This window comes from Gallinula chloropus (genome assembly GCF_964237585.1).
Source record: "Gallinula chloropus genome assembly, chromosome: Z".
In the NCBI taxonomy this organism is placed as follows: domain Eukaryota; kingdom Metazoa; phylum Chordata; class Aves; order Gruiformes; family Rallidae; genus Gallinula; species Gallinula chloropus.
Genome location: NC_140089.1, coordinates 61,513,445 through 61,657,623, shown reverse-complemented (window position 1 = coordinate 61,657,623; position 144,179 = coordinate 61,513,445). Strand labels below are relative to the sequence as shown.

Sequence of the window (144,179 nt, the reverse complement as noted above, 5' to 3'; positions counted from 1 at the left end):
TGAAACAAAGATAAACAGTTTCAAGAGAACGATTTGACCTGTTTGGACCTACTTTCTTCTGTCATTATCACCGACCAGCATCTGTATGCCTAGGGGTAACTTACCTCCTACATGGTGCAGCATCTAGTTCTGTGGAGCTTACAAGCTTCTTACAAGTTCTCTGGAGTTTACCTTCTGCTCACAAGTCAGCAGTTGCCAGCAAGACCTGCTCAAAGAATGGTTGTTTGCGACCGCGACTGGAGTAGCAGAGCAGAGCCCTGGAGACCAGAAGCAGACATGACTCTACTGGCAATATCAAGAGCTGTACTTGAACACAGGGATGAATGGAGGAGACAGAAAAGGACAGCCACCTTGTCTTTGTGGCATCCAAGTGTCAGGTCAGATCCATTGGAGTATGTCAGCACCAGTCTCATTGAGTGGGAGAGCTAGTCACAGTCACACTCTCCTCAGCTCTGGTCACTGCACAGCCACCTGATTAGGAGCTGGAGGTGGGCATGATAAGTGTCCCCTGCATACCTACTGACTCTGTACATGTTGAAGTGTGAACTTGGTGGCGGAGTTTTGGCACTAGATGCAGCAGAGCTCTGATTTTGGCTAGGCTACAACTGATCGATGACATGTCATATGACCTTGAAGGTCAGGAATTGGGCATCATCTCTGTATGCTACACATGACAGTGGAGAGATGGTACCCAGTGGTCATGCCAGCTTTCCCTGAAGCAGAAGAGCAGAGATGCCCTCTTCCACTCTGGAGTGCCGGCATGGCTCTCTCCAGGTGCCTCATGTTCAGGGTTTGCAGCTGCCTCCCACACCTGCCCTTCAGCCCCTTTAAATACTGTTTTCAACACTTGTGTATCTTCCAGCTCAAAAGGAAGGCAGCTACCTAAGACAGCTTCAAAGTTCCTCTGCTTGAAATTCTTGCCTGTCCTTTTCTGCCACTTCTTTAATCCTGCAGCTGAACTTGCCATAACTTCCAGCTGCAGAGGCTTACCCTTTGAGGGCCTCCTTCCATCCAGCACCTGTGATGCTCCAAAGTGCTTGGCCTGTCCCAGTGGTCTGCATTCTCATTGCTGAGGGATAAAGCCCTGCAAAAATGGCCACAGCTCTGGACCACAGCTTTTCTTTGGCTGCCTCAGAAAGTCCCATCTGCTTAGCTGATACCTTTGTTAGCTATGACAATATTAGGGCATAGAAGAGTCATATCTGCATGCATGTGCACATTACTATTTTGTCTAAACAGCGACATCTCCTGACACCCGAGCTGCAGCTGTGTTAGTGGGTTACTATTCCAATAAAGTTGTTGTTGTTGTTACACACAGTAAATGGCCTCCTGAGGGCCACCCTTAACAAGAACCATGTCTGCTCCCGCGTTTCATTCAGTGCCAAGCATGCTGTCAGCACTTAACAGTTATTAATAATAACAGAAGGAATTACAAAGCTTCATGGGATAGAATAAAGCCTGCCTAAAGTCAGTTCTTTGAGGGCTGTCCTACTTTGCCTGTATTCATATATCCAAACTGGATCTATTTAAGATGATAAAGTTAAAATCACCACTGTAATGTAATTCTGAGTTTGAAGCTTTGCCAGACACTAACTGCTAGGACTATTTCTATAAACAAAGTACACTTTCTAAAGGAACATTCACTTCAGCTTTTAACTGTGATTTCCTAGGGAAAACAGTTGTGTTGGTGAAAATTCAAATATGCAGTTTAGTCATACGTTAATTACAGACTGTTTATAAAAGCAGGAAAGATTTATGTTTTGGGCACTTTCTGGCAGCTGTTTGATTAAAACTGGTTTGAAGAGTTCATCATATTTTTTGGCTCCTGTATCTGGTTGGTAAATAGCAGCAAATACCTGACAGGAATATAATTGTTTTATGGACCTGGCATAACCAGGGCAAGTGACAGTATTTTAAATGGTAACTGTGGCTGGATTTACCCCAATATTGCAGGCAATGAGCATCTTGGAAGTTTTCACAGACGAATGAAAAACATGCTAATGTACAAAGCATGAAAATTGCTGTGAAAATTTTCACTTTTGAAACAGATGTGTTTCTCTCCATTCTCTGCGGCAGGTCAGGCAAAGTTAGTCACAGCGCTGAGAGGCAAGAGAGGTGAGTAACATAATTCTGCTAAGACGCATCAAATTAGGATTAGATGGCTCTTCAGTAAGTGGAGGATGGAAAATTTATCTGCAAGATACAACTTCTGAAATATTTTTATTATTATACAATGAATTGCAACGCCTATTAAACTGAAAAATTAAAATAATTTATGCCCTGATAACCAATATATGATAATACCAACTTCTGAGAAATACTAGTGGATACTTTTTTCCAGATATTTCCATTCTTTTTTCTCTCTGTCTTCAGCGTGTGTTGATAGGATAAACGGTAGTTATTTTAGGTATGCCTGCATGTGTGTGTCAACTGCATACACTCATGCACCCCAGAATGCTCTAAATGGGCACTTGACTCTGCAATCGAACACTGTTTTCTGTCCTCATTGCTTGTACAGAGCATGTAACCAGACTAAAATATTTGTCCCAGTGTTGCACAGCAGCATACAGGCAGAGGTGTCCTGTTCTACATTCGGGATCCTGTTATTGTCTCTGCGCCTTTGGCAGTAGGTTCTTCAGATCAGACTGTTGTTCTTGTGTTTCCACATTGATTTTCATATGCTGCTGAAACAATAGCAGAAAATAGTGGCCAAAGCAAAATGGTTATAGTCTGTTCTGTTTGATGGATGTATAAAAGCACATGGTGAGTCTGGCAACCATAACGCTTTTGTTAGTTGTTTTATGGGGTCTAAGTAAAACCTCTGATTTATATGGCTCTGTGGCAGTTTAATGGTGGTGCCTGTCATGAAAAATTGGATAACCTGGTGGTTCCCAACACCAGTATAGGCAACTAAGTGCCAGATAAAATGAGCTTGAATTCATTAATTCACACCTGCACCAACAGTACTCGGGCTGATACTCATTCTGCAATGATGACATTACAAGCGAACTATTATCCAGTTAGATCACAGGCCCTGCTTTGGTTATGGAGGCATGTTTATTCACATTGAGGTTTCATTATTTATTTGGAAGCAGGGGCATAGTTTTGCAGCTTATTTGGATATATTTTTATTTTTATTTTTTAATAAACAGATGGAGGATAGCTTTTTTGTGTGTGTGAAAATAACAGAAAGGTAACAAAAAATACGTGAAGATGCAACACAAAACTAACACATCTTAGCAATGCTACCCTGTGGGTCACCACCTCCTGGTCTGTATGGCTACGTAAACATTAAACATTAAACATGTGTGGCTGATTTTGATTAACCATCAATATTAAGTGCAACACAGAGTGTGGGCTGAGAAGGTAGAGGCATCTGAAACAAGTAGCCTAATGTGTAAAAGGAGTTTTGCTTTGTTTTCGTTTTTTCCCCCAGCTGTTATTTGGTTCTCTGGTTGGGCCTTAGTCTCTCTTCTTGACTTTTTCCTACCTTACACTGAGAGCAAGGCCAAATCTTAAACTAATTTTTACATGGAGCTTGAGCAATTTGTGAAAGGGCTCGTGCAGTTGCCTACCACAGCAGGAGCCGTGCAAATCTTTTCCACTTTGATGCTCCCAGTGCTGGAGTCCCTCATCAAGTGCCGCATTAGCCCCGTTCCCACTGACATCGCCCTACAATAGGTGATTTTAAGCAACTTATTCTACTCTCTGAGTGTGTGTGCTGGGGTGCATGTGTATCTATGTTGTGCCTTGTACATTATTTAGCAGGTTTTTTTTTGATATGATGGAATTTATTCAGAAGTGCAGTTCTGTGAGGAAATCTCAAATGTATTTACTTGGAAGAGGTAAGAAATTATTTTAAACTGAAACACTGCTTGGGAAAGTGTTCACTTTCTTCATTTGGTGGGGTGAATAGCCCCCCCAGTTTTTCCCCTCCCCATCACTGATTTGTTATGCTTGCTCCTTTTCTTTTCTTCTCAGCAGAGTATAAGAAGAGAAGGTGTCCTCTGGCATTTCCACAATTCCTCATTTTCCTACCTTCCCACTTCTCTGGACATTTAAGTCTTTGTCCTGTGGCTCTCGAAGCTGGAGTGGAATTTGATGTCACTACAGTTAAGGGAAGGATTTGCAGATGCAATTTGTACTGCAGCTTCTTTTTGTTCCTCCCTGTTCTTTCTCAGCCTACCCAAGTTTATAAGAGGCTAACGTCCCTTCCCACCCAGCCCCAACGATTAGACAATTAACACTACTGTCTTTATTCATCCTATTGAACATTCCGTGCCTCTCGAGATTTGTTAGACACAGATAAAGGCCACATCCAAGGATTGTAACATGCAAGAATAAAGTCTGTATTCCATGTGACTGATCTGTAGAAATCAAGCATGTGTGTATTTTCACAGCTGTTATAGATGCAACTGTGCCCCTCATTCTGGCTGGGAAAAAAAAGGCATCTTGTCAAAACCCAACGCTGATGTAAAGGTGCTCTGTGTCCCCATGGCAGCATGGTGCTGTCTGTGGGTGTCTTGATCACTCCCTGTCCAGGCAACTTGGAGGGTAGAAGGAATAAGCAGCTGCATGTCTGCAAAAGACAAAAAAACTCACAGAAGACTCCATAATATTGTAGAATGTTGGGACACCACAAGATGCTCAAGTACTTCCAATTTTGAGGGCAAAAATCTGGGGAGGTGGCATGTATAAGTCTTAGTTGAGTAAATATAGCAAAAATAATATTTATTTTCCTTTTATTTTTTTTAATTGGGATTAGTAAAGCCTCAGTGGCAATGGATGACGAGTACAAATTTGGATATGTGACTTCAATATTTACAGTAATCTGTTTGTCCATATATGTCCTTTTCCATGGGAGGTTTTGCAGGAAACTCTTATTTTGTGGCAAAAATCCTACTGCACAGTTCTGAAGTGGTTAATTCCTGCTGAAATCTTACTAGTTTCTTTTCCTCCCTCCCTCCCTCCCTGAAGATGACATAAGCAGGATTATCTAACAAATGTCACCTTTGAAAAAGATAATGAAACAGATACCATGCAGCATGAGCTGTGGTTAGCTGCTGTCTGGATCTACATAACCGTAGAAGGTGGCATGTTAAATGGTGAAAAACAAATGTCAACCACAAAAAAAACCCAACAAAGAGCTACAAAACACATCCCTCTCAAACTGGCAGCTTTTGCCAGCTTTCTGTATGAGCCAAACATAGTGATGCATAGCTGGGACATGAGGCTGTGAAAAACCAGTGTTGCCTTCAAACTTGGTGTGGCCTGTTGCTGACCGGGTTTGGGTTGCAGAGCAGCAGTCAAAGAAGAAGGGCACCCCAAGCAGTGTCCATTGTCATGAAAGCTATCACCAGTTCCGTAGCTAGAGGTTTAAAACACACATATATTTCCTTTCTGGCAGTTGCCTACTGCATTATTGTTCATTATTTCCTTGGGTATGTCTTCAGGCTGACAAACTCTGAAGCTTTACAAGTTAAGCTCTTGATCGTACCTGCTGAACAACATGTAAAGAGGAAGCTGCAACTATGCAAAACATAAAAGTATCAGGCTATCTATCTAGGGCTGCTAAATAGTGAGTTCTGTTTCTTAAGTAGGGAGGACAATGTCTTACATATGTAAGAATGATGATTCATTTGCAAAAATATAGAGAAACCATCCATTAATTTAAAAGAGAAAAAAAATAATCGGACACAATATAGCCCAAACAGGAGAGGAATAATCGTACCCTAGGATTTCAATGAAAGCTGCTACAGCATATCCCATGGTGTTTGCTAAACAGCATGTGTAGCTCCAATCAGCTGCTCATTAGAGTCAACACATGTGGCACAATACAAGCAAATGTGGCTTTACCACCTTCCCCTTGACCCTGTGCTGTTATCACATGTTGGGTGAGGCTCAAGAGGGCATGTTTTTCTTGTATTTTCACACAAGCTAGGAAGCAATTTTTGCCTGTTCCCTATGGAAAAACTTCTCCACTGTTGTGGCAAACGTTGTTCAGGAAGATACAAGCCTGCTACATATTAAAATTAGACTGTGTAACTTTGGAGGTGTTGACACTGTGCCCTGTGATGGCTTGAAGTAACTTCCATCAGTACTGAGAGAGGTTCTCTCATGAGCTTGCTGGTACCAGAAACCCAAAGCCAGACTCTCATGTAGTTTCACATGAGTTGCTCCACCACATGCAACCCCTGCAACTGCTGCAAGTCACCCCATGCCTGCAGGGAAAAGAGTGCTTCTAAACCAGGCAAAATTGAAGAGACTTTTCCTGGAATTCCTGCTTGCCCTACCAGGCTTTGCATCACACCGTTGCATCACAGGTGTGAGCTGAATAATGTCTGTTGGATGACCCTGAACTAGCAAATATACCCAAGGAGAACAGCCTGTGTATTTGAGCTGCTAATGGCCACCCAGACAGCAGGACTAAGTATGGCACAGACCTCTACAGCATGCACTGAATGTGGGCACCTGCTGTTTCACTTTGCAGACCCACTCCTGCTGAGCAGTGGTGGTCAGCTAATGCAGGCACAGCCCATGAGATCCCACCTGGCTGTGCTGTGTACTTCTGTGCCAGACACGCTGCTGCACACTTGGGGATGGAGCTGCAATCGCGATGTTCAGCACGTCCTGCTGTCTATCACTCTGACAGCTAAAGTGGAGCCAATAATGATACTTGTGCCAGGCACAGATTATCTTACGTGCTGTATACAAACTGCATGCCCTAGTTCTTTGCAAATGACCCTTGGACTTCACCCCCCTTGCTCCTTCATGCAGAGAGAAGTCTGTCCCATTAGGTCACAGGGGTGAGGGGAAGAAGGAGGGTGCATGTGAGTGCACTGTGTAGCATCTCTCTCCGAGCTGAAGTCCTTCCAGATGTCAGCTCTTCCCCAGAGAGTGGGGATACTCACTTCTTTGGGGATTTCACCGTGTCTTTCAGGACAGGTATTTTTTTCCTGTAGGAAGCCAACTGCCGGTTGTCTGGGAGCTCAGGGTACTTTCGATGGCATCTTTAGCATCGCTAGGCAGGGAGAAATCCTTCAGCTCTCCCGGCGCAAAAGCCAGGTGGCATACAAGAAGGCAGCAAAACTTACCGGCCCTGCGTCCTTGCCACCTGCCCAGTCAGTGGGGACACACGGCCGCGTTAACGCCGTCCAGTATCAACTTGGGCCGGCGAGCAAAAGGAGGGCCGCGGAGGCGCCCGTGGGCTGCCGCGATGCTGAGGCAGCCGCCGGCACAACAGCCCCGTCCCGGTCCCTGCCCCTGTCCCTGTCCCTGTCCCTGTCCCTGTCCCTGTCCCTGTCCCTGTCCCTGTCCCTGTCCCGTCCCCGCCAGCCGCTCCGGGACACCGCGGCGCCCCCTGGCGGCGCGGGACGTGGAGGCGGGGTCTGGGCGCCGGCAGGGCGGGAGACAGTAGCCGTGGGCCGGGGAGGCGCCCGGACAAATGGCTCCGGCGGCGGCTTTCGGGGTGAAGCTGCACGGCCGTGGCCCAGCTGGGGTCGGTGAGAGCGGTGCCGGGCTCCGTGCGAAATTGAGGGCGTCGAACAGCAACCCCGAGCATCCTGCAGGGACCCCGGGCCGCAGGCCTGCCTGGCGCGAAACTAGGGCTCTCTGGAAAGGAATGAGCCCTACTTAAAGGTTTATTTTTTTCCCCGAGACACCGATTTCCTAACTCCCGCTTCAGTTAGAAATAACTCTCTGAAGGATTTCAGCCCTGTGCCTTGCGAACACCTGCTTGTAGGGGCTTTCTGCTCGGACTGGTGGACGCAGGCACTTCAGCCAGAGCATCAGTGGCAGAAGCAGGAACCTCCGGGGAAATCTGGCTTTTGCTGGAAGATGCCACAGGAGGAAACCAAACAGAACCTTGCCTTGTTTGTTCGCAGAATCACAGAACGGTTTGGGTTGGAAGGGACCTCAAAGACCACCTGGTTCACAGCCCCTGCCATGGGCAGGGACACCCTCCTTGAGACCAGGTTGCCCAAAGCTCCACCCAACCCAGCCTTGAACACTGCCAGGGAGGGGTAGCCACAGCTTCTCTGGGCAGCCTGTGCCAGGGCCTTGCCACTTGCACAGTAAAGATTTTTTTCCCTAATAACCTAACCTAAATCTACCCTCTTTCTGTTTAAAGCCATCATACTCCTGTACTTCGTCACAAATACAGCAGCACTAATGTTAAAAAGCAGGCTTCAGATTTAGATTTCATCTGAAAAGAAATTCATGCACTGCAGCTGCGTGTGGCATTTAGTGTGTCTGACATGGCTCGTGATCTTTGAGCCGCTCTGTGCAGAATTTTTACTGCAATGGATGGGTCGTGTTCAGCTTGATATCAATAGACACCTCTTCATTGGGCTTATACATTCACCAGCTAATGGTCAAAATCTTACAAACGGGGTCATATTAGGGAATATCCCAATAACCCAATCAGGGCTATAAAGGTGAATGATCACATACAACTCTCTGTTGCTATGGCTGGAATTCCAGACTCACCTAACTGTTAATAAAGTGCCATTCTGCAGAAACATTGCAGTCAGTGTGGCAATGCTGTTTAGAGAGCAGTAGTTTAAATGAAATGTGGGTTGAGCAAAATCTCAAACACAGTCTTCCAGGTGCTCTGAGGGATTAAGTCAGTTCACCTTGGTTGAGGGTCTGGTCGAATAGGTTTGTTCTTTCACTCGCCATAGGGTAGAAAGATTATAATGCTGAGGTGAATTAATGTAACAGTTGTATCACTGAAGATATAGGGACAAAAGCAAAAAAAAAAATCTCAAAAAAATTATTGTTAAACCAGAAAAAAAGAGGGTGGAAGAAAGAGGAGAAAGAAATCTTTTGAGAATATTGTTCTAATTTTAAAAGCAATAATCAGCAATCAGTGCAGCAAGGAAATGTCTGGAGTTTCTCAAATATCTGTACATCAGGAACAGACTTCAAGAAGAATTAATCTGCTGGGAAAATATAGTTTTAATACATAGTTATTTAAATTTATTTATTTAGACTTCTCTCTAAAAAGAAATCCAGGGCTCTTTCTTTGAACTTACTGTCTACAGAAGTAAACTTTAAAACCAATATGGAGTCCACAGTGTGACCTTCTGGGTTTTTCGTATTTACTCTGACAGCAGGATTTCATGACATAAAAATGAAGCTATGATTATCTATGATTATTATGAAACACACTTATGCCATGTATTTGGGGGGGGGATAAAAAAAGAGCAGCAGCAAGTCTGTGGTTTCTGACTGAAGGAATTTTCTTGTTGTGGGAAAGGGTGATTGGGTAGAAATTTTGACCCTGGACCTGCAATTGGATCCATCAAGCCTGACCTCTGTGCTCCTGGAGTGCTTGCTGGAGTCAGCAGAACTACATGCTAAGTGCAGGGACTTGTCCATGTGGAACTAACTGGGACCTTCCACTTCCCTGATGTGGAGGGAAGATGTACTCACCTCTGTGAGTTCTGGAAGAGGAGCAAGAGTTTTCAGTGAAAGAAGCCTGTATTTATTTTTAGACTTCCTATTCTCTCACTCAATCCCATAGAGATCATGCAGAACACAGAGTGCCTGCCTTTCTCCTGCTAGACATGCCTGCCTGCTGACACGAGGTCATCACTGCTGAAAACCAGTGCACCCCGTATTTCTCTAGTGAGAAAAGCTGCACATATAGTTTGCAGTCACTGTCCTGTAGCTGCTGCTGCAGTTGCTAATCCAGCTTTAGTCAGTTTAAATGTTGTGTCCCAAATACGACCTCTGTCAGCCAGTGTGCCCCTCCAAAATTGCCTTGTTTCCCAGTGCCCCCCTAAGCACACCCACAGTTTCATGCACAATGTTCTGAAGGTACCTCTCCATCCAGAGCTACGTCTCCTTGTTGCTACCGCGGTCGCACGGGCACTGAGAGACTTCCAGCTGCCAGGTACATACTGTACCACCTGCCTGTGCCCAACACCAGGCTTCTCCAGCCCACAGGCAGGAGATCAATCACAGGTCGATGACAACTAGCAGGGGCTGAGACAGCTGTGTTGGCAAGGAAGGGTAAGTCCCTGAGCTCCATAATGGATACTTGCTTTTAGCAGTGCTATCCCAGGAACCAGCAGGAACACCAGCGGCACACTGCTGGGATACTTTGAACAGCGACCATTACCCTCTAGGTCATTTTGCAGGTGTGGGCTGAGAACAACTTTTAGTTTGAGCACTTTGAAGGAGACATGCAAAAGTGGTGGGATCCTGCGTGAGCTGATATTGACCTGTCCAGCTGTGTCAGGGCACTTCTAGGCACACTCAAAAGCAGATCTTGAAGCATACGTGGAAAAAAAAATAATAAATCTAAGGACTCACAGCATTGTTTTTACTCCGGGGTTTAGAAAACTCCTGAGCAAAGGTTTCTGGGATGTCCATTCTAGATTGCAAGATTTCACAGCTTATTCATCTCATCCTTTGCTAGACACAGCAGTAAATCAATGTGTGGATACAATGTCTGGAATTCTGTTGACCTTGAAAGTTGAACTTGAACAAGAAAGTTCACTGCAGCCCATAGATACCTGGATGCTTGGGAGTGGGGTGGCAGTGTCGAGTTGTGTGTCTAGGCCCCACATTCAGACAAGAAGAGAGCTCAGGAGAGGTTCCACCACAGATCTCCCATAGGAGAAGGTGCAGCAGGGAGAAGCTGTGATTGTTCACAGAATCACTGATCACAGAATCACTACGTTGGAAAAGACCTTTGAGATCATCGAGTCCAACTGTAAAAAAAAATGTGTTAAAGCCTTTAAAACTGATAGGACCAAAAATCTCCATCAAGGCTTCAGAAAGGTGGAGGAGTTTTCTTTAGGGACATTAACCTAATACTTATTAGCAGTCCTGATGAGAGGCAGTGGCTTGCATCCTGTCAGCTAAGGAAGGGAACTGGATTTGATGCATGCAGGGACTCTTACAGGTCTGTGTAAAAATGGGCAAACATCACTATTTGTATTTTCTCTGTTCTGAGATGTTCTGATTCAAGCAGAGTGCTCCAAAAATGTCCACAGGACTGGTTGTACATGTGAACCAAGCAGAGGAAGTCTGATCTGTAGGCTGGACTTAGTATTGAGTGAGCTAGTCTAAGGAATCAGACAGAATTAAGACATTATATGCACTTTGATGGATCAGACACTTGAGCACTTTTGAAGCTTCCTAAGCAATCAAGAAGGAAAATATATTAAGAACAAATCAAACATTTTTTCTAATGATGCTGAATATCCAGAAGCAATCATGACCTTCCACAAACGCCTTGTGCATTCACAGTTCACACTGCTTTCAGCAAGTCTGAAAATCAGACTTCTTGTTGGCAACGCTAGCAGGGATTTAGACCCTTGAGTTGAATAGCTTTGCTATCTACAGCTTTGCTATTAAATAATGATTTCCTCTGCTATTAAACTGCATAACAAAGAGGTAATGAATTTTGAGGGATAAAAAGAATGGATTGGTTAAATATCCCCAGTGATTCTGAACTGTTTATCAGTACCAAGATCTTTCTCACATGTGCTTATCACACAAGTGTTTAAAGATTCTTGGGAACTAAAAAGCTGGCGTCTCTTGGAATTGTCCTCTGTCGTCCATGTATTTTTTATGAAGACAGTGGGTATATTTCCTCATAACGTGGAGGTGATGGGTCATCACATGCATAGTTCTGCAGCAGTTCTTCTGGTTCATCAGAGCTGTCCTCTGACCTGAAAATAGGAAGGGGAGCAGGTGCAAAAAGAATTTAGGAAACATAAAGCAATACAAGTAACCTCAGTGGTGCATCCTGTCAGCTTTATCTGGGCCAAGCACTTTCTGACTCCTTGAGAAAATGCTACAAGATGATGTTTTACAGGAATTCAACAGTTTTCTGTGTTCTTTTTGTGAAGTAGAAAAGTGCAAGGAGGTGACCTTTGTTTTCATGCCACCTATGGCTGTCGCACATTGCTGATGATGGTGGGTTGTTCATCAGTTTTTCAAACAGACATTGATAAACACAGACTTCCCATGTTCCAGGAAGGATACAATTCTGGGTAATTCATATTATTAGAATACATTGCCTTATATGAAAGAACGATATGAAGTAATTTTATGTCTGATTAAAGCAGTTTCATGCTGCTCTCTAATATCAGTGATCTTGTTTATGCCCCAAAACTACACAGAGATAAGGGCAGGAGGGTCTCTGCGGTGGGAGAGGAGTGTGCTGTGACCAGGCATAAACAGGAAGGAGAGCATCTGGTACCAAACTGATTCTCTCATTGTCACAAAAACGCTGTTTATGTGCAGAGTTGTGTGCTGTGAGTGTGTTTTAGTGGAAGCCTCTGGCTCTACATATAATAATCTTCTGGTCAATAGTCTAAAGGCATTAAGATAAGCATAAAAGAAAATGCCATGGGCAGGAACATATATAATAATATCTCCAAAAATAACAAGAGATATAGTAGCCTGGAAGTTGAAATGGTGAATTTCAATGAGTGGATTTAACTTGGGTAAAAATGCTTTCCAGATAAAGTATGTCTCCATAGTCTTTACTTGAGAAACACACTTAACAAATTAAAAGACAAAAAAGTAAGATAGCAGGCTGCACTAGCTTTTGTTTCCTTTGAAGCCATGCATAGCACTTAAAATACTGAGAGGCCTATGCCCAAACACACTAAGGCATTTCAGAAGATGTACCTCTGATTCCTGGTATTCTCTGCAGGATAAGTAGCATAATGTTCGTCTCCGGTAAAAGCTGGGTTTTCCAGGGGGTAGGCAGGGCAGAAATGAGCAGGCCCCAGGGTGGGAATTGGTGAGGCACTGGAGGAAACAGGACCACAGCAGCTGAGCACCGGGTGAAGGTATCCAGGACTCACAGCAACACCTTCCTGGGCTGGGTATGGCGGGGGGATGTACTGAACCACTGTGGCGCCGTGGAAAGTTATGGGCTGGTTAATGCCGGTGAAGACGAAGGACTGTCCGCTTGCAGTCTGGTCGATGTCCGAAGTGTTGTCCTCTCTTTCTTTACAAGGCTTGCATGTAAGCATGTTAAATTTACAAACGGCAATCAGAATAAAAGTGACCCCGACAGACAGCAGAATAGGCCCCAGTAACTGAGTCCACTCTAGGTGAGTAACACCATCATACTTTATCCATCCCATCACGGTGAAAGTGATCCCCACCAGTCCCAAAAACACACCTGAAAAGAGCAAAGTGGCACCGGCTTTATCCCCATCTGACACCAGGACATCAGATCGGTTTGTCTGATAAGGAGTGACAGAAAAGACATTCAAGGAGAAATCTTCTACATTGTTGTTGTTCTGCTCCATTAGTGAGTATAACCCTATCTTCTGCCTCAAGAGAAAGGGGGCTTGTAAGAAACCTTGGCAGAGCATTTAAAGTCGAAGGTTCAGGTTAGTTATACAAGAACTTTGTGCGTGTATGGTTAACAGAGTCCATCATGTGAAAGAATAAACTTTGCTTAGAAGAATAAAGGTCTGGCAAGTGAAGCCTGAAGTGATTGCTAAAGACTTCTTGAATTACCACCGTTGCTTCCGAAATGGCTTCACCCTTGCATGGCTGCTTACCTCTTTGTTTATGCTCTTCTTTAATTTGGCACCCACTGATATTTCCTCACTGTGACCATTGCCAGATGGGGGAGAAAGGAAGCTGCGGCCACCATAGCTTTTCCTAGGCATGCTGCCAGCTGATCCATCCAACATATGGACAGCATAAATTTAGTCAACAGCAGTGCAGTGACTCTTGCTCTCCTTGGGCCACCACTCCAACAACCCAGATCTGCAGGAAAATGCATGGCCATTGCTGGCAGGCACTCTGAAGTCTGATATTTATTGTCACACCTGAACATCTGGCACAGCTAGTTCTGCAGCCTGGAGCTTCTGTGGTCTAAAAAAATCTATCGAAGTAGGTTTTCTGATATACTGCTGGAGGGGCACAATGTGTGGCTGGGACAGTGAAGTGGCAACCAGGTGGTCAGTGCTGAACAGTCTGTGAGAGCAGCTGGTTGCAGGAGAAAAGTTATTTCAAGCAAGCCAAAGCTTTCCAGGTGTTTGAAGGTAGCATAACTGACTCTGTAATTTTCCCTTAATCATAGACACTATTGTGTTGTGGGGACTCCTGCCTTCCTCAGTGTTTATACTGAGTAAAGCCCACATACCCTGAGTAGAGCACCGTTGCAGGAATGAGAAAGCATCTCCTGTAATGTTAAAACCCAGGAAACGTATCCCATGCTCAGAAGTACCCAGAGTATTTTTTTTTTTTTTTTACATCACAATGAACTGTTCTGCTCAACATAGGTGCCATAAATGGAGGAGACAAATAAGTTGAAGGTTGAGATTTTCTGTTTCCTAACAGTTTCTGACTGAAGTAATTGCTGACAGAAGATTCTGGTAGAATGCCTTTGTGTAATTCCTTAAAGGAGGAAAAATCTCCAACTACTCAATCTGTTTGGCTAACACGGCCGAGGAGGACACAAAGGACAGAGATTAATCCTCAGGTGGTAGAACGTATAATGCTATTTCCTGTTACCAGCAGCTCTGGTGAAGTAAGCTTATCCTGAGATTTATAAGATGAAAATAGCTCTAGAACTATAAAACCCACCTTTCAGACTGCTTCTTCAGTAAAGGTGCCTTTAGTCTACTGTGCGTTCATGTGTGTGTTTCTCATTTATTAGCAGATAGACCTTGAGGATTATTAGAGCTGGACTCCTTTAAAAAATGTCTGGGAAGTTTCCATGGCCAGTATTATGTCTCTTCTACTACTGAGGGTGCCAACAAATTTTCTGACAAGTACACTGAAGATCAGCCCTTCCCCCGGCACCAAGTCTAGTCAGGACTCTCCATACCACTTCAAGAGTGTCAGGGCTTGAAACACAGCTGTTTCATATGATGACAACTAAATTAAAAGGTGTTGAAATACTAGATATGCTGTCTTTGTATTGGTAATTATAGCCAAAACCTAAGTCACCTTTAACATTATATTTGGTAAACTTAATTGAATAAACTTCTGCTACTGCTTTCTGCAAGCCAGGTTTTTCCATACCATGAATCATTCTTGTTGCTGTGTGCTGAACCTTCCAGGCTTTCCAACATTCTTTCAAAAGCAGCACTATATCATAATAGCTGTCTGCCTAATGGTGTATACAGATGTCGTATTATCTTCCCTCATTCATTCATTCATTCATTCATTCATTCATTCATTCATTCATTCGCTCATTCAAGTACTCTGCAACTGCTGCTTGCAACGGGACTGTGCTGGAGCGCTTCCTTGATTCTGCACAATGGTCCTTAGGTGCTGGCTGGAGCCTCAGTTTTCCAAGTCAGGTGTTGGATCATCCCATGGCTGTTGCTCTTCAGTCTAGGACATGGCTTCCTGGTTGTTGAGTAACCACATAGTAGAGCTGGAGAATGCAGCTTGAACTTCAGCTTGAACTCCAGCTTGAACTCTGAAAATGGGATGGAAAACACTTTCTGTTTGGTGCAGTAGGATTTAAATTAAAATTACATCTTTCCTTGTAAACTGCCTCTTTCTAAGATATAATTTCCTTTAAGCCTCCCCACATTTTTCTCATTATTTCCCCAGACAGAGGCAATGCTGCATTCAGTCAGTTGTCAAGGTCTTAAGAGATTAGCAGATCCCATTGATTTTTAAGGCCAGTACTTTCCTTTGCCAAGTAAATATATGTTCTGGGAACTCATTTGAAGATGGAGATTTACTAAATGCACCCCCTTTTACCTGGAATAATTCCTGAACAAATGAAAACAGGTTTGTGAAACCTATGGAACTGGTTGGAGTGGGGTTTTCAAAATGGGTGCAGTTTTCAGAAGGCACTATGGTTTTGTTCCCATCTGCTTCAGACACCATGTCCCTGAACACAAAAGCTGATTTGCTTTCCATTCCTCCACATAATTTTCCACCCCCAATGCAGACTTTCCCTGTGGCATTTGCCACTGGAAACAGGTTTTCTGTAGTGCTCTGCATCTCCTCAGTTCTCTAACTTGTTTCAAGACTTGCCCCAATAAACACTGACAATCCTCCACTTAGTCCTTTTCTCCTCCCCCTCTGCTATTAATCTTTACATAGTTTCTCACATTATCAGCCTGTCATGGTGAAGTTTTATTTTCTTATATACCTGTAATGTAGCCAGGGACTAAGTCATAGAACATGCAAAAGATGTTGTATAAAAGCAAATTATACCATGGCATTGCACACTGATCAGCTTTACACAGGGTAGGTGCGGAGACTCACCCCGTAACAAAACCCTAAATTGTAGGGAGACTTAGGAGCCAATGATTTGACCGAGAGGGACTTTTTTCTTGGAGACGGGACTGTAGGTGACATCTCCAGTGGAAAACATGAAAACGCTGCATAAAAGCAGTACCTACAGAACTGCCATGAGTTGCCCTTGCACCCTGGGGCCCTGTACTCCTGCACCACCAGCCTCAAAGCAGAAAGCTGTGAGGAACAGGTTCAGCCAGCTGCCCACAGCTGCATCCACCTGCAAGGTGGTTTTACATGCTCCGAGGAAATGTTGTCTTGTCAGAGGGCACACCAATTTGAAAGTCTTCACATGAATAATTACCTAGATACATGCATGTATGATAGAGGGAGGAGGACAGGTCTAGATGAAGGCTGACACAGTCTCTGCAGAAATATAGAGGTATTGGTAAAAATGTCTGCCATGACACAAATGCCGCGTGAGCCATGACTCTGAAAAGGTAGGATGGAAAAGGGATAGATGGATATATGGATTTGATGAATGGACCATTTGGTGGATAAGAAGTTGGATGGATGTCGCAACCTCAATGTCCAAGTGGACACAAGCGATGAGTGGCTTTGGGACCGGTACTGTTTAACATCTTTGTTAGTGACATGGACAGTGGTATTGAGTGCACCCTCACCATGTTTGTTCACAGAATCACAGAACTTTAGGAGCTGGAATGGACCTTGAAAGATCATTTAGTCCAACCCCCCTGTCAGAGCGGGATCACCCAGATTAAATCACACAGGTACACATCCCGGTGGGTTTTGAATGTCTCCAGGGAAGCTGACTCCACACTCTGGGCAGCCTGACGATGACACCAAGCTGTCTGGTGCAGTTGACAGGCTGCACGGACGGGATGCCATCCAGAGGGACCCTGACAGGCTTGAGAGGTGGGCCCATGTGAATCACACAGAATTCAACAAGCCCAAGTGCAAGGTCCTGCACATGGGGCAGCGCAATCCCAAGCACAACTACAGGGTGAGTGGAGAATGGATTGAGAGCAGCCCTGAGGAGGAAGACTTAGGGGTGCTTATTGATGCAAAGCTCAACATGACCAGCAATGGGCACTTGCCGCCCAGAAGGCCAACTGTACCTTGGGCTCCACCAAAATACACATGACCAGCAGCTCAAGGGAGGTGATTCTCCCCCTCCATTCAGCTCTCCTGAGACCCCACCTAGGGAGGGGTACTGTGTCCAGCTCTGAGGTCCCCAACATAAGAAGGACATGGACCTGTTGGAGGGAGTCCAGAGGAAGCCACAAAGATGGTGAGATGGGTGGAGCACCTGTCCTATGAAGACAGACTGAGAATGCTGGGCTTGTTCAGCCTGGAGAAGTGAAGGCGCTGGGGAGGCCTTATAGTAGCCTGTCAGTACCTAAATGGGGCCTACAGAAATCTGTAGAAGATGGTTTACAAGGGTCATGGGTGATAAGGCACAGGGTAATGGCCTTAAACTGAAGAAAGGTAAATTTGAATTAGATATTAGGAAGGAATTCTTGAAATCATGGTGGTGAGGTACTGGGACAGGTTTTCCAGAGAAGTGTTTGAGGCCAGGCTGAATGGGGCTTTGAGCAGCCTGGTCTAATGGGAGGTGTCCCTGCCCATGGCAGGGGCGTTGGAACAAGATGTTTTTAATGTCCCTTCCAACACAAACATTCTTTGATTATACGACTCTGTACAGCATGATGAACCACAAAGGGCAAGCACGGGGTGGGTGCAGTCTAGTGACTGTTGCTGTCCTAAACCCAGCATCATTGCAGAGATCTGTGCAAGCGTTACCTTTCCATTTTTTTTAGCTGCTGGTGTTGCAAGAGGAAAGACTTCTCTAGGAGGAGAGGCATGTATTTACATTTTCCTGAATCCTTCCCACATCCAAAGGATTACAGTGTTGCAGATAGAAGCACGGCAATGAGACCTTAGCTTCACTTACAGAGGATAAGCAATCCTTACCTCCCACTTTGCCTGTTTAAGTGAGTGTGAATCAGTAACCAACTTGGTTTGCTCCCTATCATTTGTATGTCAAGCACTTAGGCTAATCTTAGGCCAGAAAGGGGGTTATAGCACCATTAATGTGACAGTAAAGTATCTCACTTCCTCAATAAAAATGCTATTCCTTATTATTTTAAGCTACTTCTATAGTTTTACAAGGTGTTGCTTCCTTTCTAATAGACCCCTACTCCCCACATCAAAAATTCCTCCCACTAATGCTATTCACCCCGTGGTAGCCCTCAGCGGTGGATCTGCTGTCTCTGTTTTCTGACCTTGCTGAGACAGATTTCAACAACAGTAAGCAAATACTGTTACACCTCTTTCAGAGCTAAGCAGGTTATGGGATGCACCCAGCACACCAGCTGAGTTTTCAAGGAATGAGTCTCCAAGTCAAAAAGTAGAAGATGCCAATGTATCTGTACATTGAAGCATTTCCTAAGCATCTTCTTAAAGTGATAAATTCTGCTTCCAATCCTCATTTTCAGAGGCAACACCCCACCCTTCCCAGGAATTTCAGGTGCTGGCTCTGAAGAGTCAGGTTCGCAGCTTTCCAAAGCATGCTTTCCATGAAGACTGCTTTTTTCAGAAAGAAAAGTGTTGCACACCAGAGACTCTGCAGCAGAAGGTCAAAACACAATAACCTTGAAGAAAACTGGGAAGATCATGTTTCAGTTCCAGGGGACTCCATTCAGAGTTGACACACTCGGTTTTCTCTGGTCTCTTGAGTACATCTTGGGAACAACAGACTGCACAGATTGGAGGCTGCACACAAGGTTAACACCTTTGCAGTTAGTGATCAGTCGGCAATCACACTGGGCTTTATTTTTCTTTTTTTAATGGTGACATATTTCAAGAGTTGTTTAAAAGCTTTTTGAAGTTTAACCTTTTCAGCAAATGAGTGTTCATTTGCAATTCAAAAACAGAACAAAGCCAACATGGGTGGGTTTTTTTGCATAGGGTCCTTTAGGTAAAATAACCTATTTATTAGGTAAAATAGCCTAAGTTTCTGAACTTGCAACGTAATAGCATAATAAATCCAGGGAGAAAGATTGAGAGAAGCTCCTTCTACACGTGCAAGGCTTTATATGCAGGAATCATGAGGGGTAGTGGGCACCACTATAAAAAGACAGGTTAGAAACAAAAGGTTTTAAAAAATAGTGAAAACGATGGTAAACCATTGCTTGGATTACAGAAGGGACAGCGTCCTTGAAAAAAAAAAAAACCCACACTAGGCAAAAAACACTTGAGGGAAAAGAGGGCAAAATGCCTGTTGGCTTTTGTGGATCCCTTTTCTTCATAGAGACGTTTCCCATAGTTGAGTCATGCCAGTTTAATCAGCTTCCACATACTAAATCCCTCTCTGTGCTGTGTTTGCTCATTACACTGCATGCATAAGCCCTCAGCAATATTGCTGGCTAAATACACTTCCTGCACTGCCTGGTTTCATGTTGTGTGGCTGCACTCAGACCTGCCCTAGCGCGATGGAGGGAACCGCACTCGCCCGTGAGGAGGCGTGCTCGCACGAAGAGGACACCGGGCAGTGACTTCTCCCAGGGTGCAGGAGGGGACTTCGGTGCTGAATTCAAACCCTGACATTCTGCCACAGTCAGGTTCCCTAAACCTCAGGAAGGCAGAAGACAGGTTGCAGGTTCCAGAGCATGCAGGTGCTTAGAGATGCAGCTGAATGAGACAGCAATTGCACAACGTTTTAATGCTGGGAAGTTCACCATGCTGAATGAGGCACAGACAGTAGCTCTGCTACCTTCTGTTTCTGGGCACAGAATCAAACAGGGCTCAGAAGACGTCATGAAGTGTCAAAGGTCAGCAGCAACTTGGCTCATGCTAATTATCCTTTCCTAGTACAAACAAATCCTGCAGTTCTGGAATGCGTGCAATCATTCACAAAATGGAACTAGAACCTGTTGTTCCTCTGTCCTCAAGGCAGAGAGCTACCACTCACTGAGGGGCTGCACAGGGACAGAGAGAGGAGTTAGGAGGGCTGTATTTCTGAAGGGTCTGTCAAGCACTGCTGCACATGTGCCCGTGAAACCACCTCTCCTGCATTTGCTGATAAGCAACATCTGCACCTGGCAGATAGCACTGTGGAGTGGCCCTCACTTGGGACACAAGCACCCCTTGTGTAAACCATGAGCAATGATACAACAGCGGTATAATCCCCCTGAAATCAGCCGTTACTACAGTTAAACTGTTAGCCTATTAGCTATCCCCAGTGATTTTCACTGGGATTATATTTACGTAAGGACTAGAGAGGGTCTAAATAATGCTACCGAGCATTTGCTGCCAGGCAGACCAAAAAGTAACCATTTAAGTTCTCCATATTTGGTCCCAATCTTAAACACCCCTACTTGTAATGCTCTCAGAGTACATATAAAGTCAGCAACTTTGCAAAGAAGTGTTTTCCACAAAAGTCATATGAAAATAGAAGTAAAAGCACTTCCTAATTATTTCTGTTTTGAAGCTCCAAACAGACTTAATTAAAATAAACAAAGTGTTAGTCTCTGCTTAGCACCTATACAGAACAACTAAAACCAGAAACTGAAGCTGTAACAGAAGAAGAGGAGCATTTAACGTTCTTGCGGGGAACTGGATCCTTTCAGACTACTTGCTCGAAAGCCCAGCACTATCTAGTATTTCTTGAGACCCAAATTCATCATATATGCATTTTGATGAAAAATTAAGACACAGTCAACATTGTTGCTTTTATTACAAAATGTAAATAAATTCCAAAATTGTGAATCTGAGTGTACAGTTTAATTTAAAAATCAAGCCTAGTGACAGTCCTCTATGAGCTGGTGTCAGATGCAGCTAAAGAAACAGATGAATAGGATGAAGAAGACAATGGAGAATATTCATTATTTGTTATTGATCCTTTTTCTTCATATTTTGGAGGTGACTCAGAGGAGAGATATAGCACTGGTAAAATATCCGTAGATGAGCTGCTTCCAGAAATTGTATATATAGTTTCATAGTCTCTAACAGCAACTGTTCTTTCATCATCTGCAAGCTGTGCCCTACAAAACACAAAATGCTTATTAGTATTGATTTCTCTACAGTAAGTGAAATTGCACTTGACTTACATAAACACACACACATACACACCCTCCCTAAAAATCCCTGAAACAAAGAACATGCATAAGCAAGCCCATTTTGTGGGCTGCTTTATGACTCATATGAAAATTCTCTTACTTAAGAGGGGAAGGGCAAACAAGCTCCCTTCTAACCTTTCACATCACCAGTCAGAGCCTGGCTTACGGGTATTAGCTGCTTCGGCAGGGCTATCTCACAATTGCATTAAATCCTAGGCTCCTAATGTATCTTACTTTTTGTAGTCTGCCTTATATACACTGTGTCCTTCCTTTATGAAAGATAGTTTCCAAACTTAAAACTGCATCACAAAAAAATCACAGTCCTTAGCCATTTGAGATCTTACACAAAAGGTGACTTGAAACTTGTATTATGATCCAGCAACCCATGACAGACCTAAGAAGTAGCACTAATGCTCTGAGCTGGAGACACAGAAGCAGGAGAAGTGACCAGACTACTAAGGTCCCACTGGCAGTCAAGGAGGGCAGCCAAGTATTCATTGCCCTCCTCTGACCATCATAACCAGATCTCAATCAGTTGCACCTACGTGCTTCTGGTACCTTGCTCATCTCACTCTGCAGCTGGGCCTCAGGGGAAGAACCACTCACTCCACATGACTTGCTCCCATAGCTGACTGTTGCCTTTGTGCATACATCTGTACCCCCCACCAATACTGCATGAGGAGCAGGAACCGCGGGCACAGTCACTGCATCATCAGTGCCATTACAAGTGTGTTTAAAGAAGAGGAGAACATGCTGAAGTGCTGTACAGCAAATTGCACAAAAAAAAGCAACCACTCTGAGATCAGACCATAAGTAAGCTTCCTACAAGTTCTCTTATCCAGCACAGCCTCCACCACAACACTTGCTCACTGAACAGAGAGCAGTGGACTGAAGAGACAAATCACATTTGCCCAGTCCGGCTCTGGGATCTTTAACCATGGCATAAATTATGAGGAATGAGTTCACCACTTTTCCTCCACAAAAGGGCTTGGGAAACGATTTGCACTAATCAAGATGCCATGGCTGCTACCAAGTGCTGAGCTGTGGGAGACCACAATCGAGCAAAATACTCAGAGGTAGCCTCAACTCACAGGGTGCCTGTGATGATTCTTGGAGAGCATGGAAGGGTAACAGCTAGCACACCTCCAGTCACGGAACACCAAAGCAGGAGGTCTGGTTTTCTGCAATCAAGGTTGAGGTGTTTTGTCCACTCCATTAGAAACTGCCCCAACAAGCTGGGCTACAAAAGACCTCTCTGCATACTTGTATGCTCACAAGACAAAGAAGTCCAGACCGGCAACCGGTGATGACTGAGTTAATGGGATCACACACACAGACATTCACGGCTTTTAGCAGTTGATCCAGTGGCAGGAAATTCTGTTGGAGAAAGGGCGAAGGAAAGAGGGGTCACCTGGTATGTGCACCAGCAGGGAGAGCCCACAGAGAGGCTGAGGAACTAGTTTTTTTGCCATTTTCCCCCAGCGCTTTGTTTTACCTTTCTCAGTGCAGGATGTGCTTCTCACTTTCCACACATTTTATCAAGCACACAGGCAGGCAGCCCACACCTGAACTCGGGGCCCGAAATTATAGGGTAGAGAGGATCTGTGTCCCTGAGTTTAGCGCACATTACTTTTACAGACAGGTGACACCAGAGTCACTCTGCCTCTCAGCTCCTTGTAAGGCTACAGCAGAACACGTATGTTCCCATATTTCTCCCAGTTATGCACTCCATCCTGGTGTTTTACATGTTTATTGAGGGTGTCTTTGGGTGGTATGCAAACTGGCTGTCTCAGGGCTATCAGAGGTCTAGGTTCATGCTTGGGGCAAGTAAACTCTCCACACATCTGTTCGCTTTGTATGTACATCTCGGATGTACATGCCAGAAGGGAGTTACAGCACATGCTGGAGCTGTAGCACAGGCAGGCTCAGTGTGGTGCCTAACTCCAGGACTAGCAGCAGCTGGTATAAAACACCTTTCAGCTGTGGATGCGTTTACCCAGCTCAAAAAGAACATGGGGGCTGATGTAAATTCTTTCTTTCAGCAGCAGGAGTTTATTTTCTCTCCTCCTAGCTCTGGGTGTCCTTTAATTGTAATAGTATAGTTCTGCAAGTGAAATACATCAGCTATCAATCTGAAAACAGGGAAGGGCTTTTATACTTAACAAAACACTTCTTCAGAGAATTTGTGCCTGGTCAGAACAGCCACTGCTCTCTGGAAAGTTTTTGCTTGATCAACCCCAGTATCTCATCCTCACATCTACCCGTGTCATCCTGAACTGGCAGGTGTTTAAAGCATGGAATAATCAAAAGATCCTCATCAGCTTTATAGAAAAAGTAATCTGAAACAATTTAAGTGGAAAAACAGCATGTTGAATGAATTGTGTGTAGCTAGGGTTTATTAGGCATTGTATCCCTCAGCACAAGTCATTTGCCTCAAGCCAGACCTGAGTCAGTGGGAACCGAATACCAAATGCCTCTCTTCCCTAGGTGATAACCTCCATGGTCATTTTTTTGTCTGGGGGTCAGTCCTACTGTGTACTGCGCTAGTAGCAGGGACGAGTAAGAAGGGGGCTGAAGGAGGTGTTCATTCTGGGTTTAAGCAAAGTAATATTGAGAGAAAGAAGGACAGTGTGGCTTGTGGCAACAGAAGGAGGCATCTGCTGTCTCCAGCGAGATGAGAAGTGTTCAGGGCAGGGAACTAGGAAGTGGAAAATAATCTGTGAAGTTGTTGAGAGTGATTCACTAGTATGCAGAGTGCCTCACACTGTGGGGCTAAGCCGCAAGAACCTACCAGGTATACTTCGAAGGATGATTCCAAAACCACAGCCATAGCTGCACACAGCTTGGTAACAAGAATAAACACCACTGCCAACACAAGTATCCTCCTCCTGTGGCTTTTAGGTCTTTGGACAGGAAGAGGGTTCGTGCTTGCTTGGTTGAAAAGGAAGATTACCACTACAGTTTTGAAGAAGTACCAACATGAGGCACACAGCTGCTACAGCTGGTCATACAACACACTACCTCATGTGAGAGAGGTCTGGAGTATAGTGGAAAAGCTATTAAAGCAGTGGCCCAACAGCTACTATGATTTGACACGGCCAGGTAGGGTGGGGCTCTTGCTGCAGTGATGGTGCTTAGGATGCTGCAGGCATGGTCTCAAACTAAAATCATCCAAAGGAAGTCTTACATTGACTCACAGATCAAAAACAAGCTGACATAGGACCATCCAAAAGGTAAAGCCAACTCAATTCTTGATCATTAAGGGGCTGAAAATAAGCTGGGAGGCTCTAGGCATGTGGCATCTAGCTCTGGGCAGATCTAGTTCTAGCTCCTCGTATGTGACCCTTGCAGTGACATCTTTCACCCTCACATTAGCAGCCTGCTGGTGGTAACCCATGGGGGATAAATAATCTTGCAAGTTCTTGTGATGCAGACAACTCTTTAGTCACTCTTGCTCCCTGAGCTTAATGGTGGCAGCATTTAGCAAATCAGCTGTACTCAGTGTATGGAAGAATGGCTGCATGGGTAAGGCAAAACATCTTGAGATGAAGCTGGCATTGCAACATCCCTTTTAAGTTCCTTGGAGTCTCCTGCTCTTCTGACATTATCAAGGCATCATTTTATCTGCACACAAGGCAGACCAGCATGGTAGGTCTTGCTTCCCCCAGGCAGTGAGATAAGGGAGAGGCAGTGAGACAGGACACACTAAAGTGGCATTCCCAGGGAGCACAAGGCATCATGAAGGGCTCACTGCATTGGTTCTACAGACGGTTCCTAAGATCTGGCCACGTGGCTATCATGCCACTGGGCACCTTCAGGCGTACCTTTCCTCAGACAATAAATGGAAGAAATCTAGTCTATATTATAATAGAGGCCACTGATTTAAGGCTCTGTTTTCATTTCACTTCTCAAGTCATAATAAATTAGTAAGAATTTAACCTTCATGAAGGACTCAGTAGTTTGTGATCCTTTTATGCTAGGATATTTTAATGCGACTTCAACTAAGGTATCCAAATAAGTCCAGTGATGCAATAGAAAACCTCGTAATGCTTAGTAGAGAGTTAACCCAAATTAACTGGATACTTTGAGAAGCATCTCAAATTTCTCAAGACAGAAAAACAGTCTTACCCATCACTGAAGAGAGTGTCGTATGGTGGAGGATTTTCACCCGTAGGCAAACCACTTGACATAAGACAATGTGTCACAGGCGATGACATAGTGTCAGCAAAATAAGGAGGTGGTGGAGGCGGGAATACCATTACAGCATCACCTAGGAGAAAAACACCAATCAGTACTTCTGAAAAAATGAGTGCTTCCTGTCTTTGGAATTACAGTAGTACTACTTGTCTACCTTTTAAGATCAAGTGCAATGATTTCACATACAGAACTGTTATGCTCTGGTCTGTTCAAGTACATTGGAGGTATTTTGAAAACAAAAAATCTCAACAATTAATAAACAGAAGATTTAATTTAGAAAACAGTTGGGGAGGAGAAGTGTTCCATCTAGCTGAGACACAAGCCTCTTTGATGTTGGCTGTCTTCAGCAATTGGAGGTGCAAAGCACACAGTTACTCTTGGCTTACTTTATGGGTAGGCAATTATTTAGTTTTCTGCACACATCTAAAATAGGGCAGTTTGAATTTCCCCACATCTACTGCAGTGTTTCAACAAAAGGATTCAAGTCATTAATAGTCCTGATGATTGATTTTGTGTGCCTTGACAGTAACCCTGATAAATTACTTGCAGATGAAGGCACACTACTAACATCGGTACCATGAGACTATTGATACATAATTCACTATGAAGCACACGGTGTGGCATATCTGCCAATTTCAACTCTAATTCAGAAGTTTCAAATTTTATCTTTTTAAAACAAAAATTTCCTATCAGAGACTGAGTTTGCATAATTTATATTAACATTTGCAGATGTCTGGCACCTTTTTCCCTTTGTAATTTGTGTGCAGGGATAGCTGGGGAACATCAGAAATGATGAGTATGATGGAAGCATTTTGTATCTGAATCACCACTGTTCCAGAACATCACTACACCAACCAGGCCTCAGCCTTCAAGTTTCACTTTACCAGATGAAAGTACAAGAGTAATCTACTAATTCTGCTTTCTCATCTTTAAAGACAGTATGAATTCCTTTATAAAGCCCTTCGATTTATCCTGGTGGCTAGAAAACTGACCTTAAAGCCTCCGAAAATTACTTGGTTACAGGATTGTACATTGGTTTGACAGGCAGAAGGAGGAAAAAAAAATACTGCGTGATGGATTTCAAGTCCAGACAGATGACAGTCAAGCAATACTATGATTGACTCACTCTTCCTTTCTGAGAGCTAGAAAGTTATCAGAATGATCTGTGCCTAGTTTATCCATATGGTATTAAAAGCAGCGCTATATGAAAGGGAGCATTTGGCCCTAACATACCGCAGTTACTCAAATGCAGTGCAATTAACAGAAGCATCTTACAATTACATCTCTGACTCATGGAATACGTGGCCTCTTTTTATGCTAAAGGAGAGTTTTTGTCTTTGAGAGAAAGGTAATTGAATTGGCCATAGAAACAAACATGTGAGACAAAGCAACATGTTTCTGCTTTGGTCAGTTTGACATGCCAGAGCTGATATGTTTAGAACTCAGATGAGTAATAGTCACAGGTTAACCATTAACAGAAAAGAGACCCACCCTAGTAACTCTCAAATGAAAAGTTCACACCTGATTTACCCACCTACTGTAACCTGAAAAGATTCAGGGCTCTGAGGATGTTCTTCACTTTCGCATGGTTCTTGGTTGAGATTTAAGTTTTGTTTCTTTTTAACATGAGCTATCACGAAGAAACACAACCCAGTGAGCACAATCAAAGGTCCCATGATTTGAAGTGACAGGAATCCACAGCCTGGGAGGTCCACATCAGAACTTTCGGTGTGGTTGAGCTGTATGCTGTGCCAGCCGGGGCTGCAGCCAGGAACCCAAATGCCTAGGATGCTAATTAGCATTCCACTAGTTAAAAACAGGAATCCAAATATGAGAAACTGGGCAAATTGACAGCTCCCACGACAGAAAACAAGGCTGTACACCTGCTCATTTTGCAACTGTCTTTGCCTTATATACAGCCTGGCCCTTGATCGTGCCAGTAAAACACAAACCAGTCCAGTTACAGCCAGCACTGGCCCAGCAGCCTTAAGGACCTCATTACAGTCACTGAAGGTTCCAGATGGGCATGACTGCAGAATAAAGACTGAAAGCAGGAATCCAGCGCAGAGCAACACAGCTCCAAAAACAAAAAGAAAAAAAATAAGTTTGCCATGTTGTCCATTACTTCCTTCACCTCCTGGTGCAGGAACAGCCACTGGATACATTACAACAGAATCTCCTCAAGCAGATGAGTTGGGGATATTTTGTTTGTTTGTTTTTTTCCTGTTAGCATTAAGTGGCAGAAAACTACAGTAGATCTGTGAACATGAAAATACATGAATCAAAAGAAGAAAAAAAAAACCAGTGGGACTAGCTACATAACATTTACTTCTGTATTTACTACAGAGCCTATATTGGATATTCTCAATTTATTTTCAGTTTTGCAGTACCTCCATTATGGATTAAAGGGTCAAGCTTGCTGCTGCTGAGTACCAACTAAATGACAGAACTTGCTTTACAGTTAGACTGAAAACAACTCCAAATGCTGTTGCACAGCTAAATGAATTGTTTCTTTAGACACACAGTCTTATGATTAAGGGGATGTTATTTTCAAAGGCTGAATCTTGGGAACAAAGACAGAGTAGCTTTCTCCTTGAAAACAGAAAGCTAAGGGAAATTTCAGTAGTGAATAACAGGAAGTGACAGCTCTCAAGAGAAAGAACTCTAATGCAAGGAGTATTGATGACTATTGGACTTTTTACCAAGTAAATCTTTTAATACATACCTTTTCAAGGCATATAAATCTTGCTTGTCCTTCCACAGGCAATAAAGACTTGTCTGTTTCGGTCTTTAAATCAGCTTCCTGTCCTATACAGCTGCAAGAGAAAGCACACAGAAGATTTTTCGTTCCATTCTGAAAAGAGCAGAAAAAAAGAAAAAAAGAAAAAAGCCATACTAGAGACCATGTACTTCAAGTCTCACCAATTCCACAGTTAGAGCTGGTAAGCATACTGCTCCCACACTTCCTTTCAACTTCCCCTACTCCTGAATCCTTTGTGCTCCAAGAAAGCTTTAAAAAGAAATACAGCAAAGGTGGTTCCCAGAAGGCTTCTGAGCTCACAGGAGTCCAGACTCAAAAGTAAAACTGAAGAAAACAGAAACCAGTGCTGAGGCCAGGAATAGTTCACATCACAGAAAAAGCTGCTGGACCTGGACAAGTTGCAGCAAGGAAAGCCTGTCTGAAGGTTCAGACAGAGTGCCATTCAGTGAGCTGTACTCCATACCATGGTGACTAGCAAGCACAGAGATCTCAGTTCACATGCCCACCATCCATCAAAAGCCAAAATGAAACCCAGGGGAATTTCAGACTAGGGAAAATAGCAAGTCCAGATGGACCACAAGAAAGCTGTTCCCTTCAAAGTGTAGGAGGTACTTAAGCATGCTCATGTTGCAGTGTTTTAACACTGCCCTCTTCCCTTCACCACGAGTCCCCTGTGACAGACAACTTCACCTACAACTTGGATGTAAAGGACTGGAGAAGTTTGTCACAGATGGGAGGGAATGGGCTTAGTGACTGCTATTTGCTTCAACCTTCCTCTACCAACTTCCGTGGTCCTGCTACCAATTCAGATGACTAGAAGCTAGAAGCCAAGTCAGATTGATTTCTCCATACATTTGCCTCAACAACAGTTATTCCACAAGAAAAGTGTTAGATGATTTCTGGAAATGTGTGTCACCCACAAGAAGCTTCATGTCACCCCCCATTAACTGCTGTGCCCCACGGAGATGAAAACAAAACACAACCATGAAACCCACTAGTCACACAAATACATTATTACCTGTCTGCAATGCAAGTCAGTCTATCAGCCCCTCGTAAGGGTAGGACCCAATTAATGTATCATCTGAACCAATACATGAATGATGAAGTTCTAAATGTTTTACTGAACACCAAACCAGGCCCCCAGGACTAGAGGAGAAGGCAGAGAGCAGCATGCAGGTAAAAGGCACAATAAGCACAAGGCTCGACAGGCAAGGAAACAGGCTGCACCATGCAGCAATGAGGGTACTCCACGAGGCAAAACACCCTCCCAGCTGGCTGTCTTGAATACCAAAACTCAGGGACCTCCCTTAAAGCATCCTTTTACTGGGGTCAGTTAATCTGTAACTATGTCTGCCAAGTGTTTCCTCACCGTTCTGAGTTCAGTCTATCCCTCTACTAAGACTGGACCGAAAAGCTGCTGAGGCTTCCTTGGTAAAACTCACAGCTTTACTCTGGAAAAATGATTATAAACAGCACTAAGCTTAGGAAAGTACCTCACTAAAATAAATAATAAAAAAATCTGGTAAGATTTCAAACTGAAGACCTTAAGCCAAACACAATTTCAATGCTGCACGAGCTCAAATGAAGGCTCATACTCACACTGCATGAGTTTGAAGGCTCTACTTCTGAGCAAACAGGTAAGGTTGGTCACTCCTTCCTTGCTTTTGCTCCTGAGTTAATAAAACTCCTAACTACATATGCTCCTTCATGTCTAGAAGTTTTCTCCATTTTCATAACTGGTTTGATAAAGCTCAGATTTACTGACCTACCAATGAATGCAAAAAAAATGAGTGAAGGCCTGTGAAATCCTAAAAAAAATAAAATAATCCCCCAAAACCCAAAAAAATCCCGTTCCAGACACAACTGTCTTGAGATATTTTTCTGCTGAGGCACATTAAGCATTATAAGAGCAATACACTATAATTAGAGAGAACTTGGAATCCTTTCTTCACAGTTCCCTCTAGGGAAGAAAACATGGACATAAGTACAAGTAAATTAGGACAAAAGGAAATAATATGAAGGGGAAAAAAAAAAAAGGGGGCAAACATTTAGCCCCTGAAGAGAAAAAAAAAATTCTAGAGATTTGTTCTCATTACTCCAGCACAGCGCCTGCTTCTACTCCACCAATCTTGTTGTTATGACATTAAGTTAAAACACACATTAGAAATGAAGCATGTGCATATTTTCTTAATTCTTTCAGGCCACAAAAGAAGGAACATTCAGAACACTCTGTTGTGGCTTTGAAGATGAAAGCCACAGATTTTATGCTGCAGAATCCTAGGGAGGGCTAATTTTAATTTAAACTACCACCAAATTTTAATAGAAAACCCAATGCAAGATTAAGCTTTATTTCTTGTGTTTCAATAAAAAGTATTTTAAGAAAGAAGCAAGCCTTACACTGGCTATGTACTTGGAATACTTCCATTAGATCTGATATCTCCACAGACATATTAACATAAGGGAATCGTTCCTTCATATTGACCCCAAGTCTGAAAGCAGACATGGAAATACCAGGTCAGAAACTGCTAGAACAAAATCCAGTAGTGTGCAAGCAGTTAAGAAAGGGGGAAGAGGGAATTGGAAACATATCTTTTAGAGGAAGTCTGGTTATGAGCTTAACTTAAATGATATAGTGCCTTACCCTTTTATAAGTCTGGCCCATGCCAGGTATACAGGACAGGAAATAACATCATAATTTCTTGTCATTTTTCTGTATAACACTTGAATTGCTATTTTCACATTACTGACAACTTCAAGTCATACAAGTTTAAAATACAAGTTTTAAAGATGAAATTGGGACTTTTTGCTTTCTGTTTGAACCTTCAGAGTGCATATTGTTCAAGATTTCCACTGCACACATCAGGGCTATAAATTTATTCCCCCTTACTCACATGAAATTTGATAGCCTCATGCAGTCACATGAATCCAGGAACTGAGGATTAAAAAAAAATGCATTGGAAGTATTAAAAGACTGCTGTCCCTCTGTTTTATGTTTCCCTGAGCAGGCCCCGTTCCTGCTCTTTCACTTGCAAAAGCACCCAAATCATTTCATGCAGAAGGATCAGGTCTAGTCTGTGTTGTTATTTCAAGAACCACAATTCCCTATCAGCTGCAGTCCACAATGGAAACCCCATTGGAAGTCACAAACTATGTTTTTCAGGAATTTTCCATTTAAGTGTTTTCACTCATACTTCCCATTTCTTAACTGCTACTGGAAAGCTGCCACTGCTGTTTTGTGTGGTTCTTCACAGGTTTTAAATTAAGACCTCGCTCCTGCTAGAACAAGCTACCTGGAAGGAAAAGTCTTCTCAATGTCATTCAAATGAACTCCCACATCAAAATTTGACTAGCTCTCCACTTGCTCTCACTCCCTGTACCTAATTTCTTCCTCCATTCACATCTGCCTCTCGACCCATGCTGCTTTCTGTTCTTTATCGAACCACAGTTTCCTCTCTGGATTGTGCTCTCAACTTGACATTCAGCAGAAGCACCTACCCATGATCACAGCTGCCTAAACTGAAGTCTGCCACTCCTCCCCCCATGGTATTTTTCATCACTTATGTGAAGAGCTAGGGGAGCTGACCAACAGAACGTGCTTTTAGTTTTCACCTTGCAAGGAACATTAAGACTAAAGGTACTAAAAGTTTCAAGATGGCAAATATATCCAATTTGAACTCTCATGTATGTGGTCTCGAACTAGCACCTGACAGTGGTGTCACCTCACAGAGAATACAAGTTTTGATATCCCAGGAGGATGACTTCCAAGATTTAGATGCTGAGCAGAAAGATTCCTAAACAGGCAGCAGATGCCACAAATCCCATCCATATGGGTTGACAGAATGATTTGTGTCAACCCACAGCACAAGAAGGGCAATGCCATGCTGTTATTTACCACCACTGCTGGTGGGGCAGGAGTCAATGTCTGGGGAAGTGCTGGCAAGCAGCTGCAGTAGGAAATATGGATTAATCCTGCCAGTCTTCAGACACATGTGCACCAGAGATCCTTCTCACCACAAATGAAGATTCAGGGATTCTGGTCTATGCCAGGCAGAACTGCACTCTGAAGAAGCTGCAAGCTGCTACCCCTGTGGGCTGGAAAAGAAAACCAGCTAGAGTAAAAGCTGGTCTGCAAATGTACCCCACGCATTTTGGTGGGAATGAGGGTCCTGATGCCACACTTGGATGTGAGGATTCCAAAGGTGTCTGGACACACAGAGGTGCTTGCAAAACAAAGGCTGGTAACCCACTGGCTGGATACCATGGAAGAAACTAGCACAGCACCTAAATTCAAGAACAAGCTCTGAAGGGTGCCATGTACGTGAAGTGCTTTGTCCTAAGGACACACTGGTGGCAGACAAGAGCTAGAACAAAACAGCTCATATTGTCTGCAGTACCTGAAAGGAAACAGGGACAAAGGAGACAGATGCAATCAAAGCCAGACCTGACTTTCTTCAAGCAGGTAACACAAGACAGAGTAATTTCTGGCAAGTTCTGTGGTCTGTCCCTTGTGGGTGTCGTACCTCAAAGCAGCAAATTTGCAGGCAAAGAGACTTACAGACCTTTAAGAGGTTACAACTGTGTCCATCAGGAAGATGTAGGGCTCAAAAACATGTCTAAAGTCTTCCTGCCTGTTTCTCGAGGTTGGCCTGGGGCATTAAACCACAGTCAACTCATAGACAAGCATTTACACTCTACTCTGTATGGGAACACAGCACAGCCATGGCATACCCTTTGTTGTGCACCAGCCTGTCAGGCACGCTCTGTTGTAAGTCAGTAAGTCTTGTAAGACACATTAACATCTTAGATCATGCCCCTGAAGTACAGGCAGGGTAGCCTGTCCATCACACCCCTGTGAGGGGCCAGCACCTGACCCCACACAAGGCCAGTCCAGCAGCCAGCAAGAGCCTCCTCAGCAATGTACTCCCTGCCATATGCCGCCAGCAGCAGCTGTAGCACCGCATGTTTTCCTGAGACACCCCATCCTCTCAGAGGGATGCATAAAGGACACCGCTGGGAAGCAGTGTGGGGAGTGCTGCGGTCTTCAGGGGGGAGATAAAGAGACAGTTCTTACCTCGAGACATTTATGCCCTGGATAGGATACATGCAGGGGAAAATCCCCAGCCTCTGCCCTTGAAGGGAGTGAAAAAACACAGCGATGACGGTGGCCGCCGGAAAACAGGCGCAAGCCCACCGGCCCGCCGCTCCCGCTCCCTGAGGGCAGCTGGGGACGAGCAGCTCCCCCCGGCCCCCTGCAGCCGAGCCCACCTCCCGACAGAAAGCCTGCCCGCCCGAGGCACCCGCCTGCCCACCGTGCCATGCCTCTCCTCACACCGGCGCCCGCAGGTTTCCCCCAATTCCCGATAGAACGGCTAAGGGCCGCCCGCCATTTTCGCGCCCACCCAGTAGCTTTCTTCAACCCGCGGCAGGAGCTACGCCAGCCCCGGCGGCTAGGGGAAGCCATGGCGGCACGCAGCAGAGCGGCCTCCGCACACCACGGCACGGCCTCAAGGCCCGGGCCGGCTGCCCCCGGGGGACGGACAGAGCGGACCAGGTACAGGGTACGAGTCAGCGGCGAACAGCTCCTAGCACCCACTCCTTACCTGGCCGCGGTGCGAAGGACTGCCACGCACAGCTGGCGCCGCTATTTAAGCACCTGGGCCAGGCACCGCGCACTTTGGCGGTGGCGGCTGAGGGCAGGGCTGAGCCGAGCCGTGCTGTGCCGTGCCGTGCTGTGCCGCCCCACTCCACCCCGCCCCGCCCTGGGGGACCATGGGCGGTGGCTGCGCCAGCACCGCCTCCCACGGTGCCGACCGCCCCGCCCGGCGGCGCCCTCGGCCGACCCGCGTCGGCCCTCAGCCCGCCCGCCTTCCCGCGGCGCTGTGGCGCTGCCGCTGCGGGGGCGGCTCCGTCCCTCTTGCCCGCAGGCCCGGCCCGCCTTAGGAAGTTGTGCCGGCGACGGGCTCCCGTTGGGATCTGTCCTGGTGGGTGAGGAGAGGAGGAGGTGCGAGGAGGCGCCATGGTGGTCACCCTCCCTCGCGGTGCTGAGGTGACCTGCTGGCGGCCAGGCTGAGGATGTCCTCCCGGCTGGCTGTAAGCCGGCTCCGCCGCCGTGAGGCTGTTTCCCTCCCGACTGGGAGACTCTCCAGCTGACGGGCAGGAGTGCGGGCGCAGCCAGCTGGGCAGGGCAGACGCAGGCGTCTCTGGAGGTGTGTGTACGTGGCCGAGGTCTAGTGTGCCCCTGAAATAGCTCTGGCTTCAAGGTGAGGTGGGCGAGCAGCCCTGTCAGGGAGGTTGCACCACATCTTTCACTTCAGGAGTCAGCCCTTGTAGTCAGGCTAGTCTTACCAGCGTTGGCCTTACTTGGGAACCTGCTAGGCATGAAAGGCAGCCTAAGCCTTGACGTGACTGATTTCCTTCAGCTCAGCCGCAGGAAATAGGAGAAGACACTTTTTCTCTTGATAGGTGCAGGCAGTGTGTAGGAAGAGGCTGGCTTTGGTAGGGGAGGCATGAGGTGCAAGAAGCAGCAGGGTGAGAGGAGAAGGAGTCAGGGAAGATCAGAATGTACCACTTGTAAGTAAGTGGGTGCAGCATGGGTCGGATGTGAATGACAAGATGACTAAAACTGCCCCACTGGTTGGGCAGAGCCTGCTAGCTGGTGACGTGTGAGGGAGGCAGTTTGGGTTTATGTGAGTCAAAAGAAGCCAGAGTAATAGTGAAAGGTGGAGCGATGCCCGGGAAAGGGAGTGGATTAAAGTCTTGCTTGCCAGGGAGATGGTTTGGTTAGATGATGAGATGGGGGAGAAATGGGATCTGTAGGGTTCAGGAGGGCATCAGGATTTGGGTAGGAATTGGAATTGAGTGAAGAACCAAAGAGTGTATGAAAATGCATAGGAGGTGTAGGAAAGGAGCTGCTGATACAGTAAAGGCTTCAATCTTTCCAGAGTTGTAGATAGCTGAATGTTAGTGACCTTTTGCTGTCTTGACCATTTTATGTCCCAACACAGCTACCACTGACAGGAACGTGGGCTTCAGGCATGAAACAGATACTGCTGTGAAGAGTCTTGTGGGAAGGAGAGACTGAGAAGTAACAACTCCTGTATCCTGTGAAGTGTTTCACTGAGGAAAAAAACATCAGAGAATTTTTTTTAATAAAAGAAACCTGAATAGAACAAAAGATGAACATTGTTTGTTATGAACACAAGATGAAGTCTTGCAAAGAGTGAGCATCAAAATGCATAATCTGACTATGATTTGTGACAACAGTGACACAATAAGTTTATGTTTATATGGTATTTTGCTTCTGCTTCTGTTGTTCTTCCAACACAGAGCTTTAAGAATTAAATTAACTATATAAATAATGTGGTGCTCAATTCTGTATGAAGCATTTTGCCAGGCTAAACTTTCTTCAGTTGTCTCATACCATTAAATGGTTCCACCACTAAGTAATACATGTTGTCTCTCTTATTGTATTATGTAAATACAATTTTCCTTTTATGTAAATACTTCTGGTACGAAACCTAACATGTCTTAAGAATTTAATTTTTTATTTTTTTAAAAAAAAAGACTTGAAAAAAACCTAACCTGCTTGTTGGCTAGCATCAACATGGAGTTCTCTTTCCAAAGCATGTCATCAGCTTTTCCCCTCCATCTACCAGTTGGCTTTCTTGTATTGCTGGGCTTTAGGATTTGACACCAGTGATGAAAGAAGGGATTTTGGTAATATCATTCCTCAGTTTGTGAGATTCTGACTCAGCCTGGTGTGAGTTTTCAGTGGATTAAGTGGATGTTGATTTGTGTCCTGTGACTGCAGTCATAAAACTGTAATCTTGAGCCTTGTCTTGTGATTTAAGAGAAGGACAATTTAAGTTAAAAAACCTCAAACCCCAACTTTTAACATAGTAACTGCTTAACTGTAAGCAGTGCATATTTTAATTCCATAACCTAAGTAACAGTATTTGAAAAAAATAGAGCTAAAATGTTCTTCACCATATAGCATAGTGCTGAGAGAGTTGTTTTAGTAAAGTCTGGACATTGTTGTATAGTGTTGTTTTTTGGAGGTTTATGTAACAGAGAAAAGAAGGTGTTTGGGACTGGCATGGAAAGCAATTCTATCAATTCTGTTGAAAGCCATGGTTCATTTGCACCTGGAGTATGACAGGGAATTCAGAACTACCAGAAATTTGTTGGTTTTGAAATTATTTCTGGGGTCACAGAGAGTAACACTTGTGAAGACAGTGGAGAAGATTGATATCTGAGATGATGAAGATAGAAATGTAGTTGTTAATTTATTGGTTGAAAATTAGTCAAGACTGTTCATGGAAGCCACTATTTACAGCAGTAATTTGATGAAATATAAATGAAAACTACTAGCCTCACTTTTTTTTTTTTTAAATTAGCAAACATGCTTATAAATGGCAAAGCCATTTCTGTGATTTGGGTTGTTTGTCTAATGATGGTGGTCTCTAGAATCGTGGAATAAGAGTATGGTTTGTGTTGGGTGTTAAAAACATCTTGTTCCGACCCACCGCCATGGTCAGGGACACTGATCACTAGATGAGGTTGCTCAAAGCCCCATCCAGCCTGGCCCTGAACACTGCCAAGGAGAGAGCAGCCACAAGTCTGGGCAGCCAGGTCCAGTGCTCCACCCTCACAGCCAAGAATTTCTTCTTAGTAGCTAATCTAAATCTACCTTCAGTTTAAAACCACTGCCCCTTGTCCTATCACCCACGGCCTTGTAAACAGCCCCTCTCCAGCTTTTTTGTAGGCCCCATTTAGGTACTGAAGGCCTGCTATAAGGCCTCCCCAGAGCCTTCACTTCTCCAGGCTGAAAAAGCCCAGTTCTCTCAGCCTGTCTTCACAGGACAGGTGCTCCACCCATCTCATCATCTTTGTGGCCTCCTCTGGACTCCCTCCAACAGGTCCTTGTCCTTCTTATGTTGGGGGCCTCAGAGCTGGACACAGTACCCCTCCCTAGGTGGGGTCTCAGGAGAGCTGAATGGAGGGGGAGAATCACCTCCCTTGAGCTGCTGGTCATGTGTATTTTGGTGGAGCCCAAGGTACAGTTGGCCTTCTGGGCGGCAAGTGCCCATTGCTGGTCATGTTGAGCTTTGCATCAATAAGCACCCCTAAGTCTTCCTCCTCAGGGCTGCTCTCAATCCATTCCCCACTCACCCTGTAGTTGTGCTTGGGATTGCGCTGCCCCATGTGCAGGAGCTTGCACTTGGCCTTGTTGAATTCTGTGTGATTCACATGGGCCCACCTCTCAAGCCTGTCAGGGTCCCTCTGGATGGCATCCTTTCCACCCAGGGTGTTTACCATACCAGACAGCTTGGTGTTGTTGGCAACCAACAAGCTGTTGACCTCAACTCTTTGAGTGAGACCAAGCAAAAAATTCCTTATCCCTTGTGTTGGCCAGACAAGGGTGTCATATAGGTTAGTTTGAAATGCTTTGCACAAATCTGGGTAGATGACATAATTTGCTCTTCCCTTACCCACCAATCCTGTAACACTGGTGTAGAAGGACACCAAATTATTCAAGCACAATTGGTCCTTAGTAAAGACATGTAGACTGTCACAATCACCTAATTTTCTATGTGCCTTGGCATAGTTTCCAGAAGAATCTGCTCCATGATCTTGCTGGGTACAGAGGTGAGACTGACCAGCCTGTAGTTCCCTGGGTCTTACTTTTTTTCCTTTTGAAAAATGGGGGTTGTGTTTCCCCTTTTCCTGTCAGTGGGGACTTCCTAACCTGACCCCTGGCTGCTTAGATACTGTTTCTCTGTATTCCTCCCAGGCTCCCTGCCCTTGCTGCCACTCTCCATAAGCTTCCTTTTCTGTGTTTGTGTTTGCCCAGGGGCTCCTTGTTCATCCATGCAGGCCTCTGGATGGCTTTTTCTGACTGCCTCTGAGCTTGGAGGATGTGATACAAAGCAGTTTTCTTGGACCCTTCTTCCCTGCAGGGCTTTGTCCCAGGGTGCTCTACACAGCAGGTCCCTGAAGAGGCCAAAGTCTGCTCTCCTGAAGTCCAGGGTAGCAAGTTTTCTGTGTGCTCTCCTCACTGCCCTGAGGATCTTGAACTCAACCATTGCATGGTCGCTGCAGCCAAGGCTGCCCTTTGAGCTTCACATCCCCTACCAGCTCCTCCTTCTCGGTGAGAACAAGGTCCAGCATGGCACCTCTTCTCACTGGCTCCTCTGCCACTTGGCAGAGGAAGTTATCATCAATGCATTCTGGAACTTTCTGGTTTGCTTCTCCCCTGCTCTGCTGTCTCTCCAGTAGATCCTGGAGTGATTGAAGCTCCCCATGAGGACCAAGTCTTGTGAACATGAGGCTGCTCCTATCTGTTTATAGAGGGTCTCATCCCCTTGGTGTCCCTGGTCTGGTGGCTCGTACAAGCTTCCCCACTGTAGTGTCACCTGGCCCTGCCCTCCCTTTAATTCTGTCTCAATGAGGGCAGAAGTGCAGTAAGTAAGAAAAAGTGCCGGTTCACTCGTAAGATAAAATTCCACTGTGCAGATGAGATGTTTTTCTGTTATGAGTAATATGGGAGTTTTTGATAAAATCATGTTTTTTAAAGTAATTTTTGTGTTTTCAGATGACATGTGATATAATGGCTATGTTGAGATTGTGCTTCAGTTTACAGCACTAAATACGATCTGCAGAACCTGTTCAGATGTGTGAAAGCACAGTGAGAGAATCTAGATTGTCCTAAACTGTCCAGATGGGAATGTAACCACTGGAGGAATATCCAGTGCTTGTAATTCACAGCATGCTTGGAGGCTTTTCCGTTCTGATTTTCTGAAACTGTACAAGAGCCCTCAGTCAAGGCTGGTGCTTTGCTTCAGTGAGAACTGACCTTTATTGGCATACTTGGAAGCAAGAGCTTCTTAAGAAGGTGTGGATGTAAAGTGTAGTACATTTTGCTTTATAAACTGCGCCTTGCTTGCCATGGTGGTGTGGACCAAATAAGGTGATGGCAGAGAAGCCAAGAGCAACCCAGTTCTCCTACTGCCATTAAATTCTGTACAGCTAGTTCACAGCAAGCACTTGGTGTGTGTGAAAACTGCAAAGCGCAGTTGAATAGCTAAGAACTGTGTGTTTTGGTTTATTTAAGTTCTGGTAGACTCACAAGAGCTATACTTAGAGCTATGAGGATATAAAAATGTTTCTTTTATTAGAATTGTCAATTCCTAGGCTCAGAAATGACAAAAGCATTGCTGGCAACATTCAGTAAGCTTTTGAACCGAACTTAATTAACCCTGAAATAGTTCTTTGGAGTTTGGCAGATGGCTCCAGAAGAACCACAGAAAAGGGCAACATGCTGGCTATACTGGAAAGGAGGGTGGACTAGACATCGGCACCCTCCCCCCAACACGACCAAGCCGTGTGGCACTGCGCTCATGCGGCATACCCCAGCGACCCAAGAAGATCCCTCCCTTGGGAGGGACTGGGAAAGACACAGTAACAAACCCATGTTACTCATGCCTCGTCTGCATAAATCCTCCTTCCCACCTTTCCCCTCTGTCCCGCTGAGAAGTGTGTGAATGCAACAGTCTCATTCACTATTTCTGTTGGAAAAATCATAGAATAGGAAGGGGCCTCTAAAGATCATCTAGCCCAACACTCTTGCAATGAACAGGGACATCTTCAACTGGATCAGGCAGCTCAGAGCCCCATCCAACCTGACTGTGAGTGTGACCAGGGACAGGGCATCTACAGCCTTTCTGGGCAACCCCTTCCAGTGTTTTACTATCTACACTGTAAAGAATTACTTCCTTATATCTTGTCTGAGTCAACCACCTTTTAATTAAAACCTCTACCCCTTGACCAGTCACTACAGGCCCCACTAAAATGTCTGTGCCATCTCCTTTATAAGTCCCCTTTAACTGCTGAAAGGAATTAAGATGTTTAGAGCAAAGTGATTAAGAATTAATAAAATTCGAAGAGGTTAGGCATTAACCTTAATAAAAATCAAGTAACTTTGTTTTGGCCAAGAGAGGTGGACCTGTATCTCACACCTGCATCTTAATTTGTTGGGTTTGCTTATCATGCTTGCATCTGATTCTGAAGAGGTGGGTGTGACAGATACTCCAGCTGGTGGCACTGGCAACCCTTATCCTGTGGCACTGCATGGTGTTGGCGCTGGAATCGGGAAATGGGTTTAAAGCTCATTCCCAGTTCCTTTAAGTCTTAAGGCTAATTTTTTAATCTATCATGTTCTTGCATTGCTCTGGTTAAAAAGCAAAAATGTTGTGTACTGCTAAATCAGGTATCTTACATAAATCTTTTTTTCCTTTGACCCTATTATCCTTATGATCCAGATTTTCAACCTAATCCTAAATTAGTTTAAGACCTCTATTCAGTACATCCATGACTGATATTAATTATCTTAACTGTATTTTAACTTTCTTGCCAAGTTCTGTATTGCAGTTATTATTTGGATTATCACCTGTTCTTTCCTTTGTAATGACACAGTGTGAACTTGCTTCTGATCTTCCAATTCTTTCCGCATTTTAAGACTCACTGAAATAAAACCTAATGTTCTGTAGTATGGCTTATTCAGCTTCCTAAATTCTTGGATGTTGCTTATCTGATCCACTGGTTTAAAAATATTTGGGTCTAGTAGATGATCTCTAGATAACCTTTAAGAATGTGGTAAAATATTTATCAGACACTTTTCTTTCTCCCTGTTTTGTGTTCTTAGTGATCCTGGTGTTTCCAGCAGGTAAGGGCATAGTAACAAAGTGGAAGCTAAAATTTTTCATTGTTTTACAGAACATTCTCCTTTCAGTCACCCTCAATTAAACTATTGATATGGTCTTCCCTACCCCCATGTTTGTCTGCTTTTCTTACCAGTCTCTTACAGTTATGACTTCAGGGTTTATATCCTGTATTGAGGGAAGTCTTCCATTATGTCACTGGAGCCAGCTGCTTTTAGTTCCCCTCTCCAACTGTGCTTTAGTGAACAGCTGAGCCAGGCTAGTGATATGTTGCTGCCAAAAATTGGGAGGTCTCTTTCCATTCTCATACCCCTTCCTTGCTTCCCGTGCCTGATGTTTCCCAAACCCGGCTGCAAGCTGGCTCAGTTGGCTTCACTTAGCATAGGTGATCTAAGGGTTTTGTTGTTTCCCTGTGTCCGATGTGTGTCTGATTGGTGAGTTCACCCACTGATGGTGCAATTCCAGAGCTGGTACAGGATGTGGTGGGTGATGGAGAGTGTGGCCTGTGTCTTTTGACAATGTTGAACTGTTCAACTGGCTCATCACAAAGCTCTAGCCTGTGGCAGTGTGGTTGGTTTTAATTAGTGCAGGCATGTCAATCATGGGATTATTGCTTTGTGAGCGTCTAGAAAATCTAAAAGTTGAACTTTTGAAGTACCAGCCACCCACCGATATTTGAATCTGATTGAGTCAGTAATGGTGACTTGGTTATCACTGATACTTGGTTGTGCAATCCAGCCAGGCAGCTTAAAATGAGGTACAATTTATGGTTCTTTGGCAGCTGCTTCAGAGAGTGTTTAGTTTACAGTTATTCCTTTCCTCAACCTCTTTGTCCCAGCCTCCAGTTTTGAGCTCAGTTTTGGGGACTGTAAATAAATTGCCCGAACCTGCCCACAGCTGGGAAGCATGGGGGCTTCTGCAGGTTTTAGGACCCTCTTCAAGGAAAGCAGCTGCTGTACAAAGTGATCAGAGCTCAGAATTTCTTAACTCAGGAAAGCAACAGGCCAAAGGGAGTCCCCATGATTAGATATAGCTGACAGCAGATCACTGGAATGCTAAGTCAAGGTGGGAATGGGCTGTAAGAGCTCCAACATGGTCCTTATCACCATCCCTGTGTGTTTCTGAGCTAAAAATACATCTTGACTACAGCAAGGAGGTTGCTTGAATCCCGCTGCAGTATGCATTATTCTGGAAGGATGGCACTCGTTTATTCCCTACAGAAATACTCCCGTGTTACAACGAGTGCATACGGGATGCCAAGTATTCTCTGTGGTGGCAGTGAAGCGTCGGGACAGCACTGAAAGACCTACCTGGTGTGGTCAGACATTCATCTGAATCATTATGTGCAACTCTCTGGGTCTGGTTGTGTATCTGTTGCAAACATACAACTCGTGTGTGTCTTTAAATACAGCTAGCAGCAGCAATTACAATAGGAAAAAACCCTGCCTTGCTTGGAGACGCAGAGGTGTAGACACAGAGGCAAGTACAGAAGGCTTGAAAAAGTTTAAGAGAATAGAAGATCCTTTAAGTACAGGGAAGTGTCCGGAAGAGACTTAACAAGAATTTTGATGCAGTTGGACAACCCATCTTTGGACTGGACAGGTCGGTGATGAGAGACAGTGTTGTTCATTATTAATGCTAAGTAAGTTTTTAAAAATACTCTACTGCTTTCTTAATCTCAGAAAAAAAAATCAACCCAACCCACAGCAGTAGAAGAGAACATGGAAGGTTTGAACATGGTGGCAAGAGATTACAAGTGTTACCAGTTAGCTTTTACCGAGCTGATGAAGGAATCTGTGTCATGTTCAAACATTGTTGCATATGGCACAGTACGCTGTGACATCTGCACAGTGTGGGTGAAGAGAGCACTGCAAGAGCAAGGTCTTAAAATTCACCCCAAATTCTAAAAGGATGGCAGCTGTGAGTAGTTTAAACAGTGAACATGCCTTCTGGGCACTACTCCTGCTGTGCAGTGGTACCAACACGCACTTACCTTTACTGATCACCTGAACAGGTATAGAGTCTGTTTCCCTGGGCTGGGAATGACTCCTTTAAAGGTAAACCTCAGTGCAAGTTTTGCCTAAAAATGATGTCAAAGTAACAGTTGCCACTTTAAGAAAGATGAAACATTTTTTGAAAGCTTCTTTTCAAGTTGTGACAACTGTTGGCTTGTCTAAGCATCGGCAGCATGATGAGAAGGCAACTGCACTGTTGCTGCCTGCATGGGGGTGAACTGTGTCTTGAAACATAAAGTATCGTTTTACTCTTTTTGACCAAAACCAGGTCAATGTAGGACTGTTAGAAGCTGGATGATCCCTGGAGGATAGGTTGGAAGATGGTATTTGCACAAACCTCTGAGTTCTGGTGTGTGTCTTTGTAGCATCTCTTGGGAATCAGCTGGCAAAAGCGCTGCCACCTTGAGCAATCTGGAAAGGTCACAGAGCTCAGGGAAACGGGGGTACAGGTTCCTCACTCCTCCCTCTAGGAAACTTACAGTTGCCTGGGAGCAAAGGCAGGTGCTTAGGTGGCCTATGCTCCCCAGGCTCAGTGAGCTCCAAGTGCAGCAATGCCATAGCTACGTGCACTTCTCATGAGGGAAGGCAACCTGCACTCTCTCCCACAGTGTTAGAGATTGGACTCCAGCGTTCAGCAGGCTGAGGGACGACTCAGCTGCCTGACAAAACACGAAGAGGATACCTGTCATGGCACATCACCTTTTAATTTCCAACCACTTTGTGGGAATATTGTGTCAAACACATATTCTTTGCTGAAACTAAAGGGAACCCTGAAACTCACGTTTGTTTTTCGATGTAACTTCCTTGATCTGTCTCCTCTGAGTGTTAGCATTTGCGGTATGTAACCTCAAGAAGCTATCTCATAGTAACAGTGAATGAATTCAAGGCTGAGCTCCTTATCCTAGATGTGCAAGACTCAATTCTTAAAACGAGTGACCTTCTGAGCTTTAGACCTTAAACTAAGTTTGCTCTGTCTTCTCACTAGAAGCGGCATCCAGCCCACTGTTACCATGTGACTCAGAACATGTGAATGATTTCTGCAGGCAAAAAACTGGGGCAAGGGCAAACAAAATCATACTTTAGGATTGAATCTTTAAAATAGCCTTGTCGGATTTAAAAAACAGATTCCAAAGGAAGTGAAAGCAGAATTTGAGTATTAAATATTTAATACTTAATCAAGGGGAGGCCTCTTGTGTTTTTAAGATTAAAAAAAAAAATAAATTATTCTTTAAAGACTGTATGCTTTTTATGGGCTATTGACTGAGCTGAGAACTTAAAAAACAACATGCCAGTGAACAGGGAGGTCACGCTGAGTTTGGAAGGAATATTCAGTAGTGTAATGATATGCAGAGTTGAAGATAAACATTAAGTTTTCGATTCAGAGGCCTGGTAATCAGTCCAATCAAAGGCACCATGCAGAAAATATGCTATTTGCTGCTTTAGTACTTTGAACTGTTTTTAGCTTATTCGATCAGTGGAGGAATTCCTGAGTTTTCTCTTGCATGCTCTAAAGTAAAATTGCCCTTTCATGACAACTGAAATGGAAACCTATTATCTACCAATTCCAAGAAAACAAAAGCCACACAGATATTAAGATGCCTATCTTAAGCTTTACAAACATGCAAGACCTGAAATGCGATTCTTTTTGGCATGATGCAAGACCTTCCTCTCTAGTTATAGAAAAACCCACCACACTTATAATTCCGACACTGCTCCAGGTGATAACCAAATACCTTGGCTCCTTCAAATACCCTACATAAATATTATTTGGAAGTGGTAGAGGCAGTCAGCTATCCCTGCAAAACTACCTGATCATGTACTTAGATAATCACAAACCTGCTTGAGCGGTGTAAATCCAGTTTATAGTAGTTGTGAGCAGTGCGTGGGCACTGGCTTACAATAACAAAAGTCAATCATTAACAGAGCAGCGATCTCTGACACTTCAAGTCCAATGAACACTACAGGAACTGAGCAGCACTGTGCCCTTTTGCGTCCCTATACAAACAGCTGAGGGTGCTGGGGGGTACAAAGGGGATGGCTTGCGAGCCCCCCGTGCTCTTCCCTCCTGCCTTCCAGCAGACACTAAGAATCAAGCCCTTGGAACATGGCTTTCCAGCCCAGCAGGAACCATGCTGACTGCAATGATACCCAGCCAGCTGAGAAGATCGAGAGTCATCATAAGGCCTTATAAATCATTACCTGTTAAACTTATACAGGCCGTGGGACTAGTGGGAAAGAAGTGTTTAATCATGTTTGAGGGTTTCACCTGCTGTTTCTAGGAGGACTAATCTCAGGCTGCTGAAGTAGTCTCTACTTTTGGACTGCTGGAACATAAGAAATCAGCAAGAATTCCTTTAATCTCGCCACTGATTTTTTTACCCACGTGGCTGACAAAATACAGGCATATTGAGGAAGTTGTGGGATATGCAGCGCTCGACAGGTTATGTGCAGAGAGCAGCTCGTGTCCACAAAGTTGAGATTTTTCTGACAAACATACCCACAGTTTTGCCTGGTCTAACGTGTTAGTGAAGCACATCAGTAAAGGCATAAGGCATTGTAGGTGCTTCAGGCATTCCAGTTTAGTAAAGACACAACTCATTGCAGGAGTCACCTTCTCTGTGGTTTTTTAAAAATATATAGAAGAGTTTGTATGTTCTCTCTACCCCTTACCACTTAAAAATCAATTAACACTAAAAATGTTCAGTACAGGCATCATTTTGTTCTATTGTCTTCTTGTTTAGAAGCTCTGTGGGACTAACTGCAAAAGCACAGGCAACATAAATAAGCATTTAAATTATATATTACATGTTTATTATGGGTGCATTTAAAAAAATTTTACATTTTATGAAAAATCAGAAATATTTACAATTTTTGTAAGATAAACTTGTATCCCCTAATTTACAGTCCAACATAGTAACAATTCATAAAAACTCAGATCCTTTAGAGTTGTGTTTACAAATTAATTTTCTTAGGAGGCAGCTAGAATGGATATTGCTGTATACACAAGCAAGAACCAGCTTGCTACATTTGTTTTTTTTTTTATCAGATAGCTACATGTACTTTTTACATTGCTTTTCAATTTCTTTACAAAACGTCTATATAAACTTGTATGGCTTCAAAATTGTAACCTGCACCCAATACAAATGTATGAATACTCACCTGAATGAAGGCTAGCTTAAAAGTGCTGAAACATAACTACTTCATTTAACTCAAAAATGAACGTAATGCTTAATTAAAAAATAATGATACAGTTTTGGTTTTTCATTCATGTTAAACACAGTTTGATTGCAAAGCAGATTACAATTAAGATTCCGATAAAAAGACTGTACCATTTTATGAGTTAGAAATTTACCATTTGATGAAAAAATTGAAAGCCAAATATACTCGTCCAATCAAATCCACAGTACAGTATGTGCTTAGTGCCAACAGCGTTAACTCTTGTCTGCAAGAGTGTGTAGTATACATTAGAACTTTTGTAGCCTCTACAAAGCTTAGTTCATTGTAAAGCTTCAGCAGTCCAATTCATTACTGGTTCTGCATGAATTAGCTCAAGCACATTTTACTGTTTTAACAGAGAATGTGAAATAGGTACTGGTTTTCAAAGCAGTCACATGAAATCCCCACATGCATGTTACTGAATTACTCTGCCCAAATACTTTTTATCTTGGCGCTGAAAAAGCCCCAAACAATAATACAGATACATATAAGGTTGTCTAAATTGCTGACTTGCTTTGAAAAAGGTCCCTAATGTGTTTACGCCGTGGAAAGCAGATTAGATAACAATACAAATATTAAAATTGGTGCTTACAGACAAGAATTAAACTATAGAAATGACACTAATTGTCATCCTGCTGCCATAAAAAAAAATCCCCTCTAGACTGTTACTCCTCTAGACTGTTACTATGTTTACATTCACATCACACAACCCCAAAGAGCACTCAAGGTCCAAAGACTTTCACTGGAAGTGAAGTGAACCGCTGTTCACTCCTAACGGTTTGCTCTGACCACCTTCGGTGACTTTCCAGGATTCTCATCTTTGGTGACGCTGAAACCGCTATCTCAACATCCTGCACGACGCATCCCCCTTTATTAGAGCCACACTTATTGCCATTACCCCATAAGGAAGTAATCCAGTATTTGAAACCTCTTCTTGAACAATCTCCAGTTTTTGTAAATCTGCCTTCTAAATAAATCCCAGCCAAGGGAATTTTCATGAAGTTGTGTGTATTATAAAAACACTGTGCTTTCCTGATGAAGAGCCAAACTTTGAAAAAGGAAGTGAGGCATGCGAACAACAAATTGGATAGGCACAGTTTTGTGGGTTGTTTCTCTTTTTAAAGGCACAAATGTTATGCAATTCATATAAAAATAAATAAAATCTACAGAATTAATTAAAACAATCACAACGCCCATAACATTTACTAACTGCAGAAGTAAATCTCTGCTGTGTTTTGCAATTTTGTAACACATTGCACTTAGAAAAAAAAACCCCTATATAAAACAGCTTACATGTTAATAATATATGATATGTGGGCATCAAGTTACACTTCTTTTATACACCTCTAACTCAGCTGGTTTTATGGCATGAGTGGATGGAAGAACTACACTAGATTTTGCCTCTGCTTTCATTGATAGCTATTAAAGAATGTGAAAAATGAGTGTTATCTATGGAAAGCTCAAATACTTCTTACTCGCTTTCCTACATTTTTAGGTTTAATGTTTACAGTATAGCATACAATTTAATACTTTCATTTCAACTATGGCTTACTATTTTGAATTAATCTATATAAATTTACTGAAATTTCAACAAATTTTCCCAAATATTGCAGTTGATCATTCACAGACAGTGTTGAAGTTAACTTCAGTGCTATTATAAAGTAATAAAGTTTGCAAAATGACTTTTAAAAGTGCATTATCTGTTCTGTAGTTCAGCCTCAAAGTAGGTCAACATTTCTGAAAAATTAATGCATGTTAAAATAGTGTTTGAAAAGTTGAGAGGGTAAAGTGAGCTTCTTGCACTCCTTTGATCCAATGGCTCTCATGGGTACATCAGCAGTCTGCCATATATCGTCCTGCAAAACAAAGGTGGGTTTTTTATAGCTAAAACAGCCTGTGCCAGTATTTTCCTGGGAGCAGTATGAAAACTATAGAAAAAGAAACCACTCATTGAAGCGCTTTCAGACATGTTTTAAAGAAAAGTAGCTATTTCTGCATTGCTTATTTCACAGTTTTGTATTTCATAACTTAACACTATAGAATATATAATAATAATCTCAATATATAAGCGTGTCAGTGTCTTACCAGTGGCAAATCTCTTCTTAAGGAGGGAAAGCCGATAGCCAGTGCTGACGAGCTCCACGTCTACTCCTGAAAGCGTGCTGCCTTCACTAATGAATTGCACTGCAAGTGTTGCTGGCTTACTGGGTCCTTCTGAAAGTTCAAATTTTGCCCTGAGGGAACCAGAACCTATAAAAAACCCAAAAAAGCTGGTTGTTTTCCAAGAGCAAGATGATCTCCTGAAACTGAAGTGAAATGAACATGGTGGCCTTTGAGATTTACTCATAGTGGCCATCCTACATCAGTGCTAAGGAGAGATGAGAGTACAAGTCTGCTCATGCCAGGCCCCTGTTTAAGACAATGATGAGTGAATGATTTAGAGGCAAACGATACACATTTCTACACGACTGTACAGACTGCCTGTAACAGCCTGGCAATCTCCTGCTACTTGAAATAGCTGGTTGGTCCCTGTGATCATCACTTGCACTTGCTGGTCTGTAAGTACTTAATACTGCCTATTATTAGCAGGCTTGAAAGTGCATCAGAACATTTAAATGTTGTCATGGTCTGCCTGGATGAATATACATGAACAAAACCACAGGGAGAAGTGCAGCTATGCAGTAATGTATCTAGAGGAATTAAAAAAAAAAATCTTATTTTTATTATGAAGACAAGGTATGATTAAATACTTCTCCCCATAAATACCAGGTTTTTTTAGAGGCAGTGGTGAAGTGCTATCCCTTTGATGCCATTATAAATCTATTGTAAAATTCAAAATTACTTCTAAATACGTTTCTGTAGTCAATGCAAGGCATTAATAAAACCCCACAGCGCTGTTACCAATCTCTTTTTCTAGTTCTTAAGTCATTGTTCTTGCAAAATATGCTGGAGAAAATGAGACCTAAATAATTAATAATGAAATAATGAAAATAAAGTATTTTCACTTCTTTAAAACAACCTGCTATTCCTAGTCAACTGGAGCAGCTAAATGACAAGGAAAGTTAGTAACTGAAATGTTACTGGGGCAAAAGTGGGAATTAATGAATTAAACTTTTTCATGCAATGGCCTAAGGTCCATTTCATTTCTTCAGTAGGTCTGTCACAGTCTGAGTAAAGTGGAATTTCTTTCCACTGTGAGTATGGAAACTCATATATTTGAGTGCTCGGAGAGTCTGTTCTGTGTTTTGTCTCTGCAACTGACAGCTCATGTGATCTGCTGGGCTATAAATAACCCCCCAAAAAATTTAACAGCCCGTGCACCAGAATAAAGACTTCAAGACATTTGTCCTGATATCAACAGCGTTCGTGCAGTTTCTCCTTTTGTTCCCATTAAGCGCAAGGCAAGCATGGCATTACTGCCTCAAAAACATGGAACTGGGAGAACTCTGTGTTTGTACTCAAAGAAAATGGGAAGAAAGATGGTGGGGAAAGAAGGGAATGCATCATAAGCCACAGAATATGTGCAAGTCTACTGATGCAATCCACATCACCCGCAGCCCATTTTCATGCTGCTCTGCAGGTGTGCAGTAGCTCTTCATCTGGCTGCATTTGCTTCAGTATGACTTTTTTCTTTTCAAAGAAACTCCACAGTTTGGAAAAGGAAAAAAAGGAAAAGAAGGCTCTCCCTGTGTAACCATAATGGAAGACAGATGGCAAAGAACTGTGAGGTCAGTGAATGACAAAGTACACGAGATTATGGCAACTACATCTGTTGCAGATGATTCTTTCGGATTTTGTTTGAACGATGACCACAACTTTGCAGCATTTGCAGGAATAGAAGAGGTCTTCCCTTCCAGACTCCTGGTTTCTGTATGACAGCAGTCACATTTGCAAGTCTATCAGTGCCTTCAGAGTGCCCTTCACTAAGCCCTTAATAAGGCTAAAGGACTTCTTCTCCACAAAGGCTTTGAGGATGAGATGCCTCCCTTTTGCTCCTGTTTTACTGCTTCAGAAAAACATTGCACTTCAGAGGCTGCAAGGGCTGTGACACCAACTGGACCTCAGGGGAGTGCACCTGGGCATAGGACAACTCCTGGCGCCTTACAGAACGCTGTACAAGTTACCACTCTGAGCAGGTGCCCATAGATGTGTTTTTTTTCTTGGAGGTATATATGGTCAAAACAAAGACCTTCAAAAGATTGGTCAAAAATCATCTATTGTTGAGTCCATCTCTTACTGTTTTCAACTTTTCTGTACAAGAGAACAAAACAATAGAGTTCAACTTGCCTCCATTCTCAGACTTCTCTGAAATGCTAGATATTTTCCAATATGCTTTCATCTGGTCTGCACTCCTGTAAGAGAAAAGTAGGTTAGTTACAAACACCAGCTGTTGCATGTTATTTCCCTAGATTTACACCAGTATGTTGCTTACATTTCTAAATGGAGGTTTATGAAAGTACCTGATCATTTTAAGGTAAGTTTTTTGAAAACTGTACAAAGCAAACAGGAGAAGAGAAGGGTGTGTTTGCTCCAGCAGCAGAGCTCTGAAGTGCACACCACCTTTTTACACAGTTAACACTGTCCTATGCTCAAGCTGTGGCTCCGCTGCCCAAAACCCTCTGTAATCGCAACGGGAAATGAGATCATATTTTTTCACCTGAACCTTCCTTTATAAGGTAAACTTACCTATAAGTAACAAGAAAGCCTAACTCCCTGCAACTCAGTATTCATTGCTCTCTTCACTTAAAAAAGACACTCTTGGAAGTAAACAGTCCCCGAATTATGCTACAGCTGAGCGAATACCTGACTGCTGCCAAACCACAGGCACAGTGGTCGAATTCTGATCACCTTCTGCTCCAGGGATGTACTGCTTTGCCTAGTGCCACTACCCTTTTCTCAGAATTACCTGAAAACTGCATCTGGCTTTCAAGCTGTTAGTCAGATAATGACCTGCAAGACGCTTGAATTGAAAGACAATGCTACCTTGGCTTATGAAGAGCTCCTCAGTTACTGAGGTTTGTTTTAAAACCATTTCAATTAGAAGCTAACTTGTAAGATAGAACAATCAAGAAATTTTCCCAAGAACTGCATTATCTTCTATTCTCTCTATATAATCCATATATATGGATGTTTATACACACACAAAATGTTATTTTAACCATTAAGAAATTTTGGTTTCAAATGACTGTATTAAAAATTTGTGTCTATATATACACATGTGTGTGTATATATATATATCTATCTCCTGTCTGTTGGCCAAAAGAAAGCAAACATTGGAAACGTCATAAAGGCTTGCATTATTACACAGTTGCATATTGTCTCATTTTAGTTTTTGTGAATTTGTTGTACATAATCTGTTTTGGACCAGACAGACATCTGTTACTATGCACTTTATTAGGACCAAAAAAAAAAAAAAAGAAGATGTTTCAGTGAAATTTTTCAGGCTATGACACTAACGAATAGACTTAAATGAACCTGAAATAAAAAGAAAAGTGTCAATATTACCATTTTGCAGGTGGAAGTGACTGCATGTTTGTTACTCCTCCATCTACTGGTACCACAACCTGGACATTAGACAGCATGCTAGGCACATTCATAGACTCTGGATTGTACTTATAATCCACTCTCACATCAGTAGTGCTGGCGTTACATTTCCAGTAAGTTGCAAGATTCAAGGGAGTGGAATGGATGCCATTTGAAGATACCTGTAAAAGAATAAATGATTGAAAGCAGTTTAATTAAAATATGCCACTTTTGAGCAGAATTAGGGAATGATGGTAATGAATATAGTGCTAAATCCTGCAAAAGAGAACAATTAACCCTCTGAGTCCTTAATCACAGGATTCTGAAAGCTGTCCCAACCTAAAGTGATTCCTGCCAGTCTCATTTTAAATTTTAAATAAATGAAAGTTTTAAGCTCCCTCTGGCCCATGAGGCTCTTTCCTGTTCTGGCTTTTACAAGTGAAAATATTTTTGCTTTAGTCTTGTGTTCTACAGCAGACAAGAAACACGCTTGTGGCAAAATGACTTTATGAGTGGCAGTGGTAAGCCACACCAGTTCAGCTGCCTGAGCAGCCAGCAGCAGAGGCAACACCTGTCATTACAGGGCAGGCAGCCAGCAAAACACTTCTTGCTTGTTCAAAGCGTTATTGTCCTACTGCAGCTGAGCTCGTGTTACTGTCTTGTTGTATGTCTACCACCCTCCATGTCCTGGTGCTGCCACTCATCTTTCTTTGGCAGCCCAGAACCTTTTCTATCTGCCAGGGCTTCTGCAGGCCAATGCTTCATTTTCACCCAAAACTAAAAATCTGAAATAGGAATCCTTCTTCCACAGCATGCCTTTCTTCAATCCAAAGAAACGTGTTGCCCCTTCCATCTTTTTCAGGATTTCTGTGCCCCTAACATGCTTTTTATAGATTCAGTGTGCCAAGATTTTAAACTAGTTAGGAGGATATGGAAACTACAATGGTATTAATAGCTGGACTGGCATGTTATCTTGTTTTTGGACGTAGATGGTTGTCTCAGATGTTCAACACAGGCCCAGAAAATCCCTGGTTCTCCTTTTGAGGTGAGTCCGTGCCTTGAATTTTCATGAAGTTTTTTTAGTGAAAGACAGAGCATCTCAGAGATTCACAGAACAGCTGAGTTTAGAAGGGACCTCTGGAGATCATGTGGTCCAACTCCCCTGCACAAGCAGGGCCACCTTGAGCCAGATGCCCAGCACTGTGTCCAGATGGCATCTGAATATTTCCAAGGATGGAGACTCCACCACCACTCTAGGCAACTTATGCCAGTGCTTGGACACCCTCACTGAAAAAAACCTGTTTCCTGATGTTTAGAAGGAGCCTCCTCTGCTTCTGTTTGTGCCCATTGCCTTAGGTCCTGTCACTGGGTGATGCCGGAAGGAGCCTGTCTCTATCCTCTTTACACCCTCCCTTCAGGTATTTGCATACATTGGTAATATTCCCTTGAGCATTTCTTTGTGCTGAACAGTCCCACCTCTCTCAGCCATTCTTCAAGCTTCAGATGCTCCAGACCTTTCATCATCTTTTTGTCCCTTTACCAGACTGTGTCCAGTAGGTTTCTGTCTCTCTTGCAATGGACAACCCAGAACTGCACACAGCACTTCAGGTGTGGTCTCACAATTGCTGAGTAGAGGGGAAGTACCACCTCCCTACTAGCAGTACTTTGCCTAATGCAGCCCAGGAGACCGTTTGCCACCTTTGCGGCTTGTGTTCAACACTGTGTCCCTCTGCTCCTTTTCTCACAAGCTGATTTCCAGCTGGGTGGCCCCCAGCACATACCAATAAATGGGGCTATTCCTCCCCAGGTGCACTCCTTCATGAGGTATATGTCAGCCCATTTCTCCTGCTAGTTGAGGTCCCTCTGAAGGACAGAATGACCCCTTATGTGTATCCTCAGAGTGCACCTTCAGCAAGTTTGCTGGTGACACCAAACTGGAAGGATACATCAGAAGGTTCTGCCTGTTCAATGTCATCAGCAAACTTGCTGAAGGTGCACTCTGCCCCACCATCAAAAGCATTAACGAAGCGGCTAAACAGGACTGTAAACCCAGTCACCTCTAGCGTATACTGGTAGTCACTGGCTTCCAACTAGACTTTGTGTCACTGACCACCATCCTCTGGGTCTGGCTGTTCAGCCAGTTTTCACTCCACCTCTGTGTACGCTCATCCAGCCTGTCCTTCAGCAGTTGCTCTGAGGTTGCTATGGGAGAGTGCCGAAAGCCTTCCTGAAGTCTAGGAAAACTGCTCTCCCCTCATCCAGCAGGCCAGTCATTTCATCATAGGAGTTTATCGATTTGGTCAAGCATTACTTTCCCTTAGTGAATCCATGCTAATTAGTACTGATGACCGACCTGTACTTTGTGCAGCTGTTTCCAGGATGAAATTTTCCATTACATTGAGATGTCACAGTGTCATACGTTCCCACATGTTACAATTGATCATCTACAGCATCCGAAACTTACGCAATCACAAACTCAAACACAGTGCAGCTACAAACTCAACCCCCCACCAAAACCCCTAAATTCAAGGAAAATTTGACTTTTCTAAGTAATACCTAAAAAAAGCAGTGTTTGAAGCTTGCACACATGAGTTGGAGTGATGTGTAAGCAAGCTGCAACAGGTCACAAATCCAAGGCAATGATACGAAGCACAGCAGGAATGCACTAAGCTTGGGTAGAGCCCATGCATTAGAAGTAGTGATACAGCCTGAACTGATCTAGACAAGGGATGACAGTTCATCTGCATGCTAGCAGGCAAAGAACAGTTCTTTGAATTTCTGTGTAGATAACAAATCTGCCAGAATTCCTCAAAAAATTCCAACCAGAGGAAAGTGCTTACCTGATACTTTAAAACATCCACGTTATAATAGGATGCAGATGGATTCTGCTCTGATAACTTCTTGAGGTAGACGGTTATAGCTTGCATGTTCATCCAAAAATCCTTAGTACTGGAATCACTTTGTGATTGATCACTGCGAAGTAAGAGATGTTGGAGTCAAAAGGAAACACTTGGAGTTTTGTTATTTTGGATGTCTAAAAATTAAGATTAGATCTTCACTATTCCAAGCAATTATTTGTTCTACTGCATCATAACACATAATTGTACCTTCCTAAATATTAAGACAAATTATCTGCTGCTTGTATCTGGTAAAAAGCAAAGCCATGAATTTCCTTCATTCCTCACAAGATGGAGTTAATGCTGAATTTGGATTTTACATTTAATAAGACACAATTCTAATAAAATTAAGTGCTGTGAGGATGGGTAGGAAGTGGGGATGAAAGTGCTTTTTGAAAAGCCAATTTGGAATAAATCCTAAAAACATGATTATCTTGGGTTATGACATAGCCTTGCTAATGCACTGAATTATGTGATACCCTACTTTCATATATTTGTAGAGTGCAAATTAAAAAAAATTTCCACATAAAAGTGATTTTCAAATTATTATAAACAAATGCTTCTTGGATACTTATAGTTGCATTCAGTCTTAGCAACGATTTATCATATAATTTCTGTATACAGATAAGGGTGCACACAGCTGCAGAAGCAAAATCCTGTTTGGGAGGTACTGGGGCACAGTATTCTGCAGATCAAGAATATGATCAAGAATATTTTCAGCTCTCATTGAATCAGGTTTATTTTGAACAAGGATGAGCTTCTAAGGAAACTAATTCAAAACCAAAACTCAAATCACCTAAGAATCAAAGACCTCCTCTGAATGTTCACCCCTGAGGGAGAACATAGAGCATGCCTGCAGAGTGAAAGCTGACAATGAGCACCTGGAACACAGTATGACCACAATGGGTTGAATGGCCTCGAACAGTGATTTAAGCACCAGTTGTCTGCTCAACTTAGAGTTTGGTTCTCATACTCTGTTATGATTGCTGTAATTTCCATTTTCAGCAAAAAGTATATAAACACTTATCACTACAGAGGCCTTTCACAATTGAAAAAAATGAAACCAGTGGTAAATTCTTTCTGCTGCTGCACTACCAAGTGCAATTCAAACCAGAAATTCTGACATCACCACAAATATCACTCTCATTCAAAACTTCAATCTCTATAAATACCAAGCAAATGACACCCTTTGCAGTATATGATGAAAGTCAAATTATTACTATATGGGTTTAACATTGTAAACATCTATTACAGACGTCCTTTCCAATTAGAGGTAAAGTGTGACAGCACTCAGACTAGAATACTAGAAAATTTAACTTTTTTCAAAATACACTTTTTTCAGTATAATTCACTGTCAGGCACAGCTCTGCTAACTGTCATAACAAAAAGCATTTAATTTTGTTAGGATCACTCATTACATTAAGTATGTATGATCAGAATGAATTTAAATATAAAAATCTGGGTGCCTATGGTTTGATTTTTCAGTAAATTAAAAAATGTAGTACATAAAAACATTTAACTAATTCTCAAATAAATTCTCCAATAAATGATACGGTTGTGTAACAAATCTTCATTATAAAATGCATGTAAAAAACACAGCTATATTTGCAAAGTATTTTTCATGTCTGCTGTTACACTCAGCACAAATTTCAAATCCAGAAGTCTCTCAGATTTTTAATGGTGGCAGTGGAGAGAACTGAACTAAACAAGATTAATTCATGCAGTTGAATAATGTATAAGCAAATCTATTAGAGTGTACAGAATTCCGATTTACATATACAACAACTCAAAATTTACAAATCATGTAGTTTACTATTATATTGAAAAAAAAAAGCAAAACACAATACAAAACCTGTATACAAGTTGTGCATTTGGAAGAATCTGCTCTAGTTTGCTGGTGTTTTTTACCCTGAAGCAGAGCACAGCTGGAGATGGGTTGCTGGTGAAGACTTTAATAATCCCACTTGGGAATGATACTGTCATATCACCAGTAATCTTCACAATACATCTAGAAGACAATGAAAATGTCAGTTTTGTTGCAACTCATTAACTGCCTAGTTTTAATACTAATTTTAAAGCAATCACTGTACTTTCACAGTCTGATGAGCTGAATTAAAAACAGAAAATCGATTTCAAATAATGGGAATGTGGCACTGTGACAATGTGCTGTCACTTTTGACTTGGAAGTCAGATGGAATAAGTAAAGAAAAAAGTTTAGCTGGTTAAGCATACAGTAGTCTTGGTGGATATTTTTCAGACTTTGAAAACATGGCACAACTATGCTTAGGCAAGACCTAAGTAGCATAGCAAGGGACATGACAGAGGGAATGAGGTGCTTTTAGCTGCCCAAATTTACATGCAGCACCTACCTAACTGAGAGAAAAACCTTTCTAATTTTCAGTGTTCTCACTGAACACGTTTTTGTAAAGCAGAGATATATGAACTCCTAGCGGGATGCAGGCCAGTACAGACCAGTAAGCCACCGCTGTCACTTAGACCAGAAAAAAAAACCCCAACCAACCCTTTAAATCCTCCTTCTAATGCATATATATTTTTCCCCAAAATATAGAAGCAAAACAAGTGTGTTTTCTTATTATGACTTATTACATTTAAAACAATTCACTATTTAACTAACTTTGTGGGATCTGCTCCTTTAAAGTAGGCGTTAACAGATTCAGTAAGAGCTACTGCAACAGGCAAGGTGTCCTGATTTCCAAGGCTGACAGGGCTGGGACCACGTGAAACACCTAGAATACATACAGCGTATAGGTTTAATTTTCAAAAAGCTTAGCAATAGATTTCAGAATGGTTGACTACATCTGCAAGTTTCACAAGAGGTTACTACGATCAAAATCACAGTAGCAACTGGAGTTATTACCTGAAAAGTGCGTAGAAAAATATAAACACAGTACAATTGCACCATCAACACACTGCTTAGCAGCCTAAGAAAACAGGACTATCAGTATGACATTATGTAAATGGACAGACATGAGGAACACAAATGAGTAAGAGGGATGCTACACTGAAATGTCTACTGATGAAAGTAAAGTCAAGAGATCCAAAGGAAATTAGACATCTACTAGAATACTTAAAAAAACACCCCTACTGTATGCTTATTGTATGCAACAATGGTCACGGAGATGTAAAGAATTCACAGTATGCATGAACTTACAGGCAAATAAATTAATATTACACCACAGAAGTGAACTGTTGAACATTTATTTAACTATTTCAGCCAACAAAGTGTACAATTCCCATGCAGAAACCATCAGAGAAGCCTTCACAGATGCCTGTGCCAACACAACACATCTCCAATGCATAACTATAAAATACCAACTCAGACCTCACACTGAGTCTTTCTGAAATGTGTCTGTATGATGGATGCAACTGGTGGTGATGGGATTTTACTATTCATTAATTGTCTTTACTCGTACTGAATGTTAAAACAACACTGGAAGTTCTCTGCAGCAGTGCAGCAATACAGCACATAGCATCTTATTAATTTTTGGTACCACTGATGAAATAGCCTGTATTGTGTAATATTATCTGTCACAAAGGAGGCATGATATTTCTCATTTCATGAACAAAATGAGAAATTTTGAATCAAAATGCTTCCACATAGTATTACTTCTGGCAAACATAACCTATTTACTCTAAAACAATAGCTGTGCCTTCAGAGCTCTTTCAGAAGCAAAATGGAAGTTAGGACCTTGTTCTTCTCAGAAGGTCTCATATGAGATACTAGACCTTAAACTCTGAGATAAGCAGAAGTAGTAGTAACAAGCAGCAAGTAAAAGATGGGATTTGGTCTAATTCAGCTACCTCACACCTTACTTTCCATCATGTTTTTCTTGCCTAAGGTAGTAAAAAATGTTCAGAATATTTCTTAGCAACATGAAAAAAATTCCAGTGCAACATTAGGCGTCCTTATATCGAAAGGGTTACTCTAGTCACGTGTTCAAACACAAAAATTAATATATGAAGGAAATATTATGATGCTGGCTAAACCACATGGATTTATTTACTTTACTTAATATGAGCAGTAGGTTGTTTTTATTCTTTCAGACAATACCTGAGTCACGTTGCCACAGTTTCCTTAACTCTCCCTGAAAACTACTAGTAAAAGCTGTGATCCTCTATAGTCTGAGAAACCCAACAATCACGATTTCAAGAAGCAAATATGCAATAAAATGTTAACAACCACCAGAAATTTTGTTTGGTGAAATACTGAACTCAGAAGTATTCTCCACACAAGCCAAAATATGCACTCAATGCATGTAGCATTATTGTTATTAGTAATAATAACAGTATTTTTACCTTTTTTGGGGAACACCAAAGCAAATATACATTTCTCTGTGGTGTGTTTGACGGACTACAAATGAGATAGCTTCTCTCATATTTGCTCTGCTCCCACTGATTCTGTCCCTGTTGATTCACAAAAATTCTGTGTTTCTGCAGATTTCTCTCCCAAAAAAGCAATAAAGTGAAATAAACTTAACTGCTTAACCTAACTCTGTAAGTAATTTTTTTGTTGCCTTACAGCTGAAAATGCAGTGCAATGCAGCGATATCCAGGTTGAGGGCCTTTCATACCTGCTGCGAGCTCTCAGAGGGATGGGATGTCCTTGAGCTGTGCCAGGGCAGCATCTCAGGCTGCTGCCCTGCTCAGGGCTCTGGGGTGAGCACCTTTGGCAGTGACAGCAAAGCTGGCTTTGATGCCCTGCTACACGCAGCCCTGATCAACATTAACAGCCCCTAAGCTGTGCTGACACAAGAACCAGTGACACAACCATGCAAACAGTTGCACTGACAGACCTAAGGAGGTTGCCAAACTGCAGAATAAAAGACTGCATCATTGGTCACAAAAAGGGTAAATAAACAAAGCAGATCAAATGTTTTAGTTCAGTTTAAGAACAAAGATCCAGACAATTTTTATACTGGCTAAACAGCTATCAATAAAATAAAATTTATTGAAAAAAAGATGATTATGTTTACCTTCAAACATTTGTATAAGAAAATACAGAAATATTTATACTTACTTGCCTTATGAGAATAAGAATTGTCAAAGTAAAAATATATTAACTTTACTTGAAAGAACATAGTAGCAACAAACTGAATAAGACAAGTTTCACCTTGTTTTGGGGGGAAGAGGTGGATAGACAGAAGATTACGTTACATAAAAGCGGTTAAGTCAAGTTTGGGTGACTTCAGCAACATATAACTTGTTAAGTAGTTGAGCTTCCAAGCTACTTGTATCTGCCAAATACCAGAAACAGCTGGAGAAACTTGTTTCATAAGAAATAAAATTTTATTAGATGTACTGTATTAGGATGATTAGTTAACATGTAAATCTGCTTCAGGTACAATACCTGGCGGTGTCTCACAAAGATTTGCAATTGTAGGAAGGTTTCCAATCAAAAGATCATCCTCTATTACATTTAAATGAAACAAAACATTGCAAGAAAGCAAAACATATCAAGCAAAAAAAAGTTAAAATAATTAATGTGCATAAAAATACGTAGCAAATTAAAAGAAGGTTAAAGCATAAAAAAACCCATTAAATTATGCAAGCCTTAAAGGTTGCTTGGAAAAAAGATAATTAGAATCGACTCTCCATTATTCAGAACAAATGGGGTAGGGGAAACAGTGGATTGTGCAAAAGTCAAAAGAATACAGACAGCAGCGTAGAGTACATCCTCATGCCCCAAAGTCATTCACCTGTCTGCACTGCCCTTCACAGCTCTCCAGGACTGTTTAATTCATACAGCCCTTGCAGAGGGAACTGGCCTTGTTCGGTCTTCATAGGCCAGGTTAATAGCCACGTCAAACCTCAGTGTCAGCATGCACCTCCTTATCTCTGCCCTCACCTCACCATTTCACTGCCACTGTCTCCAACAACACACACACACTCAAAGCCAGGACTACTGATGCTGCTGCCACCAATTTTTGTTCCTTGGCAACAGTGCTGAAGCCTCAGGAAGTGAGCCTGGGTGGACTTTGGCAACCAGAAAATCAGTTATCTTTCTGTGACACTCCTCAGCATTTGGGAAACTGGCGGAGGGTGAACTGTAGCAGTTAAGGCTGGGCAAACCTTACTAGCTTTGGTCCTGTACAGGGTGGAAAGAGCTGCTACACTTAGTGCATAACTCCCACTAGAAGCTGTGCAGACAATCACCTGAGCTGCTGAGCCTGGGCAAGGAACCTTGGCATTTGTAACATTCACAAACAACTGGATGTTAACTCAAGAATCTGACTTGGGATCAAAATGGTAATAGTATTCAGGAATGAAATACTCCAATTCTGCTAAATAAACAAGATAAAAAGTCTTTAAATAAACCTAACAAAAACCTGAACTCCCTAATCAATTCCCTTTTGTTATAGGCAAATACTAAAACTGAAGGACTTCCCTAATCTTCTGAAGTTAGTGGCGACACATGAAGACTAATTTGCTTTTCATCTTCATCTTGCTTGTTTACCACCTTGCATTTAGTAAACACCTCTGTTTAGCTTACACACTTAACTAACTTGAAGAAAAATATGCATTAGTTTCTTTATTTTGTTGGTTTTGGAAACTGCAACTACAGGATAATAAACAAAATTATCAGTGTCATTGAGAAGCAGGCATTGCAAAGGATGCTTGAGTACCTGGAACAACTAGCCCTGACAAATCATTTTCCAACCGGGGGAACCTTGTTGTAGAATTATGGTATTTCTAAAAATAAGTTAAAATGGTTAGCTTATCTTACCAACTGTAGGTGTATTTGCTGCACTGAGGGAAGCAGAAGACGATATTGAGGAAATACTCTCTGCACGAGCCAAGGGAGCTGCAGGTGGTGGACTTGAGTTAGCGGTCAGTGGAGGGCTGAATGGCCTAGGCTGAACAAAAGAGATTAAGAGACCACAGTGTTTTAAAAAATATTTTAAAAAGACTGTAAGTAGCAGAGTTCTTCTTTTCATGCCCAAATCAGTTTAATAGTGTTTTTATCATAGTTCATTTAATGCTTTATCTACCCTAGTTTTTAGTGTAGAACAAAGGAGAAATCACATTTTCCACTGAAATAAATGTCATGATTTCATACATTATCCTTACTAACCTCTGGCCTGGGTAGTTACGTTTAATATATTTGACTACAAAGCAGCCTATCAATAATTGTGCTATAATGCAGTAACAGAGCCTAAGCCTACAGACCTGTGCATGTGTGCAGCAAATACAGATTTACAACGCTTACGGAGAGCCACTAACAACCTGGAAGTGTGCCCAGCAGAAGGCAACTTGTTTGTTCAGCCTGTACAACAGAAGCCTAAGGAGGGATCTACTAGCAGTCTTTCACTAAAAGTGGGTATAAAGACGGCGGAGTAAGGCTCCTCTCAGACTTGCAAGAGCTACAGCCACAGGTGAACTGAAGGAAAAAATTCCTTCTTGTAACCTCATGGTTAACCTCTGGGACAGGATGCCCAAAAAGACTGTAAGATAGCACTCTCTGAAGATTTTCAAAACTTAACATGTCCCTGAGCAACCTGATACAATTTTGAAATAGGCCTTAGTTTGAGCAGAAGGTTAGACTAAAGATATTCAAATGTTCCTTCCATTTAAAATTTCTGAATATTTTTATGATTCACTTATCTGTTAAGGTATTAAAGTAATTAACGATCATTCTAGAATCAACCTATCTAGAAGGTACTGAAACCCCTAAAGCATCTATTTTGGCTGGGTGGGTGGTTTTGTAATATCGGTTTGGTTTGTGGGTTTGTTGTGGGTTTTTTTGCTCTACCACACTTGTTGCTGGGTATGTGGCTTTTATGTAGACTATGGGAATTGTAAAAGGAGTTGATACATAATGAAGACAACCAGCAGTCTTCCACTTGGACCCAGACAATAGTCAATTTCTAGAACAGTATAAAATTAATGTAATTTTGTCCAGAATCATTCTTCGTAGCAGAACAGTACCAGCCAAATTCTTCTCTTTAATTATGATGACATGAAGAACAGATTCCTTGATCTAAGACCAATTACTAAAAGAATCTCAAAATTAACCCTATGCTGACCTCACAGAAAAGCAAAAGATTTTAAGTGTTTCAGTTTTGCCAAAGTGTAAGACTAGAATTTTGTCCGTAACAAGAATATGGTGAATCTTGCTACTTCAAAAGACGGTAAGAGGATCTCACCATGGTAGCATTTTTCCAAGTCAGTAAGTCAAACGAAGCCTGAAGACTCCTAATATTCACAGGCGAGGTTACGCACGACTCTGTCTGATACGGCGTCTGGGTATTTGCATTCTCTGCCACATTCCTTATCGGCAGGTGGACCCGCGCTACAGGCAATAAGCAGAGATGCAAGCAGCGTGCAAACTCTCACTGCCCCGTTGGGCAGCTGCTGCAATATGCCACCTTCTTTCTCCACCAACCAGCACCAAGGGCAAGGAGAAGTCACAGGGCAGCTACTTGTGTCAATACATGATTGATAAAGATCTACTTAATGCCACTCATTCGCCAAAGCTTTGGGGATTATCCCTATATCAGTGGAGCTTTGTTAATTACTTAGAAGTTTTCAAAATGTGAAATATTGTCACTCTCATACACATGCTATCTTTTCATTATAAAATTATTGATTTCTTTAATTAAAAACATGTGGCCAGTGCAAAAATTATGTTTTGGGCCTTCGTAGTTCTGTTAAGAATATACAGGTATGATGAACAACTTCCACACCTGTCTGGCAATGCTGAAAATCTGCTCATGTGATTCACTGAAAAGTGGCTGGAAAGTAATTCCGCTGTAACAGCATAAATGAATGGTACATCTCAAATCAAGTTACAATGGAGAATTCAAGGTAACAACAACAAAACTGATACATACTATTTCAGTAATTCCACTAAGTTTCCCAGTTGACACCTTTGGTCTTGAAGCAGGCCTTGGAGGGGGTACAATGGTGCCTACAGAAAGCGGCATTGTGTGCCTTGCTGAAAGAAAGCAAATTTAGAGAAATAGACATTAGAAAAGTCACACTGAACATAAATATGTACTCATTTGAATAGAGTAACTGGAATTCATCTCTATTTAAAGTTCCTATTTAACAAGCTCCATTTTATAAGATTTACCACTGATCATACATGCTTTTAAAATAGGGCTGTGTGATACCCTGAAAAGCGACTCTAAAAATGGCATCATGGGCTTTCTCATTTCTCTCAAGTTATTTTATACCAACCAGTCTGAGAGGTTTGTATGTAACAAAACTGTTTTACTTGACTTTCCTTTTGTGTATAATCTATATGGATTGAAAATATAGGATAGTCTTTTATGTCTCATCACAAATGGAAAATTCAGTGGAAAGTAATATTTGGTCCTGGCTGACAATGTCATAACTCTGCTTACACAAAATTTTGTCCACTGAAATCTCATTGACTTCAAGAAGCATACGCCAGCGTAACAGATAAATTACTCTATTGATGGTAAGAACAAACTGACTGCATATTGTCTCTTAGCCAAGCTATCAGAAGTAAAATGCAGTTGAAATAATACTGGCTACATGCCCTTCTAAACCTAACAAAACCAGCTAACAGATGATGACAGCAGCACAAAGATGCCACTTTTACAAAGTCACTTTTCCGAACAGAACAAATAAAACTTTCAATATAAATGTTAGATGCCATCCAATGAGTATGACATCTAAAATTAACTTCAAAATAGACTTAAATATTAATATATCACTATATTGTTGTAGCACATCCTATTATCTCCTTTAGGTTATTTTGGATGTTTCTTTTTTAATTATATCAGCTAATGCTATTTAAAAATGTAACTTTAAAGTATAGTTTTCTTAGGAATTCAGCATAGCTCTGCTGTCATTTAAGTACAGAAGTTTCATCACTGACTTGGGAAGAAAGAAATTAGGCTAATACTGGCCTTCTACTTTAAGAGTTCCAAACTTGAAACATCGCCAGATTAATTAACTTCTAAAATATCAGTCATTCCTTTTAAAATATTGTGCCCCAAGATGACAGGGCATGCTAAACACTGCTGCAGCAGCCCCAGTATACCATGAGTCACAGCACACTTGCCCAAATGCAATCTTCCTTTGACCTTTTAGTATGTAGCATTATTGTGACACCATCCACACTTCAAGATACTGGGTGTTAAAAAGGAACATGCTAAAATAAAATTTATTTAACTGTATTTAATCTGTAATTATCTATACAAAGCCATTTAGGAATGGGATTGTTTTTCCAAATTCCATCACTCAATCTTGAGAACTCACTGCTGTCTGACATCCCCCCCCAAAATACATTCCTATTTCTAGAGGAGCAAAGCTCTGCATGGTTAAGAGAAAGCAATGCCTTATTTGAGTATCTGAATTATTCTGAATACTTCAAGCTGCATATTTACTTCATTGTCCTAACTTTCAAGGTAGTTGGTGCTAACAAGCAGTTTAGTACAGTCTAAGTAAGAAGATGAGTTAATTTAAACATCAGGTGAACAATAACAAGAAAAATGAGTCCAAAGCTTGCTTTTTGGAGTCAGTTATTAGCAAAGAGTAGTACACAATGCATGCTTGCCATACCCTTATTTGTATGAGAATAAGAAGACACTAAACTATATTCCAGTAGTGCTGAAGATGATGCGGAAGATATTTCAGCAGCAGTGCCAGTTTCTTCAATGAATAATTGTTCATCACATATAGTACTATTGAAAAGGTCACTTTGATCCTCAGAAGCACAGCTGTTGGAAGAATTCCCAAGCAAAGCAGAAGAGGCAAGGCAGGCATTCTCAGTTTTAAAATGCAATCTTTTGGGCTCCTTCTTGTCTGTGCTTGTGTGTCTAATTTTAAGATGTTCATCAGCAAAGGAAATCCACTGACTGTGAGACTGTGAAACACGGTATAAAGTACTGGTGCTCCCTGATGGTGCTGCCGTAACACCAGATCGGCACAAAGTGCTAGCGGTAAAGTCAGGTGAGGATGGATTTGTAGACCCAGAATCTGTCTGGTGTCCAAGCAAAGACTGAGATACTCTACACCCAGGCAACTCAGTGGTAGATGAAAAGGAGCTCCTATTGTGCTCTTTTAGAGTAGCTGAAGGAAAAGGAAAGAATTGAAACTAGGACCAAAATTGAAGAGATTAAAATTCAATATTCAAAAAGGAATTCAATATCCCCCGCATGAGGATTACTACCCAGCACAAAATAACTCCTCTGCTAGGCTTAAAATCCCATCATTTACAAACAAAAGAAAATAAAAATGCAGCTACCTATCACATGTACTTCATACTGCCAGCCATGTAACTTTACATTATTAGAGTAAACAAAAAAGTAATTTTTTGTGTTTCTCTATGCTTAAGGCCCTAATTCTCATGACTTACTTCACTGCTCTAAGTTCCTCCCTGCTGTGGATTAACTTCCTCTCAGCTTTCTATTTTTCTTCTTGAGTCCTACTCTATGCGTGTTTCCTTTCCACAGCTTTCTGCTTTTCATTTCTTTCCAAGTTATCTAATCAAACCTATCCTATCCTGTTCTCTCCAAACACTTTTCTCTTCTTGCCCTTAACATTTTTAATGGGAAGGTCCAACATAAATGGCTGCCCAGTGAATGAGTGAAGACAACGCAGTCATGAGATCCTGTTTGATACACTTCTGTCTGTATCAACCCATGTCAGTAGGAAACATGTGTGAGGCATCATCCACCCCAGTTTATTTCCTCTCTCATCCTACAGTCTTCAGGCTGCTAGGAAACAGTACTTTTGCATAACTATTCCCTACACTTGGCTGTTGCCTGTTGCAGTAGATGACAGCAGAAGTAGAAAGTGCAAGGTTAGTCAATTCTCAACATCTTGCAGATCGGCAAAGCTAGAAGCAACACCAGAATGACACACAGAATCAAAAGAGAGAGCAACACATTTAAAAGTTCAGATCTGAAGTACAGGTGTCCTCTCTACAGTGGTCTTTTTGCCATAAACAAGTACATTCTCTAAGTCCACACAAACAAGAATTTTAACACAACTTTCCAACAAATAATTTAAATATCATTCAAAGGCTTTAAAATATCACTATAAATACCATTCAAAAAGCAACGTGAAAATGTTTAAACCTATTTTAAAAATAAATATGGGTGAAAATGAGAAAGATAAATAAAAAGAAACTTTTTTACAATATCAATAGCTGGCTAAAAAATGTCTGTTGTATTTGTTCAAGATAACAAAGTTATCTTAAACTTCTAATAAAGCAGGATTATTCATGGATGACCAAAGTTTACTTCTGTGCTGCATAAACCACAGTCTGTTCAAATACCATGGTAGTTTAACTGCTCAATGATTAACACAGTTACAAAACAGTATCTAAAGAAATACTTTAACAGTAAAAAGAAAAAAAAGTAATGTGTGGGGCATGCTACATCATGACATGCAGATATGCTGTATACAAACAATTTCTGTAATTTAAGTTCTGGAGTAAGATTTTTCTTTTTTTAGAAGCATCAGCTTACCTATATCAACCTTCAAACTGAAGATAAGACACTGATTTCAAGGAAAATACAATCAGATCAAAGTTCTGTATTTCTCAAAGTCTTGGGAATTAAGCTGCAGGTTAGTGAGCACCAGAACTTGATTAAAAAAACCAAGAGACCTACATTGATCCAGTATTTTTTCTCCAAAATGTATCTATAATTAATTATACTTTTGAACACTCACTTTCTATTTAACTCCGTGGATGATTTCACAACTGTTTACAACCCAGTTAACTCCTGAAACAACAATCCTTTAAATAATTATTTAGCAGATTAAGTTTGCAAAGTACAGGTATCATATCTAAAACTGACACTATTCCACCAATTTGAATTAAATGTTGGTCTCTGTGCATAAGCCTTTTTCAGGTATGCAGGCTTGGATAAGTGACACTCCCCTCCAGATATGACTACAGATGATGTTATGGATCCCAATTACCTGTCACTACTCATCATCCAGAGACTACTTTCTCCACAGTTTTACTGCCAGAAAGATCTGTCTGAACATTTCCTCACCTGCTTTGACTTCCCATCCAGGCATAGTAATAAACAGCTGGATAGAGTAACAACCACCAGAACCAATTCAGTATCCTCTGCCTTCCTCTACATGCTCCAACATCAGACCAAAGCTAGCAAAACACAGTGAGAAATCAGCAGTTCTTGCCATTTACATGTATCTCTATATAATTTATCCTTATAGATTTGTTAACTATTAAGGAATACAATTATGTAGCGAAAGAACAAGTTCCCACTGGGTTACATGCGTTGTTCATGTACATACATGCCCATGTACATCCAACCAGCAACGCTGGATGCTACTAAAAGGCCAAGAAGAATTAACACTATCTGTGCAGAATTCCCCTATTGATACATGTAGTCTTCCTTACTGTTCTTCTGTCTGTATGAACAAGCACAGACTAGAAAGCCATGAGTGTGAACAGCCAGGTCTATTACAGTTTTTGGATGAATACCTTACTAAAAGTAGAGGGGGACTAGAAAATATATATGCAGTAGGCAGACTGAAAAGAAGTATGGAAACAGCGTATCTACTAGTGTTAGTTAATAATAGATTACACTTTAAATCCTCTGAAAGAATCAACATAAAGAACAAATAATTTATATAAATACTTTTAGCCAGCATGTCCTAACATCTACAAAGTCTGGTTTTGTTTCAGTCTCTCTTTTCTCTTTCCATACTTGTTTCTCAATATCTCCTCCTCTCAGCGTCTTAAGCACACATACTCATAGGCTATTTTACCTCCCTGTCCTTCACTGCCTTTTGAATCAATATTGACTATTTTTGTAATGGATTACTGCCTTCCCTCCACCCCATCTCCCCCAGCCCTGCAAGGCCAGGTTTCAGGAAAGTCTGCCAGTGTCCTGCCCACACTAATATACTGCAGAATCCAGCACCCAAAAATCCCACTCAACATCTGCCCTACCCCTCCATCTCCCACAGGCCTCAGCCCACCCTTTTCCTCCCAGTATCCCTGCTCTCAGGTGGTGCCAGAACTCCCTCTTAACTGCAGTCCCAGTCCTGCTGTTTTTATACAGCTCTGCATATCTCCTAACAGAATCATGGTTTTCTACAGGAAACAAATTCCCTGCAGCAATACTCCACAGTGCCTTTGTACACAGCTGGATGGATTTCTTAGAAAGAAACCTATCCTAACTCAGAGCACAAGCTCAGCTTGTCTCACAGTTGCTGCCACAACCTCCATTTAATATCCCAGTCCTGTCATCTGAAAAAACAGGATTATATTCTAGATGGTGATAATTTCTTTGGAACGTGAGAGGTGATAATAAAAGGCAGAAGCAAAGTAGTAGAAAAATTCTTCCTCTTTGCTCCCTATCTTGAAGGCCTGATACACTGTACCCTCAGTTGTGTATGACTTAAATGCGGTAAGGCGGTTTAAAAAAATTATTCCATTTGAATAGCCAAAGCACATTGCCTTCCAATAACAAAAAAAAAAAACCCAGCAATAGAATATCCTAAAGGATACAGAGAAATCTTTTTCTACTATCAAATATTTCACCTGAGGAGGATGAGGATGCCACGGAAGCAGAAGAGGAAGATTCAAGAGAAGTGCTGAAGAGTGGATCCCATGCCAGGAGGTCACTGTTCCCCTTTCTATATTAAGAGTTACAATTAATGTCAGTTAAAGGAGACATACAGCTTCAAATCCATTTATTTCAGTTTATACATACAAAAGCAATGTAACGACACATGTCCAATCTTGGAGCCTGAAATCTTAAACACTTTATCATGAAACACTCTAGGATAGAAATGAAACCTGTCTTACTTAAAACCTGAGATTTTAATAGTAATCACTGTTTTGTAATCATGTAATTATAAATCCTGAGACATCACAATGAAGCAAATGCATTAGAGGGGCAAAATTAATGGAAATTTCTACTGTTACATAATCACTCCTTAAACTTATGATGTAATAGATGCCCAGCTTAAAATAGCAGTCAGCTGATATTTCCAGTGAGTTTCTGAGTATTAGATCAAAATAAGACCAAATTCCCACAAAATTGCATTGATAGAACTTTAAATTTGATCTTACTCATTAGTTGGTGCAGAAAGCTTTGATTTCGTTAACTCTTCACCTAAGCAAAAGACACAGTATTATCACCAAAGCTTTGGCATTCTGAAATAAAAATTTCAGCTTCATTATAAAAACAGTAAATATTAATGGTTACAGTTCAAAACTAATTAGGAATTATTAAAATGGATAAGAGAAAAATGCACTATTTCTGGTAATAAAAACTCGCATCATCCTGAAACACTTTCTAGTAGGAGAGGACCACACAGAGCAACCCATTTTGCAAGTAAGTGGTGTTCATTTGAAATGTCTTCTTTGAAGCGTACTGTATATATCAGTATTCTTCAGCAATCTGGCTCGGTTTCCTACTGAAAAAACCCTACAGAATAGAAACTAATGCTCTGCCCTCTATCTCCATAGCCAGGTTTTATGTGTTTGACACTAAGACAGAGAGCCTGTGCTTCGCTGGTTTGTGGATTGTACTAAACTTGAGTGGTTGGAAGGGTTTAAAGAACTTGCACGGGAATCTTTTCCATGGGGTCCCCCCCTTTGTCTCTTGGATGTGTTCCTCATGCTGTCCCAGCCAGCCTCATCTGTTTGCCCTGAATAGAGAACAGCCAACTATATAGGAAAAGAAGAGGTATCTACAACTGACAACATAAATATTTTTTTCTATTAAAAAATACAGACACTGAAGTAGTTTATTTCTTCAACAAGTAAATAAATAATTTTCATGAGCTGCTTAAAACCTAACAAAAAAAAGACTAAAAGTTAAATATTCACACTTACTGGATGAATTTCGAATCATTTGTGCCTGAAACAAAGGGATAAAAAAAGGAATAGATTATTTTACCAACTCTCAAATAAAATGCTTAATTGTCCCAGTGTTCTTATTTCCACTCAACTTTCTGAGATAACTTTCTTTCAATGCTTAGCAAAACATTCTGAGATATCAGAAGACCAGACCATGAGCCAGGACAGAGCAATGACTGCAAACTCACCACACCAGTAGGAAAATACAGAAATGAACACTACAGAACTAACAAAAGCAGCAGTATGACTAAATCCCTTTGCAGGCTAGGTCAGTAAAATGGAACAGCTTGTGCATCACATGGTAAATATATGAAAAGAAACATTCCTAACGTTTTCTCAATAACTCCCCTCATTATACTACACTTCCTTGGTTTTAATCTAAAAATGTGAATAAAGAGCCATTCTGTACTTACAGGAATGTGTCTCTGTTTTCATAATATGGGGCAGGGGCAAGGGGGGAAGGGGAAGAGACAATTAATCATTATTATTTTAATATGTTATGCACAATGTTTTCCTTAAAATCACAGCCATTATTCTAATCTGAATGGGGTACTAGCATACTTTAATACTATCTGTATTATCATCTCATGATATAAAGGATAATTCTATGGGTTAGCAGAAAACATCAATAAAGCTTAAGGGTAAATGTTACATGTACCCACTTATGTGATGTATTTTAAAGGTTTATACATTATTGAATACTAATTAGTAAACTATGTTAAAAGCCATGCTCAGCTAGCTCCATAATGTATTCAAATGTCTTCTGGTGGCAACAGCAGAAAGACAAGGACTGAGCCCCCCCAAGACTCAAAGAAAAATTAAAATCTGAGAAGGGAGAATTGCTTTATTACAGTGTAAAATTAAAAGTACCATAGATAACCTACTGTGCAAGAAAAAAACCAAAACATTGAACCTAGAATAAATTCTGAAGAGTAAAAAAATCTTTAGTGTAAGCTAAACTTTAGCAAACTAGAGTAAAAATCTTTAGTGTAAACTATTTACCACTTCTATACACTGAAAATATAAGGAACAAAATAACTTACAGATATTGCTGGAGAAAGAGTGATGTTCCCGATAGACACTTTTAATTCATCCAAGGAAGGTGTGGTATACTGAGAGCTATTATTTGGCTGGACAGGTTTTATTTCTACATGGAACCTCCTGGGTTCATCATCTTCAGAGTCAGAATCACTGGATGAATAGAAATGGTTCTCTTTGCTATGTTTTTCTCAGTTAAGGTGGAAATACTTCAAATTAATGTGCTTAATCCATTTCGTAATTATGCTCTACAAAGTGGTCATATTAAGTGAGCACCACACACAAAAAGTGCTGCCTAACCTCTTTGTGCTCTTATACAGACACTTCAAATATATCACTGTCCAAAATTCACAACTAAGAGTTAAATTCTAGTTTTAATATTCTATTCATTTTCATAATAGCATTCTGTTTCTGCACTATGACATACAACTGAACAACTGCATCAAGATAAATTCAAGATTCTACATTGGCAACACTTCTGGATGTTAAATTTATGATTTGTAAGACTCAAGCAGGGATTCTAACAGATGAAAAATTAAGAAATCCTTTTCAACCACGTGAAAGAAAGCCCCAGCTTTTTTAATCAACAGTGAAATGCCCACAGTACCTATACCAAACATTATCAGAAGAGGGGACAGCTGCAGCAGCAGCCACTGTTACTTGCCCCTTCTGCAGAGTGGCATGGAAAATTTTGCAAGACAGGATGCCAGTTACGCAGAAGGTTGCAGAGTAAACTGAACAACATCAGCTGCTTGAAGCATGGGCATCCTTGTCAAAAAAAAGGAAACACAACTCAGCGTTCGAAATAAGGAAAATATACAGATGAATTGCTGTGGTTCCTTACATGCACAGAAGCTGCACTGAAAAAAGCTCTGAAAGGGCCATGCTACATCTTAAAAGATGTATTTGTTTTGTCAAGAAAGAATTTGAAGATTTTCCTCTATTTAAACATAAAGGTTTCATACTGCTTAGGAGAAGTATACATTTTCTGTACCCTGCTTCTGTTATTTTCACATGGAAATATGCCAGACATTTGAGTTAAATCTTGTCAAACTATTCCCTGACAAAGATTAAAACCTGAACCCTAAAGGCATTCCAAATCCATTTCAACTGAAAGAATCTCTGACTTGCCGTGAGGAAAAAGTCAATCATCTTTATCCACCCCCCAATGCTGATCTGTTCTCTAAAATGGATTTTATCTAGAAAAAGAAAGCTTTAAAGGCAAGTTGTTTTTAATTTGATCAAAAGAGCTCACCTTGAAAGTTATCACCAAATTTCATGATTAATTTCCTAGAAATCAGGGAGCTCTGTGAGAAACCATGTCAAAGGCTTTACTGAAGTCCTGGTAGACCACACCCACAGCCTTCCCCTTGTCCATTAAGCAGGTCACCTTGTCATAGAAGGTGATCAGGTTAGTTTGACAGGATGTACCTTTTGTAAACCCATGTTGACTAGGCCTGACCCCCTGGCCATCATGCATGTGCTGCATGATAGCTCCCAAGATGACCCTCTCCATGATCTTCCCCGGGACTGAGGTCAGACCAGCAGGCCTGTAGTTCCCCAGATCCTCCTTCTGGCCGTTCTTATATATGGGGGTAACATCTGCCAGCCTCCAGTCGAGTGGAACTTCCCCAGTCTGCCAGGATTTCTGGTAGATGATGGAAAGGGGTTTGGCAAGCACATCTGCCAACTCTCTCAGCACCCTCAGGTGAATCAGCATCTCCTCTTGGAGCCTAAGGGAGCTAAACTGGTGACTTCCTGAATCTGGTAAAGACTTTTTAGAAGCTGAATTACTACCTGGCTGATAGAGATTGCAAGTCATTAAGCTTTTCCACTGAATGAATGGCCTTTTCTACTGTTTCACACAAGAAAGGAAAATATGAAAGGATATCCAAATGAATCATTTACAAAGCATGAATGTTGTTCACTAATTTCTCCCTTTCATAAATATATGCAAAGCATGAAATAATGCTCCTTTCAGAACTAGATAAAAGTCTTTCACTTTTATAGCAATTTTGTAAATAGGAGATAACAGAAACTGCTTTTATCAGTACAGGAAATTTCGCTGGGGGCATCAGACTTTCTAGACTGTTGGAGCTCCCAATCTTTTTAAGGGTGTTATGAAAAACTGTCAAGGGCAGGTATTGAACAGATACCCATTCTCTATGTTTAAAAAAGTGTACAAGCTGTACGATCTCTCTACAAGCTTTTCAATGAGAAAGATCTGCATGGTCATCTTAAAGCTTTTGTTCAGGGTTTTTGATTATTTTGTTTTGTTTATTTTTAATTTTTTAACTGTCAGACAAAATCCGTTCTCTTAAAAGTTCCCAAGACATCTGATCTAATCTTTATAATTTGCAGACAAAGTTTAAGACCAAAAATATTTTGTACATTTTGCACATTTTGTAAAAGCTATGAACATAAGAATACATGGTTGCAATAAAAACATGAATGTTGTTTATCTTCCTTTGCAGAACACTTTAATCAATATTTTCTCTGTCCAAAGAATGGCAATTAACATTAAATAACTTGGCACAGTAACAGCAAAAAGGATATCCTGTGTGGATTCTGGTTTAATGCTGTATCCTTCATCATCTACATCAGGAATGTTCTAAAAAGACACAAAAGTGTTGGTATTCAAAAATAAGTAAAATCTCCTGTTGGTCTTACATCAGAATGAACTTTATATAATTGGGAAATTAATTTTTTATTATGACAGCTCATGAAAGTCATTTTCATTCACCATTAATTATAAGTTATCTAAGTAGTGTGACAAGATACCTCAGGAACAGAACAATACAAAACAACCCTCACATTTCCCATGAAAACCAGCAAGTTTGAATGCATCTGCTTACACTGGTACTCTGTCAAAAAGGTCAGAAGCCAACAGAATAATTTTAGATTTATTAATGAGTGTTAAACAAGCCTAAAATTATCTTGGCCCAAAATATTTTCCCAATTTCTACTTCTAATTTTCTCAGATAAGCTGCAGGATGCTCTAACAGTATGGAAGCAAAACATTAACATAGTGACTAGTACTTACAAAATATCTGAGTAAAAAGCATTCTAGGTTACACAGGTTGCAACTTCCTTTCCTTCCTCTCCCAACTCACCCCATCCCTCCTTTTAAAAGGCAGAAAGCCTGCATTATTGCTTTAGCAACAAATATCAACATTAATCAAAAGGTATGGGTGAAACAAATCCAAGTGATAAAAATAATATTCCAAATTGTCCTTTATACATCTCCAGCACCATTCTGGATTTTCAAAGGTAATAATGCATCTGGAAATTTCACACTAGTTCAATTTTTTCAGTTCTTGCAAGGAATTAAACACAACTGGAAGAGAATTATATTAATGTAATTTAGAATGCTTAGATAAGCACCACATTACATATAATATACATCATAAGAATATACATGAAAGGGATAAACTTGTATACATCGATATTTTCCTCACTCAGAACAGTTTCTATGCACATTTAGTTGACGTGAACCACTCAGATGGATCGGTAAGTTTATGAAAAAAAAACAACAATCCAAGTGCCTTCCAAATGCAGTGATTTCACCAGTTACAAAGTTCTTAGAAAATCGACAAGATTAATAGGTGATTTATTCCAGTGTACCAATCAGTTCATTCTACCAGAATGTAGGAAATGGGAGGCAGGTTTATTAGCAGATACAGTAAGCCAAAAATACACCTTGCTCTCTCATGACTTAAAAAGTAATGAGATATAACAAAATGACTTCAAGTCCATGAGCGAGGAACCACTTCACTTAAATCTGAAGCCATTTTGAATAACTCTTTAATCACAGAGGAAGGTAAACATAAAAATGTAGTTGTTCTTCTATTCCTTTTACCGATACCACAAAAGGGATGCCTAATTTTATTAAGATCCTTGTCTGTGTAACTCTTCAAATCTATCACTTCTGGATTAAATTGAATAAATTTAAGCACAGATCAAACTTTCTGCTAAAAAGAGTAAGAAATACAGAGCATATAGATGGAACTTCTGAAAAGACTTGTAAATTCTGGATTTACTGCTGATTAAAAAACCCCCAAAGCCCCCAAACCAACAAAACCCCATAAAATTCGCCAAAAATGGGAAAAAAAGAAGAAAAAAAAAAAGTAGTAACAAGAGTAGGATCACACGGTCCAGTACCTTAGCTCTACTTGCTCAAATCAGGGTTCTTAGCTACGCTTGACCTCAGGCTGACCTTGTTTATATACCAAAAAACACTAATGAAAATTGACATCAAAGTAAACAGAACAAAAACATGTATCTAGAGGGTAGGTACATTTTTCAACAATACCACAACTTCTGAATTGTGAAATTATTGTCATTGTCATACATGGCAGTTTTCAAAAGATAAGAATCATTCAAAACCAACAAAATCTTTAAATATACAACACTTGAGTTTTTCTTCTAGCAGGACCATATATGTAAATGATATTATTACTGGGCACACACAGCACAGTTGTTGAATCTGACTATTTTGATATAAAGTGTGAACAAACTTAGTTTGCAGAAGCTATTTTTCATTGCATTGTTTTTTATTTACTGAATAATGTCTAGGATAAAGTAAATCCTTAGTGAATACTAAGGACCTAAAGTTCTTAAAGTATTAAATTTCTTTCTTCATGTTAATTATTTCTGATCTTGCAAAGATATTTGAACAATCTATTCCTCAGCTATGGCATTTTACTACGTAGCCTGTATTCATCACTTCAGCACAACAGCCAAAGTTAATATGCATGTAAGAGAGATGGATGCTTGTCAGTTCTGAACACAGGAACTGAAAAATTCCTTGCTTCTTTTTCCGCATGCCTACATTATTACTTTTTTTTCTAACAGGGTGCGGTAATTTGTGCTTCTTTTTTCCCCTAATTCCAAAACTTAAATATATATAATTTTAAACATCTGACTCTATGTACAGTATATAGTCAGGTATAATTATTTATTTCCAACTTTGCTGATGATTCTTGTTCGAATTTATGATTATTCTTAAAATAACTTCTGCTTTCACTGAGATATTGAGTTTGTATATTTATCCAATTCAACAGAAGTGTGAAAGAGATACTTGATGTGCCTTTGTATTAACAAATTGTGTCACATTTGAGCAAAATGTTACCTCAAAGTCTTACTTAGAAATGAAATATCAATTTCAAAATACTGTTTTTAATAATTTGAATGGCTGAACAGGTGAACAGTTCAGCTTTCTGAAACAAAATTATTTACTAATCCACATTTTGTAACACTGGTAGAGGACACGGCTCCTTGAGAGATATATATCTCCATAAATTTGATGTTAATGAAAGCATTTAAATTTACTTGACTAACACTTAGGTTTCTGCAGTAAGTTAATACTACAATAGGGATGAAGGTCTGGTCTAGGTCATAACCCAAACACGTTGTTTGTAGTCTTTGTAGTAAAAAACCCCAAAAACCAGAAAAAGGAAGCAGCTCAGTATGCATGTGAATATGGGTGTGAAACACTGCGGAAGTAACTGGAAAGGCAGACTTCCTTTGAAGAAGGTTTCAACAGCACAGAGGTTCTCTTAAGCAATTAAATATATAGCTGTATAAACCACAGAGTATTTCATGTGCTTGCAAATGTAGTAGAGGTATTATATAGTTTTAACTATATATCAAAATTTAGGGCTTATAAACTCTGTCTTTCCATCTGTATGTTCTATGAACTGTCCGGGGTGAATAATTTTTTTTTAAGAAATAAAAGAACATTATAAATGACAAAATAAAACTGCCTATATAAAAAGCACAAGGACTAAGTATTCTACTGCAAAAATATGAGGTGTTTTTTTCTTTTTTTGGTGGGTATTTTAGGTTGGCTGGTTGGTTTTAGTTTTGGTGGATACTTTGAATACTTTCTCTCGGTTTCCTTGCTCTGTCCCACATGTCATCCAAAAGCAATGTAAGAAGCCACACCATTACCATGTCATTAGTTCTTCTGGGTTACATACAAAGGACAAGAGAGGAACACATGGAGTAATTTTAGTCCATGTACATAATTTGGCCCCTCCTCAGCAGTGGTAGCACTGTTTACAGGTTGGTCATCAGTCAAGAAGCAAAAAACTTCGATTACAATTCAGCTTGATTTCTGTCTACATTCTGCTGGGATATCTACAGCAGTTAGGAGAGCTCCTTATTAAGTTTTCCTCTGGGTACACTTCAAGATACAGTGCAGCTGAACAGCTCACTATTTCTACCACAGGAACCTTCTACTATTTTACTGAACTTCCCATGATCCTGATGAGGACTGAAATGAACTCAAAGTAAACAGTTGAAGATCACAGCCTAGAACAAGAGAAAAAAGGGGCCTCTCCACTTTTGACATATTTAAGAGGTAAATCTGACTCATATGCATTCTTTGGTTAAAACAGAAGTATTACATATTACCAGCCTCCTCTACTTAGGGTGTGTATTAACCTAAAAGACGTGGAAGAAGAGAGTTAGCCAGCCAGTTTCTTCCATTGCCAGAGGTGCAGAAAGAAAAGCAGGTATTCAAAGTCCCCCGTCATGTTCTTTGACTGAAAAACGTCATACCCTGTATCAGTGGCAGCTATTAAAAATATGCCCGTAATAAAGATTACAAAATGCACATAATAACATTTGAATTCTACTAAATATAAGGTTACACTTGTGTACCACTAATTAGAGTATGATGGCTCCAAATTCAGTTGGTCCCCAGACATAAAAACGGTGTACAAGTCTATACAACTGTAAATATGCTACACTAATATGCAAAGAGGTTAATGAAAAGTTTTAGATGCCTCAATGTATTTGTTTGCATTCCAATTTCATATGAAAAAAAGTTTCAGCATTATATTCTGTGCATCTGTGGCTCCCTTCTTAATTACTTTTGAACTTACTGGACAATTTCAAATGGATTTGACAGACAGAACAGAGGACTCAAAGATAATTACATTACTACAGTCTTCATGAAAATAGGCAGTCAAGTAGAAGGAGGAGATCTGCAAGCATCTCAACCAAGGGAAGGGTTGTGATCCAAATTCAGATATTACTGGACACAAATGGAACCTTGTAAATGCTTCCCTAACAGAAAAGTTTCCACTAGAGTTTGTCTCTTCCTATAGACCATCCCTAGAGACATGGCAAACCCATGGGAAACAAGACAATTAGTTCTGCCTTCAGAAAAACTTTCTAGGTAATGAACACAGAGAGTCAGACTTCAGTTGCTATCTCTTTATCATGAATGCACAGTTAACTTTCTACTTTTCTTAATTATCAAGGCTTAGCTTAATGGAAGTTACATATGTAGATTGACATGTAACACAGGAATTTTAAATCTCATGACACAGTCATCTACATTTAAACAGAGACTGCTTATTGAAATGGTCAACCTTTTTAACAAACACCATTTCTCAGCTCACAGCTGCCTTCGTACTCCTGAGCACATTAAAATCTCTTACAGCAGTTACTAAGAACTACTGATAGGATTTAACTTACCCCAATGCACCACATTTTACAATATACATAATCTAGCAGCTACAGAAAGGATGAGCAGAAGTGGGTGGCATGCTATTTGAGAACTTCCATTTTAATACAAAAAAACATTTTTTAGGACCATGTCACTGTTTTATTTTCTGGAAACAGAATACACGTCCAAACACATTACATGATATATTTGGACTAGTGAAAAGGTCCTAATGGTACTAACTACATGCTCTATGTTCAAAGATCTACAACATCACATTGAACTGGTAGATAAAATATTGACGTCAGTTCTTACTGGATCCTTAATTTCTAAAATTTAATATAGTCACCTCAATGCTTATGGTTATAAATAGTTGTAGAATGGCTATCACTAACATTCCTTTCACACACCTAAAATACTCACAAATAAACAAACCCCACCTTTTTAAAAAAAGCCAGACAGAGATTTATGTGAGCGACCAAAGCTAACCAAAGACATACTTGTGACAACTTAAATAAGTTGAATTTTCTGAGGGTTGGTCCTCAGTCTTTTCTACCAATCAAATACAAATGATAATTGCTTTTACTTCTTCACAATAATATTTTTCCAAGTTCATTTTCTTGAAATGTGTAATTTATTACAAAGATCCATGCACAAGAAATCCTCATAGAAACAACAATATAGATTACCGTAACTATTCAGAAGTTTCAAAAATTATATAAAGGGAAATCTATGTAAACGACAAGAACAATGATAAACATTTGAAATGGGACCTTTCAGAAGAGGAAATTCAACCTTAAATATGTAAGTACTCTGGGGTGCATGCTTGTGAGAGGTGAAATGAATCTTATCATGGTATGTTGCATCATTTCTCATGAGAACAATAGTAATGGCTTCTGCTATTAAAGCATTCTACCATACAAAATAATACTGTTGCTTGTAAAAAGCAAGAAGAAACAACAGAGCAAATTGTAAACTCCAAATGCAGTCATAAAATGTTGGGCATAAAAAAAAGAACGCAACAAAAGTCTCAGTCTTGCTGTTAGGTCATTTTTTAAACTAAATATAAATTACATCTAGACAGGATGATCATATCCTGTGCCTGATGCAGTCAGAGAGAATGTCCAATACATTTACAATTTTTAAAACTAATTAGTTTGTAAAAACACAGAGACCAAAATAAGCAAAGAAAACAAGCATTGCAAGTCAAACCCAGTTGTGGTTCACTCCAATGACTCAACGTGAACTGTCAAAAGATATAATTTCCACGAAAAGCTTGATAATTATGGGGAAAATCCTGAATTTACTTTAAATGTACCCCAGGAAAAAAAAATCTCTAAATCAAAATGATGAACATTATAAATACACTTTTGATGATGCTTACAAGGCATTTCATGTGTTATTATATGGCAAAGCATAACTTTCTTTCTTTAGAAGAATGGTTCTACTGTTTTTTCTAAACCAAGTTTCTTAAAATATATGTTAATATTAGATACTAAACCTCCCCTATATTAAATTATTATACTACTGGACATCATGAACTAAGCAAAATCAACACTTCAACTATGCTTTCAAAATACCAAATCCTCTATCAGATTAAGAATGCAATGCAGATACTGTATATGTTAGATTTCATCAGACCATAGTGCTTGACAATATTAGCATATGCATTTGTTTTAGAAATAAGTCTACTTACAACTGAGTCTGCATCTGGACATTCTCTATTAAAAAAAGAAAAGAAAATAATTATAAAATGCACAAATTATTTTATTCATACAGTTCTGGTACTTTGTTTAATATTTTCAACTAATTTGAAACGTTGCAAATGACTTTTTTTGTCTCACACTCTGTTAAAGTTGTCACTATAAATAATCTACATTCAATTGAATGAGATGTAAATAAAAGCTTAAAGTTTACGTTCAAGACACCGCGGAAAAAAAACTTAAGAGAAATGCTTAAAAAACAAGCTTACATCACAGTGAAAAATAAAATAATAAAAAATAATCAAAGGAAGACAGCAGAACCATGCTGTATTCTAGGTGAATAAACATTAAGAGTCAGGTCTCTGTGGCTGATGTGCACAACAAATAGAAGTCACCAATGCTACTGAAATAGTCCACAGGCGACTGCAAAATATTTTGGACAACAACCAGTTCCCAAAGAAATTAAGTCTATTCTTAGAGGAATTCAGAGCTTCCCTCCTTTGGAATTTTATTTTTAGTTCATGTTTGTCAAGAACAGTTGCAATAAAACACTAGAAGATGCCAGAAAAAAATAATACCCTCCTAATAAGCACTTGAAAAGAAAAAAGTGTCAGCAGAAAGGCTGTGATTGCAATAAATTACTTGCAAAAATTATATTTTTCCACTATAAATTTGATTTAATCAGTAGTATTAAAAAAAAAAAAACACAACAATGCTGATTCTCTCTGATGTCTACAAAAAGCAGAAGCAATTACATTTACCTGAGTAGCCTACAAGTCCTCTCTAATTTGCATGCAGACATTAAAGCCATAAATGCCAGTGAACAACAGTATTTTTCTATAATCAAACTGAACATCCCAAATACACACTTACAGAAAAAAAGAGATGTGGAAAAAAAATTTAACTCTTGCAAACTAAACTTTAGACCTTCTCTGAAAGTCTAAAGGGGTTAAATGAGAAAAACCTAGTGTCTTTAAAAAGAGGTATGAAACTTGCTAACATGGAAGCATTAACAAATATTTCAATACAGCCTGTTAAAAAATTGACAATGAGATGAAGGATCCCTTCTCTGAAAGGCCCTACACAAAAGAAAACATATGTGACAAAGTTTCTGATTGACTTAAGTCTTACCTCCCTCTGCTGGCTAAACTGAATTCATTGCAGAAAGCTATTTTTAAAGCTATTTTACTGTTTGAAGAGGCAAAGTATTAGACTTCTCTTTAAAGGTAAAACGAAGAGGTTTTCTGACACTTGGTTTTAAAAAGTCTGTATGCAAACAAGGCAGTCTGAAGTCCATAAAAGTTAAGAAATGTGAAAGGTATGTGGCAAACTACAATGAAAGTAATTCAGTCCATAACGAAGATTTTAATGAAATTAGTGAGCTAATAGGTTTCAAAGAAGTAACAGCAGATGTAGTATCATTCAGAGGAGCAGCCACATCACCTTCCAAGATCTGGTCTCAAGCTACAATGAAATAAGAAGCTACAAATACTGGTGGAGTGGGAAATGAGGACACCGGGTTTTTGACAGATGTGCTTTTACATCACTAGATGCACAATCTTTCTTTTAAGATTAAGAAACTAGGTCATGCTTCCAGTATAAGGTAACATTTCAGCAAATGGGTATTCTGTAAGTGAATTTCAGGACTGAAAGCATCAATACATTTAGATAAAAACTAAAAGCGTCAACACATGCAAAGCAGTGGTTAGAAAAGGAAGCAAAAACCTTGACTAACATGTATAGCAGTATGTAATAGAATATATTGTGTATGGCATTACACTGTGCAAAACCACTACTAGACACAACATCCAGTTTAGGTGCCAACACTTTAAGAATTGTATTGATAAACTGTATTGAAAAACTGACAAGCCTATAACAGGATCATCAGCTGAAGATGAAAGCAGATAAAAATTAAGACTAGAAATAAAATTTTTAAAGACACCGTAACTAACTATAAAACTATTTTTCTAATCATATAATAAAACCTCTGTTATTTATTTGTGATATTCTAGTTAATTTAGAAGTTATGAATTAATGCAAGAATCTCTGTAAAAGCCGGTGGCATGTGTTACATAAGAGGTCAGCATCACTTTCTGATCTCAGAATCTATTACTTTTTTTATTGTGTGTGGCTATAGAAACAAATGATACAATATAAACCAAATTTCTGTCCAACTTTTTGCAGCAAGGCAGATTCTTTTCCCATTTCAAAGCACCTGAGCTGATTTATATTTTCTGATTACATCACTGTGCCATGATTTTTTTTCTAGAAAGAGACACTGATATTATCTTTCAATGTTAAAATGTTCTTGGGAAAAAACAGCTTTCAGGAGATTATTGATACTACTAAACACACAAAGGTAGAAAGTGTTTCATATAGTGTAGAAGCCAGTTTTTAGGCCTCAGTGCCTAAGAAAATGTTTCTGTTTTACAGGTCAAAGAAAAACATTATCTCTGAGCAAGGATACATTGAAGTACACACATGGGAAGAGTTAATCTGGAGTTTCCAGGCCTTCACTGTCTCCAGAAAATTGCTATTAAGACCCCTAAATCTTTGTTGGGGCCAGATTACATTTCATCATCTGCCAAAGAACGGATGGAAGGAGATGTCTGCTTTGCAAGGAGATTTATAGCATACATGAAATAAGATTAGCTTGAATAACAACGTGTGTGGTGGCAAAATAATTATATTTTCGGACAAGAAAAGCTGACAGCTACAGAATTCAATCATACTGTAGTGCTCAATACTATCAAAGTCACTATACTGCAACTAAGTAAATGCTGGACAAAAGGCAAATTATCAAACATCAGCTATTGTTTATCCTCACATTTTTACTAGTTTTTATACAAGATGGAAATAAACTTACACAGACTCATTATCTTTTTCTTTTTTCATTATTCCTGATAAAACAAAAGGCTTCCTCTTCCGTGGTTTTATCCCTATGAAACAAACACATTTCATTCAATGATCAAAGAGATATGTATGAATTTAGCAATGCCAGACACAGGTGCAGACCAACTCCAATGCATTTGAAATGCTTCCACAAGGGGTAAAAGAATCTAACAGTGGTGATAAGTGTAGAGCCAAACTAATGGAACATTATTCCCAACATGCTGCTAAGTAACACACCAATAAAAAAAAATATGATTCAACACATTAATAACACCTTGTAAAACTGATTTGCATTGTACATCAAATTGTCCAAGCTGGATATGCAGACTGATGCTTTTTTTTTGTTTTGGTTTTGTTTTGTTAACAGTATATGGATGGGCTGTAATTTCTAAGGAAGGAGATTATGCTCACAGAAACTCAACAGGAGCTATTGCTCCAGCCAATCTTGAAATACCCAATCCACTTGGATCAGAAACTGAACCATGTCTCTCCCAGTTACTACAGTTCAACATCCTGTTGTTATTTCCTTGCATGTTCCCAGTGGCTGCAAACCCCTATATCTCTTAAGTAGGATCTTGGTCCTGTAAAAAAGCTTTCCAGCTGATGGTGAGCTAATGATTTGTTAGCGCTGAAGCCAGCTCTAACACTGGCTCTCACTGAGTCTGGAACCATGCCCCTTCTCTGTTGTTTCTTCCCCAATTTTAGCACTGGATACATACAGCAATAGTACAGGAAAAAAGATTGTTTTCATACCTGTTTAATGAACTAGAATTAAAATACATTTATATATTTCACACTTGCCATCACGTCTGCTTCTCTCAGTTTTTTCTGAAGCAGAGTAGACTGCCAAACAAAATGATCTAAGTGCAAGCATCTGATCCAACTGGTCTACAAAAGATATTACTGAGAGAATGCTTTTGAGCAAAATGGTGGAAAGAATTTGGTTTCCAAAATTTAACAACTGCCAGTTCAAGCACCATACCCCTTTTACAGAAATACACTACAAAACACATAAGGAATCTCTCCACTATTAGAAACTTTCAGAGTTACATAACTCAAAACTTCCCAAATCAGGTAGTAAACTCAGATGTATCTTAATAGCATAATAAATTGCTCCAAAATTATTTTTAAATGCTAGTCTGCAATTTGTTTTCTTTCTCTGCCTTATGCAGCACAAAAAAATGAGACAGTATAAGAGTAGTTTCTGAACATGGATCCTTTCTGGTTCAGTAAAAAAAGGTTTGAAGTCTCAACTGCAACCTCAGTCTTGGCAACTAAGAATTCTTTGGCTGTTATAGCTATACTGTCAACTCCTCTGTCTCAAAAGTAAATACATAACTTATGCAAACAAAGCAGTTCTTAACCACTTAAAATAATACCCTAAGCAAAATAAGCTATGCCAACTGAAATAGGCTTCGCAATCATAACACTGCATTAGAGTTGGTATAACTTAAATGGTAACAATGGAAGGAGCCTGGGCTGTGTTTTGACACTATTAAATTAAGTTACAACACAGTCATAAATGAACAAAATCTAAAGCTTTGCAAAGACAGGATCTTAGCTAAAGTATATTTATAAGATACATTAATTTGTTTTTTCCTTTGTGCATGAGGCTTACAGAGTATTGAATGTCTTATTTTCGTTGAAGTTTGTTTTCAAAAGGAAAACTGCTTTTTAGTTTGCCAGAGTACTTTAAACTTATACACTGAATCAATCCCCTTCATTCTCAGTTTCAGGTCTTTACCCACAGCATTCTTACATAAATAACTATACAACAACTTACCCTCAACTGCACCAGATGTGTTACATTCTTCAAATTCAATAGGGCCTTAAAGAAATGACAATAAAGATAAACATTAGATCAAATTTAACCTAAAATATTTTAATGCCTATTAATATGTCCTGAAAAAAATCTAATTGTAAGTTTAGCTGATGACTGAAAAGAACAACTACCCTCCTACTGGGTAAAAAGATTGCAAAATCATACATGTACAGCAAATGGTTAAATATATTCACCCTTTCATACTGAAAAATTAAAATACTAATGCACACTGTCTAAACACAATTCAATATCCTGTTACTACAATCACATGAAACATCTAATTGGTTTCCTCTTCTCAATCAAAATTGCTTGTATAACATAATATCAGTGTAAAGTTTTAAATTTATTATCTTTTAATGAACAAGTGGTGTATTAAAAAAACCCCAACATTTAAAAAGGCATGGCTATACCCCTAATTTTGAGATTGATACTTTCACTACCTCTATATTGTTAGTTCTTGTGTTTCCTTTTCATAGCCAATTACCTAGACAGTTAAAAGTGGCAATAAAGATTACAAAAAAAATCTTTTAAAAAATATCCAAAACCAGAGATCACTGGTTAAGTGCTGTATCTAAATAAATTATTATGGCTTTCCATTACAGTTGACACAAGGTACCAGTCAATTGTCATTGTACAGTGTAGTCTTAATCCTCGTTCTTTCAATCTGACTAAATCTAGAATTTATTTAATCCCATTATGAGCCACTTTAAGGAGGAAATGTGCAGAAATTTTTTTCCTTAAGACCTTGTTGAGGGAACAGTAGAATGACAAAACCACTTGTGCAAGTGTACAACAAAGTTTTTCAAAGCACTGTGACACAGGAGTTATTACTTCTCTTTCTCTAATAATTTTAAATACTGCACACAAATTTACATATTATAGATAACCTTGTTTCCAATTCTATACTTGAAAGCAACCAAAATATCCCTCCCTACCCTGCACTTATGCAATTACTTCAAGTGAGAGATTAAAATCCTGAAAATTTCAATTGAAACTAACTTGCAGTAAAGCAACTGTGGAAACCTCAAACACAGAATCTACTTTTGCGTCTGACCCCAACATACCTGCTAGTTAGCAGTCTGATTTATTACAAAGTTATGATTATTGGAGAGCATCCACCATAAAACCAAGAACTGCACAATTTTCAGGGTGTTTTCACATCAACTAAAAGGTGTACTTGTAAACATTTTCCAAGATTTTTCACTAGTGCTCTTGTCAAAATGAGTATGTCATACTCTTAGTCTTAAAATAAAGAGCTGACATAAAAGGATCACAGATACAAAAAACATGGAGAATACAAGCTTTGGTTTGATTTTAAATAGCATACCATAGCAAATCACTGTACTGTAATTAGAGATGCCACAAAGAAAGTAAAAATTGATTTAGCTGTGTAAATTATGCAATTTGGTTCAATTTGAATTTATTCATGCAGTTAACCTCGAATGGTTCTATTTGTAATGTAACCCTCAGTGTGTTACAATCTGCAGCGCAAAATTGTGTGAGACCCAGTATAAATGCTGCAATTTGATAACATTTCTCAAAACTGCAAAGGAAAAAATATACTTGTGTTAAAGAGAACTGAGATGCTGACAGAGTAACTCAATGCGCACTGTTGTTAAGCAAATTTAATAATTCTAGAGAGACAAAGTCTACTGTGTATCTTCTTTGAAATTTTGCAGACTTCCTCCAAAGACAGGTGTAACTGTGGGCTTGATTTTGCTGCCTGTGCGAGACTTTTAATGATTTCTTTAAAAAAAGATGTGCACAGAGAAATGACTTGTTTTTATTGCAATTAAGATTGAGCCTGCAAAGTTTTCCCTGCCAATTAAAGAAGATCTTGTATAACTAGCAGGAGAATAAGAATCTGAGACTAGAACCTATCAATACCCCATTTATCATAATGTAATTGTTTGATCTCCAAACAAAGCTCTTGAGAGATGAGTATCAAAAGATTAATCTCAAATGGCAGTCCTTAACTGCCCTTTAAATTATTAAACAATTTAAAATGCAAATATAATTATTCAATACAACAAGATGAAATACAAATTTCTCACAGCTTTCTTATTCTACCAGTTATTGCAAATACATAGGCATTTTAAGCTGGTCTTCCAATCCCTTCTCCTTTGCTCTCCACTAAATTCACATTAAAACAAAGTCATCACGCTTCACTTATCAGCAAATCTGGGTATTTCACAAAACAAAAACTAGCTCCCCCCCAAAAAATTGAGACAAACAGATTTAGAAAAATAAATGTTCTACATCCCCACACTGATTTCATCAACATTTTATTTTAGGAATTTAAAATCTATTGCTCAAAATGTACTGAGCAAGCAATTTAGAAAAATACCATAAAACACAGAAACTGAAGAATAAATCAATTATTTCTTCAGCACTACACTTCAGACAATACATTTTTCATCACTTCGCTAAGGATTCAACTACTTTTATTTCCTGCTTCTATACATGTTCCCGTTTGGCCAGGAAAAGCAAAAGCCAAACCAACCACAAACACTCATCCCCAAAACAAAAACAGAAAGAAAAAAAAACTGTAAACAATTGAGACTTACACATATTTTTGGAGAAAAAACAATACTCAAGCTTTTTCAGAATACCATTTTTTTTTTTTGTATACTTTCCTGCTACTAAGACCGACCCCCAGACTTTTAATGGGAAACTTTTTTATTTCACTATCTGTAACTTACAGTCCTAACACAAGCAGAAAGTAAATATTTAACAACACATCCAAGTTCCTGTATTTTATCCATTATACATGCCTAATAATTGTCTTTCAAGGTAGGTGTTTTTTACAGCTTGATAAACTTTTTATTTGAAGAGACACTCATGCTCAGAAACACATGGATAGGCAGATAAGATTAGCATTTTCAGTTAGATGTAATGAAAGCTGGTTTACCTCCCCAAAAAATTTACTTCACTCTTAAAACCATGTATTCTTTTCTCATAGGGAACACTATAAAATGCAATGTGAAAAAAATCTAATTACTGAAGAATTTCCTGAGATAGTAATGATTTGGAAGCTGTACAAAAAATATTCTGTAAGGAGGTCTCACTTGTCACTAAGATCTACAAAGTTAACTTGGAAATTTTAAATACACTATTTTCTTAATGATACCCATTAGCTTATTTTATGCTTCACCAAAATTAGCAATTATCATAGGGGTCCCATCTCCCCACACAGAAGTCTCTCCTCATTCCCCTGCACTTATTAGCTGCTTTAATGCAGGAAAGATAAATAACAATAATGAGAAGTGCATTTTCTTACAACAAATTGTGTTAATTGGTTATAATTCAGAAGCGTCTTTTGATCCTAACTTACTTTTACTACTTAACTCAAATTTCTATAAGGCCCTTCGTCCTTTGGAGTCTCAGAAGTTCAAGATGCCAGTGCCTGTTCCTAATGAATTTTTTAACATTTGTGGATTAAGTTCAGCATTTTCTTCCAATGCCCAAAGATATTTTTAACTCTCATCCATCAATATAACATGTTGCATTATTTGCTAGCAACATTTCATCCTTTTGAGTGGAGTAGAGTGAAGCTTGTGGCAGTTTTTAATTTTCTTGTTTTATTGTGTAACTTCAGATCTCCCAACAGTTTTTCTTCCTATATGCCTGCTGTAAAGAGTACAAGGTTTTGCCTGGGGAGTAGTATTTTTAAACCAAAATAACATTACAGAAATAGACATCTTCTGTGGCACTCTATGGTGAGCTAACATAGAAAACAGGATAGATGTAATAAGCTTTTGGTAGCCCATGTAATAATCTCCTGCAGGCAGATGTCTTTGTGACCAAAGAAGTAATAAAACTGTATGACAGCCACAAGTGTGACTGTGATCACACCATCTCCTGCTAGAACCAGCTGCAGCTGACAAGCCAGTGAAACGGCCTTAGGCACATATACTGCTATGGGAACATAGCATCAGTAAGAAATTTGGATGCCTTCTTAAGTTCCCCAGCACTGACCATTCCACAAAAGCACCTGCACTACCACTGCAATAAACCCACCAACGCACCCAACAACCAAATAACAAAACACCTCAAAAAGGTTTCTCTCTGAACCACCATAATGTCTTTCTAATTCCTGATTCCTCTACATGAAATGGTATAGTCAAAAGCTCACAGTGGGTTGGTGTTAATGGAGACTGCTAGGTAAGTGTAACAGACAGATGCAAATCAAAACATGAACACTCATACACAACTATGACAATAACTTTTGTAAGAGCTGCACTACCTTTTCTCTGAGAGGCAGAAAAGTTTTCTAAACAAACTTGTGCTCAGTGATCAAAGTATAGACAAAGATTTAACACCAACATTGTTTTCAGCTCAAAATCTGGAAGACTAATAGTCAAAATTTCTGATGCAAGTACATAGGTTCAAGGTCTGTTGCCATAAGCAACAAAAAAAAAAAAAAAAAAGCAGTTGTTCCACATTTAAGAGGTATTGCTGATACTGGGGGCTGAACTAACTCCTGGAAGCAGTCCCTGCCACATTGTAGCCCAAAGCACTGAAAAGGACCATCTAAAGGTTGCCACACTGCAATGCTGATGAAGATTATAAGGATGGTGACAATGAAGAAAATTATAATGTTGATGATAATGATGACATTCTGCACAGCTACAGTCAAAGCACTGAGATTTCCTTTTTCGCAGAACAAGATGACAATGTACATTGAGAAGAAAGTCTATTCTCAAGCATTCATATGAACAAAACCTGAAAGTAAATACTAGAACTAAAGTAGCACTGTAAAAATCAAAAACACATTTTAAGACAATTACTCGAATAAGGAAAAAGTTACAGCTGAGATCTAGTCCAGTCCTTGCAAAAGTTTCTGAATTAATGTTAAGCATGGGTAATTCCAGGCTCAAGATAACTATCTTTACCAAAGTCAGTTGATCCACAGAATGGTAAGTATGGCTTAAGCATCTCAAATACCCATATCCAGACTTGAAAGAAGTATTTGTTACGGTACATACATGGAATAGAAAAAAAATAAGAGTGCATAAATGAAGGTTAGCTTTTATAACAGAAAGAGATATGAGTAGTTAGTGGGATTTCCATCACTTAAGAATACATAACTAGTTATCAGGATGCTAATGAGAATCTAATATTTTACAAAGGCAGCAGGCGTCAAAAATCAGTAAGCTCCACTAATTATATGTAAACATTCCCACCAATCTCTATCCTAAAGCATTTTCCAAGGCAAGCTACTTCAGCTCACAGCATTCTACCAGCTGGGACAGATATGGACACGAAGAAAAGGCAAACGGTTTTACAGACACATGGAAACAGACAGCTGCTATTTGACAAGAGACTGAAGCAAATCAGGAGTGGGTCAGTTCTTAGGGTCTCAAAAATGAGGAAGCTTTGGTTTACTAGAACAGAAAAGGCAGAATGTAATTTGAATAAGTGGAATTTTTTTAGTTAATCTAATAATTGACAATAAATGACACTGGCATAAATTAAGCACCAGTGAGTCTGCAGCTTGGGATTCATCTCCTAGATTTTTCAGGAGATTAATGTACTGTTTCTCTTGTTACAAAAGACATGTGAGTATGTGGTCTTTCATGGCACTAAGAGGCAAAGTCAGCAATAAGGAGATACTGATCTTATTCAAAGATGACTGATGAAAATGTAATTGCACTGTCAATTATATCACAGTATCAACCAAATAGACCAACTCTCCGGGAACAGTATTTTCAGGGTATACACAAGGCAAGTACAGAACAGAGTTTACAAATTATAACCTGACACCTGCTACCTAATTTATCTATAAAGTGACACTAATTATCTTGTTGACAACAATCAAGTTTGTCATTAACTGCCTCGAAAAGAGTTAAAACCCCTATCTCCACAGAATCGTTGAGATAGGTTAGGAAACCTATGTGTATAACTCTTCCACAAAACCTCAGAGACAGGCATTGGGAGATTGTTTTGCCAAGATCAAAATAAAATCATTTGCACTTTTCTAAACAAAGGGAAAAGAGAAAAAAAGGAGTTTAGCTTTGGATTCTTGAACAAACAATGTGAATGGAAAAACCAACTACTATTATGAGGCAGGAAAACATACTATTATGTCATACCCTGAAAACGAGCCCCCAGTTAGTACATCAATGAACTGGAAAATCCTGCAGAGCTAAAAAGGTAAACAAATCAAGAAGTCAACAAATTAACTAAAAACCATTTTACATTTGCATCTGCTTTTGCAAACTGTCTCCTTTCTAGCTTAAGGAGAATATTTATGACAGAATGAAATGGTACCCCACCCAAGCATATATTTTTATTAACTACATCTAATTTTCACTAACTGGAAACACTCAGGTACTAAAAAAATTAAAATCATCTACCCTTCCCCCCATCCTGAGGAATCAGTTTACACACACACATGCACACATACAAACATTAACATATCTGTTTCAAGCAAAAGCTTTTAAAGAAACTCTGTAAATCTGTCCTTGTAGTTACAAATACGATAACAAACCATATTCTTGTTTTCGATAAAAACAAAAGTTTGTCTCTTTCAGTGTAAATCATGCATGAAAGGAGGACAATTTTTTTTAAACTGCATATGCTTCACATGCTGCTTCAAATGGCAAGGCTTTGCGTGCCTGGCTCAGTGCCAGTTGACAGCTCAGCTGGATATCAATGCACATTCTGACCCCCCTTGCAGCGTGTCACTTCTGAATTGTTTCCGCAGTAGAAAGTTTATTCAACCTCTCTCTCAAATTCAGTGGACCGACCATCATTCTGCTATTTAATCATAGCAGAACAGGTTATTTTTCTGACAGCACTAAAGCCAGACAGCAATTCCTAATGAACAGCTTGATACAAGTGGAATTTCGACTGTTTTAGCCTCAATTAATTCTGCTGTCAAAACAAATGACTGCTTTTAGTGTTTAGATGTTAAGCTGCATCACAAAGGTCAATTTTGTATGTACACAAACATATAAGCAACCTTTTTGTTGCTATCATCTGATCCTGTGACATGTTTATATTAAAAAAAATTAAACTTTCAAATTTAGAAGACAGGAAAGAAAAATATATTTTTCTCTACATCACAGTTTCTTATACTAACTACTCATTTTTATTCTCCCCCCAAAAAATACGTGATTTTATAAAAAGATTAGAAGAATTTCATTTTTCCCTGGAAGAGGACTACTTCTTCTAGATTTAAAAAAAGAAACAACAAAATGAAATTCAACTATGGTTTATTTGTAGGAATATAGACTAAAGATGAATGATGGCTACCAACCTTAATGTAAATAACATCTGTAATATATTTATCATGCTACCATCAAGCTGCTCCAAGGAAATGTTAGTTTGTGGATTCAGTCATCTCTGCTTTGCCAAAAAGAAGATGAGAAATGGAAGATACAACTTGCCTGTTAACAGGCCAGTCTGAGGAGCAAAGTTGAAATAATACTGGTAAAACCGTATCCTTTACTCTAATACAGTAAAACTGCATTCTTTAATCTACTTCTACAAATATACAGTTCCACTACAATAATCACTGCATTTCTGACTACTCTGTTACATCCTTGGGTTTATATACCAGCATAGCTGATCTGCAGTCTCTAGAGATGCTTAAGACTTGACTGATTTTTTTTTTTTTAAATTCATGTTGAAAAAAGAAAACTGGCATGCTGATAGTACTCCTTTTGAAAAAGACAGAGGTGATAATAGCAGCATAAATAGCTGCAATTAACAGCAACATGAATAGCACTTCCAAGGAAAGTCTTTTTTTAGATGAAGAAATTAATATTCAAGGAGTGCATTTGCTAAACAAGCAATCAATTCTAACCCTGATTCTGTTACTAGGCTTCCAGACCTGCACTCATTTCACTGGATCAAAGGAAACATTATTCATCTCAGGCTCTTTGGTACTGTGGGTACAAGCTTGGTGAATACAGCAACCACACTACTCCCAAGGGGCAGCACTTCTATGTGGCTTACAGAAGAAAAATGAAGCAGAAAAGGATCATAATCTGAGTAGCTTTAAAAGAATTATTATAAATTAGGTTTTTATCAGCAGTAAGGAGAGAAATCATTATTTTTCTATAAACTAAAAAGGTGGCAAACATCTTCAGTTACAAAGAAAGTATTTTTTATAGTTCAGATAACACACAAAAAAAAATCAATATTCAGATAACACAAATTAAAAACCCCCAATATTCAGACACACATACTTGAGGCAAATTTTCAAGTTAGAGTACCAACCTGCCTGCAATGCCTGAAAATTACAAGAAACACTGGAAGTTTCCGCTGCAATTTATGAAAGCATGGGGTCTCTGTGCAGCAAAATTAATGTCAGATAAGCCATCAATCTGCAGAATACTACATCCCAAGTCCCATCCTCCACACCTCTCCCAGCCCTTTTCTTGTCTTTTTCTACTCCTCTCCTGCTTTATAATTCAATTTCACCCCATACTTTCTTTCTGGCTACAGAAACAACAGGATATGAGATGTGGCTGATTTTGAACTGTGGCTGCCAACACACATGCACACACATACAAACACACACTCACCTGTCTGCTGACTCCAACTGAGCAACCTGCAACTTATAACTGCCTTTCCCTTATATGTCATCACTAGTTTGGGACCTCCTTCTCTACCCGATGCCTCATTTTTATAAAGTCATTGCAAGCTATGTTTCCACTGGACTGCGCTGAAAGTAGCAAGGTCTTGTGAAAGGTGTATGTGCGTGAGTGGGAAAATACCAACACAGAACTGCATAAGCCTTGTCTGTAAGTATCTGTAACAGATAGCTCTAACTGCAGGGTGTATGATTCACCTGCTGAAGGCAGACTGTGAAAGTGTGCAGTGATAAAACATGTGCACAGACATAGTCAAGTAGTTGTCTTTTTGAAGAAGTGTCAGCTAAGATATCGGAACACTAGGCATTGCAAGCATTTCAAATTACAGCCCTCACCTTTAAAGACTGCTTCAAAGAATCATGCCTTTGTAACAGTCATACTTTGTCCCTGTAAACCAAGAGGGGTATGTTTTTTTACTGAATTGCTGAGCCTAAATACATGAAACCATCAGAGCTTATAGAGCTTATGACAATTTACACACATTCACCATCAATAAGCATAGAAATCAATGTGAACTTCTTCCTGGTGCGCTTTTTCTGCATCTTATGGCAAGTACAAGACACCTCATTGATAACAGCATTTTAAATACTATTTTTGTAGATATGCCTTTTCACCTGAAAAGAGCAACTGATAGAGAAAACTCTTCAAAACAAATTCATTTCATCATTAAAGAATTTAAATTACAAATACTAATCACTGAAAATGGGAATTTGTAATTTTATTGTTTCTGGCCAAACCTGGTCTTGGGTCTTACGACTGGAGTCTTGGGTCTTGTTAGGAAGGGCAGGCAGGGGAAGTGATGCAGTGGTCTCACCCTCTCTGTTATTGACCATGTGGAATGTATAAAGCTCCATTTGTGGATGGACGAGGAGCCCACCAAGAGGATTAAAAGGAGGGGAAGGACAGGAGTGGGGAGCTCCTACAGAGAAGGTGGGTGATGCCCTCTATGGCAGATAGCAACAGGCCAATGTTCACAAGCCCTGGTCCTCATGATAAAGTTCTACTTAGACTCGTGCAAAGCATTTAATACTGTCCCATATGATATCCTTGTCTCTAAACTCGAGAGACATGGATTTGACAAGTGGACCATTCAGATAAAGAATTGGCTGGATTGTGGCCAATGGCTCAATGTGCAAATCGAGACCAGTGACTAGTGGCATTCTGCAGGGTTTGGTACTGGGGCTGGCACTGCTTAACGTCTTTGTTGGAGACACAGGACTGAGTGACCCCTCAGCAAAATTTGCCGATGACACCAAGCTGTGTGCTATGGTCAACACATGTGGGGAAGGGATGCCATCCAGAGGGACCTTAACAGACTTGAGCGGTGGACCTGTGCAAACTGTATGAAATTCAATAAGGCCAAGTGCAAGGTCCTGAACATGAGTTGGCACAATCTGAAGCACTACAGGCTGCATGGGAAGCATGTTTGTGAAGGGACCTAGTTTTTGCAGGCTAAATAAAATAGACATGTATGACAGGAATCAAGACACTTTTGTTGATATAGCTCTTGATCTTGCAGTTCCTCATCAAAAACAGTTCTCTACAGCAAAGACCCGTAAATAATTCTTTATCTGCTTTAAGCCCAGCTTCTCATAAAAGTCATTAAAGAAATGCACACTTAATTTCTTTCATCAACTTCTGAAATACAGCAATGGTCTGCCTTCCTTTACAAAGAATAGTTTTCTGAATCTCTTGGGTACTGTCAGTCTTAAACTGAAATCTCACAATTAGGCTTCTCTGTAGAATTATGTGTGGGCACCGGCCTTGAGGAACCGACAGTACAGGCTGTTTACATACCTAATCACAAGTGTCAGCAGCAGTAAAATATTCACAATATTTATAGAAAATATAAAGAAAGTAATTGATAGGAACATAAAATAAATACTTGCTTTGTTATACTTCCTTGTGGAAAGGAAACTCAAAGATACCACGCAAAGCTGTTCCAAAATGACTATTAACCATTTTCAGTGTTCACTTCTATCTACTTTGTTATTGTTTTGTGCCCTAGAGAAGCATTTTTGTATGTGCTATAAACTACTGTTATCAAACCCATGCAAAAAATATGTCACACCCAGTATTGTTTCAAGTCTTTTGCTCATAGGAAAGTTCATTATTCAAGCAGATAAAAAGCTAGTAGCTTTAATCAAGGCAAGCTGTAACAGTTCATGGACCTTCTTTTGCCTTGAAGGCTCTGAGAAAGGACTAACTTGTTTCTAAAAATTCTTGAAGAGCAATACAGGCATTCTTAACCCTTTTTTCCTGTGCAACCTGTGCCAGGACCTGGCCACCCTCACAGAGAAGTAGTTTTTACTTCTATCTAATATAAATCTACCTTCTTTTAAAACCCTTATCCTATCACTACACTCTCTGACAGTCCTTCTTGGGCCCCCTTTAGGTACTAGAAGGCTGCTGTAAGGTCCCCCTGGAGACTTCTCTTCTCCAGGGTGAACAAGCCCAACTCTCTCATCCTGTCTTCATAGGAGACATGATCCAGCCTGTTGAACATTTTTGTGACACTCCTCTTGATGTGCTCCAACAGGTACATACCTTTCCTGTGCTAAGGACCCCAGACCTAGACACAGCACGCCAGGTGGGGTCTCACCAGAGCAGAGGGACAGGATCACCTCCCTCAATCTGCTGGCCACGCTTCTGATGCGGACCAGGATACTGTTGGCTTTCTGGGCTGCAAGGACACACTGCTGAGTCATGTCCAGCTTTTCACCTGCCAATACCTTTTCCTTTGGTGTTCTTTCATTCCCTTCATCCCCCAGCCTGCATTGATACCACAGATTGCCCTGACTCAAGTTTAGGACTGTTGTGGTTTAGACTGGGGGAGCGACTGAGCACCTGTGTGGTGCTTAGTTGTTGCTGAGGGCTAAAGCATGACAACGACCTTGCACTTTAGCTTCGTTAAAGCTCATGATATTTACATGGCCACATTTCTTGAGCTTGGACAGGTCCCTCTGAATGTCAGAAATGCTTCAGAGGACAAATTAATTTCTGACCTGCAGCCTTCCTGGTTATTGCAGTGCCTCCCAGCTCCCTTTGTTTTTTCAGTGTTTTAAGTGATGAAGTCCTTCCAGTTAAATGTTAAGATTTGCAACTGAATACATGAATACAAGAAAACTATGACTGGAAATAAGATAGCTAACATGAATACAGCTTCTTCAAATACTGTATTACTATAAACTAGACTAAAACAAAAATCAGCAAGAAGTAGATGATAATGCTGACTAGAGAGGGTATTTAGGTAGCAATTAAAAAAAAGAGCCATTGTAAAGAACTCTAGAAATGATGTTAGAAAAACCTCATAAAGCACTACTGCTTGAAAGCAGCATTATCTGTACTAGAAAACCAGAGTTGAACTCCAGCAGCCCCTGTACGTTATCATTTCGGGTTACAGAAATCAGCCACCAGAGGGAGCCCATATAAGCCCATAAAGACAGACTCGTCCTCAATGAATTTCAGATATGCAGATAAGAGTATGAAAATAATTGCCAATATGTACAAAATTTTACAGTAAATGGTTTACTGCCCATGCAATAAGTAATCCTCCTTAGTATTTTATTATTTCAGATTCATTCTTAGTTTTAAAGATACAAATAAAAGCAAGCAAACTCTGCTATGAAGAACTGTTGCTAGAATATAGAAATGTATACTAAACAAAAAAATACTGTCATGTGTAACCTTTTAGCTTATTTTGTTCTCAAATTCAGTGTTTCAGAAAGCAGCCCAGCATCAAATTTAGTATATGAGCCCACAAATACTATGGAGAGTAGAAGGCCTACATAGTCCTTAGGGACTTTAAAGTATTTCCTTCAAAGAGATTTGGGACTGGAATCTTAAGCAACAGTGACAGCCATGAGACATTTTTTCTACGTGTTTTGTACGCCAGGTCAGTATAATTTTTAGATTAAATATTTAGGTTTATCTGAGGAGCCATCATCTTCTCCTGTATAATTAATAAATACATCACATGGGAAAGATTTCCAGTATTTCCTCCATAAGTTAAAATAATGTTCTATTAAGAACAGTTCTCAAATGCAGTTTTTGGATTTTTTTAAAATCAAGAAAAAGCAGTCCTTACCACACTGGATGTTTCCATTTCATTCCTCACTTCAAAATATTTGTAACTGTCAAAGCTATATGATTCAAAGTTAATAGAATCAATATAATAGAAGCAGTAGCCATAATATACATCACTAGTAGTCTGTGTTTCTAGTTTCTTATCTGACACTTTGCTGCTGCTTGTTAATTTGTATTCTTTTACTGCTGAATTTGCCTGTGTTTTCCTTCTGCACTATGACTGCTTTAGAAAGCAATAAAATGGCTTTGGAAATACCATCATTTAACACTGTACAAGAAAATTCCAAGTGTATGCATTTCCATACTAAATACATTATCTTTCCTTAGAATTTTTTGCTATTAAAACACTTGAAGAAATGAAATCTGCTATGGCTAAAGCTTTTATTTGGCCTCAGATCTTCAAATAGGATTTGAAGACCTCTGTAAAGGAGCAAATAACTTCTCCCTCTAAATTAAAGCATGAGGTCTTACTTTTCTTACACTTACTATATTTCCTACCAAAAACCCCACATGGATGACTTGATATGCATGGTACTCTAGGATACATTAGCAAAGGTTTTTCCATCCAGGGAGTCAGAATACTAACTGCAAAATGGAGATCCCATGCTATCTTGGCAATAGCTAATCAAAGTGGTATGAATGCTGAATTTTCACATATTGTTGTTCTGATTTCAGACCAACTGAAACCCTTAAGTTCATACTACCTTTTTCTTAATCATTACTGAAAAATTGCAAAATATACTGGACATATTAAAAAACTGAACTATAGACAATCTACCTTACATTATCCACTTGGATATCTGCAGATCACAGAAAAAACACAAAACAATGTTAACACCTCAGACAGGCATTGTAAGATAGCCTGTAACCATATTTAACAAACTAACATCAGTTATAAAGACCTATTATATGCTTTCTTTTGGAGCAAAGATGTATTCTTGTGCTTCTATACTGGAAGACAGATGCTAGATAGGACTCCCAATGCTGAAGAAAACAGAAAACGGTACTTCTTAATCCATGTATTCACATACCTAGTGAATGCATAATTCATGCCCAAATATTAAATGGAAGTCTCTATTTTTCCTATAATGCTAGATATACAGTATGGTGAGACTGCCTTTTCATACCAGTCCAGGAAAGTCTTACACACCACACCCAAGAAGCAGCACTTTCAGAAGGTATTATCAGTTTGTCACTTAGTAAAGAACAGTCTACATAGAGTCTATTAAAACACATAATTCTGTAAGCTAACCAAATAAACTAATGCAACAGTCCCAACAGTTTGATAAGCAGCTTTATAGACATCTGTTCCAAATAAATGTATATTAAATAAAAAACTATATTAAATATTTGAAACATATTTTATGCAGAAATACACAGCAGAAAACACAGTTTGTCAAGATACTGAAGTTCCTTGCACAAGTTTCAGTGACGTACCAAGGAACAATATAGTTTAAAAGCTTCTCTCAAGGTCCACATAGAGGGACCCAGAGCTGTGAATTGCCATGCTTTATGAACACAAACAGCACATACATAAATAAATTGCATGTTAATAAATGTCTATAATTCATTTAGTATCAAAGCTAATGAATTCTAAGAATTTGAAACTGCAAGTACATTAAAAATAGAACATATTAACAAACAGCTGCTTGACCTTTTATTAGGAGAGGAAATATACAGTTTTAACATTAACATCTCCTACTCTTATTTTAATGTCTTACCAGGTCTTTCCTTGCCAGTTCCTTTCGACTCAGCAAATTTCTGTATTAAACTCTCAACTGTAGTATTTGTCATGTTATTAATAAACTCTTCATGCACCTTAAAAAAAAAAAAGCCACAAAACAAAACAACCACACCACATACAAAAAGAATTTAGAAAGCAGTAATTGAAGAAATGCAATTAACCTTAAAAAGTGTTTTTCTCTACAGTTAAGGTTCAAAACACTTCCCTCTAAAATACATTACAGGGCTTCTAGAAATCAGCAGGCATCATTGTTGTCAAGGAAATCCTTCCTTTGCAAGTGTATGTACAATATAAATACAAATTAGGAATGAAAGAACACAGCTTAATCAGGGGTCTCGGATTTACTTCAGTTTCTTCCATCTAAACCAGTTGTGTACATCATTTTCTGAATTTGTCAGCGTGTCCCACTAAAATATCAGGAACATGCAGTCTCCTAAGCAAGCACCAGTTCAGGGTGTGAACTGTTACTAGTGTATTATCACAGCTCACACCTGCTTGACTAAAAGCATTACAGTTGCAATGTTTTTGGTGTGACAAAAGAAAAAAAACACATGTTAATAAGAAGTTTTTCCAACAAGACAGTATGTATAATGCTTTAGAAGGAAACAGTATGACCTTTGTGAACATTATTCATTTAGCAGAAAACCTCAAACGTGAGAAAAAAAAGCAATTCAAATTACGTGTATGTAAATAATACTACACTTCTAAACATCTAAAGATTAAGGATGACTTAAGGATTATTAATTACAAGGTTTAAAACTTACATCCAAAAAGAAAACATACGATAAAAGCTTCTATTACTAAAGATAATTTGCTCATGAAACCCAAAGTGTATAAAAAAAGGTAAAACTTTTCAGAGTTACATAATTTCAACCTTTAGTCAAAGAAAAGGACAAGCATTCTGATTATGTAAGAAATGAGGGCTAATTTAATATCTAAGGAATAGATCTTAGAAATACACTAAGAATTCTTCAAATCACCAAAGCATTTTTGTTTTCTGTTAAGACAAAATTTATTCAGACTTATTCTGTAAAATTTATGATACTAAACTTATAAATGCAGTAGGAAGACATAAAAATTTGAGCTTATGTTGAATTTATTATAATTTGAAAGATGTGATCTTTTAATTACCACAAGACACAGTAAGAAATGTTCCATTTATAGCTAAGATAGATATGTAGCATAATCCAAACAAGATATAATATAAAAATTACCTCTCCTATTTGTAAATGAATTTCTTTTATAGTGTTTGACAAAGATTCTATAATCTCTTTCATACGAAGAAGGTGCGTTTCTTCAATGTCTTGAAACTTCTGTAAAGCAATACAAGTAATTGATCATAATGAAATTATTTACTGAAATACTAAGCCTTTAATTTTAATAATTAAATGCACTAAATGCAATTTTTTTCCTAATCTTGATCACAGTAATTACAATACGAAAGGAAGGTGCAGAATTCAGAGTTATGAAATATGTGCTTTAAAATATCATTCTAGAACCATTGTTCAATTTTAGTTATTCTTTAAACTTTCATCTATCTTGATTTTTCAAAAAATCTAACCTTCTCTGTCAAAAGAATGGCATATTTTTAGATCATAGAGAATGATCTAAAAAAATAATGTCACTGAAGAGTAGAGTAATGCTTTCTCATCTAAACCCAGAAGTTTTACTTCTGTGTCACACTTTCTTCTTAGCATTCCCCCTCCTGCTCACAATATATGCTTTTTCTAGTTAATCTATACCCTTTGCTTCTTTATATACAATTAATCTTAAAACCTGCCATATATAATCTTCAGTTTGTTCGACTTTACCCAGACTTCTAGCTGACAGCCATTTTAAAAATTACTCCCAACATTTTCAATGACACCTTCCTAGCCGAAGATCACAATGAAAAGTGTTCTCATCTTCCTGAAGTCAACTGTAACTGTCTTGAAATCTTTGTTTACTCCTGCTGCTTTCTAGTTATTTTCCTATTTCTGTAACTCCCCTTTCAAGTGTGTTCAAACTTTGGAGCACCACTCAATTCTTTCCAGTTTGTACAGGGTTCTCTGAAGACCACTCTCCACACTTTACACCTCCTGCTACCCTGATTCACAAACAGAACTCCATACAGACAAGTCAAATATCACAGTCTTTCCTTTGGCATATTTACATATCTCTCTAGCCATCAGCCAAGCAGATTACTATTTTTTTCTCCACCAGCCTTCCTCTTAATAACAGAGAATACGGTCATCCTATGTAGGCTATTCTGATATTACTTCTTCTACCGACTGCCTTGTTATATATACCGTATTTTTGATTCCCAAACTACTTATGGTTCATCTCTATAATATCTGCTCTCAATTGCTATCAAGGTGTCACCACATGCACATACTGTGTCCTTCCAATGTGTGCCTGTTTCTTAACCTAACATCAAGTCAACATTTAAGGTTATGACATCAGTACTTCCTTCCTGTTTGGTTTGAGCTTCCCATAAAACTACAAAAGAGAGGTACCAGTCTCCTTTAAACTCTTGTTTATAATGTAAACCAGCTGGTCATTCAGGTATTTTTTTGTCTCTTACATCAGTGGAAAGCATCCCCCTCCCTCCACGCTTCATTATTTCTTGTTTATTGTTTTATACGTAAGATCTAAAGTGTTTGAAGTAGAGCCATCTTGGCCTAGTACAGTACATAATACAAAGAGGTTATGATCAAAGAATAAAGCTAGGTACCATAATACACCCACATCATCCATATCACTGATATAATCATTAACCAAAATGGTTACTTTCACTTTTGAAAGATCAGTCCATTTTAACAAGATGTATCAATGTGAATCTGTAATGTTTAAGGCCCCCAAAAATGTGAGCCACTTGAGTGTTCCAAGCTACCACACAAATGAAAAAAAATCAGCAGACAGGACCTTTAGCTGTCCAACCCTATATACTCAATTTAAGTAAGCATTACTCCTTTTTATAAGCCTGGATGTTTTCCTGTATGTTTTACAGTGTTCTTAAATTATCATTATTCATTCTTAAACTTCATTTATATGCAGACTGGTCAACAGCAAAAATATCAACACTCTACTCAGGATTTTTTAAGACTTAAGAATAATTTAGTACTTTCACATATTTGATCCTTTCCAGTAACACAGTTAGTGTTACATGGTTTTAGGAAATGCTTGTAGCAAGGTGGAAAAGCCAAGCATCACGTTTTCTCAGCAACTGCACAAGAATTGTGTAATACAACTAGAGCTTTACTCAAAAAAAATTCTTTCAACATGAGGAAGTTCCGTCAAATTCAATTACTAAATCACAGTGAATTATATTTTCCTACTACTTTAATCACAACAAAACCTTTCATGTTTACCACAGCAAAACCCATAACTTGCAATTCAAGAACAGGAGGACTGTATGATTCAGAAACCAACCTCCCAAAAATCACTTACCACAAGTCACTTTGATCACTGCAGGTAAGATAGTAAATAACAAAAAAAGAAAAATACATAACGCTTACAGAACAAGATCGGTGGAATAACAAAGAAAGGACATTAATACATGACTGCCCAGAATAACACTCAGCAAGTCAAGACGTTTGTCCTATGAAAAATAGTATGTGAACAGTATAAAACAGATAAAAGCTAAGCCAAATGATTTTGCAATGAGAACACTCAGACTCCTCTTTTTTTTCCTGAACTAGTATATTTCAAGTGTAATGTATTCTAAATTAAGATAAACTAGGGAATAGAAGTGGGCTTCCACATATTCATGGGAGGTGGCATTTTTCCTATCACATCATCTTTCAAGCAGCCTTCCTGCAACCAAGCTGTAGATGCACCTACTCCATTATACTTAAATCAAATTCCACAAAAAGAACTGTGAGAATGGCAATTCTTATTTCCAGTGTGCACAGGTGTGTAAACTTTCTAAGTGTCCATTAAAAGGTTGTTGCAGATAGATGAGTTTGGTTTGTAGTGAGAGGTAACTTTGTACCACCTTTCTATCAGGGAAAAACCAAATCCAACACAAAGATTCTAACTGCCCTTCCACCACCACCCTCATTCCCCTGCGCCACTCCATAGCCCACCCCACAATAAAAAAAAAAAAAATCAGGTCAGGTTTTCCCAGTTGTAACATCTGATACAGGAAAAAAGTCTTTTTCCTCTCTCTCTACATCTCAGCCTGGTTTAGATACACAATACCTACCTAATAACACAAATAAAGAGCTGAACAAAAAGCACCCTCATATTCGGTCTCTCGATAAAAAAAGCTGTTACTTTCCTTATTCTTTTGTTGCAGTTGACTGTTCAAAATGGGTTAAATTTTTTTTTAGTACCTAATAAAAAGTCCAGATAATTTGCTTGCTGAAAGCCCTTACATGTTCCTTTGCTAAAACACTGACAGTAAAATCCATTTCAAATACTCGGTTTGTCCTTTGTCAGTTCTAACAAGAACTCTTTTTCACTACTCACAGCTTTCTAGCTCATTGGAGACAAGTTTACACTCCAATTTAGCAAGGCCAGCTTATTAAAGTCATGTTTGTTACTTTTTTCCTATTGTTTCTGAAAGCAATGTCAATGACTATAAACACAGTCTCTTTCTTCTAAGATGAGGAACAGACAGCAGACAGCTTTCCTGAGACTAAATAATACCATTGAAAACCACCTGACTGAACTTGCTCTGCAGTGGATTAGAAGCGCTCACAGGATCTATTTCAGTGGGGGTTCAGTAACTTCCAGAGCAAAATAACAAACAGGGCAGATCCAGAAGCACCACTTTTGTGTATGATTTGGGACAAACAAACAGAACAGTTCAGTATTATTTTTGGTTTTCTTGATTTCTTTTGCAGCAAAAGGTGGGGTGTGCACTACAATTTATACAAACCATCACACAGTGATGGAGTTACTGGAGTGTTTACTGAGAAAATAATTACATTAACAGGAACACTACAAAAAAAGTTACCATTTTGGGTCACAGCAGTATGTGTTCACACATCAGTTTGATTCCACCTACTTTTATTTCTGGAAACTCTCCAGGAGGAATGTTATACTTCAATTATTTTCTTATTGCTATTACATTACACTTGTTTCCTAGAATATTTTTAAAGATATATATTAGTTAATTTTAAAAAGCTTGCCTAGTTCCAAAATGCTCAAGTGATTGTAATCACACATGACAATTCCAATGCCAATCAAATTGCCTAGGCATAACTGATATGTAAACATTACATTACAGTACTACACACATGCTGCTAATGTAACAGAAGTAAATGTATAAATAAAGGGGACACATAGGCAAGTGAGTCAAGGTTAGCATCACACATTAAATCAGCTTGAAGATGCAATTCTCTACCCTTGGTACCACACTGCCTCTGTCTTTATGCCAGCATAAATGCTTGTGTGATCTCTTTATGAAACCAGACCATAGGTCTCTTCCTGGTTAAAGCCAACCTTTCTTCATACCTTAGTTTTAGCTGGACTAGGTCTACAAGCTAGGTCCGCACACAAATACTTGACATAGGAAGAAACATTGAATTAGGAGAAACTACTTTTGACAGCAATACTAACTTAAAACCTATATTGAAAACACCACACATAAGATGAGATAGAAATAAAACAGGCCCTATAGCCTAGGTCACAGTACCCATTAATTTTCTTGTTGAACTTTTCTCTTTACAAAAACTTTTTTATACCACTAACTGCAGTAATCACTGGTTTACACTCCACAATGATAAAACCACACACAAAAAGTCCCAGATTTTTTTAGAAGAGAGAAAATTGATGGACATATAGTTTTCTTTTCAGTTTAAATTTAATTAGCTTGAGTACAACCAGAACTTCCTTCAACCAGAACCGAGTCAGGATACTGCACAAAAAAAGATGCCTTCTGCAAACTCTTGAAGGAAAGTCTATCAAGACTTCCAATGCAACAGTCGTGTTAAAGCAGAATTTTGCAGTAGCATGCCTGACTTTGCTGCAAATGCTGGACTTGGGAGTGGGAGGGAAGAGTTGGTATGTAACATATGCAGTATCCTTTCTCTAACAGCTGTGTTGTGTATCTATTCAGAGATGAACTAGATCAAATTCTAATGAAGTTCTCAAAGTAGGAGAACAGTTTACAGTTTAGGGTAGGGCAGCTTTTTATTACGGCAGCCTACACAATCCCCATGCTGTAAAACCCTAATTTCCAAAGAGTTAAGGAAATCCCTAACAGGTTTCCACTTACGCATTAAAAAAATACAAGTATGAAAATCCCCCTAATAATTCCATATATGCCTAAAAATTAATCTTTGAAACAAATTAAAAGAGCAAAGAATTTTCAAGCAAAACGGAAACTCCTACATTGTAAAAGCTTTACCAAGAAACAGATACAAATAAACATGTCAACCAGTCCTCAACTAACAAAATTACCTACTAAAGGAGAATTGATAAAGTTTGCTTTTTGAAATCTGGGGCAGTAGAAAAAAGTCTGTTATCAACAGATTCAAAAAAAGAAACTTAAGAACATAACAAGAAGCTGCATATGCAATCATAAAGAGAACAACACCCTCTGGAATACAGATTAAATTTCTTTAAAAAAGCCCCAGAAACTTGAACAAATGTAAAGACTTTTCACAACCATGGGTAACTGCTCTGCAGACACTTTAACAAGCTAACTAGAGAGTTTAGCTAGAATGAGAATAAAAAAGGCATAATGGATTCCAGTATGATTCATATGATTTCCCACAATCACAATGCATCTATAATCCTTCCAGAAGTTAGTTTTTCTTTTCTTCCTAAAACTTTCTTCAAAAAGTCCTTCTAGAGTACTAGTGTTCAACTGTGTCATTCCAGGACAGTGCTATCATAACATACATGGTCAGTGTTTGCCTTTCAAAGATATTACTTCTGACGTTATTGTTCACATCAATTTCCAAAGGAGATCACTCTGCCTTGAACCAATTTTTCAAAAGCTTTGATTTCAGGTGTTTTCAGGGATAAAATAGCACATATCAAAGCAACTCATTTCATATAACACTCACCTGTGCAGTTTCTGTCATTTTCTGTTCAAACTCAGTTTTAAACGCAGCGTATTTCTCCACATACAGTTTATAAGTATCCGTAGCTTTTTTTGATTTAACTGCTGCCTGTAGGTCAGTACAAAAGTGTCAAATATCACACATACAATCTAAAACAAGGTTTTTAAAACCACTGTTAAAAGAAAACCTCAGATGCCCTATAAAAAAGTATTCAGGGCATATCAAAGTAGTGAAGTACCATTACAAATTTCACCACCAAATAACTGATACAAGCCATTAGAGATTTCTATTTAAAGCTATACATAAACCACAAAAAAAGTAACAAAGCAATTACTTCATTTAAATGCCTTCCCCTTATCTACTATGACTAATTCACTATGTACTTATTTTTCTAATTAGATTTGTATTGCTGAATTAACTAAACTAGGTCTTGTCAAATATTTAGATCTGCAACAGAAAAACAGGAAGACAGTAAGGTTGGAACACACAGCAGACAACTATTTGTGCAATTATGAAAGAGTCAAAGCCAAAAAACCCATCCACATTAGTGACAAGGGATGAGGACAAGGCTGAGGTCCTTAATTCCTTCTTTACCTCCGTCTATAATAGTAAAGACTGATATTCCCTGAGTACTCATCCTCAGGAACTGGTGACAGAGAGGGGAGGAATAGGAAAATTCCCATGGTTAAGGAGGAAATGATTAGTGACCTACTTGGCCACTTAGATACTAACAGGTCAATGGGGCCAGATGGGATTCACCCAAAGGTGCTGAGAGAGCTGGCAGATGTGCTTGCCAAACCCCTTTCCATCATCTACCAGAAATCCTGGCAGACTGGGGAAGTTCCACTCGACTGGAGGCTGGCAGATGTGACACCCATATATAAGAACAGCCGGAAGGAGGATCTGGGGAACTACAGGCCTGTCAGTCTGACCTCAGTCCCGGGGAAGATCATGGAGAGGGTCATCTTGGGATGTATCATGCAGCACATGCGTGATGGCCAGGGGATCAGGCCTAGTCAACATGGGTTTACAAAAGGCAGATCCTGTCAAACTAACCTGTTCACCTTCTATGACAAGGTGACCTGCTTAATGGACAAGGGGAAGGCTGTGGATGTGTCTACCTGGACTTCAGTAAAGCCTTTGACATGGTTTCTCACAGCATTCTGACTGAGAAACTGGCTGCCACTGGCCTTGAACAGGTGGACCCTCAGCTGGGTTAAAAACTGGCTGGATGGACGGGCCCAAAGGGTGGTGGTGAAGGGAACCAAATCCAGCTGGAGGCCGGTCATGAGTGGCATCCCCCAGGCCTCAGTCCTGGGTCCCGTCTTGTTCAACATCTTTATCAATGACCTCGATGAAGGGATTGAATGCTCCCTCAGTAAGTTTGCAGATGACACTAAACTAGGAGGAAGTGTTGATCTACCTGAGGATAGGGAGGCTCTTCAGAGGGATCTGAACAGACTGGACCGATGGGCTGAGACCAACGGGATGAAGTTTAACAATGCCAAGTGTAGAGTGCTGCACATGGGACATAACAACCCCATGCAGCGCTACAGGCTTGGGAGAGACTGGCTGGAGAGCTGTCAGGAAGACAAGGACCTGGGGGTGTTGGTTGACTGCAGGCTGAATATGAGCCCGCAGTGTGCCCGGGCAGCCAAGAAGGCCAATGACATCTTGGCTTGTATCAAAAACAGTGTGGCCAGTAGGTCTAGGGAGGTAATTGTGCCCCTGTACTCGGCATTGGTGAGGCCACACCTCGAGTATTGTGTGCAGTTCTGGGATTCTCAACATAAGAAGGACATTGAGGTCCTGGAGCGAATGCAGAGAAGGGCAACAAGGCTGGTGAAGGGGATGGAGGGCAAACCCTATGAGGAGCAGCTGAGGGAGCTGGGGTTGTTTAGCTTAGAGAAGAGGAGGCTGAGGGGAGACCTTATCACCACCTACAGCTACCTGAAGGGAGATTGTAGAGAGGTGGGCGATGGTCTCTTCAGTCAGGTGACAGATAGGACAAGGGGAAATGGCATGAAGCTGTGCCAGGGCAGATTTAGATTGGATATTAGAAAAAAATTTTTACTGAAAGAGTTGTTAGGACTTGGAACAGGCTGCCCTGGGAGGTGGTTGAGTCACCTTCCCTGGATGTGTTTAAAAAAAGGGTAGATGAGGTACTTAGGGATATGGTTTAGCATAGGATGGGAATGGTTGGAGTTGATGATCTTCAAAGGTCTTTTCTAACCTTGCGATTCTGTGAAAACTAACATGGATGCAGAGGTCTCTGTTAGAAGTGATTGAAGAAATTAAAAACTAGCAGCTTTACATCAAAGGAAAGTTTGAGATATTTGAAAGTGAAGTTAATGCAGAACATACTGATGGACAGACTAATGTAACTAAGTGTTGTTTCTAAGAGTCCCTTTTTGGCTTCATAATATATTGCTTGTTGTTGGTTCTTTGAGGTTTTTTGTGGGGTTGTTTGTTTGGGTTTTTTTTTCCTTTGTTGCTGATAAACCAAAATAATCTTTCCGGGATTTAATATACTTAAAAGACAAAACAAAATACAGTAGAATATCCCACTATTATGTGAACAAAATTGAATGAAGTGATTGTGGTAGAGAAAAAGTTATTTTCAAACTTTATAGCATGACACGTGAGATGGAGTTTTTCAAACCTTTGATATCCTTATTATTTTCAAAGTCAAAAGCCAATGAAAATAAAAATTGTCTTGATTACCAGCATATTTTCTGGCTTTTGTTCAACATGTCTAATTTATCTCACTGAAATTTCCTATCAGTTTTAACTACAAACTATTCCTGAATTCTAATAGCCTTAGTAAACTGGGAAGTTACTATTTGTTCTAGTTATGAATTGCTCTCCTCCTCTTTTTCAAATAAATTTATTCTGTTCCACAGTAAAAGTGGACATTTCTCACTTGCAATGACTTTTAAAGCTGGCCACTACCTGTAACTTTGAAATAAAGTTTCCAAGGGAAAAATTAACCATGATTTTTCAGTCAAAGTACAGCGTTAGCACTTGTTCACCTAGGGAAATACAACCAGGACTTCAAATGAAGAGGAACCAAAGCTACAGTTCCGTTTTTCCAGTTGCAAAGAAAGCTCAAGCAGATGTAGTCTTCTTAAATACAGCATAACAGAGCCTTAAAAGACTTCACTTTGAGGAATGTGGATCCTTCAGGTATTAAAAGGAGAGCATGACAGGTTGTATTCAGCCCATCAGTTAACTGCCCTGAATTTTACTTCCCGATTCACAATCTTGCACATTCACACAATTTAGTCCAGTCTTATTCCCCAAATGCCATTTACTACACCAAAATAACAAGGTGCTCAATGAACACTTGGATTTACAAATAATTAAGACTGGTTTGCAATAAGATGATTCCAGATTTATCCATTGAAAAGGAAGGAAACGCCAAGTTAAGAGACTTTTAAAAAGCGTTGTGGTTAGGTTGGGATTTTTGTGTAAATCATTACGTAAATGAAACCTGTATGCATAGGATTTTGACAAAACATTCTCTGTCTCTTGTAATCATGTTTAATGATGAGCAGATTCTGAGAGTTATGTGCTGAAAAGCATTCACAAAACACAACTAATCAGCAAATGACAAAACATGTGAACACTGTATGATTAACGAGTAATCTCTTCTGAAAACAGGATGTGAAAATTCTCAGGTGCAGCAGTTGCTAGAAGTCTATTTAGCAAATTTACAGTAAGTGAAAGAATAAGGACAAGTCAAGAATTTTTTGTCAAGTCACTATAAATAGAGAAGTTCATATGCCAGAGAGCAACAGGAAGTTATTACACAAGTTAACATAACTCAATGTATTGAAAATTGCAAGGTCTCTTATAGTTCCTCAAGTTTTTCAATAAATTATTTCTCCCAATAACTCTATTAGAAGCTCTTAGTATACTGGTACAGACCTCCTGTTTACTGACAAAAAAAAAGTTTTTTGCAATTTTCACAGAAAACATTTTTCAAGTTGTGTTAAAAAAAATTGTGCTGTTCTCTGCCAAAGGTAAAATAAATTAATACAATCTTTGTCACCATGTTTCTGAAATTACAAGTATAGGTTTGGCATGACTGATGTGATGGGGCATGGTTACCTGCTCCCACTGGCAGCAATTTTTAAGTACATACTAAGCCTATGTTAACTATGGCCTAATAGTTCAAACAGAAATATACAGGGAAGATTGAATAAAGAAAGGCCTTAATCCGATAGTGTTTCCTCTTTCTCCCTTCTCATGTTCACACTGAACATTTTTTGTTTCCAGCTGAACAAGGACAACATTACGTATGAAAAACAAGCTTTCCTTCAAGTCAAGTTTTCCTATGGAAAAGTTTCAATCTATTTACAAGAATTCAGAAAAAAATTACACTTTGAAAAGACTGGCTGGAAAACATCTGTCAACCCACATATTTCTGATTCATATCTAGAATCCAACACTGTCATTTGAGACAGAGCCTAGGAAGAAAGCAAGATTTTATTCAAAGATAAAATAATCAGAACATGGTTATCAGGATCATTTTTGTCATCAGTGAAACGACAATAACTGACTATCAGCTCCATCAAGACAGCCGTACAAAAGGCACCAAGAGCATTCTAACAAGAACAGAATACAACACAGATGAGGCAACTGAAATGGATTCACCAAGAGGAAATCATGCCTGACCAATCTGACAGCCTTCTATGATAGTATGACTGGCTGGGTGGAGGACATGAGACTAGTAGGTGTTTTCTACCTTGACCTGAGCAAGGGTTTTGACAGTGCCTTCCATAACAACCTCACAGGCAATTGTAGGAAGTGTGGGTTGGATGAGTGGACAGTGAGGTGGATTGAGAACCGGCTCAGAGGTTCTTAAGAAGTGACACAGATTCTAGTTTGAGACCTGTAGAGACTGGTGTGCTCCAGGAGTCAGTACTGGGTCCAGTACTTCTCAGCACATTCATCAATGAGCCAGACAAGAGGACAGAGTGTACCCCCAGCAAGTCTGCTGATGATACAAGACTGGGAGGCGTGACCAACACACCAGAAGGCAGCACTATCATTCAGTGACACCTGTGCAGGCTACAAAGTTGGGTGGAGAGGAACCAAATGAACTTCAACAAGGCCAACTGTAGGGTCCCATACCTGGGGAGGAATAATCCAGGACACGTTAGGGATTGACCTACTGAGAAGCAGCTCTGCAGAGAAGGATCTGGTGTTCTGGGTGGACAGCAAGCTCTCCATGAGCCAGCAGCACGCCCTTGTGACAAAGAAGGCCAATGGTATCCTGCAATGCATTCAGAAGAGCCTGGCCAGCAGGTTGATGGAATTTATCCTCCCTCCCTACTCTGCCCTGATGAGACCATATCTGGAGTGCTGTGTACAGTTGTGGGGTTCCCAGTTCAAGACAGAAGACTACAGCAGGGAGTCCAGTGGAGGGCTACAAAGATGATGAGGAGACTGGAGCATCTCTCATACAAGGAAAGGCTGAGACAGTTGGGTCTGTTAAGCCTGGAGAAGACACAAGGGTTCTCATCAATGCTTGTAAATACCTAAAGGAGGTAAGCGAACAGACTCTTTTCAGTGGTGCCCTTCGACAGGTCAAGGGGCAACAGGCACAAACTGGAACCCAGGAACTTCCATCTGACACGAGGGAAAGCTTCTTCACTGTGAGGGTGACACAGCACTGGCACAGGCTGCCCAGAGAGGTTGTGGAGTGTCCTTCCCTGGAGATATTCAAAACCCACCTTAATTCAATCCTGTGCCATCTGCTCTAGGTGATCCTGCTTTAGCAGGGGGTGGAATAGATGGTTCCTTCCAGCCCCTACTGTTTTGCAATCCTTTAGGGTTTTGGTCCATGAAATTGGAATCTTTTAAGTTTGCACTGAAATTAGTGTTAATTTAACGTCTTCTCAGAGGAAAACAGTTCAAATACACATGTAATTATCTGCATTGTATCACTGAACAACACAAAACCTCCTAGTCCTTAATTCAATAAGAATGGCATTGAGTGTTTGCATATTTAACTTAGGAAATTTATCTAAAAACATAATAGATGCTGAAATAATTATATGTAATTCATGTTAAAAGCTACTAAAAATTATCATATGATGCAGATATTGAAGAAAGAAGAATTGAACTGCTGTGCAGTTAGAATAGATGAAGAAGGAAGTATAAGCAAAACACAACTAGGTATTCAAAACATCATGGACATTATGAAAGAGCCACAGCTATTGCTTTCAACTGCTTTTAGGCCTCTGAGCATTTCACTTAATTCAAGGTGAATGTGTTACTGATTGACAAAAGAATGAATTCAAGTAAGATGTCACAGAATTACCTTATCAACATCTCTTTGTGCTGCTCCTTCCTTTTTCAAACGTTCCTGTTCAACACACTTTGTATTGTAGATTTCCTTTGATTTCTGCAAGGCCTGTGTGATACTTTGAATATTTTGCACTGCCTCCAGTGTTCCCGAAACATCTTCTTTAGTCTGCCAAATACCACATAGTTGTCAAAACCAAACCACTGTAATGTTAACTAGTCATTGGACATGCATAAGAAAAAAATTAATGACCTTTTTATAAGCTTTGATTTGTTCATCCCCGTACTTGTGAACTTCTTTTATTAATTCTTGTAATCTCCGCACAAGATCCAAGTGACAGCTTGCTAGTTTTTCAGTCGAGGTTTTGAAAATATCCCAAACTGGTGCAAATGTCCTAGATTGAGGAAAATAACATGTAATGTTAATTTGGATACTTTCCTTTCAGTCAACTACGTTGTTTTTTTAATAGTGCTAAAGTATATTTGATAAGTTCACAGAAGTTTTTCTGTTCCTAAACCTGAAATAAACAAAAAACCCCACAACAGTTCTAAAGTTCTCCTATATATTTCAAATGTACCCAGAATCATATCTACTCATTTTTCCATGTTTTGTTTTACACGTATTGACGCTAATGAGTAGAACACTGAGTTAATTTAATCTTCTCTATTATCACAACACAGTAATGACAAGTGATATTCTTAAAGATGATACAAGAGGAGCTTAAGATGTATACTGGAGCAGTAAAAACAAATCAGAAATTACTTGGTTAGTTAGGTTTTTAGCAGTCTTATATCAGCACTGCCACAAGACATGGTAAAAATTATTGGCAAAGATGGTCTGCCATCAGAAGGGATTTACTGATTAACAGATTAGCCACATGGCAAAGGAAGGCAGGGGACAGGTCATTCCTCATTCAAATTTCTATACTGAATGCATCTCCAGCTATTCTAAAGTTACACTTCTACCTCCTGGTTAATGCTGAGGAAAATTCAATACCATACATTGCCTTTAAAGCACCAATACGCAGACAGAGAACCTCTGAAGAGCAACTACTGGGATAAAGTTATCCACTGAGGAAAGTGCCCCAAATTTACTATAAATAAAAAATATTTCTAGCCTCATCTAAGTGGCCTGAGTTATTGGCATAATGTTTCTAATGAGAAAAAGCATCCAAAAAGCATTCCAGTTTCTAAAGACATATTAATTAAACTACGGAATAAATCTATTGGAAACTCTCATTCATACATCTCTAAGGACACAGATAACACTTCAGAAAGCAGATACGATAGAAACAAATTTACTGCTACATTTGTGGATCTTTTTTTCCTCTCCTCAGAATAATTATGACAGGATTGGAAGCACATCCTCTATTATTTCTGAAAAGAACTCAACTTGAAACATACAGGAACTGTCTGGTTGTTTGTTTCATTGTTTTTTTCTTTTAAAACCTGTAAATTAATAAACTGCACTGTCCTTTTTGTCATAACTGCATATTTTGCAAGGCTGTTCAAAAACTAACAATCACTTTTAACGGTGGCAAAGTTACGCTACCTTGAACTTAATAACATTTTCAGACTCAAACTTAATTCTTAACATGTATGCAGTTAATTATTATCATTTATAGGAAGGGGCTAGAGTCTTCTCAACAGTGAAAAGTGACAGGACAAGGGGCAATAGGCAAAAATTTGAACACAGGGAATTCCATGTGAAAATACTTCTTTACTCTGAGGACACAGAACACTGCCACAGGCTGCCCTGAGAGGTTGTGGAGTCTCTTTCTCTGCTGATGTTCACAGAATACCCTGAGTTGGAAGGGACCCATAAGGATCACAGAGTCCAACTCCTGGCTCCACACAGGGCGAGCCAAGTCAGAGCATGTGACAGAGTGCATTGTCCAGACACCTCTTGAAATCAGTCAAGCTGAGTACTGTGACCCCTTCCCCAGGAAGCCTGTTCCAGTGCCTGACCACCCTCTCAGTAAAGAGCCTCTTCCTAATACCCAATCTAAACCTCCCCTGTCACAGTTTCATACCACTCCCTTGGGTTCTATCACTGGCCACCAAAAAGACTTCAGCTTTTCCTCTTAAGGCTTCCCCTCCAGACCCTTCACCATCCTCACTGCCCTCCTCAGGACACTCTCCAATATTTTTGTGTCCCTCTTGTACTCTAGTGCCGAAAATCACTTGAGATGAGACCACACCAGTGCAGTGTAAAGCAGAAGAATCCCCTACCTGGACCAGCTGGCAATGCCATGCTTGAGGCATCCCAGGATGCTGCTGGCCCTCCTGGCTGCCTGGGCACACTGCTGGCTCATGTTTTACTTGCCATTGACCAAGACCCCGAACTCCCTCTCAGCATGGCTGTCCTCCAGCATCTCAGCCCCCAGTCTGGATGTGTAGCCAGAAGTACTATTCAAGACCTGCCTGGATGTGACCCTGTGCAGCCTGCTCTAGGTGATCTTGTTTCAGCTGGTGAGTTGGACTAAATGGTCTGCAGATACTCCTTCCAATCCCTACCATTTGGTAATTCCATGAATTTCTATTAGGTATAGTTACTTACCCAAGTTGTGTGTAATTGCTTGCTGACTTGGCCAGTTTTGTCATGGACCTTGAATATGTTTCCTCAATTGTAGCCCTGTCAAAGAAAACCATGAAAAGCATAATCAAAGTTTTGAAGATATTCAAAGACAGATAAATGGACATTCTAAAGATGCAATACAGAGGGCTATTTTCTTTAGCTGAAAATTATTCCATTTTAATGAGTCTTCAATAAGTATATAGAAAAGAAATCACACCAGTATATTTTAAAAAATACAATGTAAGAACTCTGTGACAGAATGTTGCAGGGAACAGAAACAAGTAACACCTAGAGACTCAAGACCTGAAAGAAAACTTCTTTCCTACACTCTCTACTATTCACCTTTGCCTTTAACATTCTTCTGTAACCGTCAGAACAAAGTGACATAATTCCTGCCTAGCACTGTCTAAACACTAATGATTTACAGAGCAACACAATCACATACACTTGTAACAAAAACATTAACATAAAAGGAATGCTTTCTGAGCCATCACATTAAATAAAAAGGGGTCTTGCCTAGTCTTTTTGAAGGGGGGTTTTCGGTGTTGGGTGGGGCTTTTTTTTTGGGGGGGGGGGGGGGGGGAGAGGGGGGGACGCGCACGTGAGTGGGGGTGTTCCCTTGTTTGTTTGAAAGGCTTTGCATAGTGATATCTCAGTTTGTAAAACAGTAAAAGGTCTCAATGCATTCTGATTTATTTTGGATAATCTCTTCCTTACATAAATTTCAGTATATTTTCCTGCACTCAAATCCACAATTATACTTGTCTTTTCAAGATTCAAAATCCAAGGACCTGCATAGATTTTCTCCTTAGATCCTCTGCTGGGGAAATTGCCATGGAATACCATGGCAGTGTAGCACAGCAGTGATTCCCTGCATGTCATTTCTCCCATCAATAGTCCTGTTACTAAGGTAAAAATACACATATTTTAATTTTTCACCTTAAATCAATATTCAATATGCAGTGTTAACTTTGAGTGAGAACCACCCTGGATTTGAGTAATTACTGTAATTGCCTTTTATTGAAAAGGCAAAGGCTTGAAGCAATTTCTTTCCTTTTGTATAACACCTTTATTCAGGCAAGAGAGATAAAATAAAGGAGATGAAGAATTAATCCAAAATCCACACCTCTCCTATTTGGAACAATTTACAGCACACTTACCTGAGCAACCTCTACAAAACCAGAGTGCCACAATTTACCACACATTATCAATATACAGCAGTTGCAAACACAACCAAAAGATGCTTTTTCTGACCAGTGGGGCACAAGTATTTACATTTGTCCTGTTAAATAACTTCCCAGAGCACTCCAACATATTGGTGACACATTTATTAATGCCTCAGGAAATCAATTTTCATCCATTTGAAAAAATCTGTCTTTTCTTGGGATCTGTTAAGCATTTAGAAGTCAAATGGAAACAAGTGAACTGCCAGTTTCTTCTGATCAAGTAGATTCTTTTTTATGACACTGGCATGAAAACTTAGGGGAAAAGCCAACACAATACCTATTCAGTTCCTAGCTAAGCACAGTAGTTTCTTCCATGCAACCAATTTAGGTATTGAATACACACAAACATAAGACAGGTCACCTATAAAATCTTCCCAATATTTAAAGAAAAAACCCAAAGAGCAGGGGCAGCCTAAACTCACTTCTTTAAAAACAAAATTTCTATGTCAAGAACAGAACAAAGATATCTATATTTGAACAGAAACATAGATAACCTGCACTAGACAAGATTTGTCAATATTGAGCAGATTATACAGCACAAAATGAACTCTTTCAGATGATATATTTCGGAATCACAGACCCATCTGTCTCAGTTTTTCAGGACTTGACCATTACCAAATACTAAAAAATAAAACTGAGAAAAAGTGAAACATTGGTGAAAATTGAATTGGTATTGACTAACTTAACACAAGCAAGAAGGATATCCAGTTGGAACAAAAAGACTGTAGGAATATTACCATGAATGAACACATTTTAAATTTTTGGGGGGGGAGGGGAGGGGTGTGTGTCTGTGTGGTTTTGTTTGTTCATTTATTCTCCTTCTTCCAAAGGAAACAATTTTGCAATTTCAGAAGGTTCTTAAAGAAGTTTTGAAAGAAAAATCTTAAACCACTTTAAGTTGCTTACAATAACAAAAGAGCAACACTGACTGCCCATCACAGGGCTCAGTGGAAAGATTTTTGTCATTTTCTCCAATTCAGTTTGAAACTATGCAAACATCAGTGTAACTGAGTACCTGCAGAATCTGTGGTGGTTATGTTTTCTGGAAATCTAAAAAACCCAACCAAACACTAACAAAACATTTTGTTGAGATCTGTTTGAGGCCAAACCTGAAATTTTGATGAAAGAGTCCAGAAAATAAAGGATTTTTTTTAGCAGCTTTTACTGCAAGAAATCTTCACTGAAACAGGAACTCAGTCTCTTGCAAGTTTTTTTCCATGTGTCATCTGGTGTCAATAACTGAACTAAGATAAAATTCTGAAACAGACATTTGGTTAATTTTGTCTAGAATGAAAGGGTTTTTATGTTCAGTGTAGCAGCAGCAGTTTATTAAAGAAGAGGAAAACAGCACTAGGTTATTTGCTTTGGAAGTTGTCACATCTGCTGGTTTTAGTTCTGTCCTACCCCATACAGAAGAAACTGTGTTGTTTTCTCCATATTATTTTCTTGTCCCTACTTATCACTCCCTTTCCTTATCAACACCTTAATCTGAAACTATAATTAAAAAAACACCATAGGAACAGCTGCTATTACCCTAGTTGTACATCTGCGGTCAAAACGACTGGTAACTTCTGCTACTTTCTATTGTTTCTCTTCCAAACATATGAAAAATTTCCAGTAGTTTAAATAAACTGCTGGACATCTAATGTGGCACTTCTAGATTTTTATGCTTTTTTAAAATCCAAACCTGAAAAATAAGTCTGGCATTAATTGATGCTCAAGAGTCATTAGTCAGTTTTAAGTGAATGTAATAAACCTAGACATTCTTGCAGGATATAAGACATTTTTAAATGCTCTTTGATTTTAACAGTAACATGCAAAATACACAAAACATAGTAAAATTAAATAAAGCCCACAAACAGTATATTAAAAAGCCAAGATTACCAACCTTTCTCTTATAAAGTCTGCTAAGTCTTTTGTTGACAAATGTCCGTGTTTCATGTTGTGATAGAGGACATCAAAGCCATTGTTCCTTTCCCCCTAAAGATTAATAACAAGAAAGTAAACTAAGAAACACAACATGTTAAAGCAATTACAAAACAAAGTACAGGATCTCTATTTTAATAACTGTTGAATTTCCATTATGTGAATGATTTCTAATGCTTCAGCTTTTTATTGATTGTTATCAGTTCTCTTTAACCTGCTAGAAGTAAAACAAGCTAAACTCATCAGCTACTACCCTTCAAATTACAGCAAATTACACATTTCTTGGCCATATTCAAAGCTATTTCTTTTTGAGACTGCTAGAAGTCTTGTATTCTTTCACTCCTCATCTTCTTAAACACATCCTTAATATTGTAATCTCTTTCTTAATTCTATCATATATTTCATTAGTTTCCATGAACTGAAGTTCAAACTTTGGGATCACATTTCATGTATCTTCCCCTTTTATTTTTTTTGTAAAACTGGTAAAAAAAAATATGTATTTATAAACCCACTTATCTCTTCCTTCTCATAGGTAGCTTCCCTTTGTCTATTCTTAAGTTCAATTTTAAAACAAACCATTTTCCAGTGCATAATGCATACCTCACCATTAAAACCAAGACACTTCCCTAAGCACTGATTGAGTAAACTCAGTCAGCTTATCACCTCTGGCACTATGGTGAACTTCCCCTCGACAGGAGAACGCAACAATAGAAACGAAAGGAAGGCAAGGCACAGCATAACAGTGCTGTTATAGCAGAAGTTTTCCTGTCAAACTATTTATTCTCCCCTCCCTTCCAAAAGCTTCAGATCCATAATGCTGCTGCTACAAAAGACACAGAAGCATGCCTTCAGGAAGGCCGCATCTATGTTCAGAGTGGAAGGGAAAGAAGGATGGGAAGCAGACTTTTTGCAACAGCACCTCTACATCTCCTATGAGAGGAGCACAGGATTTGTCATACAGCCCTCCAAATATTTCCATCCTTTTTGTTCTGGAAAGACAGTCTGTGCAGCCATAAGGTACAACTAATGAGGGAAATAAAATAGCTGGCAAACAGAAATAAAGATCAGTGATCCAGATCACTATGAGGACACAAACAGCTCCATTGCTCAGCAGAAGAGGTGGGAGCAAGGAGAAGGCAGGCAGGAATCTGCCAGTTTAGGAACTCTGCAGCAGCCACAGTAGTAGATCCACTTCTGTGAAGTGTTAATTGCACTAGATAATGCCTCTGTCTAATCAATAATATGGCAATTTGCCTTAAAGGACACCATGCATAGACACATAAATTTACAAATAACAGGTGCCTGAAGGCAAATTGATTGAGATTACTGGCAGGAAGAAGAAAACACCTATAATAATCACAGTTCCTAAAGCTGCACTACTTTGTACCTGACAGAGTTCATCTGCATCAGCCTAGTGTATGTACAATTACAGAAAAGTGTGTGAAAAGTATAAGCAGAACTAAACCAAATACAGGAAAATACAGCAGACACTAAAAGGACTAGGTACACAGCAAGGCTTTTAGAAGTGTCAAGAATAAAAGGATAAGAGCACCAAGTACTAGGAAATGTATTTTCAAAAATGTTGTCTTAGTCCTTAACTACCAGTCTAAATTTCACTCCCCTTTCATTCCTCTCTAACCATTCGCATTTTAGTTTGAAGCCCACAATAATCTTAACTACTGGTGTGCTATTAGGCAACTTATTAACTTTCTGTATTTACTCAATATAAACCCTGAATACCACCATAATACATAAGCACCAGATAACTCTATAAATTAAGACCTCACCAATACTTTCGATTAGAATACAGAATAAAATTCTTAACTAAAGTTACTGCAACAAAATTTGGAAATACACATTTAACAAATAAAAATTAGGTATTTCTCAGAACAACTAATAAAATTCTCCTGTATGAAATGTTCCTTCTTACAGTGTTTCTTCTACCTAAGCTATATTGATGAAAATACGCTCAACACAGACTGCTTCTACACTTTTAAATGCAACTTTTCATAATGGAAGCTTTAATGGGGACTCTTCTATGCTGAAGCTCCTGCCACTTTAGAAATACAGGAAGGGCAGCATAGCCATGACCCAGCCTCTGGCTGCAGCCTTCCTGATGGCTGATAGTCTATCAGAAATGTAACTTTGGAAGCTTTTGGAGAAAGGAATGAGCCAGAGCAACCAATTTCCACCATCATCTCATTCCCTAACTGTAACTGAAGATTATTGCAACAGAACTCATTTTCCCCCTTAAGTTACATTTTCTAGTCAGTCCTATTCCTGTTCCTGTCTTCACATTGAATAGCAGGAATCACAACAGTGAGACAGAAAAGATATTTTCCTTATAAACAAAAAAGCCTGAAATGTACATCTCTTATACATTATCAATAGTTATCAGAGGTTAAGAGGATATTGACAAATATATTGTTTCAAACAACGCAACAACTCCAAAACAAACTCCTAGATTTGAGGGCCTTTGTGGTTTAAGCTTAGCACAAATAAAAGACGGGCTTTTACTTGTAAATATCATGCCAAGTATAGCCTATCTTACCAGTATCAGAGTCTACCTGTAAGCACAAATATCTAGACTTCAAAACTGTTCATTTACATAATCAAGAGCATTTAAATGATTAACCTGATGACAATTCTAAAAATTACATTATCTTCCACTCACGTTTGGAGACATGTGTACCTATGTCAAATTAAGCACAGTATCTCAGTGCAGAGACCAGACTTTTTTTCTGCTTAGGAAGAGCTATACAGCCTATCCACAACTCCTTCATTCAGCAGTTATTTTCATGAAGAACAGCTCAAATAATTCACACAATGAGCATCCAAGTTAAGGCTCTGTGTTTAGGGTAATGACAGATGTATGCTGTGGCTAAGAGGAAAAGTAGTTAGATTTACAAAGTATGTATCCTCTTACATGCACATGACATCAACACAGGTTTTTTTCTCAACAATGCCCCTCCCCCACACATATTGTATAAAACTCTGTACATGGGAATTGTCTGTCTAGTCAATTTTTCTTCATCAAGTGTTTTCACCTGCTCCCTATCTGGTGTAAAAAAAAGTAAAAGCTGGGATCATCAAAACTCCCACTTAAAAATAACTAAATGCAGCATGTAAGAGGGAACTGATGGGACCATTTCAGAAGCAACTACTATCCACTGCTGTGACAGACAGCAAAGTCAGATGCAGATTCTTCTAGAAATTGCATCCTGGAGAAAGAGGAACTTCTGTTGTCATGTGTAACATCACATTCTATACAACAACAACAACCTTCCAGATCAGTTTAAAAGACCATTCTGAATGTCATTTCACAGGTAAAACACCATCTGTTGACGATGATCCCATCATTACTCAACACCGAGCAACTGTAAAACTGTGTACAAGAATAAAGAAATTGTCAGCAGTCTCCTCTCTGAATAGGCTTCATTTAATTACTCTGAAGTTCATTAGTGGTTTTCTCCTTGCTTGCTACAGTTAACAAAACTATTCTGAAGCTGGTGTTCTTGTTGGAAGTTTCTCATTTTACACTGCCATAAAAGAGCTCTTTTATTTACATAATATAGATATCTCCTGACAGTAAACCATAAGAGGAAGCAAAACTTCAAATACAAGCAAGCAGTTCATTTAAATAACCCGGCAATGGGGCATTACTGACCAACTTTGCAGACACGACAAATTGTCAGAGAAAGCGAGGGCAGAGAGTCCTTCCATTTCCCTTCATCAAGAACTAACTGCCATTATTTTCTCATGGAAACGAGAATAACCCTGTCAGCAAACGTGAAGTCAGAATTCAGCATTTCCACAACTTGTGCATAACAGGAAACAGATTTCAGGAACTCTGTTTACTGAGCAGACTTCGAAACTTTTTAAGAGTGAGTTTGTTGCATATAGAGATGATTCCAAATTTAAAACCCATATTTGGTAAAGTAGCCAGAAATTTATAGGCAATCTGCAGCAGTATTTATTTACTACGTTTCTAATGACACTGTATAAGTGCAAGCTCTGTCTGCTTTGGACTAGAACTGTTCAACATTAATATCTATTAGTGTAAAAAGTTTATTAGTCTCAATTACTCTACTAGAATTGAAATTGGCCAGAGATCTCAAACTACAAGAAAGGATTCTTCAGATATGTAGAAAAAAGCAGAAAGAGAAGGAAAGCATTGGACCACTGTTAAACAGCGGTGGCAAATTAGTTACCAACAACACTGAAAATGCAGATGTTTACAAATACTTTCTTCATCTCTGTGTTTACCAGCACTGTTGTGTGTCAGCCTTTGAGAGCAAAAGTCCACGTTGATGCAAACATGGACCCACCATCAGCGAAAGAAGGGTTGGTATGTGAACTGCTACAGGAGTCTGACCCTTACAAATAAATGAGCCCTGACAATATCCACCTGGGGGTGTTAAGAAAGCTGGCTGAAATAATTGAAAGACTGCTCTCAACCTTGGAAAAGTTGCGGAGATCAGGAGATACCCCAGAAGACTGGAGCTAATGTAACCCTTATCTAAAAGGGCTTTAAGGAGGATCCAGGAAATCATAGGCCCAACAGTCCTAATGCAGTACCTGGGGAAGCTATAGAACAAATCCTCCTGGGGGCTATCACAAGTCAAATGAAGCGCATGATTAGGTACCGCCAGCACATCATGCTTGATAAACCTGATCACTTTCTACAACAATGTAACCTGCTCAGTTGTTGTAGGTCAAGAGGTGGAGGACACTGCCTACTTAGATTTCTCGAAGGCTTTTGATACACAGTTCCCCACGGTTTCATCCCAGAGACTCCGGTGTGTTGTGGTTTAGACAAGTCGTCTGTATGCTGGGTGAGGAACGGGCTGGCGGGTGGCACCCAGAGGGTGGGAGTAAATTGCATTTTTGAACTGGGAACCTGTCACAAGTGATGTCCCTCGGGGATTGATACTGGGCCCAACACTGATTAATGCCTTCATAAGTGATCTGGATGACGGGATGATGATACCAAACTAAGTGGGGAAGTGGACACTTGGGGAGTGCAACCCTGCAGGAAGATCTGGATAGGCTGGAAGAGTAGGCTAACAAGTTCAACAAGTGCAAGGTCTTGCACCTGTGAAAACATAACCCAGGAAGGAGTACAGCACAGGCTGGGAACCATCCAGCTGAAGAGCAGCTCTGTGGAAGGAGACCTTGTGGACAGCAAGCTCAGTATGAGTGAACAGTGTGCTGTGGTGGCAAAGAAAGCCAACTTGATGCTGGGTTACACCAACAAGGCCATCACCACCCACTCAGTACTTGTCAGACCACACCTGCAATACTGTGTTCACTTTTGATCCCTGCTACACAGAACTGACAGGCTAGAGAGGGTCCAGAGAAGGGTCACCAGTATGATCAGAGGACAGGGAAGCCTGCCACATGAGGAAAGACCGAGCAAACTGTGTTTGTTCAACTTTGAGAAAAGAGAGCTTAGGGGAGACTTCATCACCATGCTCTAGTACTTAACAGATTGCTCCAGAGAAGATGGAGACTCCCTATTTACAAGGGTTCATATGGAAAAAAAAGAGTAGTGATGGGTACAAGTTGTTCCTGGGGATGTTTTGATCGGGCACAAGAGGAAAATTTTTCACAGGCGAGAACAATCAGCCTTTGGAATAATCTCCCCAGAATACAATTGGTGACTTCCTCAACATCAGTCACTGAAAATTCAGCTGGATGGGGTGCTGGGCCATCTTGTCTAGACCATGCTTTTGACAAGAAAGAATGGACCAGATGGTCCTTAAGATCCCTTCTAACCTCATATTCTATGACTATAGTGCTTTTTCCTCAATATAAACAAATCTTTCTCAATTACTAAGGTGATCCTGAAACTCCCATAACTGGGAATGGGGCCCAGATACATACTACTTCTTAGGCTAGCATGAGAAGGACAGCTGCAAACACTGTTTTCACAGCAAGACTAAGCATATGAGACAATAAAAGGCCTATACAGTTCTTGAATACATTTTTATTTTGGTCAAACTTTAGAATCTTGATGAGAGAAATTCAGACAAAAATTGACTTTTTTCTAACTACATTCAGCAAATAAACATTTGACAGTAAGTGAATTACTGTAATTACTAACTATGCTTTTAGAACTTGCATTAGCAGTGATTAAGCATGTACCATCATTCCTTCAACACTTTAAACATGACCACATCACCACATTAGAGATAAGAAACAGAAGACACTGAGAAAACTGTACTTTTGGTTACACATTATTCTTTTTAAAGTAGTCTACTAAAAGGACAACTTATTTTCCAGGTAACAGGCAGACAAATATTCATACTGCAGCATTTGGAAGCGGTACTTAAACCTAACTACAAAATTCCTTTTTAACTATAAAATAAGTTTAGGTCCCTAGAGTACTAACCATCGTAAAATGAAAACTGAATAACCTCCAAATTAAGTTTCCAAATCCTAGTTAAACCTTACAACTGCCTTTGGCAAACATATCAGTTAAATACTGCCAATGCCTCCTCACCTTGTTAGACAACTGTTTAAGAGGAAAAGCTTAGAGAGGAATGAATGTGAGAAATAGAATCACTTCAATTTTTGAGAATAGTTTGTATCCTTCACCTCCTGTCCAGGTCAGGTCCAGAGAAAGCGCCCTATGACTAGTTTTACACCTGTATTATTGCCATGTCAGATTTTGTGGGAAAACTACACCTCTGAACAACAGAGAATCCTAATACAAGATAAATCATAATGGCATCAGAGTCTTCTTGGTAAAAAAAGAAAAAGTATCAAGAAAATTCCAGAGTTGTACTGATATGCCAAGTAATAATTGCAGACAATCCACTAATGGGAGGTGAGGGAACAAAACTCCCTCATGTAGGTGAAATTCACTATTTGCTGCAAGTAGGTACAGCTGTTCAGCAGCTACAAGACTTCATTTATGCAGCTTAAGAGATACCCTACCTTAGCAAGTAATGTACAAAATTTACTTCAACAGAATAATAGAGATTTGGCATTCAGTCCTGTAATTCTAAAATCAAAGTTCCGAATATTAATCAATCTTTCCTTGACCCACAAACTTATAAAAACATATAGTATTTGTTGTGGTTTGTCCATTTGTACTGACAAATACTTCTCCTTCACTCATACAAGGGTAACACTTTAAATAAGCAATAGGACTTCTCCCAACTCCAGGGCTATGTACACTTGTTTTAGCTGCTCTGAAAACCATTGTTGTAATTTTCTTTAAACTGTTACTCTTTGCTTCTGTTTCAAATAAGTAACACGTGCTTCATCCTTTCTACCTAAGCAATTATTTAATGTAAGGGGCCCTGTACACATGAAAATAACCCTGCAATCAATATTACAGTGTTGCATTTTTGAAAGCTAGCTATCAGTAAATTTCATTTTATGATGTCTGGAAGAACTTCAGAAAATTGAGATCCTCTAAACATGGAAAAAAGTAGTCACCTGATGTTTACACAGGCAATGTATCCGTTTCAGTTCCGAAAGTTTTGAGAAGTTTCAAGCAAGACAGCAATTTCAATTTCCTTCTTCCTCCTTCAGTAAATTAAAGATCAATTCCAGAGAAGTTGTACGCATATGAGGAAGGGCAGATATTTTTTCCCCTATCTAGATAATTAAAAATATTTTTTCAACCAAAAAATTGGAAAGTTGCCAACTCATGTTGAATATACACATGCAGAAGGAGGAGATTAAGCAAGTATTGCACAACAGTTCTCCTGAAACTGAGCATCTAACTGAATGCCAAGCAGAAGAGTTGCACTGTGTAAACACATGAATGGAAGTCCAGATGGAAGCGTGACAAGCCTCAGTGTCACTCATAAATGTGTAAGACAAGACATAGTAGAGGAAGCCTCTTTTCATGAAGCTAAGATTATTAACCCCGGACACTGCCAGCTCCTACAGGTTACAAAAGCTCTTGAAAACAAAGGAATACTCCTCACAGCCATTCTCAAGAACTACAGGTAACACAAGTGATTAAAAAAAAAAAAGAAAAAAAAAGGAATTTTTCAACGCAAATTTAAACACATCTTCACATCCCAGAACTCCTAGAGTTACCAAACACAGAGACCAGTTTCAGCTGTGCATTGAATGTCCGGCAGTTTAATAAAAATAACTTAAAACAATTAATAAACAAACACTGGCCGGGTTAGAAGAGGCTTATTTTTGTTGACTTGACATAGTTCAGACTTAGAATTAACAAAAGTATCACGTGCACAAATAACTTTAAATACAATGTCAAAACTTATGCAACACTTCCTATCAGTGCTAAGAAAACAGTAAATCAATGATAATGAATTATTTTTATTCTACTGTGCCAGAATGGATGCATTCAAAGTAAACAAAATGCAGCCATATATAATGAAAATAACTTATCACAGTGCTCCCTTTAAATTACATCACTGTTTTGATGTAGCACATACATAGCAGCAAGCACCCAATGTTTTATGACAACATCCTAATTAGGAGTTGGGAATGTTTGGCCGCGTGACTTGAATGCCTGAAACTCAGTCATAAGAATCAAAGCCATTTATAGCCTGTACTACCAGTTCGTAATTTTTTGATACCACAAAAAAGTAACTGTATCACACTGACTTTGAAAACTGCTGCTCCCAGAGTGCTGCGCTCATTAGCGGACCCCTACATTTCTCAAGTGACAGTACGTGTCTCTGTATTTCAGCTTTATACATCATAAAACCAGTCATGTTTATCTCTCAGTGACCTTAGAAGCAGTCAGCTGGCAGGCCCATAAAACATCAACTTTTAATTCTTAAAAAGAAAAAACAACCCCCCAAAAAGGGGGCAAGGGAATTACAGATATTCAAACACTTTTAAAGGTGGTACAAGATGAAAGTCTCATGATAAGCTTCGAGGCCATTACAATAAAGAAGTTGAGATGCTTTGCTTACATGAGCATTTTTAGGAAGTTCTTGAAAGACAGCAGCCTAAATATACATGTCACTCCCTTCTTTAGAAGAAATCAGATAAGTCCTTCAAGTTTCTGAATGCTTTTTGTATCAGTTACAGGAAATTACCAAGTCAGGAGAGAGCACCCTACAGTTCCAGATCTAGGCTTCCTTTTCCAATGCATAGTTCCTGCTGCAAACTAATGGCAGGATGCACATAAAGCAGTTAAATTAATTGTTTTTTTGAATTCATACTCATCTCAGTGCTATAGAAAGTATAGTTACCCTGCTCCATAGGTGACAAAAACATTTTGCCTGGTGTAACCAAGAACGCCAAGGCAAAAGCAAGAAATTCTTCTACAGATTTATACAACACCACCTTTCTTTCTACTCAGACTTCTCTTCGTTATTTTTGGTCAGTGTGCATTCAGTGGATTCTAACAGCAATCTTCCAATTTCCATTCTAAATTTCTCACCACATTTCAAAGCATATACAGATGGAATCCCAAGTCCTCCAAAGCACTTCAGTAACAATCCTGAACAATAACCTTTTATGAAGGTTCGCAGACATGGAGAAGCCTAATGATTCAAAACTCACAAGCCCATAATTTATGCTTGGTTCTGGGGATACATAGAAACTCAATACTTTCCCAGTGCCAAAATATCCATCATATTTAGGCATTACAGTTAATCTTGAAACATAACAGCAAAGCAGCAGCAGTCCCTGTTCATTTTTATTTTACCTCTACACAAAATAAAACCCTGTCCATGCTATTATAAGTGTTTCTCAGTCATGTTTAAGACCCTAGATTATCTCTGTTGTAACTGCAAGACCAACAGGAGTAATACACTCCCTGTACTACTTTATGTCATTTCTGGAGGTCAGAGAAAAACTTGCACCAATAGAATCACAGAATATTAAGAGTTGGAAATGACCTTGAAAGATCATCTAATTCCACCCCCACCACCCACCTCCCCCCCAAAAAAGCCTCTTTCTCCTGGCACTCACTACTGACCCACACTAGGTGTTTTGCCAACAGAGCTGTAAGGCAGAGACCCTGTAGAGCCGAAAGAGAGAATGTGAACTGTGTGTAGATGTCTACTACCTCATATTTACTAGTAGGATTTGTGAAGAGACAGACATGCAAACAGAATGTATGGAATGGCCTGCTACCTTCACTGATTTAACAAACTGACTTACTAACAAAATAAAATACCACTGATCAGTCTAACAATTAAACAAACATAACATAGTACATAACAGTTAAATAGAAGAGTTTTACTTTAGTCAAGGTACCTGACTAAAATACTTCTATTTTACTTTAATAAATCTGCTTTCCTTTGCTTTTTAGGAGTAGATAGTAAGTTTTCTAATGAAAATACAATGTTTTCTATCTATTGAAATACCACTTCTATGAAAGAAAAACTTTTCACACATTAATTCAATACTGATCTCCCACAACAAGGCTTCAAATTAAGCAGATCCATATTCCAAGAGAGCAAATATAATATCTCATCTCATTAAATTTTAGTATTATATCAAAAACCTGGAGTCAAACTGAAACATAATGCTGCAAAGAAAACATGCAACTTGGCTTGAGCTATGCTTTATATTACAAAATAATATACTGTATTTGTAAAATTAGGTTCCCCAAACATTGATGAAACCTGTTGCTTATAAAGACATCTAAAAAGATACCCCCACCCTTTTTTTCCCCCCTGCAGTCTCCACAAACAACTGTGTGTTTCCCCTATTAGATGGTAAAGATTCACTCCAAAAATCAAACATGCAGCAAAGAAGCATCAATGCTGTAAACAGCCCAATGATGACAAGAACATTTCAATCTTTCAGACCACCTACAGCCACAATAAACCCAAGTTTGATTTCATGCGAAGCTCAGTAATCACCTAAATCCATATATTAATGTCTTTTCTCTAAATCTACTCCCTGAGAAAGGCATATATCTGCACAGAGATGACTAACGTGTTGTGTTGCTAACACAGACTGGAGAGAGCCTGTTGCTTCCCCAGCTGGCCACTGTTCGGGGTGTACTTTCTGACACGCAGAGGCAACTTGTCCGTACAAAAGCATAAAGCCCCAAGGGGAGCAGCTTTGTCTTTGCGTGATACAACTGTTAAGCTCTTACATCGGTATCACTCGCCCCCAAAGCCTGCATTGTCTAGGGAGGCGACTAAGGAAGGGAGACCGGACTGCAGCCCAAGCCACATCCAGGCACCACGGCGCCTGCGAGAGCAAGACCCCCGAGCACTGGGGCTCCCCCTCCTGTCCGCGCACCCCTTATCCCAGCGGCCCCACGGCGACAAGCAATCCCTCTCCCCCGTCGCCTCTCCCCAGTGGACCACCGAGCACCGCTCGAGGCGAAGGGCCGGGCAGAAGCAGAGGGCGGTCGTCCCCTCGCACCCCTTCGCCCCCGTCCCGCAGGCTTCCCAGGCGAGGGCGGCAGCGGCGCAGGCAGGTACCCCGCTTCCCCCACGGCCAAGAAGGGCCGAAGCGACCCGCGGCGAGCGCAGGGGGTGGCGGCGACCACCAACGCGCCCCCAGCGACAAGGCCCCGACCCAGTCCCGGGGGTGGAGTAAGAGCCGCGACTGCTCCCTCAGAGGGGATCCCGGCTGCACCGTGCCGTGCCCTGGCCGTCCCACACGCGGCGCGGCGGAACCGACCCGCGGCGCTTCCATACCCAAAAGCTCTCCACGAAGTACGCCATCATCATCACGCCGTCACCGTCGCTCCGACCACCGGTGAGCCCTGCCCCAGCCACCGAGACTCCACGGAGGAAACGGGCGCCGCCACGACGCGCCGCCCTTCCCGTTAAGGCGCACCCGCCTCCTCACACAGCTTTACCACCCCCCCCAGACACTCTGCGCATGCGCACAGCCACAGCCAGCAGCCCTACTCATGCGCAGGCGTGTGGCGCGTGTCCGCTCCCCCGCCCTCCCCGCCCGTGGAGGAGCATGCGCAGAAGCTCCGCAGCCGCGGAGCCTGTCACGGCAGTGTCACTCGTCGTACCAGGCCGGGCCGGGAGCCGCCCGCTGCCCGAGGCGGGAACGCGCGGTCAGGCAACGCCAACCCGCGGCGAACGGCGAGGTGCCGCCCCGGGAGCGAGGAAACCCTGATCTCTGGAAACACGGGCGTCGTGGCAGGAGGCAGGCCCGGGAACCGAGTAAAACCCCTTCGGATACCGGCGTCGGTAACCGCCCTGGAGCAGTGCTGCGGTGCAGGGTGGGGAGGCGAGCAGGCGCTTTGGAGCGGCCTTCACGGCCATGCATGGCTCCTCCGTGGCAAAACACGGTTTCTTCATGGCCACGTATGGCTCCTTTGGAGCCATGCATGGCTCCATCGCAGCAAAGCGTGATTCCAGCCCTGTAGCCCTTCAGAGCCGGTGCCAGCCCGCCCTGCGGAGAGTCTCGCTGGCAGTGGCCGGCATACCCTCCCGACTGCCTCCTCACACGGTTACAGGGGCATCCACCCTAAAGTGATGCGCTGCATCTAAACCAAATGAGTCTGGAGGGACTTTGCATCACGTCTTTGTTTTCTTCAGTGTTGGTTCGGTTTCCAGACCCTCTGCTTGCTGGATACAGATAGTTATCTAGGTTGCTGGACTGGAGCACAGAGCCACTCGAGTGCTGTCCCTGGCCCTTCTGGACCCGGAGTGCTGCTCTTTAGTGCAGGTGTCTTAATACATTCTTCACAGCAATGCTGGGCTCTCACTGGGACCCCAAAGAGTTCATGTTCTACCTTCACAGGATGATTTGTTGCCCAAGACTGGAGTTAGGTTTTAATTAACAACTAAAAATAGAGGGGCATGTCTAAGCACTGATGTGAGGGGCTGCAGTTCATTTTGTGCTTAATCCAAGCAGTGTCTATGGTTTTGTCAGTGCAAAACTTCATCCAAGATGCAAAAAGAAGATGACGTTCCACACTGGGTGTTCAAGGTCCTCCCTTCCACCTTGCAGAAACACCATCCATTCTGGTTTGAAAATCTCACCTGTCTCCACCTTAGAGAACAAAGGCCAAATGACATCAGATCAGATATTAAGTAAGGTATAGAGCAGAATATTCAAATAATCACTTAGAACCTGATGAATTTATTGTCTCACATCAAAATTATGCTGGTTAAAGACTCCCACAAAAGCCAGATGGATAGGAAACTGTAGGCTGGAATTTTACAGAGCTATAGAATTTCAAAAGGCAAAACTAGGCAAAAAACTAGTTAGGGCAAACAAGGCAGCCAAATGTGTATTATCAATGTAAGTTGGTGTGATTAATTCTGCATTATGAATTTTCAGCTCCCTTCACCAAAGATACTTTGATGTTGTGTTCAAGGCCAGGTTGGATGGGGCCCTGGTCAGCCTTGTGTAGATCCAGGCCTGGAGGTTGATGTCCCTGCCTGTGGCAGGGGGGTTGGCGCTCTATGATCCTTGGGGTCCCTTCCAACCCAGACCATTCTATGATTCTATGATGGAACATGAACAATATCACTCTGAATAGATATTACAGTCATTGTTAACTGGCTGCAGCTTTAATCCACTGTTTTCTGAAGCTCCATGCAAAGTTTAGGAGTTCCTTTCTTTCTAGTAACATGCTCCCAAAGTTTCAGTATTTGCAAAATTTGCTAAGTTGTCAATGCCAAGACACAAAACTTGCGGACTCCTTTCAGAGTCAAATATCTTAAAAGTCTCAAGAGTGTTGGCTCTGGTTCTCTCTCTTTAGACAATAGTAGTAAGCACATGTACTCTAATTTTAAACAGTAACAATATGGTATAGGACTGTCTCTACTTCATGCATCTGTTCACTTGATGTAACATTTAAGAAGAAGAAAATACAGAAAGCATGCGCTTTTTGCTGCTGGAAAAGGGACTAAGATGATGTTAGAGGCTGTGCAGACACCAAGGCCAGGGAAGAAGTCGGGGAGGAGGCCTCCAGGCGCCGGAGGAGAGAAATTCCCCTGCAGCCTGTGGAGAAGACCATGGTGAAAGCAGGCTGTCCCCCTGAAGCCCATGGAAGATGATGGGGACCAGAGATCCCAGCTGCAGCATGTGGACAGACCCCATGCTGGAGTGAGTGGAGACATCTAAAGGACACTGTGACCCCATGCATGGGAAGCCCATGTTGGAGCAAGCTCCTGGCAGTGAAACCTGCAGCTTGTGGAGAGACCGACCCACACCGGAGCAGGTTTGCTGGGGTACTTGTGACTTCGTGGGGTAACAGGCTGGAGTAGTCCGGGTCTGAGGGACTGCACCTCATAGAAGTCACCCACGCTGGGACAGCTGGTAGAGTTCAACCCCCAACAGACAAGACTCATGTTGGAGAAGTTCATGGAGGACTGTCTCCTGTGGGTGGGATCCCACACTGGAGCAGGGGGAGGGTGTGAGGAATCACCTGCTAAGAAGGAAGGACCAGCTGAGACAACTTGTGATGAACTGACTGAAACCTCCATTTCCTGTCTCCCCCTGTGACACCTGAAGGATGGAGAAAGGGAGAGAAAATTGTGAGTAAAGTTGAGTCTGCAAAGAAGGGAGAAGTAGGGGGGCAGGTGCTTTACTATTTGCTTTTGCTTCTCACTACTCTACTCTGTTTTCATTTTGTGTGTGTGTGTGTGCAGTGTAGTAATTTTTTTCTTTTATTCCATGTTGAGTCCGTTTTGCCCGTGATGCTGATTGTGCAATGACCTCTCCCTGTACTTATCTCGACTCCTGAGCCTCTCAATATATATTTTCTCCCCTGTCCAGATGAGAAGGGGAGGTCATACCACCCCAGCCAGCAGCAAAGGACAGTTTTTAAACTTTACCATCCTAGATGCTGCATGCCAGTTTTGTCACTTCTCAGTGTGTGCTAGCTTACAGAGAAGTCCTTGCTGAAGACAGAGCTATTACACATGCTGCTTCTTTGGATAATGGCCTGGATAAAGAAGTCATAGATTACCAATTACCGTGCTGCTGAATATTGTGTAGTGAGCGTGACTGAAGAAATCAGTCCTTGTGCTGTGCTGGTGCCATAGCAATACCCAGTCAGTTTTTCTAGTTTCTCAGTCGTGCTTCTTGCATAAGAGCCAGCAGCAAGCACGAGCAGATAATAGTGCTCCGAATCTTGCATTGGAATTTAAAATTCAGTGTAAAGAAGCATATGGAGGTGTGCTGGGGAAGGAATTTTATGTGCTGGGTCAATATGCAGCCACTTTATTAACGTCATTCTAGAAGGTGATAGACTCAGCTGACATATGTATGAAATCTTGAGGTTGTGAGACCAGCTAAATACAGTAAAGGCAGAGGTTGATGCTCAGTTATATTCAAAGCAAATTGTTAGACTTATTAGAAAGCAACAAAGGTCCTCATCCAGTTTGTAAACCTATTTGTGTGGGGACCTGCACCATGAATGCCTAACACCTCCCCTCTCCCCAGTAAAAACTCCACCACCACAAAAAACCCAAAACAAAACAACAAAACCAGAACAACAATAAACCCAGAAGACTGAGATAAAAGCAATAAGGAATACAAGATATGGGAACTAACATTCACCAAGTAACCTAGAAATCTTCAGGCTGGTAAAGAGATCACTGAGAAAGAATACAACGTAGATACCTCATAAGTAAGATTAGAGGAGTTAAATATACATCTTGATGAAAGCACACACAGAGAATTCAGTCAAGCCAGAAGGTACAGGGAGCTGGACAAAGATTCCAGATCTCCCTAGACAGACAAACCCGTAATGGGATTGCTACATATAAAGCCACTATCGCGTTTTCTGGAAGTCCCCGACCTGCAAGTTAGTGACGCCTGCGAGAACACTTTGCAATCGCGCTTTAATCTTACCCTCCTCCCTAGGTGTTGGTTGCAAAGGACAGGATACTGGGTTAGGTAGACTCTTTGTCCCAGTACAATTGTACTTTTGTTCTCCTGGTGTAATCAGGGTGGACAGAAAGGAATGTTATTTTGATAGCCATAACTGCACAGTGAGTCCTGTACAATAAAACAAACATTCCCATTGCGTGTTTCCAGCAGCTTTCGCAGAAGATCTGGTAGTTCTCTGGATTATTAGTTTTTAGTAGACATTTTAAAAAAGCAATTCCTCTCCCATTTTTGCCATCTACATGAGTGTAAGGCTGAAGAACTGCAACAACAAACCTTACAGGACGGGTATGAAGAACAACAGAGATTTCTTGCCTGCAACAGTTACATTTTGTGAATGCAATCCTAAATTTGTGGGAAAAAAAAAGAGCACCATTTGGCATTAATGTGGATTGCATACACATGAAAGGAGGCATTTAACTCAAGAGTTCCCCTCTTAGAAAAGCACCCCTGATTCCATTGCTTGCTCTCTGCAAGTTAAAAAATAGCAAGTAATAGATTCAGGTAAAATACATAATATAACATTGCCCTTTATTTTTAAAGAGAATCTGAAGAAGCAGATGGGGGTGGAGTCATTCTATATACCAAATGTTTATTTCATATACCAGATTTGGCATATGTCATTTTCTTTCTTTACTGTCCTTGTTTAAACAAAACTACACAAAGAATTGTGATAGGTAAACAGGAATTCGTACTGCCCATGGAAGTATGTTCTGAAAGATTACAGACACCAGAAGGAGATATAAAAAAACCCATTGTTTACCACTGTTTTGGAGAACTAAAAAGATGGAGAAAAAAGGAAGACGAAAGGCATTGTTAGTTAAGTCCCTTCCAAGAGTCATCTAACTTTTGTAAGTACTGTCAGGTTATCTCATAGGATTTAAAAAACACCAGGGGTGTTCTGAACAAGGAACTGTACCTGAATACCTGCAGATATTAACCAGAAGTTTTAATAATTCACTTGCTTATGACCTACACATTTAATTTACCTTGATGACTAGACATTTATTGCAGCTTTTTTGTACAGAAAGTGCATTGAAATCCCATAGCCATAAATTAAAGTGAGAAAAAAATCTGGCAAAAAATCTGGCTAGGTGAAAGGGGATTATAAAGCTAGCAGCAAATACGGCTAACTTGAAAGAATTTATTCAAAGGGATTGGAAATTCTGCAACACAATCCTGAAACAGTCTAGGCCCCTTTCTGAAGCCTGTTCACAAGCTTGAAGTGTAGTCTGATGAGAGACCGCTGGTGAGGTAATGGCCTACATTAGAGTTCTGGGTAGCATGGACATTTCTAGCATCTTTCCTGCGTTCAAGATAAATACTTTTGCATGCTTACAGGTAAGTACATTTATTACACCAAGAGATCAACTGTTTTCAACGTGGTGCAATGCCTCACTGAGGTTCTAGTAATGACTTCTGTGTTTTGTTGAAGATTTACAGCGAGTTGTGGTGACACTGTTCTCAGCGTCCCTGGAATGATTTATTCCATTAGGCTGCATCATCTGACTCACTGTACACTTAAATGCACAATTCTATTGATCTAGTCACTAAGCTTGATCACGTCCCATTCATTATTTCAATTACTTAACTGTTGAGCCCAACAGCATTGTTTCACCATGAGTCACTTGGTGCCAACACTCCACCTTTATTACTCCTCTGCTTTGCTGCTGCCAAAAGCACGTTTCATCAAATCAACCATCAATCAAATGCAAGGATTAGGAAGCATTAGTGAATATTATAGTTCAATGGTTGTATGTTGGCTATGAGCCAGCAGTGTGCACTGGTGGCGAAGAGAGCCAATGGGATCCTGGGATGCATCAGGAAGAGTATGTCCAGCAGGTCGAAGGAAGTGATCCTCCCCCTCTACTCTGCGTTGGTCAGGCCCCACCTGGAGTACTGTGTCCAGTTCTGGGCTCCATGGTATAAAAAAGACAGGGATCTCCTGGAGAGAGTCCAGAGAAGGGCCACGAAGATGATTAGGGGCCTGGAACATCTCCCATATGAGGAAAGGCTGAGTAAGCTGGGTCTGTTCAGCCTGGAGAAAAGAAGGCTTAGGGGAGACCTAATTAGTGTTTATAAATATCTTAGACTTGGGACGCAGGGGGATTTGGCCAGCCCCTTTTCAGTGGTCTGTGGGGACAGGACTAGGGGCAATGGCTGTAAGCTGGAGCATAGGAAGTTCCGCACCAACATGCGGAAGAACTTTTTCACAGTGAGGGTGACGGAGCAGTGGAATAGGCTGCCCAGGGAGGTGGTTGAGTCTCCTTCTCTGGAGATATTCAAGTCTCGTCTGGATGCCTATCTGTGTAATATGAGATAGGGAGCCTGCTTTGGCAGGGGGGTTGGACCCGATGATCTCTTGAGGTCCCTTCCAACCCCTAAGATTCTGTGATTCTGTATATCCCATTTTGACTTTTTCTAGTCACACTTCATTCCTGCATGGAAAATTCTGGGAGATGTCTAATATATCCAGGAGGTGCCTTGCTATAGAGACATCTTACACAGATTTTAGGTGAAAAAAAAATCAGTAAGGTGGGGAGGTAATGCGATAAATGATGATGATGTTATACTGTCAGGAATACCCTAAGTGATTAGCTTGATTTATACTGTTGATGTATCAATATGTGTGACATTGCATTTGTGCTTTAGGCACTTACCTGCAAATATGTCAATCAATGAACTTGAAGCAGATTTTTATTGGCAGTCAACTAGTAAAAATAACCTAAATGAAAAAAAGACTAGTATTTACACTGTTTGAATTCAATGAAAAGCAAACCAAAAAATCTCAACCCTTCAGTGTTTAGAAGAGGAAGATCTGATGGTATTAGTGTTCCACAGGACCTGCCACACAAGCAGAATGCGGTGCTCCAGGTCAGAGAGATCACTTCAGTTATAGTCTGTGACAGAAATGGAACATTTAACTGGTGGTGGAAGAATTTGGAGCTAAGCTAACAAAATCACATGGTATCTCAGACAAGTATTCTTAGTACAACATAGTGGGATAAGTGATGCTTGTGTTTTTAATTAAACCAAATACAGCTTGTAATTATTACTGTACTAAGAAATAGGAAGTGCAAAGGCTCAGGAATGAGTCTATGAAAGACAGCAAATAATGAAAGAGATAGATATTAGTCTAGACAGATTTTTGAGCTGTTCAAGTAAGAACCAGTTATTTGAAATACTGTGATTTGGATAGAGGTACACAGGTAGGTTACAGATCAGGATAGCAGTATGAACAGGATGGGCAGCAAATGGTTTTCATTTGGGCAGAAGTCACACTATGTAAAAATAATTCTTACCTTTGGTTGTTCACAGCACCTGTAGATACACATACTAGTGCTTAGGAACGGCAGCCGCCAGCTTGAGAAGCTGGAAGGTGTGATCTTCATAGCGTCCTCATCACCTCAATAAGACTCTTAATGTCCTTGTGCGTATGGAGATGTGCAGCCTTGTGTTAGCAATGATTTAGAGGCCCTCCTCTTTCCACACACATCAAACAACCTCCTGCTAATTCTGCCAAACTTGAAATTAAGATTCTGAGGTTTGGGTTTTAAAAAAAAAGAAATAAAAGTAGCCAAGATGCCCCTAGCTCTTAATTAGACAAACTAAACTCCTGAGGTGTTAAGATTGTGCGATTATTTTCCCAACATTTCTGCAAACGCTACCACTCCACAGACTGAGTATATTATACTGATGAGTGAATGTTTGCAAGAAACAAGAGCTGTGGTACAAGATACCAGCCAGCTTCCATCTGGTCTTGGCCCAAAGACAACAGTTTTGGTGTGAGGCCTTCAACAAGGAGGATGGGGTTAAGCGAAAGTAAAATTAGCCACATCTTCCTACATCCTAAAAGTAGCTACGTCAAAGGAATACTGGAGTTCTTTCTTGGTCACATGATTCATCTGCTCTTCCAAAGTTACCAAAGCTAGAAGGAAGAGGTGCAAAACACTTGGGGTTGTTTTGGCCATGGTTCCACAATGCTTGAGCATACACATTTCAGAATGAAAAATACACATGCAAGATGATGATATCAATATGTTGAAGAGGAAGAAAACACCATCAAGAGGACTCAAAATTTCCTTTAATGATTAAGTTAAAAGGACCTGTCTGCACACAGTCCTGTGCAACATGTATTAGGGGATCCTGCTGTAGCAGTGGGGTTGGGCTAGGTGATCTCCAGAAGTCCCTTCCAACCCCTACAAATCTGTGAAAACACTGAAAGATGCTTTGTGTCAAGATACAGTTCTGTGAAGAACAAGACCACCTCATAATATACTTTTAAAAGAGTCTGGTTTTGTTAGTTTTAAAGCCAATACCTGTTTTTTTAATAGTCTCATTCACTGACTACGCTTGAGTTCAAACTACTGAAATGAACATACTACCCCAAGTCACAGAGTTCCCTCAGCAAACCACCATGAATGTGAAGCTGGAAGACAGCCTGAGAAAACTGCAAATTAAGTTATGTCCTCCTACATTCCTTGACGATCACTTCAAGGTAAAGGGACTGGCAAATTAACATCATTTCTCCTTGCATATGGTTATCAGAAAAAATAAAATTCTATTTGGCAGCTGTACTAAGCACTGGGGAGTGCTGAGAGAAATAAACAAAAACTAAAATGCTGGTATCAGTTAGTGACACTGCAGCAGTTATGTATCTAGATTAACTTGTATGCTGTAAGCACAGGAGAATACTTTTAAGTTCCCCTGTAACATTTAACAGGGGAAATTTACGGCTACCCATTTTGCTAAGAGGCAATAAGGAAAAAAATAGGTAAAACTGCCAGTGTAACTGATTTGCCATGTTTCAATTCCTTATTTTAAGCATAAGATTCAACAATTATTTACATCTGAAGCTACGATATAAATACCTCGGTTTCCACTTTTATGATTCAAATGCAAGTCTAGCCAAAAAGAGAGAAAGAATTGCTGTCACAAAACCCACAACCCTGAAAAACTGTACAAAGGTAATTCCTTGTGCACCATGACTTACACATGGCTGCATTAAGATATGTGCAGCATAACTGCATCCATTTTCCCTAAAAAGTAGAGTGGTTATCAGAAACCATATTTGAAGACTGCCATTATTCAGATTAACATTTGTGTGTCTTTTGGGAGGTTTCAGTGGTATATTCTGCTAATTTTACGCAAAAACAAGGGTAAATGCCTCAGAATATGCATATTAACACTTTACATAGGCAGTATGTTTCAAGGAGCGTTGTACTAGCATAAAAAAAGCTGCCAACATCCTCTCTGAGCTTAACATGCAAAAATTATTTTACAAAAATTATTCCTACTGAACTACTTTGCCCTTCTAGTACACCTTTTAAGCTAGATGTAAAAGTAATTCTTTTATTTTTGAATAGCATGAGCTATGTTGAAAGTACAATCCTTCTCACTGTTGGAATCTGACCACAAACTTAGTTACACCACTCATTTACTCAGGATGCTAGTACTTACTCTCTACTCATCTCGTTTGTATATACACATAGCAATTAACCTGAGACTCAAAATTAGAGGCCACAGCTTATGATCAGGCTCTGACAGTAGGAGATGTGAACAACACACCTGACAGCAGGATGTTCTACCATAGGTACCCCACAACATAAAGGGAGCTGAGAGGGCTACTTTCCCTTACTTTCCAACCCGGGCACTGGTGCTGTGCTACGCCCACAGGAACTGACCTATCTGCTCATCACCCAGGTCCCCACAGCTACACTGCTGGTAACAGTGATTCCATGGAGGCAGACATCCAAGTTCTTTGTTAAGCAGAGTTTCAGCTGAGTATGCAGCAATTAAGTTGAACTGTAAATTTGATTATAGGAAGTAGTTACAGCATGACAGTGCATTTTACTGACCTCAGTCATTACACTGTAGAGGCTGCCTGTCCTAGACATGCATAATTGCCTAAGTTGTCCATGTGCTATTAACCAACTGTTAAGCACTGGAAGCAAACATAGGATGTTCAAATCAACGTGGGTGGGCTTTGTCCAGAGAGCTACTATTGTTAGTTTCATATGTTCATTTTAGAGACTCCTGTATCATATCAGGAAGTTATATAAAATGGAAGGACGGGTCTGTAAAGAGTTTGTTTGTATCATCAAGGTCCCATATAATCTAGATAAAATTAGATTAAGACCACTGCAAGTTTTGGCTCAAGGTCTTGAATACTTTTAATTTATTTAGTTTACTCCTTTATTATTCACACTGATAGCACAAACAATAAGAATGCTCATTCTTACCCCTCCAACTGTGGTCAGACTATAAGCATCAGCTGTTTCACACAAGAATACAGCCAATGTACCAGTTCCCAGAAGTAAAGCAGTTACCAGTATCACCTGACAGACATTAATTACAGTTCATGTAAACCTCCTACTTCTAACACTGGTCTGCCCTCAGGCAGCACAAAGCACCTAAACTGAGCTGACCTTAACTTATCCAAAGATAATTCTTCCAGATAAAATGAAAATCCTTATTCAAGAGACTCCAGAAGTTACATGTGTGGACCAGAAGAGTGCACTACTGAGTCAGGCAAAAATGTAAAATGGAACATGAATTTTACATCTTCATTAAAAATTGGAATGCAACATCTATATTTAAACAACTTTATTAACATAGTCAAGCAGCGATTAACATTCACATCTATTATGTCACATCATACAAATGTAAATACAAAATTACTACAGTACAATATATATTCTCTGCATGATCCAAAATATTTGGTGGCCCCAAAAACTCTTTAAAATTCAGCAGCTTATCAAAAATTAAAACCATATTCTATTTAAAATGAAGTTCTGTTAGCACATAGGCAGACTTCAAGAAATATCACTCAATTTAGTACAGTTTGAGAGGTTGCAGGAGGATATGTTTGAAGGAAACATTCCAACATTGTGGCAGATACAGAAACATCAGATTTAAAGCTTTCAAGCAAAACTCATACAACCTAAGTTGTCAGCAGAAAGATCCAGCCATCTTTCAGTTTGAACTATTTTGTATACTGCATCCAATTTAAAATTTTACAAGAGTAGTGTTAGCAAGTCAGTGTACAATGTAACTACGTATCCCCATGAAAAAAGTTAATATTACACTGTAGTTTTCAACATCCAAATGAACCTGCTTACACCAATCTTTTTCTCTAATCGTGTCCTCACAAAAAACACCCAAGCCTTCTTGATTTTGTTGCTCACCCAAAGTAAGGAAATAGACACCTAAGGCAAAAGTAGTACAATAGAACCTGCTTACAGAAAGAATGATACTCTAAGTGCTGAATTCTTGGAGATGTGAATTTGGCTTAGTTAAAAGTATGCTGCAACACCACACAGGGATTCAACTTATAGAGCCATTTTAAAACTTCACTCATATAAGTACATTCAAGTGAATAAGTATCCTCATTATTTTAGCAGAATATACTCTTAAGACAAGCAACAGGAGTACTTGCCCCAGTTTCCCCATCTAAAATAATAATCAGCTTGCTCCAACCATTAAGTGCAAAGAGCAAGCATGATTGGCAGACAAAAGCCAGTTTATTTTGGAGAATACCTAGAAGACTGATGGATGCAAGTCATTCTGGAGAATGCATAGGTGAGTGACACACATAGCTACTGATCAAGCCTTCTTTGTTCCAGATGAGGTTATTGTAAATACTTATTAATATATAACAAGTATGTATGCAAACTACATCAGCATCTTTGAGATAACTGCAGGATGTTTTGCTATTTACAGCAGTCATTTCACTGGAGAGTTTAACCTTTACCCAAGATAAAAAGTTACTCTTTAGACCCTATATAGTTTTATGCATCCATCATCCTCATGAAAGAGATAGTATTGAAGCAAATAGTGTTAAGTTGCAAATTCTTTCCTTGACAAAATCTGAAACAATCGATTTCCAATATGATGTTGCACTTAAAGCATTCTTCAAGAAGTATTTCAGCTGTGTGAATATGGATGCATTCTCCTCAAGGGAAGAATGTTTTTGCACCTTACTGTTAATACATTCAATATGAATAAAACAGGTGAAGCAAAAGTCTTTGTTCCACAGTAGAAGGTTAATTTAGAGTAAGTTCAAGACAGAAGAGCTGCCTAAATGAAATACATAAACTGATATAATTAAGACACATTTTTATTAGCATGTGTTTGGAACAAAATGGGTACAAGAGTATTCACCTGAGATAAAGCTAGTATTTGAATATTTCTAGTAGCAATGAGTTTCGCTTGAGGAAAGCCACTTGAAGTTTTAAAATATACATTTTACTATTATACAATATATGCGGTTTAAGTAATTGATTGATGCTAAAAGTCCTAACAAAAAAATAATCACAGTGTGTATCAATATTGTTAGTTACAAAATTTATGCTACTTCGTAACTTTTAAAAATTATAATGATTATAAATTTTAAACCCATTACTTCTAAAAGTGATCTTTCGAGTACAAGCTTTAAGGAGCAATAAACTAAAGCATAGGAATTAGCTTGTTACAATTTAAATATATACATGTTCACTGATTTAGAAAATAATCAAGCTTTGGAAAAAAAAAATGTACAAAATTGATTATTTTTGCTTGCACTGGTCAAAATAATGAACTACTTCAATCTTTCCCCCCCTAAATGAAGAGAGCTGTTTCCTGAATGTGTAATGAAAAAAATTTAGTATCAAACTTCAAGACTGATTTAACAGCAATTTAGAATTGCCAAAAAGATGCATTTATAAGTATTTTAAATATACTTTCTGTTACCAACTTAGGTTGATCAGCAGCTTTTGTTCACTCTCAGAATCCTTCAAAAAGGGAAACTCAAAACAGGAAAAAGGCATATATAAAAACAGTAAACACTGACCTCCTGAGGTTCCTACAACAAAAATATTCAAGTAGAAAATCTACACCATTACTTAGCAGCGGCTATTTTTTGTAGTTCAGCACACTAACAGCATTTATTCAGTGTGTAAGGAGCAAATGAAGTAAGCCGTGCTTTTAGCATGCCAAGAGGCAGAAACACTGGAATGTAACAAAGACAAACTCACAATTCTACCAGTATAAACATTCAGTCAACATTCAAGAACTGTCAAGACTACACCACAAGAATTAAGATACTTTTTACATATCCCATGATGCAATAATTCAGTATAATCGTTAATGCTGATTCAGGACTGTTCTTACCTCACATTATACCCTAAATGGCTTCTGCAAATCTCTGCACTATAATATGCATTAGGAATATGGTTTGTTTGCTTCAAAATATACCGCGAGATAACTCACTGATATAAAAAGAGTATTTTGTCAGTACTGTTTATTTCTGCCTTATTTTAGTTATTTTCCTTGCTTTTATACCAGATCAGTTCACATCTGTTCAAATACCTATTAAAATACGTTATGTACAGAAGTGGCATCCTAAGATAATCTGAGGCGGAGTGGCTTTATTTGGTTAAAGAGTCTTTCTGAAATTTAGGAAGTTTAGTTAAACTCAGATTCTAGCTGTTATGCTACTGTATTGTCTGGAAAGGTTTTCTGT

The 144,179-nt window shown here is 39.9% G+C and overlaps 3 protein-coding genes across 3 annotated transcripts; all 3 read right to left on the bottom strand.

Annotated features, from left to right (window-relative positions):
- Nucleotides 1-11,584: 11,584 nt before the first annotated feature.
- TMEM174 (transmembrane protein 174) lies at nt 11,585-13,286 on the bottom strand (the record flags this gene model as incomplete). The annotated part of the gene is made up of 2 exons (XM_084277964.1): nt 11,585-11,687; nt 12,655-13,286. 2 exons carry the CDS (start codon nt 13,284-13,286, stop codon nt 11,585-11,587), a joined length of 735 nt encoding a protein of 244 aa, XP_084134090.1.
- A 7,648-nt stretch (nt 13,287-20,934) lies between these two features.
- Nucleotides 20,935-27,697, bottom strand: TMEM171 (transmembrane protein 171; the record flags this gene model as incomplete). The annotated part of the gene is made up of 3 exons (XM_084278211.1): nt 20,935-21,260; nt 25,464-25,605; nt 27,067-27,697. The coding sequence occupies 3 exons, from the start codon at nt 27,695-27,697 to the stop codon at nt 21,032-21,034; spliced, it is 1,002 nt and encodes a 333-aa protein (XP_084134337.1). The 3' UTR covers nt 20,935-21,031.
- Nucleotides 27,698-48,215: 20,518 nt separating this feature from the next.
- Nucleotides 48,216-130,621, bottom strand: FCHO2 (FCH and mu domain containing endocytic adaptor 2; the record flags this gene model as incomplete). The annotated part of the gene is made up of 26 exons (XM_084278492.1): nt 130,510-130,621; nt 118,863-118,954; nt 115,731-115,805; nt 113,424-113,565; nt 113,187-113,339; nt 106,859-106,963; nt 101,072-101,170; nt 99,835-99,931; nt 85,383-85,427; nt 83,574-83,646; nt 80,701-80,725; nt 74,068-74,159; nt 71,542-71,728; nt 70,487-70,511; nt 69,719-69,761; nt 69,185-69,279; nt 65,218-65,727; nt 63,516-63,619; nt 61,409-61,538; nt 60,032-60,091; nt 57,299-57,410; nt 56,516-56,671; nt 54,607-54,739; nt 51,749-51,948; nt 50,531-50,595; nt 48,216-48,493 (listed from the first exon to the last, which is right to left on the bottom strand). Exons 1-26 carry the CDS (start codon nt 130,540-130,542, stop codon nt 48,216-48,218), a joined length of 3,129 nt encoding a protein of 1,042 aa, XP_084134618.1. The 5' UTR covers nt 130,543-130,621.
- Between the last annotated feature and the right edge of the window lie 13,558 nt (nt 130,622-144,179).